Genomic DNA, 143796 nt, shown 5'->3' with positions numbered 1-143796 from the left:
TCATGACTCGACTGTCATTTTGCAATTCTGTCAGAGTGTTCAGCTATTTCTGTGACTATGCGCCTGTGTTCAGACTCGCCTGCAATGATTACACATTGCATTGGTCTATAGCTTCAACTTCTAGTATGGTGAATCTGATGTTCCCTTTTACTTGTGTTATTCTGTCTTATCTCAGCATATTAGTCACTGTGTTCAGAATGAAATCAGTAAGCAATAGGATGAAAGCTCTGGCCACTTGCATTGAGCACCTAATCCTTGTTGCTGTATTTTACATTCCTTTATTCAGCATATTCTTAATAGGGCTTTATGTGCGATCCATTGACCCGGACCAGCGTGTCCTGAGCCTCTCACTTGCCACTTGCATCCCACCCTGCATCAATCCGATTGTATATTCTTTGAAGACCAAAGAGATTAAAACCAGAGCCCTGGCGCTGGTTCATAGAATTAAAACAAACCCTTGACCACTTTCATTTAACACTCAACAGTCAAGGATGTTGTGTGTGTGTGTGTGTGTGTGTGTGTGTGTGTGTTTGTGTGTGTGTGTGTGTGTGTGTGCGCGTGAGTGTGTGAGAGTGGTGCAACAAAAAGGGGCCTATTTTGGAGTGTTTTTTTTTATTCCACAGCATTTAAAAAGAACCAGGTTTCCACACAGAGAAATAACTTTTACTGTTTCATGATGTCTTGAATGCCAACAGCAAAGCTATTAAACAGTACTGGGTATTCTAAAAATAACATTACTTTAGAGTGAGTATGGCCAGCTCCACACCACAGTATATAGGAAGGCAACAGAAGGAAATACTGTGCAGAATGTGGATAGTTTTCATCCTGAATGGCTTAAGGACAACATCATTTTTGGCCAATCTCATTACATTGTCAATGCATTTGTGAACATTTTAAAAAGTATTCTACATGCTATAAAACAAAAACTGGATATATCTTTCGAGCAAGTCCCTTAAAAAGGATAATACACTCAAACCGCAATCTCATTAAATGTGACATATTCTTAGGGTTTCTTTTTTCCTGCCCCTCTTAAGATCAGTTTAAAGAGGTTAGTGTCTAGCCATCTCCTGTCAATATTAATACAAAAATGATATAAAGGCAGGCAAATCAGTGACTTCAGACTCATAAGGTGTAGAACATCAAAACATTCATTAACTGCAATGCAGTTGTTGTGATCGCTTGAATAATTATTATTAAAGAGAGAAACTTTTTATGTACACAAAATACAGGCCACAGCTTATCCAGGACTAAATGAAGTAATTGATTTCAGTACTGTTTTGTAGTTGCTCTGATGCATGGAGTCTGTTGCTGTTGCAGTAAATGGTTATACATTGTTTTAATATTTTGTCTGTGTTGTTGCTGTATATTCATGTTTTATTATTGTGCCCTCATTATTTTTTTTTTACTTCTGAACATCTGCAAATTGTTTGCAATCATCTTATATTCACTAGAGGGGAAACTGTGTGCTGACTCTGAAGAAGGCTGTTTGTGCAAAGCAGCAGCGAGCAAGGCTCCAAACCTTGAAGAGTATCCTGTGCATGGTGGTGGCAAAGACAGAAGAAACATAGCAAAGCCACTCACAGATAAACTTCATTTTTTTGGTTATTGTAGGCAAAAACCAAACATGTTTCAGCTCGAAGTTGTTTTTTGCCCACAATGAACAAAAAAAGACCCTTTATCTGTGAGTGCTGGGGCTCTGTTTCTTCCTGTAACCCATCTCTAACTTAACATGAACCAGCATTGTCTATGTTTTTAGTATCTATTAGGATATTTTACTTTTTGCCAGAAGAGTGACTTGGAACTCTCTTTTTTTTAACGTTTGTGTTCCCTTAAAGAGCATCTTCATTAGTTTTGTATGAACTTCTGAGCACTCCAGACCTTTTTTTCTTTTGTTTCTTCATATGTGTTTCCACACATATGCAGTGTCATGTTATTTCGCAATTAAATAAAAACATATTACACAATTACATGTTTTTCTGAATATTTATTGTATTTATTCTATTCTGCCATTATGTAAACACTCACCAGATTCAAGTGAATGAAATACACTTAAAGGCACATATTACTGACTTATTTAGACATAAAATATACTTGGCTGTATTTGATAGTGATTGTATGATACACTTGATTGCTCTGGCTCTTATGTGTTACCTGAAACACGCCTATCTGTTTAACACTTTAACTTTGTTTTACTGTATCTTACATTTATATCTCTAATAAATTGTCAGATGAAAAAGAAGGTTTCATTGTTGTGTTTACCTGAGGTACTTGCAGAGCTTTTAAATCAGTGTGCATAATCAGAACTTAACTAAACTAGCTCCCAGGGTTCATTGCACCACAAAAAGGGCACAGATATTTAGTTCTTCTGTTTATTTCTGTTTTTTTTGTTTTTTTTAAAGTATTAAGACTTGCAGGAGAGAAAAGACTCAGATATGTATGCTTTCATTACGTTATCACTCTCTTGGATGAATATTTTAGCTTTTTGATGTTTACTATTAAAACTGGATCATGCCTCTAAGACACAAAATCGATGGATATTACAGTTTTTCTTGATTGCTTTGATCTGCTTAAAGAAACTGGGATCCACTCGGTTTTCATCGTCACTGTCTCAGCAGAGCACAAGACACCGCTTGCAAATGTGTTAACCCTTTCTCATTGGATTGACACATTTTCCCCACCCTTTTGCAGAACAGTTAATACGGATGTCATTCAAGCAGTCCAAACTCCATTGTTTTAGCTATGGTAACCAAAAAGAAACCATCTGTTCCTAACTATTAGAAACTACCTACATCAGTATGAAATCACTGAAGCACCTGTTTGACACTCCTTTACACAAATCTTCAATTAGCAATCAGTCTGCAGGCCTTAAAAGGTTCAGCGTCTGGGTTGTTCTTTGCCAACATGGATGCCTTTTTTTACTTAGAGAATAATGGAGCTTGAAGCTGAGGGGCCACATCATGTCTTCATTTATGTTGATGAAGCCGGCTTCAATCTCTGTAAAGTGAGGAGACGTGGAAGGAACCTCATTGGGTACAGGGCCACTATCACAGTTCCAGGACAGAGGGGCGCCAACATAACCATGTGTGCTGCCATCTCCAATGATGGTGTCCTATGCCATATCCCCACTATTGGCCCATGCAACACCGAGCGCCTCATAATATTCCTGAATGCACTTCATGACAGGCTGATCCCACCTGAGGAGAGAGGGCTGTTGAGGCCTGGCATGCCACTCTTCGTCATTATCTGGGACAATGTGGCGTTCCACCACTCTCGCCTTGTCAATGAGTGGTTTGCAGTACACCCTCGAATGATGATGCAGTTCCTTCCAGCATATTCCCCATTTTTGAATCCCATAGAGGAGTTCTTCAGTGCTTGGAGGTGGAAGGTTTATGATCACCGTCCCTATGAGCAGATGCCCTTGCTGAATGCAATGACTGCTGCTGCCCAAGAAATAGGTGCAGAGGAATGTCAAGGTTGGATAAGGCATGCAAGAAGATGTTTCCCTCGGTGCATTGCAAGAGAGGATATTGAATGTGATGTGGATGAGGCCATGTGGCCCCATCGTCAAGACAGAAGAGACTGAGTATCAATAGTGGCTATTTCTTATACTTTAATGTAATAGATTTTATTTTGGTTTACATGTATTTTGTGTAATATTTAAAGTATTTCAGTTTTCAGCCAGAGTTTGAAAAAAAGAATCAATGGAATCAAAAAAATTTGCATCAAAGCATTTCTGATTCTGGATCCAATTCTTTGCAAGAAGGCAAATTTGACAACAAATGGCACTGGCATGAAAGCTACGTACAGTAATTGGCTACAATGACAAGCAATGGTGCACTGATTCGCACGTGCTGTATTTTGTATTTTGTTGTCCACTGTGTAATGGTTGATTGGAAGAGCTCATACACTTGTTTGCAAGTTGTGTTGTTTGAAGGCAAAATTTGCTTTTGTTGCATATTTTAAATGTTTTGGCACGGTTAGAGCCTTTTGCAAACAAAATGTGTCATTTTGACCATGAGTGCCACTGTTTCGGCCTGTGTGTTAACTGTTTTGAAAATGTGGAGTTTGAGTTGACTGCTGCATCAAAGCAATCAAGAAAAACTGTAACTGCTTTAACAGGAACATTTTGTGCTGCAGTTCAGTGTAGTGCTCTGAGAATATGGGCAGAGGGATCATTTAAATGCATAACTGTAGCCTATTTTGAATGGCCCTTAACATGAAATAACCCAGTGACTCAACAAAAAAATCATCTAAAAACAATGTGCAAAACCAAAAAGTCAAATACCATGAACAACATACCATTTGCAAGCAGTTCAGTGACCTGAAAGTACCAACATCAACAATAGTGTTTACTCTACATCTGTTCATGATTCAAGTGAGCACCATGATAGACTGAATAATTTATTTACAATCACAATATTTACTGAAATGACACGTGTAATATAAACCTGGCTTTAGCGTTATACAGTCACAAGAGGAAATTTGCTTAAAAAGCTAACAATGAATGTACAGAAACCACTGGCAAATTAAGTTTAAAGTCTGAATGGAAGTTAGTGTTTGTAAGTCCTTTAAGAAAGCCTACAACTTATAAAATAAAGCAGAACTATCAGTTTAAAGCTTAAACATGTTATTTGATGAAACAAAAGGTAGTCAGAGGACACTTGGTGGAGTGCCAAGGAAACGACTTCTTGCATTTCTCTTGCGGCCTTTTGAAAGCAGGTGTAAGTTCAATTAAATGACAACTTCACACCACTTTCCCTTAATTTTTAATTGTCTTTATTCCTAATAGGTGCAACTGAGATTAATTAGTCTGAAGTGTGTATAGTAAAAGGTTTGGTTGTTAAAGTTAAGGTCATTAACCAAAATTCTCTGGTGATGGAAACACAAACTGGGCTCATTAGAATTGTTTTGTTTTGGCTCACCACAGCCTTTTTAATTTTAAATGTATCCTCTGGGAACATTGCGCAATAGGGTCATTAAATGTATTTGTTACTGTTTACACACTTTGTACAAACACAGTTCTCACAATGTTCAAAATGTTCTTACACCTCATATAAAGTTATTTTGTGTACATCTTTGTCAGTATAGAAATCATGTACAATAACTACTTCTGTACAAATCTCCTCCTGCCTCGTCTACATTTCCTGAAAATAAGCATCGCTTGTCAAATGAACCAGTGATTACACTGTGGATGGTCCTCAACTCACAGTTATTAATATATGTCTGTTCACAAGAGGTTGTGTAGGTCATTGTGGGTATAGGAGAATAGTATCTACAATTATCTTCGATTAACAAGTTATCAGTAAAACAAAAATGAAAAATAAAAATCTGCCTTTTCCACTCTGTGACGATAACTAAAAGTTACAGATAATTCAATGATAACGTTTAGTGGAATGCAGTGAAAATATGATGCAATTTTATAAAATGAAATACAAATTTATGATTTTTTGCTAATTCTGATGAGAAATCAACAAAATACAGAACATATTTGTTTTTTATGAGTTTCGTCTAAAATAATACATAATAACAGTGTAACTATAAGGTAATTTCATATATGATTTTCCATACATTTGCCATATCATGGTATATATTGATACTTAAAAATATTCTTACTAGAATTTTTATAATAAGCCTACATTCGTAGTTTAGAGACAAGAATTGCAAATATCTACCACATCCGCAACAAAGCTAGACACTCTAGCAGTGAATATAATGTCATTCTGTCACACTTATATTAAAATGTAAACCTTTTCTTATTAAAAGAGTATTTTTGAAACATCAAAGCAACATGTCTTTAACCATGACCCATTTTATTTTCTTCTTCTCTATTTTATTTTGTTCTAATTCATTTTACCAAGCTTCCATGAATCTTTAAACTATCAATCAAATAAAAATAAAAATGTTGTTTTAAATGTAGTACAAGTTTAATCAAAAAGAAATAACCTGTAGCCCGACTCTCCATAGGGTATTGCACAATGACTCCATCTCAGTCAATCCAGCAGGAGAGTATATATGTCACCGTCTGCCAGTCAGACATGCAGACATCTGCATGCTGCTTTCAGAGTCAGCATCACCAGCTAGTGCTGAACCATTCTTCACAGACAATCAGGTAGGATTCTTTTATTGACTTGTTATAAGTGGTTTAACTTACTGATAATGCATGATACAAATACTGCTTTGTTTAAATGTATAAGTGTTTTATCTGAATGGCATGACAATTGTGCACTTTATCTATTACCCTTCATAGAAATCCATTTTCTAATGTACAATATGATATGATTGCCCTGATTTTCAGACTGGAGAATTTCTAAACACTGAGGACCAGAGGCCGTCCTCCAACACAGGCTGTGGAGTTCAACTATGTCTTTTCTCAGAACCGTTTTAAATGACTCTCTCATCATTCATCCTCCAGGCTTCTATATCATCGGATTTGAGACATTTCCCTTCATCAGTGTCTACTTCATCTTTCTGTCCTTTGTTTATGTGGTTACAGTGCTGTTCAATAGTTTGGTGATCTATGTCATTTCTTTTAATCACTGCTTACACACTCCAAAATTTCTGGCTGTGATCAACCTCGCAGTAATTGATATAGTCCTGAACACATGCAATATTCCCGGCATGATAAAGATATTCCTCGTTAAGGACAATTTCATTCCATTCAACTTGTGTTTGGTACAAATGTTTGTCTACTATGCATTTGGGTCTTTGGAGTCAATTGCGCTCGCTATACTTGCCTACGACCGGTTGATTGCAATATGTTTCCCTCTGCGTCAGAACTCAGTCAACACTTTGCGGCGCATGTCTTGTATTGTCGGCCTGACTTGGTCTTGGTCTCTTGGAATAATTGCATTTTCAACAGGTATAATGACTCGACTCTCATTTTGCAATTCTGTCATAGTGTTCAGCTATTTCTGTGACTATGCACCTGTGTTCAGACTTGCCTGTAATAATTACACAATGCAGTGGTCTGCAGCTTCTTTTCTCACCATTATGATCCTCGTAGGACCCTTTACTTTTATTCTTCTGTCTTATGTGGCTATCCTGGTGACCGTGTTCAGAATGAAATCTTTAGACAGTCGGGTGAAAGCTCTGGCCACTTGCGTTGAGCATATCATCCTTGTTGCTGTATTTTACATTCCTCTCATTACCATTTTTACTATTGGGTTTTATTTGCGTCTGATTGACCCAGACCAGCGTGTGCTGAGCCTGTCGCTGGCCTCTTGCATCCCACCCTGCGTCAATCCTATCGTCTACTCTTTGAAAACCAAAGAGATCAAAATCAGAGCCCTGGCTCTGGTGAGAAAAAACAAAATTGGCACAGACCAACGTAAGAGCAAACCTTTGAGGGTTAATAAGTAGTTCAGGCTTTAATTGTAATGGGTCAAAAGCCTGGGCTCTTTTCATTCTGACATCAGTTTTCATTAAAACCGGTTTAATAAGGCCACTTTAACTGTCAAAGTCTGTTTCCCCTTAATTTAACATGACCCCAACTGTCCCGTAACCACTTTTCTCTGCTACACTTATAACCATAATCTACCCTAAGCCCTTAGACTTGTCCTGCAGTAAAAACTATTCTAACGGGAGGTAAACACTGAAGAGGGAAGAGACTTTGACACAAGGCTGACTTGTAACATTTACTGTGGGGAAATTAGTTAAATATGTCTACTTATTTCTTAACCCGTACAAAAGCTATAAGTAGTCTTTCTCATGGCGATGCTTATAGAGTCCCATCTTGATATTTGCATCAAGATTCATCCTCAAATTGGAACAACTGCAGATGAAGTGATTGCTGATATTGAAGCATGAGACTTTTCCAATATTCAACCAAATCTTTTTTATGAGGTTTTAGTAGACTAAACACATCATATGGCGGGCATGGACATGAACTCTGGTCTGCGTGGAACTCCTGTATAATTTGAGTCATCTAAATTTTTTGAATTAAATGGTGAAAATGTTTGAAATGGAAACAAATGAGACTACAACTGCAACTGTCTTTCTCCTGCGTCAGCTATCCGTTGTCTGTCCGGAAATACATTTTAATTTCAATGGCTTAGTTTGCAATCAAACAAGATTCTAGCCGAAATTAGCCCCCAATTAAAAATATGTAAGGCTAAACAGTCATCTTTATCTTTAAGGCTTATTAATCAGTAACAAGATCCATTAGTCACATCATAGCCCATTGGTCATCATATTATCTGAGATGTTTTTTTTTGTTAAGTTAGCTTTTAGTTACTAAATGTTAACAACTCTAAGCATTATAAAGTAGGCTATCAAATAATGTTCATTAGTGAATACACAACATTTTTGTAACAGGCTATAAGAATTATGTATTCTACAGGCTACTTGGCCCACCTGTTATACAGATACTTATTGCAGAACAACATACAACACAAGCTGTCAATAATCCAGAGAAGGTGGACAACAAATGGTGATGTGGCCAACCTTCTAGTGGCTTCCATGTGTATGTGTGAGTGTGACTGCTCTACTTGTTTTAAAACTGCGCTGCAAACAATATTTTCATTCACATATTCATGAATTTATTCACAAAATGACTTCATTGTCATTAGTTTTCTAAAGCGGAAGAGATGTACGTATCGACGGAACCATTTTATGGTTACACTTCCGTCCTCCGCTCAAATGTGTCCTCCACAGAGCGTCTACAGTGCTGACTGTGAGGTTGATTACGAGAAGTCCTGAAGAAAGCAGGTTATGGAAAACGTAATTTCAGTGACGGACAGATTCGCCCAAAGAGAATAAACAGGTGAGAACAATGGAGGCTGATTGTGTGTGAACATATATGTGTGTAAGCTAGCCTCGTTCTCGATAAAGTTGTGACATTAGGTTACGTTAAGGAATGTAACGTTATGCCGTTAGTGCAGCTAAGTGACAATGTTAAATTACTTTGACACTGACGAGTATTTACAAATCTTTACTGTACGTGAGAAAAAGTAGCAATACAACAATTTAAAAAAACTAATCCATTACAAGTAAAAGTCCGAGTCTCAAAATCTAACTGGAGCTAAAGTACGGTGGTATTGTCTAACTATATAGCAGTCAAATATCTTTATATTGCACAAATGATATAATAGTTGATTAAAAACATAAATACTTCTTAACAAAGTGGAAGTGCCTTATGAGACAGGATAACTTTACATTCTACACCACCAACCATAAAGACTCATACAAGGTGAGGAAATATGATTAAAATGGAAATGTAACAGACAATGAATGAAAAAATACAGCAGTATCTTATCAAGTGTGTAAATCAGCCCTCTCATAATTGTGACTGAAATAAATAAATTACTACAGATTTTACATTCAGACTTTTAGAGATATCACTGTGAAGAGGCCTGAACAGCAAAGGCATGCTGAAGGAACAGCTGGGGAGGTTTTGTGGTTGTTACTGAAACCTTATTATCACCTGTTTATTAATATCAACATCACGTGTTGTCATCAGAAGACCCACTGAGTTCATTGAAACAGGATGGCATCCCCTTCACCCCATGACCGCAGCCGTAAAGACGATGATGAGGACGACCCCGTTGAACAGATGATATCCCGCACTGGCTGTGCTGAGCTGCACTATGCTGTGCAGGAGTGCATGGCTGAACACCAGGACTGGCGCACGTGCCAGAGCCAGGTCCAGACTTTCAAAGACTGCATGATGAACTTCCAAATCGCACGAAAAGAACAGCTGATGAAGCAGCGGCAGCAGCCAACCTCCACCCAATCTGCGCCCAGCTGAACTCACAACACCCACTGCAAAGACTGTACTTCACTTAATTATTGTTCAGAAAATAAAGTGTGATCGGCGACAAAAGAATCCTGCCTTGGACTTTTCAGGTTGTGTGTGTAGTGGAGAGACCAAATGTGATTTATCAGCCAATAGAAGCTTAGTGCAGACAGTTTGTATCGATTTCTCTGTTTGCTGATAAAGGAAATGGGAGAACAGAAATGCCAAAGACATGTTTGAGGTCATTTAGAAACAGTGTCTTGTATGGTTTGTCCACCAGAGAGCAGTGGAAAGTTAATTTCCATGCACTCTGTACATATCTTGGTCACTGTTGTATTGTTTAATTTAAGGTATATTTAAGGGACACTTTTTTGTTTATATATATATATATATATATATATATATATAGAGAGAGAGAGAGAGATAAAAACGAATATTGATCCAGTATTCACATTCACTTTCTTTTTATTTAGTTTTTATATTTCATAAATCTAAAGAAAGCAATTTAAGTGAACCAACTTCATAAATAGTATATGAACACCCTTTGTGTTATGGGGCTTAATTGTGTCAGTGACTCCATTTACATTTCAGTTAACATTTTATTTGTGAGAAATTACAAGGTTCCTCCCAAAGCCCAGAGGACATCACAACAACAATGCTTATCTATGTTAAAACTGAATGTAAGTCAGTGATTCAAACACCTATAAAAGGCCAACAATGTTTTGAATTATAAACTTTGGGACAGCAAAAAAGGTATGTAGTCAGTAAGAGGATGTTGAACTTAAGACTTCTCATCTGATTTAAAAAGAAAAGATGGACAGAGGAGAGAGTGTCAGACTGGCTTTTCTCTTGCAGCCATCATAGGTTAGTTAATAGGTGCATCGGAGATTCATTCATCTCAAATTCAAACAGTAAAAGGTGTGTTTGTTACCGTAAAGGTCATTAACCAGCATCCACTGGTGATGTTATCATAAACTGAGCTCATTAGAACGTCTTTGTTTTGTCTCACCAATGATAAATGCATCCTCGTGGCACATTACGCAACAAGTCATTACTGTACATGTGTTAGTCACTGTTAATTCACTTTGTACAAACACTGTTCACAACATGTCTTTAATGTCTGTAAATGCTTACACTTGTGTCATAGAAGTATATTTTACAGATCTTTGTCAGTACAGATTTCATATGCCATGATAATTTTTGTCTTTCCACTCGAACTATGACCTCTTTAATGATAAATGCACCTTGAGGGAACATCATGGTGTTTGCTCGACGTGTACAAACCCACTTCACAAAGCATTTTGTAAGTGCTTATACTAGAGTGTAAAATAAAACATGTCACAACAGCTAATCTTTGTACAGTGTATCTAAGTCAGGGACATACAGTATGTATTTAATAATGATTCCATACAAATCTCTGCCTCCTCTGAGTTTGTTGCCACTATGTTCAAACCCATCAGTGAGTGAACTACGGGTGGTACAGTTCAATCAGGAGAGACAAGTGAATGATTAGTAGTTAACATTTATTATGACAGATGATGCGTTAGTGAGTTACACAGAAAATTCTTTGGCGCTTGAACTCGATGAGGAGATTTGTGATCAAGTTGTGATTGCCCTGAGCGGCAAAAGTATAAATCCCCCCGTGGAGTCCAGACACTGGTGGTGATGGTGGCTGATGAGGTTGCTAGGATGATGAGGCTGATGAATCTGATGAAGCTGATGAAGCTGATGAATCTGCGAAGATTGGGCGGAGATGGGGAGGTGGAGGGTTGCGTAACAGCAGCATGAACTACTGAAGGTAGAGAGACAGTCATATTTAAAGACAGACAGCAGCAAGATGATAGGCTAATGATATCCTTGTGTCTTGTGCTATTGGCTAGAGACCAGCTGATCTAGACAGCTGATATGATTGACAGCCCCAAACAATAAGAGCAAGGAAATAATGAGTGTGCCTGCATGAGGAGTGATGGCAGATGTATGGTAAATAGCTATGGGCTTAGGCATGCAAGAGTATAGTGTTCCTGTCTGAACTTTCGCTAGAGCTTCATTTGTGACACTCTGTCTGCTCTCACAATAGTGCTATGTGACTGGACTCTGATTTATACAGCAGTTTGTACGAAGATAGTTATCATAAAGTTATCGTATTTGTAAAAATTAAAGTATAAGTGCAGTGCAGGGTTACTGCAACTTCATATTCATGATCCAGAGATCATGTCAGCAGCTGACCCACTTTGTTTCATTTTGGTAACCTTCAATGTATCCATATTGGATACATTGGATACATATGAGTGTTGTGCAAAGCTCAAATTCTGCAGAATTCAAAACAATCATCAGATGTTTGTTTTTGACGGGGAAAAAAGTGTAATTAGAGCCCTGCTCTTAATGGATCAATTCATTAATAGGGTATTGCTGAATGATGTCTCCTTAGTAACAACTGGAAGCTCTCTCTCAAGAGATCAGTGAGGAAAGTATATCTCTCGCTGTACACAGGTAAGACACGCAGTCATCCATTTTCTGCTTTTGGATGCAGCATCAAGCTGCTGCTAAACATCAGGTAGGATTGGTAATGATGATATGATTATGCTCATTAAACGTGTATGAAAATTGTCCTTGTGGTTTATAGTCTCTATAGAGGTCTAATGTGTAATATGACTTGATTTCTCTGTTCTGTAGACTGTGGATCCTTTAAGCAGAGGCCGTCCTCCAACACAGGCTGTGGAGTTCAACTATGTCTTTTCTCAGAACCGTTTTAAATGACTCTCTCATCATTCATCCTCCAGGCTTCTATATCATCGGATTTGAGACATTTCCCTTCATCAGTGTCTACTTCATCTTTCTGTCCTTTGTTTATGTGGTTACAGTGCTGTTCAATAGTTTGGTGATCTATGTCATTTCTTTTAATCACTGCTTACACACTCCAAAATTTCTGGCTGTGATCAACCTCGTAGTAATTGATATAGTCCTGAACACATGCAATATTCCCGGCATGATAAAGATATTCCTCGTTAAGGACAATTTCATTCCATTCAACTTGTGTTTGGTACAAATGTTTGTCTACTATGCATTTGGGTTTTTGGAGTCAATTGCGCTCGCTATACTTGCCTACGACCGGTTGATTGCAATATGTTTCCCTCTGCGTCAGAACTCAGTCAACACTTTGCGGCGCATGTCTTGTATTGTCGGCCTGACTTGGTCTTGGTCTCTTGGAATAATTGCATTTTCAACAGGTATAATGACTCGACTCTCATTTTGCAATTCTGTCATAGTGTTCAGCTATTTCTGTGACTATGCACCTGTGTTCAGACTTGCCTGTAATAATTACACAATGCAGTGGTCTGCAGCTTCTTTTCTCACCATTATGATCCTCGTAGGACCCTTTACTTTTATTCTTCTGTCTTATGTGGCTATCCTGGTGACCGTGTTCAGAATGAAATCTTTAGACAGTCGGGTGAAAGCTCTGGCCACTTGCGTTGAGCATATCATCCTTGTTGCTGTATTTTACATTCCTCTCATTACCATTTTTACTATTGGGTTTTATTTGCGTCTGATTGACCCAGACCAGCGTGTGCTGAGCCTGTCGCTGGCCTCTTGCATCCCACCCTGCGTCAATCCTATCGTCTACTCTTTGAAAACCAAAGAGATCAAAATCAGAGCCCTGGCTCTGGTGAGAAAAAACAAAATTGGCACAGACCAACGTAAGAGCAAACCTTTGAGGGTTAATAAGTAGTTCAGGCTTTAATTGTAATGGGTCAAAAGCCTGGGCTCTTTTCATTCTGACATCAGTTTTCATTAAAACCGGTTTAATAAGGCCACTTTAACTGTCAAAGTCTGTTTCCCCTTAATTTAACATGACCCCAACTGTCCCGTAACCACTTTTCTCTGCTACACTTATAACCATAATCTACCCTAAGCCCTTAGACTTGTCCTGCAGTAAAAACTATTCTAACGGGAGGTAAACACTGAAGAGGGAAGAGACTTTGACACAAGGCTGACTTGTAACATTTACTGTGGGGAAATTAGTTAAATATGTCTACTTATTTCTTAACCCGTACAAAAGCTATAAGTAGTCTTTCTCATGGCGATGCTTATAGAGTCCCATCTTGATATTTGCATCAAGATTCATCCCCAAATTGGAACAACTGCAGATGACGTGATTGCTGATATTGAAGCATGAGACTTTTCCAATATTCAACCAAATCTTTTTTATGAGGTTTTAGTAGACTAAACACATCATATGGCGGGCATGGACATGAACTCTGGTCTGCGTGGAACTCCTGTATAATTTGAGTCATCTAAGTTTTTTGAATTAAATGGTGAAAATGTTTGAAATGGAAACAAATGAGACTACAACTGCAACTGTCTTTCTCCTGCGTCAGCTATCCGTTGTCTGTCCGGAAATACATTTTAATTTCAATGGCTTAGTTTGCAATCAAACAAGATTCTAGCCGAAATTAGCCCCCAATTAAAAATATGTAAGGCTAAACAGTCATCTTTATCTTTAAGGCTTATTAATCAGTAGCAAGATCCATTAGTCACATCATAGCCCATTGGTCATCATATTATCTGAGATGTTTTTTTTTGTTAAGTTAGCTTTTAGTTACTAAATGTTAACAACTCTAAGCATTATAAAGTAGGCTATCAAATAATGTTCATTAGTGAATACACAACATTTTTGTAACAGGCTATAAGAATTATGTATTCTACAGGCTACTTGGCCCACCTGTTATACAGATACTTATTGCAGAACAACATACAACACAAGCTGTCAATAATCCAGAGAAGGTGGACAACAAATGGTGATGTGGCCAACCTTCTAGTGGCTTCCATGTGTATGTGTGAGTGTGACTGCTCTACTTGTTTTAAAACTGCGCTGCAAACAATATTTTCATTCACATATTCATGAATTTATTCACAAAATGACTTCATTGTCATTAGTTTTCTAAAGCGGAAGAGATGTACGTATCGACGGAACCATTTTATGGTTACACTTCCGTCCTCCGCTCAAATGTGTCCTCCACAGAGCGTCTACAGTGCTGACTGTGAGGTTGATTACGAGAAGTCCTGAAGAAAGCAGGTTATGGAAAACGTAATTTCAGTGACGGACAGATTCGCCCAAAGAGAATAAACAGGTGAGAACAATGGAGGCTGATTGTGTGTGAACATATATGTGTGTAAGCTAGCCTCGTTCTCGATAAAGTTGTGACATTAGGTTACGTTAAGGAATGTAACGTTATGCCGTTAGTGCAGCTAAGTGACAATGTTAAATTACTTTGACACTGACGAGTATTTACAAATCTTTACTGTACGTGAGAAAAAGTAGCAATACAACAATTTAAAAAAACTAATCCATTACAAGTAAAAGTCCGAGTCTCAAAATCTAACTGGAGCTAAAGTACGGTGGTATTGTCTAACTATATAGCAGTCAAATATCTTTATATTGCACAAATGATATAATAGTTGATTAAAAACATAAATACTTCTTCACAAAGTGGAAGTGCCTTATGAGACAGGATAACTTTACATTCTACACCACCAACCATAAAGACTCATACAAGGTGAGGAAATATGATTAAAATGGAAATGTAACAGACAATGAATGAAAAAATACAGCAGTATCTTATCAAGTGTGTAAATCAGCCCTCTCATAATTGTGACTGAAATAAATAAATTACTACAGATTTTACATTCAGACTTTTAGAGATATCACTGTGAAGAGGCCTGAACAGCAAAGGCATGCTGAAGGAACAGCAGGGGAGGTTTTGTGGTTGTTACTGAAACCTTATTATCACCTGTTTATTAATATCAACATCACGTGTTGTCATCAGAAGACCCACTGAGTTCATTGAAACAGGATGGCATCCCCTTCACCCCATGACCGCAGCCGTAAAGACGATGATGAGGACGACCCCGTTGAACAGATGATATCCCGCACTGGCTGTGCTGAGCTGCACTATGCTGTGCAGGAGTGCATGGCTGAACACCAGGACTGGCGCACGTGCCAGAGCCAGGTCCAGACTTTCAAAGACTGCATGATGAACTTCCAAATCGCACGAAAAGAACAGCTGATGAAGCAGCGGCAGCAGCCAACCTCCACCCAATCTGCGCCCAGCTGAACTCACAACACCCACTGCAAAGACTGTACTTCACTTAATTATTGTTCAGAAAATAAAGTGTGATCGGCGACAAAAGAATCCTGCCTTGGACTTTTCAGGTTGTGTGTGTAGTGGAGAGACCAAATGTGATTTATCAGCCAATAGAAGCTTAGTGCAGACAGTTTGTATCGATTTCTCTGTTTGCTGATAAAGGAAATGGGAGAACAGAAATGCCAAAGACATGTTTGAGGTCATTTAGAAACAGTGTCTTGTATGGTTTGTCCACCAGAGAGCAGTGGAAAGTTAATTTCCATGCACTCTGTACATATCTTGGTCACTGTTGTATTGTTTAATTTAAGGTATATTTAAGGGACACTTTTTTGTTTATATATATATATATATATATATATATATATATATATATAGAGAGAGAGAGAGAGATAAAAACGAATATTGATCCAGTATTCACATTCACTTTCTTTTTATTTAGTTTTTATATTTCATAAATCTAAAGAAAGCAATTTAAGTGAACCAACTTCATAAATAGTATATGAACACCCTTTGTGTTATGGGGCTTAATTGTGTCAGTGACTCCATTTACATTTCAGTTAACATTTTATTTGTGAGAAATTACAAGGTTCCTCCCAAAGCCCAGAGGACATCACAACAACAATGCTTATCTATGTTAAAACTGAATGTAAGTCAGTGATTCAAACACCTATAAAAGGCCAACAATGTTTTGAATTATAAACTTTGGGACAGCAAAAAAGGTATGTAGTCAGTAAGAGGATGTTGAACTTAAGACTTCTCATCTGATTTAAAAAGAAAAGATGGACAGAGGAGAGAGTGTCAGACTGGCTTTTCTCTTGCAGCCATCATAGGTTAGTTAATAGGTGCATCGGAGATTCATTCATCTCAAATTCAAACAGTAAAAGGTGTGTTTGTTACCGTAAAGGTCATTAACCAGCATCCACTGGTGATGTTATCATAAACTGAGCTCATTAGAACGTCTTTGTTTTGTCTCAACAATGATAAATGCATCCTCGTGGCACATTACGCAACAAGTCATTACTGTACATGTGTTAGTCACTGTTAATTCACTTTGTACAAACACTGTTCACAACATGTCTTTAATGTCTGTAAATGCTTACACTTGTGTCATAGAAGTATATTTTACAGATCTTTGTCAGTACAGATTTCATATGCCATGATAATTTTTGTCTTTCCACTCGAACTATGACCTCTTTAATGATAAATGCACCTTGAGGGAACATCATGGTGTTTGCTCGACGTGTACAAACCCACTTCACAAAGCATTTTGTAAGTGCTTATACTAGAGTGTAAAATAAAACATGTCACAACAGCTAATCTTTGTACAGTGTATCTAAGTCAGGGACATACAGTATGTATTTAATAATGATTCCATACAAATCTCTGCCTCCTCTGAGTTTGTTGCCACTATGTTCAAACCCATCAGTGAGTGAACTACGGGTGGTACAGTTCAATCAGGAGAGACAAGTGAATGATTAGTAGTTAACATTTATTATGACAGATGATGCGTTAGTGAGTTACACAGAAAATTCTTTGGCGCTTGAACTCGATGAGGAGATTTGTGATCAAGTTGTGATTGCCCTGAGCGGCAAAAGTATAAATCCCCCCCGTGGAGTCCAGACACTGGTGGTGATGGTGGCTGATGAGGTTGCTAGGATGATGAGGCTGATGAATCTGATGAAGCTGATGAAGCTGATGAATCTGCGAAGATTGGGCGGAGATGGGGAGGTGGAGGGTTGCGTAACAGCAGCATGAACTACTGAAGGTAGAGAGACAGTCATATTTAAAGACAGACAGCAGCAAGATGATAGGCTAATGATATCCTTGTGTCTTGTGCTATTGGCTAGAGACCAGCTGATCTAGACAGCTGATATGATTGACAGCCCCAAACAATAAGAGCAAGGAAATAATGAGTGTGCCTGCATGAGGAGTGATGGCAGATGTATGGTAAATAGCTATGGGCTTAGGCATGCAAGAGTATAGTGTTCCTGTCTGAACTTACGCTAGAGCTTCATTTGTGACACTCTGTCTGCTCTCACAATAGTGCTATGTGACTGGACTCTGATTTATACAGCAGTTTGTACGAAGATAGTTATCATAAAGTTATCGTATTTGTAAAAATTAAAGTATAAGTGCAGTGCAGGGTTACTGCAACTTCATATTCATGATCCAGAGATCATGTCAGCAGCTGACCCACTTTGTTTCATTTTGGTAACCTTCAATGTATCCATATTGGATACATTGGATACATATGAGTGTTGTGCAAAGCTCAAATTCTGCAGAATTCAAAACAATCATCAGATGTTTGTTTTTGACGGGGAAAAAAGTGTAATTAGAGCCCTGCTCTTAATGGATCAATTCATTAATAGGGTATTGCTGAATGATGTCTCCTTAGTAACAACTGGAAGCTCTCTCTCAAGAGATCAGTGAGGAAAGTATATCTCTCGCTGTACACAGGTAAGACACGCAGTCATCCATTTTCTGCTTTTGGATGCAGCATCAAGCTGCTGCTAAACATCAGGTAGGATTGGTAATGATGATATGATTATGCTCATTAAATGTGTATGAAAATTCTCCTTGTGGTTTATAGTCTCTATAGAGGTCTAATGTGTAATATGACTTGATTTCTCTGTTCTGTAGACTGTGGATCCTTTAAGCAGAGGCCGTCCTCCAACACAGGCTGTGGAGTTCAACTATGTCTTTTCTCAGAACCGTTTTAAATGACTCTCTCATCATTCATCCTCCAGGCTTCTATATCATCGGATTTGAGACATTTCCCTTCATCAGTGTCTACTTCATCTTTCTGTCCTTTGTTTATGTGGTTACAGTGCTGTTCAATAGTTTGGTGATCTATGTCATTTCTTTTAATCACTGCTTACACACTCCAAAATTTCTGGCTGTGACCAACCTCGCAGTAATTGATTTATTCCTGAACACATGTACTATTCCCAGCATGATAAAGATATTCCTCGTTAAGGACAACTTTATTCCATTCAACTTGTGTTTGGTACAAATGTTTGTCTACTATGCATTTGGGTCTTTGGAGTCAATTGCGCTCGCTATACTTGCCTACGACCGGTTGATTGCAATATGTTTCCCTCTGCGTCAGAACTCAGTCAACACTTTGCGGCGCATGTCTTGTATTGTCGGCCTGACTTGGTCTTGGTCTCTTGGAATAATTGCATTTTCAACAGGTATAATGACTCGACTCTCATTTTGCAATTCTGTCATAGTGTTCAGCTATTTCTGTGACTATGCACCTGTGTTCAGACTTGCCTGTAATAATTACACAATGCAGTGGTCTGCAGCTTCTTTTCTCACCATTATGATCCTCGTAGGACCCTTTACTTTTATTCTTCTGTCTTATGTGGCTATCCTGGTGACCGTGTTCAGAATGAAATCTTTAGACAGTCGGGTGAAAGCTCTGGCCACTTGCGTTGAGCATATCATCCTTGTTGCTGTATTTTACATTCCTCTCATTACCATTTTTACTATTGGGTTTTATTTGCGTCTGATTGACCCAGACCAGCGTGTGCTGAGCCTGTCGCTGGCCTCTTGCATCCCACCCTGTGTCAATCCTATCGTCTACTCTTTGAAAACCAAAGAGATCAAAATCAGAGCCCTGGCTCTGGTGAGAAAAAACAAAATTGGCACAGACCAACGTAAGAGCAAACCTTTGAGGGTTAATAAGTAGTTCAGGCTTTAATTGTAATGGGTCAAAAGCCTGGGCTCTTTTCATTCTGACATCAGTTTTCATTAAAACCGGTTTAATAAGGCCACTTTAACTGTCAAAGTCTGTTTCCCCTTAATTTAACATGACCCCAACTGTCCCGTAACCACTTTTCTCTGCTACACTTATAACCATAATCTACCCTAAGCCCTTAGACTTGTCCTGCAGTAAAAACTATTCTAACGGGAGGTAAACACTGAAGAGGGAAGAGACTTTGACACAAGGCTGACTTGTAACATTTACTGTGGGGAAATTAGTTAAATATGTCTACTTATTTCTTAACCCGTACAAAAGCTATAAGTAGTCTTTCTCATGGCGATGCTTATAGAGTCCCATCTTGATATTTGCATCAAGATTCATCCCCAAATTGGAACAACTGCAGATGACGTGATTGCTGATATTGAAGCATGAGACTTTTCCAATATTCAACCAAATCTTTTTTATGAGGTTTTAGTAGACTAAACACATCATATGGCGGGCATGGACATGAACTCTGGTCTGCGTGGAACTCCTGTATAATTTGAGTCATCTAAGTTTTTTGAATTAAATGGTGAAAATGTTTGAAATGGAAACAAATGAGACTACAACTGCAACTGTCTTTCTCCTGCGTCAGCTATCCGTTGTCTGTCCGGAAATACATTTTAATTTCAATGGCTTAGTTTGCAATCAAACAAGATTCTAGCCGAAATTAGCCCCCAATTAAAAATATGTAAGGCTAAACAGTCATCTTTATCTTTAAGGCTTATTAATCAGTAGCAAGATCCATTAGTCACATCATAGCCCATTGGTCATCATATTATCTGAGATGTTTTTTTTTGTTAAGTTAGCTTTTAGTTACTAAATGTTAACAACTCTAAGCATTATAAAGTAGGCTATCAAATAATGTTCATTAGTGAATACACAACATTTTTGTAACAGGCTATAAGAATTATGTATTCTACAGGCTACTTGGCCCACCTGTTATACAGATACTTATTGCAGAACAACATACAACACAAGCTGTCAATAATCCAGAGAAGGTGGACAACAAATGGTGATGTGGCCAACCTTCTAGTGGCTTCCATGTGTATGTGTGAGTGTGACTGCTCTACTTGTTTTAAAACTGCGCTGCAAACAATATTTTCATTCACATATTCATGAATTTATTCACAAAATGACTTCATTGTCATTAGTTTTCTAAAGCGGAAGAGATGTACGTATCGACGGAACCATTTTATGGTTACACTTCCGTCCTCCGCTCAAATGTGTCCTCCACAGAGCGTCTACAGTGCTGACTGTGAGGTTGATTACGAGAAGTCCTGAAGAAAGCAGGTTATGGAAAACGTAATTTCAGTGACGGACAGATTCGCCCAAAGAGAATAAACAGGTGAGAACAATGGAGGCTGATTGTGTGTGAACATATATGTGTGTAAGCTAGCCTCGTTCTCGATAAAGTTGTGACATTAGGTTACGTTAAGGAATGTAACGTTATGCCGTTAGTGCAGCTAAGTGACAATGTTAAATTACTTTGACACTGACGAGTATTTACAAATCTTTACTGTACGTGAGAAAAAGTAGCAATACAACAATTTAAAAAAACTAATCCATTACAAGTAAAAGTCCGAGTCTCAAAATCTAACTGGAGCTAAAGTACGGTGGTATTGTCTAACTATATAGCAGTCAAATATCTTTATATTGCACAAATGATATAATAGTTGATTAAAAACATAAATACTTCTTCACAAAGTGGAAGTGCCTTATGAGACAGGATAACTTTACATTCTACACCACCAACCATAAAGACTCATACAAGGTGAGGAAATATGATTAAAATGGAAATGTAACAGACAATGAATGAAAAAATACAGCAGTATCTTATCAAGTGTGTAAATCAGCCCTCTCATAATTGTGACTGAAATAAATAAATTACTACAGATTTTACATTCAGACTTTTAGAGATATCACTGTGAAGAGGCCTGAACAGCAAAGGCATGCTGAAGGAACAGCAGGGGAGGTTTTGTGGTTGTTACTGAAACCTTATTATCACCTGTTTATTAATATCAACATCACGTGTTGTCATCAGAAGACCCACTGAGTTCATTGAAACAGGATGGCATCCCCTTCACCCCATGACCGCAGCCGTAAAGACGATGATGAGGACGACCCCGTTGAACAGATGATATCCCGCACTGGCTGTGCTGAGCTGCACTATGCTGTGCAGGAGTGCATGGCTGAACACCAGGACTGGCGCACGTGCCAGAGCCAGGTCCAGACTTTCAAAGACTGCATGATGAACTTCCAAATCGCACGAAAAGAACAGCTGATGAAGCAGCGGCAGCAGCCAACCTCCACCCAATCTGCGCCCAGCTGAACTCACAACACCCACTGCAAAGACTGTACTTCACTTAATTATTGTTCAGAAAATAAAGTGTGATCGGCGACAAAAGAATCCTGCCTTGGACTTTTCAGGTTGTGTGTGTAGTGGAGAGACCAAATGTGATTTATCAGCCAATAGAAGCTTAGTGCAGACAGTTTGTATCGATTTCTCTGTTTGCTGATAAAGGAAATGGGAGAACAGAAATGCCAAAGACATGTTTGAGGTCATTTAGAAACAGTGTCTTGTATGGTTTGTCCACCAGAGAGCAGTGGAAAGTTAATTTCCATGCACTCTGTACATATCTTGGTCACTGTTGTATTGTTTAATTTAAGGTATATTTAAGGGACACTTTTTTGTTTATATATATATATATATATATATATAGAGAGAGAGAGAGAGATAAAAACGAATATTGATCCAGTATTCACATTCACTTTCTTTTTATTTAGTTTTTATATTTCATAAATCTAAAGAAAGCAATTTAAGTGAACCAACTTCATAAATAGTATATGAACACCCTTTGTGTTATGGGGCTTAATTGTGTCAGTGACTCCATTTACATTTCAGTTAACATTTTATTTGTGAGAAATTACAAGGTTCCTCCCAAAGCCCAGAGGACATCACAACAACAATGCTTATCTATGTTAAAACTGAATGTAAGTCAGTGATTCAAACACCTATAAAAGGCCAACAATGTTTTGAATTATAAACTTTGGGACAGCAAAAAAGGTATGTAGTCAGTAAGAGGATGTTGAACTTAAGACTTCTCATCTGATTTAAAAAGAAAAGATGGACAGAGGAGAGAGTGTCAGACTGGCTTTTCTCTTGCAGCCATCATAGGTTAGTTAATAGGTGCATCGGAGATTCATTCATCTCAAATTCAAACAGTAAAAGGTGTGTTTGTTACCGTAAAGGTCATTAACCAGCATCCACTGGTGATGTTATCATAAACTGAGCTCATTAGAACGTCTTTGTTTTGTCTCACCAATGATAAATGCATCCTCGTGGCACATTACGCAACAAGTCATTACTGTACATGTGTTAGTCACTGTTAATTCACTTTGTACAAACACTGTTCACAACATGTCTTTAATGTCTGTAAATGCTTACACTTGTGTCATAGAAGTATATTTTACAGATCTTTGTCAGTACAGATTTCATATGCCATGATAATTTTTGTCTTTCCACTCGAACTATGACCTCTTTAATGATAAATGCACCTTGAGGGAACATCATGGTGTTTGCTCGACGTGTACAAACCCACTTCACAAAGCATTTTGTAAGTGCTTATACTAGAGTGTAAAATAAAACATGTCACAACAGCTAATCTTTGTACAGTGTATCTAAGTCAGGGACATACAGTATGTATTTAATAATGATTCCATACAAATCTCTGCCTCCTCTGAGTTTGTTGCCACTATGTTCAAACCCATCAGTGAGTGAACTACGGGTGGTACAGTTCAATCAGGAGAGACAAGTGAATGATTAGTAGTTAACATTTATTATGACAGATGATGCGTTAGTGAGTTACACAGAAAATTCTTTGGCGCTTGAACTCGATGAGGAGATTTGTGATCAAGTTGTGATTGCCCTGAGCGGCAAAAGTATAAATCCCCCCGTGGAGTCCAGACACTGGTGGTGATGGTGGCTGATGAGGTTGCTAGGATGATGAGGCTGATGAATCTGATGAAGCTGATGAAGCTGATGAATCTGCGAAGATTGGGCGGAGATGGGGAGGTGGAGGGTTGCGTAACAGCAGCATGAACTACTGAAGGTAGAGAGACAGTCATATTTAAAGACAGACAGCAGCAAGATGATAGGCTAATGATATCCTTGTGTCTTGTGCTATTGGCTAGAGACCAGCTGATCTAGACAGCTGATATGATTGACAGCCCCAAACAATAAGAGCAAGGAAATAATGAGTGTGCCTGCATGAGGAGTGATGGCAGATGTATGGTAAATAGCTATGGGCTTAGGCATGCAAGAGTATAGTGTTCCTGTCTGAACTTACGCTAGAGCTTCATTTGTGACACTCTGTCTGCTCTCACAATAGTGCTATGTGACTGGACTCTGATTTATACAGCAGTTTGTACGAAGATAGTTATCATAAAGTTATCGTATTTGTAAAAATTAAAGTATAAGTGCAGTGCAGGGTTACTGCAACTTCATATTCATGATCCAGAGATCATGTCAGCAGCTGACCCACTTTGTTTCATTTTGGTAACCTTCAATGTATCCATATTGGATACATTGGATACATATGAGTGTTGTGCAAAGCTCAAATTCTGCAGAATTCAAAACAATCATCAGATGTTTGTTTTTGACGGGGAAAAAAGTGTAATTAGAGCCCTGCTCTTAATGGATCAATTCATTAATAGGGTATTGCTGAATGATGTCTCCTTAGTAACAACTGGAAGCTCTCTCTCAAGAGATCAGTGAGGAAAGTATATCTCTCGCTGTACACAGGTAAGACACGCAGTCATCCATTTTCTGCTTTTGGATGCAGCATCAAGCTGCTGCTAAACATCAGGTAGGATTGGTAATGATGATATGATTATGCTCATTAAATGTGTATGAAAATTCTCCTTGTGGTTTATAGTCTCTATAGAGGTCTAATGTGTAATATGACTTGATTTCTCTGTTCTGTAGACTGTGGATCCTTTAAGCAGAGGCCGTCCTCCAACACAGGCTGTGGAGTTCAACTATGTCTTTTCTCGGAACCGTTTTAAATGACTCTCTCATCATTCATCCTCCAGGCTTCTATATCATCGGATTTGAGACATTTCCCTTCATCAGTGTCTACTTCATCTTTCTGTCCTTTGTTTATGTGGTTACAGTGCTGTTCAATAGTTTGGTGATCTATGTCATTTCTTTTAATCACTGCTTACACACTCCAAAATTTCTGGCTGTGACCAACCTCGCAGTAATTGATTTATTCCTGAACACATGTACTATTCCCAGCATGATAAAGATATTCCTCGTTAAGGACAACTTTATTCCATTCAACTTGTGTTTGGTACAAATGTTTGTCTACTATGCATTTGGGTCTTTGGAGTCAATTGCGCTCGCTATACTTGCCTACGACCGGTTGATTGCAATATGTTTCCCTCTGCGTCAGAACTCAGTCAACACTTTGCGGCGCATGTCTTGTATTGTCGGCCTGACTTGGTCTTGGTCTCTTGGAATAATTGCATTTTCAACAGGTATAATGACTCGACTCTCATTTTGCAATTCTGTCATAGTGTTCAGCTATTTCTGTGACTATGCACCTGTGTTCAGACTTGCCTGTAATAATTACACAATGCAGTGGTCTGCAGCTTCTTTTCTCACCATTATGATCCTCGTAGGACCCTTTACTTTTATTCTTCTGTCTTATGTGGCTATCCTGGTGACCATGTTCAGAATGAAATCTTTAGACAGTCGGGTGAAAGCTCTGGCCACTTGCGTTGAGCATATCATCCTTGTTGCTGTATTTTACATTCCTCTCATTACCATTTTTACTATTGGGTTTTATTTGCGTCTGATTGACCCAGACCAGCGTGTGCTGAGCCTGTCGCTGGCCTCTTGCATCCCACCCTGCGTCAATCCTATCGTCTACTCTTTGAAAACCAAAGAGATCAAAATCAGAGCTCTGGCTCTGGTGAGAAAAAAATCTAATTGGACAAGACCAACGTAAGAGCAAACCTTGGCGAGATGTTAAAATGTTTGTGTAGAATCTGTCTCCTGCCTTTCTTTGGTTTTAGTTAGTTCCAATATTTCTGAATAAAATGGCCTGACTGGCCAAACCTGAAATATAGACTAATTACAGCTTTTTTGCCATGGGAAGATTTCATGCATTAAATGTCTGCACTTTTAAGGTCTGTGAGCTATATTTTTTCATAGTTAAATGGTTGCAGCAAATCAGTTTCAGCTCTACTCTTTGAGAAATGAATTAAACAAGATGTTAGCTTTTGTTGGGGAAAAAAAGTAAAATGATCTCTAATTTGAAGGGAGTTGGAGTTAGCAAAGCTAAAACTACTGGCTGTTGTATAATGTGCACCTCCATCTATTACCAACCAAGATAATAAAGGATCGAGTTTAAACAGTAAAAGGTTTGGTTGTTCAAGTGAAGTCAATTTTATTTCTCCAGTCCAAATCACAAATTTGCCTCAAGGGGCTTTACACTCTTTACAGCATACGATACCCTCTGTCCTTTGACCCTTGATTCAAGTTATCATATTGCACTGATTACTCACTTTCTTCAAGCAAAATTCACAAAATAGCCCTCTGAGTTTTAATCTGACCTCGATGTCGACACTGAGACAAATATTAATACCAGGTGTAAATGTATTCAGGTTAAATCGATACAATCTGGATACTGGATCAAGATAACGGGGTAACGAGGTCCTTGAGAACTGTGTGGCATCATGTACTACAGAAGACAAGTCCTTCAGATTTTGTAAAAATGTATATGCTAAATGGTATCTTATTGATATTGTACTCCTATAAACCTACCAAATTAAGATACAGAATAACAATACATTACACTGTACTTAATTAATAAATAATGGAGGACATAGATTAGAGCAGTGGTTCTCAGTTCATATGATGAGTGCCTGCCCTCTAGTGGATTTATGTGTACAGTGCAAGCTCTACCATGAATGACCCTCAGTTATTAATATACGACAGTTGGCCTTCTGGTTGTTCATAAAATGACATTGTCACTCTGTTTATTATGCTCAGTTCCAGAGTACATGCTTACTTGTGAATGTTGTGACGATCCCTCCCTTCCACTAGGGGTCTGTGTCCTGTTTGCTGTCTATTCTGTCTTTCAGGATGTTGATCGGCAGCTGACGAGCCCCACCTGAGCCTGGTGGAAGTGCCAACTATAAAGACGCACCATCTGAACATGGCTGCCCCCCTCTTCTTTGGATCCTAATCCTTGGCTCACACGGCTGCTGCTTTGTTTTGTGTTCTTTGAATAAATGTATATTTATTACTTTTACCACTCGTCTTGTCTCCCTTATGTTGCAGGCTTTGAGCCGTGTTGTAACACACGTCAATCTGTTTAACATATTTAAAGGCACACTTATGTTTAGCACCCACTGCAGCTCCAAAAACACAACATGTTCCTCCACTTCACTGTAGATGTTTCGACACTCAACTGTGAACTGTGCAAGTTTAAAAAACACCCACACCACGCTGGGAGGAGATAACACATCAACATGGAATCTCTGAGTTTATGCTTGATAGTTAAATCATGAGATCCTGTCCTGCATCAGTAAACCTCACCTTCTGGCATTCACCCTGCTGTTATTTTCTGCAAACCTTTGAGATTCCACTGATTTGTGATCAACTTTTGTTGACTAGAAAAGCAGAAGCGCTAATGGGATGAGAGAAAACATGATTTCTTAATTCCTATGACACAGATCAATTCAACTTTAAAAGCATTGCTCCTGACGTTATTTTCATCTGAAATTTCATGCAACCAAAATCATCTTGTTTTAAGGATATGTCATTCTACAGCCCTTTTAACACTAAACACTACTTATGTTGAACTCGTTAGCTTTTACTGTACAAAGTTGAATATAGAGGCTAAAGACTAAAATCCTACTGGTTAGCGATATGGCAACTAATGATAACATAGTGTTGCACAGCAACCCATCCTGTTTCTGTTTTGGTATATACTGTGTATTTCAACTGTAATCCACTAATCCTGTACAATCCAAGTACACACCACTAGATGGTGCAAGTCCACCATCATTGTAGAGCCCTGCATGCTTCATTTTCAGCCTGTGTGTCTTGATTGCCTCTTTTTGTCAAGGCGTTTACTTCACATATCAGTCATTATTTTACCAAGCTTTACCTTTCAAAAACTATGGACATATGGATGTGGTTACTTTTTCCAATTCACAGCATGGATTTTTTTAAACCTTTATTTTCAGGATTTTCAATATAATACACTCAATACAACATTTCAGTAACCCAGACCCAGCCCTCAAAGGCTTGAAAGAAACATTCAAATGCACTCTTCAAATAAGTAAACAATTTCTGACATTTCCAAAGTAATGTGTCAATGTCCTGTCAATCCTGTCAAATATTTGGCATTTTTACTTGAAAAATAGCAACAAATGAAACAATGAATTGATTATGAAAATAGTTGCCGTTGCCGAATAACTGCCTTCGATCGACTGGTTGATTGATCGACTTATCACTGTAACAGATCAGACTCAGAACTGACACTAATGTTTATGTAATCTAACCAAATGTCTCTGTATGAGAGCCCCAAAGTATCTGTAATTTCCATTTATTTCCAACAGATGTAAACATAATTATTTACTGCATCTCTGTCTCAAATAATTGTTCTAACAAAGAGTGTACAGTCACAGCAACAATTCATAACATACTATAAACCCCGATTACAATTTGAATCCGAGATCGTTACATAGTATTGCTACAGAAGTATTATCAAATGCAACCACCTTATTTGGTCTGGTTACATTGCAAAGTACAGTACATGATGAATTACCACTCAATAACCATTTCTAAAAGTAAAATAATAGTGTGTTTAAGTGAGAAGTAAGTAGTAAAAGGTCATGAATACAATTATGCTATTGCAACACTCCTAAATGTTTCATTACAGCAGAGATAAAGAGTTCACCCTTTTTTGGTTGTGTTTTTTATCCTATTTCTTTTGTAAAGCTTCTTGATAGAGATCAGCAATTCTTCTGTTTTTAAAGAGTATATAATAGGATTGAGCAAAGCTGGTACGATGTGTGTCAAAGATGAGTTTATGATCCTGGCATTAGGATGGATGTAGGTGGTTACTGCTGCAACGTTGGTGCCCACGACCGGTAGGAAGAAAATAGCAACAAGAATCAGGTGAGAAGTACAAGTTTTAAAGGCTTTGAGTCGTTCCTTTCCTGTTGCAATCCTGCTCAGTGCTACGGAAATGCAAACATATGTCAGTGCTATCAGTACTAAAGGAATACAGAGGATTAAAACAAAAGTGACATATGCCAATATGTTATTAAAAGACGTGTCATTACAGGCCAGAAGATATACTGGTGCGTGATCACAGTAAATGCTCTTTACCACCAAAGATCTACAGAAGGAGAGGCGATCAATAGACCCAACAAGAAACGCTGCTAGACCCACAAAAAAAGCCCACACTAACAGCAGCATTGCAGCAGTAACTGGTTTAGTCACAATACTATGGTATCTTAAAGGGAAGCAAATTGCTACAAATCTGTCATATGCCATTGTGACAAGTGTCCATGACTGAATACTTCCAAAGACAACAACAAAGAACATATGACTTAAGCAAGCCTCATAGACAATGTATCTCCTGTCAAACACAAGTGTGTCGAGGACTTTTGGGATGAAAGCAGTGCTCGCACACAAATCTGTGAAAGCCAGGTTAAAGACAATCATGTATTTAGGAGTATGAAGAGTCTTAACCAGGTAAATAATTGAGAGAAGGAAGCTATTCCCAAGAACAGTGATGATATAGGCAAAACACAGAAAGACATAGTAATACTTAACGTGAGGGACGTTGGAAAACCCACTGACATAGAATTTGGCAGGGCGAACAAATGTGCCATTAAAATTGGTAACAGCTTTCTCTTCTGGGGTCATTATAAATATCTGTTTCCCTAGATGTACAAAGAGAAAACAAGACAATAAGAATGTACAACACAGGATGAAACCTCAGACAGCATCGAGTGTGTAGTGCACCAGAGTGAGACCTGACATTTATATCCCACCCCCTTCATTCTGAGACAGTAGAAACACAGCTGGCTGTGTCACATGTTCAGTCAACGAGTAACTGTCTCATAGTTTATGTCATCTATGGCCTGATGCAGTCGACTCAGATAACTTAGGTCACCAGGATAATGAATTACCAGGATAAAGAATATGTTTGTGGCACAATTCATATGTAAAAACAAGATTATACTGTAATGTAATAATAGCAAGGCAGTTATAGTATGACAGGAGGAAAAGTTATGTGTAGTTAATAGTGTAAAAAATTACCATAAATCAGTTTTATCAACTATGGAGGAAGAAATTGATTACACAGAACATTTGACTTTGAGTATTACCTGATTTGTGACAAATCAAAAGCTTGTACTCGGTATAAAGGTGCAAAAAGCGACTAAGTGAGACTCAGTGTGACTGATTCCAGAGGGACCTAGTGCTGCTGACAATATTCCAATATATGTGTAACACTGGAACTGCAATGGTGCTGCTACAGTGTGTCACAAAACTACACAACTTAGACACATATTTAGTGTCAAAACTACATAAAAAATGTCTATACTACGGTACACAGAAATGCGTCAACACAATGTTTTCTTTGGTGCTGCTTATGTAGGAACAGTATTTCTGTTAACAGATTGAAAATAACTACATTACATTACAGTCATTTAGCAGACGCTTTTATCTAAAGCGACTTATAATTCAGATTCTATCATATTTCTACACCGTAGGCACAGCTACGGGAGCAACTATCAATAGAGAAGCCGTGCACACCCTAGATTACAATTAAATGTATAGTGGCACGTTTTCGATTGCTATAAATGTTTGACACTATCACACTACAAGTCCATTATTTGTAAACTGCAATGTCACTAAATGTAAACAAAGCAGGTCTAAAAGAATACAAAGGGCCATGCTTGATGGTGTGATTTTACTTTGGTTGTGCAAATACTCGCAACCTTCATGGATGCATTAATTAAGCTTAAGGGGAGTGTATCTTTCCCCTCCAGAGAGAATTCAATACATATCTCAATACATGGTCTGGAATATGAAATAAAAAAAGACAGTAGGGCTCAGAGGAGATTCCAGCAATGGGACACTCGGCGGTCTGAGCTAACGATGCTAATTTATTAGCCCTTCCTAACGTTTAGCCAAAGGAGGAAGCCAAAACTCTTGTGTACTGCTGTTGGATGTAGCTTAGCTTCTCACATACAGAACAGTCGCCGGACACATGCTTTAGGGCGAGCTACCTTGTTATTGACAGGTTGCTATCACTATCCGAGCCGTATATAGCGTCTCTACGTCACTCCTCCGCAGCCCAAATATGGTCTCTTGTAAAAAGTCAAGATGGCGACGACCGTAATCTAAGATAGCGACAGACAAAATGCAGAAGCTTCAAAACGGCAGTCCACAAACCAATGGGTGATGTCACAAGGACTACGACCACTTACATACAATCTATGGTCTCTCCCCTCGTACACACCATAGAGTACTTTATATAAAGATGGACGACATGACAGATCCCCAAAAGTGAAGCCAAAAGGTATTGGTGTCTGGCCGCAGTAAAGGTCATAAATTCCGCCCCCTCACGCAGGCACGTGACCAAAAGGTCAAATACAATTTTTTCCCATATGGTTTCTGTCATTTTAGGTACTTCTTATCATGCTGATGTATGTTCACATGTTCATTTTTCTAATAAGTGTGGTATAAATTAAGTATTTGATGCTATAAAAGGGGGTGAGACGTCATGACTGTAAGCTGTGATTTACAGCTCTGGGTGAAGTAGTCGCAGAATTGTACAAGAGACCGGACTTTAACCATCACAAGTCTGTGTAATAGATTAAAATCTCAAAATGAACTGCTATATTTTGGCTTCACTATTGTACAGTGGGAGGAAGTGGAGACACGTCGTCCAGTGTACGCTATACACACAGACACCTCACTCTCTCTTTCTGCTCATACCCACAGATAAGTCGTAAAAAGCTGATAAAGTGAGGTTTTTTTTATTTTTAACTTTTATATTTTCAATAAAAAAAATATGTTAGCTTAGAGCTCAAAGCATCATGCTGATGTACAGTCTCACAGAGCCGGAAGCATGTTTGTAGACTCTTAATTTTGTTTTATTACAGGTCAGTAAAAGATACTAAATTACGTTTTAGAAAGAACACTCATCAGTGATGCAGAGTACCAACAAAACAATTGTAACATAAAATAACCAAGTTATCACTGATTTTAAAAATACAAAATTCTGATTATATCAGAATTCTACATATATATATATATATATATATATCAACACCAAAGATGTTAAATTGAATACACAAATAAACTTCCAGATACAAAGTAGAATGCATACTCCAACAAAGTGGCATACATAGAGACACAAAAGTGTTGTAAAACAATAACTTGTTGGTTCAATTATTGATTTAAAGAAGGCAAATAAACATTTCTTTGTAAGATTTAACTTTTTCTCCAGACTTTATATCTGCTCACAAAATGCTGTTGTTGTAGAGAACAAATTTCAGTGTAGGCTGCTTTTTTATTCTATAACCTCTTTCACAAAAAAATGAAAACAAAGAACTAACTAGACATTTTGCTTTTAAATAACTATCAGCATACATTTAAGACAAAGATAAAATTGTATTTAATTCACTTTGATTTTTCTCAGATATTTACCTATTCTTTCATCTTTCTTCTACTATTACTTTTGAAAACTTTGTACAGGACAGAGTGGATTTTTTTGTGTTGATTACCTTGATTATTAGTAAATTAATTCATAGTCAATTTCCCAAAAAATTGCATGATGTTAGAAAGGATAATTCCACCATTGGCAACTTTACAGCAAATAAAACACTCAAAGAGATGGTGTATAACAGAGGCAAATTGTCACATTATGGTTCATTTCTTTATGATTTTGGATTTCCCTCTGATTTTCAACAACCTTTTGACAGATTGTTTGATTTCTTGTGTCTGCAGAACATAAATGATTGGGTTCAGCATGGGAGGAAAAATAGAGGTCAAAGACAGGTTCATGATCCTGGCATTTGGATGTATTTTTTCCATCAGAGTAAATGTGATTAACACTGGAATGAAATATATTGCCACCAATGAGAGATGAGCTATGCAGGTTTTAAAGGCCTTGATACCTTCTTGAACAGTCGCCACTTTAGCCAAAGTGCAGCCAATATATAGGTAACTTAACAAGATAAAAAGGAATGGAAGCCAAAAAATAATTACAGGGAACAGACAACTAATGATATAATTGGGGAAATGGTCGTTGCATGCAAGCCTGTATATCTGGCCATGGTCACAGAAATAGCTGTTAATAACCACAGACTTACAGAAGGAAAGTCTTGTGAGAAGGCCAACTGCAATAAGTACAGCAATTATAACAAAGACCCAGAAAGAGGCAATCAAAGACAGCATGAACCTGTGGGTCACTTTCACTTGATAGTGCAGAGGGTGGATGATGGCTATTAGTCTGTCATAGGAGAGTGCAACCAGATTAAATGACTGCATGGAAAGGCAGGTGTAGCAGAAAAAAAGGAATGTCAAGCAGTCGTTGTAGGGGATGTAGCGATGGTTAAACAGAAATATGTCAAGAAGCTTCGGCATCAGAGCAGAGCTACCAAACAGGTCCACAAATGCTAGATTAAAAACTGCAATATATTTTGGAGTTCTCAGATTATAATCCAAGTATATTACGGCCATCACAGCTGTGTTTCCAAGCACTGAAACAATATACACAAAACAGAGGAAGACATAGTAATACTTAATTTCTTGGATGCCGGATAAACCACTTATTATGAAGTAGGCAGGACGCACAAACGTGATGTTGTTCCCGAGAGCTGAGTTAAATAAATTCATTGTCAAACTATCCACACTGCAGAGGTTTATGTAGCGTCCTCTTCTGTGCTTCAGTATTAGCACTGTGTTGCGTCTCTCTTTGTGGTAACAGAGCTCTGTCAAGCTTTAACTGTTTTGACAGGAGTGGCTACGAAGAGAAGCTGTCCTCCTCTGTATTTTTGTCAATGTCTTCTCCCCTGTGTCTATTGTATGTAAGCAACTCATCATCAGACATCACGCCAAATTGAATCCATGTTACTGACTCCAATTTACTTTCGCAAATCTATAGAGTATCTACTGTATGACGCACTTTATTTTATATTTGGTATAGTATTTCAGTGAGTTATTAGTTTTAGTTAGTTAGTTTTCTCTTATGTCATCAATATTTTTTATAATAGTGATCTATTAATAACAATAAGAAAGGAGTCTCTCATAGTGATGAACCTACAGATAAATATCACCTGAAACTGCTAAGAGTTTCAGCTCATTGTTTAGCTGTCTGGCCACAACTTTACTGTTTTGGTTCACTCTCAACGATCTCCTAACTAATTTTTTCCGCAATATTAAAAAACCCACTGAACACCACCTACCCAGCAACAAACAGGAGACAGACACAGTTAGCGAATAATGGGGATGGGTACGGACACCAGGTGTTAAACAGGGATGGGTGCTAAATTATTAAAGGCCGTATTATTGATGATTTCCAACATTATCAGTTACCTTTTCTGTACTTTTTAACACTTTGCCTCTTCAAGGCTCCGGCCTGGCCTCACTCCTCACTGCTGTTTAAATGTGTAATGTTAATTATTGTGACCTTAATATTATATAACATGTTATTGTATAGTAATTTATATTTTATATCTCAATTTATTATATAATGATAGTATATTATTATTTAACAATTAGTTTTTTATATATTATTATGATTTTGCTGTTACATCATATAATTATTCTCACCATAAAATTAAGAATATGTCTTGTTCTTTCTCTCCACCACACATCCCATAGCCTACTCCTGACCCCACATACCAGCCTGTCCAGGTTCACTTAACATGGATACATATCACTGCTTTTCCTAAAAAACATCTAAACATGCACACACACATTACCTATACATACACTACTTAATCTAATCAAATCTCTATTCCCGGATACTTATCATATCATCACATACATACATCATTGTAACTGCTTCATATTGTCTACATGCCTGTCGATTGTGTCTGTCAATATGTACATATGTAACTCCTGTATTTTGACACATTAGAGAAAAAGTAAGAAACACGTTATCAGCAACTTCACTGGTTCTTGCAGTTCTGGCACAAGCAGAAACGACAATATTACTGTACAGTTCTTTCAGAGAAGATAAAACTCGGTTCACACACGAAAATGTGTCTTGCATCACATGCTCCAAATAATCAGCAGAGCAACATAAAAACAATTAAAAAAACAACTGCAAGGTCACCCTCTATTAACGATCACAAGAATACTCTGTAAAAGAAGAATGGAAGTTATTATTGTAAGGTCCTTTTTATTTTAAATTATTGTAAATTCAGTCATTCTTAACTAATACATTTTTGACATTTGGGTGACATTACAAAATATATCTATTATTTATAACATCCATTATACCATATTGCAAATAATGCCAAAAATTTAATTAATACTCAACTTAAGTGATGTTAGAAAGGACAATTATATTATTTAAGAAGGCAAATTTATAGCAAATAAAACCCAACGAGATGGTGTACAGCACAGACAAATCGTCACATCATGGTTCATTTATTCGTTGTTATTTTAGATTTCCCTCTGATTCTTAATAACCTTTTCACTGATACTTTGATTTCTTGTGTCTGCAGAACATAAATGATTGGGTTCAGCATGGGAGGAAAAACAGAGGTCAGAGACAGGTTTATGATCCTGGCATTCGGGTGTATATTTTCCATCAGGGTAAATGTGATTAATATTGGGAGGAAATAGATTGCCACTAATGAAAGATGAGCTGTGCAGGTTTTAAAGGCCCTGTATCTTTCCTGAGCTGTGGCCACTTTAGACAAAGCATAACCAATACATAGATAACTTAACAAGATAAATGCCAGTGGAAACCAAAGAATTAGAGCTATCGAGAACATACCAAAGACATAGCTGGGTGTGTAGTCATTGCAGGCCAGCCTGAATATCTGGCCATGGTCACAGAAATAGCTGTTAATAACCACAGAGTTACAGAAGGAAAGTCTCGTGAGAAGGCCAACTGCAATAAGAACAATAGTAACGACAAAGACCCAGAAAGAGGCAATCAAAGACAGCATGAACCTGTGGGTCACCTTCACTTGATAGTGCAGAGGGTGGATGATGGCTATTAGTCTGTCATAGGAGAGTGCAACCAGATTAAGAACCTGCATGTCAAGGCAGGTGTAGCAGAAAAAAAAGAATGTCAAGCAGTCGTTGTAGGGGATGTAGCGATGGTTAAACAGAAAGATGTCAAGAACCTTTGGCATCAGAGCAGAGCTACCAAACAGGTCCACAAATGCTAGATGAAAAACTGCAATATATTTTGGAGTTCTCAGATTATGATCCAAGTATATTACAGCCATCACAGCTGTGTTTCCAAGCACTGAAACAATATACACAAAACAGAGGAAGACATAGTAATACTTGATATTAGGTATGCCAGAAAAACCACTTATTACGAAATATGCAGGATGCACAAAAGTGATGTTTTTCTTGAGAGCTGAGTTGAATAAATTCATTGTAAAACTTGTCAAGCCTTTTCTGTCCACAGTGCAGTTTTTGATGTAGATAAGCGTCCTCTTGGGCGTGTCAGTTCTCACTGATTTATTGTTCTGTTTGTGAAGCTCTGTCAAGCTTTAAATGTTTTCGACAAGAGTGGCTGACAAATCCTCCTCTGACTTCACGACAAATAAGGTCAAAGTCTGATCCCATGTGTCCATCAGCCACTCAGCTTCAGACAAACTCCTTTTCAGTCTGATATACTTATTGCACTCATGCAAACATTTAGCATGCTTCTCAGCTAACCTGAAATCTGAAATCAGTCCCACTGGAACAGATTTCTACTGATTTAACTTATACCTCTGGCTAGTGCTAGTGCACAGTATAACCTTAAAAGCAAGGTTGTGCAATAGCCTGCCTTTAAAAAACGGTACGATACCCCATTTTATTGGTATGGTGCTTTAAGAATGACAGTGTTTTGAAAGAGTTGTAGTCACCATGTGCTCTGTAACAAAAGGATCTGACTTAGGCCTGCTTGTTCAGCCAAATGACTGCTTTGGGTTGATAATAGGGCACAGAAACATAGCTTGGCTGTTTTTAAAAGAAAACTCGGCCATTCCACGCGATTCAATTCGCTTGCAAGGAGGCCAGAACACAACATTGCTGCTTTTAAAAGAAAGTCCTCGGTCAAAAGTCTTAAATTCGCTGGATGAATAGACTTGTTTGTTTTTTGTTTTTTTTCGCATCCTGGAAAAAGAGAAGCGGACAACTTGCCTGCAGAAGTAAGAAAACGCATTCTTCAGGGAAAGAGAAGGACACATTCTCTTTCCAATCAAGTCGACTTTGTGCCGATTGTAAGGACGAGAATCCCCTTGACTTCCGAAGGAGCCTCTCCATGAATACAGAGGTTTATCACGCACAGCAGGAGTTGCGCAGCCTGAGTCTAACCAAGAAACTCGGAAGGACCACATCGACCATTATAAAGCCATCTCACAGTAAGCGCTTACTTGGTGTCTGGGCCTAGTAAGGTCATTGTGTTTGTATTACCTTGTTTGTTTTGTTCTAAGTTACTGTATTGTTATAGCTGTGACTTTATAATTTAAAAGACCATAACTGACAGTTTCTACATAATAAGTTAACAGTTTCCGTATTCCATGGCTGCGGTGAGGCTCTGCCTAGCTTTGAGTGTTCCCCCCTCCTTTTTCTTTTTTTCCATCCTCTTTCACAAACTCTCAGGTGTCTTTCTCCAGAGTAGCCCACCAGAACCTCTGCTGGAGGACCTCACTGGTACGCTGGCTCCCGGGGTGGCAAGTGAGTCTGGAGCTGTGGGCCCACTGGAGGACATTGGACCTCAGGGTCTGAGGGACGAACAGGAGGGCAGGAGCTAGGACCGGGCTGGTCCTCCAGGGCAGCCTTGACTCTCTCCTCTACCTCCCAGGTGATCGAAGCAACCAAGAAGGATATTGTCATTGCCAGGGGTGGAATCCCCCTTCTCCACAAACTGGCGGGACAAGGCGTCAGGCTTGACGTTGCGGGTCAAAAGTTGAATCGGGTAAAGAACAGGGACCATCTTGCTTATTGAGAGTTCAGTCTTCTGGAGGACTGGATGTACTCAAGGTTCTTGTGATCAGTCCATACCAAAAAGGGCAGACTGGTCCCCTCAAGCCAGTGGCGCCACTCTTCAAGGGCTACCAATGTCATAGTTCCTTTCAGTTGGTAAGAGCCGCCTAGAAAAGAAGGCGCAGGGGTGGAGCTTCTGGTCGTTGGCAGCCCGCTGGGATAGGATGGCTCCCACCCCAACATCGGAGGCATCCACCTCCACAACAAACTGTCTCTCAGGGTCAGGGATTTGGAGGATAAGGTAAGGGCCGTGAGTGGGGCAGCCACGGTGCTATAGCTGCGGATGAACCTCCGGTAGAAGTTAGCAAACCCCAGGAATTGTTGCAGCTGTTTAAGTGAGTCAGGGACGGGCCAGGACGTAACAGCTGACACCTTGGCAGGGTCCATCTGCATAATCCCCTGTCCCACGATGTACCCCAGGAAGGAGACAGATGAGGAGTGGAATTCACACATCTCTGCCTTAACGAACAGAGAATTCTTAAGGAGGCGTTGAAGGACTGCTTGAACATGGTCAATGTGCTCCTCTCGGGACCTGGAGAAAATCAGAACGGCGTCCAGGTCGACGAACACACGCCTGTTTAACATGTCTCTCAGCACATCATTCACCAGGGCCTTGAAGACGGCTGGGGCATTGGTGAGGCCGAAGGGCATAACCAGGCACCCGTAATGTCCAGTGGGGGTGTTGAAAGCCGTCTTCCACTCGTCACCCTCCCGGATTCGGACCAAGTGATAGGCGTCGCGCAGGTGTAGCTTGGTAAAGATGGTGGCTCCCCGCAGCAACTCAAAGGCAGAAGTGATGAGTGGGAGTGGGTAGTGGTTCTTAATGGTAATGTCGTTGAGGCCCCTGTAGTCAATGCAAGGCCTCAGTGACTTGTCCTTCTTCCCTACGAAGAAGAACCCTGCACCAGCAGGTGAAGAAGAGGGACAGATGATCCCAGCAGCTAGAGAGGAATTTATGTACGCCTCAATGGCCTCTCTTTCAGGTGCAGACAAGGAATACAGGCGACCCCTGGGTGGAGTGGTGCCTGGTTGCATGTCAATGGCATAATCGTTGGGGTGATGTGGAGGCAGAGATGCAAGACTGCTGTTAGCTGTTGAACCTGAGCGGTCAACGCAGCCAATGCCTGCTCGTGGGCTGCTACCGACTGATGTGTCTCAGCAGCGGTGTAGGCCATCAGCGCCTCATGCTACTGGAGGATCCCCTCGATCCTCTCGAAACGGGACTGTGGTGAAGAGGTGTGTGCTGGGTACATGACTGGCCAGATTGTACTGTAACGGATTGTATATGGAGCCAAATGCAGCACACAAGATTCCAGGAACCGTTAGCTTTTATTATAAACTTAACAGGTACAGAATGATACACAAAGTCCTTGGCAGAGCAGCAGATACAGCAGGCATAATTAATCCAAATCAGGATCAGAAGGCTGGTGGGTTTACCGGGAGTCAGGCAAGATGGGTAGATCAGGGGCAGGCAGGGTCAATAACAGGAAATCAGTATGTGATAGAGCGCTGGAGAGTCTGGCATTGAAAAACAAAGAACAATCTGGCAATGTGTGTCTGATGCTACATCCACACTACTCTGTTTCTATTTGAAAAAGCATATGTTTTGCTATGTTTACACTGAGCATCCACACTACGCCGGCGTTTTCGTGCACCGAAAACGGAGGACTTTAGAAACGCTCCCGAAGACGGATATGTTTGGAGACTCCGGGTAGCATATTTGTCTGGACGGACGTAAACGCATACGTTTGGAAACGATGACGTAGACACCCGCGATCGACTACCAGGTTAATTTAACATGGACAACTGATTACAGGCATTGCTGACCTTGTTGTTTCTACTAGCAGCTGTTGTCCAGTTAAAGTCTGCATGTCTGTGGAGGAACCAGCTGTTATTGAAGCGATCAGTGAGCAGTGTGAGAGAGAGAGAGGGAGAGAGAGAGAGAGACCCGCAGCGCTGTAACTAATATTAAGTCTGAAAAATAAAACTTATAAAACTTTCCACGAACTGTATCTGTTTGAGTTTATAGAGGAAGATTTTAGAGAATCTTAAGTATCAAACACGTACTTAGGATTATTAAAGACTACTTTATTACTCTGGTTGCTTAGTTACAAAATACGACAATCTATTTCCTGGTTGCATCGGCGCATGCCCAGTGTACGTGAAGAGTCACGTGATATTCGTTTCCAGGGGTGTGGTATGGACGAAGAGCATTTCAAAAACAATGGCTGAAACGCCGTGTGGACGGAGATCGTTTTCATTTTAAAACTCTGTTTCCAAACGAAAACGGAGTAGTATGGATGTAGTCTGAGAGACACGAGTCTATAACAGAGTGAACAGGTGAAGGGAGTTAAACTGATGAGGAGGGAGTGGCTGACAAGTAGAGTGAGGTGGGTGTGGAGCTGAACTGTGACAACTTGGTGCATGTGTATTGTGACAATAGCTGGATATGTGGTCGGCGCTTTAACTCAAAACCTTCACTGTTTACTCTGAATGTGAAATAGTACTTTGCATGCTAGCTGAAGGGGGAGGGTTATACGTCTCAGCAAATTGGATTTTAGAAATTTGACACTCAGGTAGTTTTTTTATTCTGATTGGCTAACGGATTCTGTCACCCAAAGTCACGTTGGGTTGTCTCAACAGAGCAGGCTGTGACGCGTCTATGGAAGGTTTATTGGATCCAGGCTCTCAAAATGATGCTAAACTGCTGCATTTGGATAGATTGAACACTATTGGTGATAAAATAAGTGAAATATATAATTATATAGTATATAAAATTACAATGGAACAAGGTTACATTTTGGTTGACCTCGTCTGACCTCTCTGTACTAGATCAAGATGTACTAGATAAAGCTTCACTTTATCAAAGTAAAAATTTGTTTAGAGACCTTCAACATATAGTTCTATGGTCTGGGAGAGCTGGAAAGCTCGTATCTACATGATTTCTGAAAAGAAATATCCTGAAATTGCTTTTTTTTCTTATTATTATTAATAATTCTATTGATGTCAATCATTTAGTTTTTCATATTTGCTGATAACTCAAACATGCTCCTTTTCGATCAACAATTATTTAACAATTTTCTTTCTTTATATTATTATGATTTTGCTGTTACATCATATAATTATTCTCACCATAAAATTAAGAATATGTCTTGTTCTTTCTCTCCACCACACATCCCATAGCCTACTCCTGACCCCACATACCAGCCTGTCCAGGTTCACTTAACACGGATACATATCACTGCTTTTCCTAAAAAACATCTAAACATGCACACACACATTACCTAAACATACACTACTTAATCTAATCAAATCTCTATTCCCGGATACTTATCATATCGTCACATACATACATCATTGTAACTGCTTCATATTATTGTCTACATGCCTGTCGATTGTGTCTGTCAATATGTACATATTGAACAACTATATGTACAACTCCTGTATTTTGTCACGTTAGAGAAAAAGTAAGAAACGCGTTATCAGCAACTTCACTGGTTCTTGCAGTTCTGGCACAAGCAGAAACGACAATATTACTTTACAGTTCTTTCAGAGAAGATAAAACTCGGTTCACACACGAAAATGTGTCTTGCATCACATGCTCCAAAATAATCAGCAGAGCAAAATAAAAACAATTAAAAAAACAACTGCAAGGTCACACTCTAGCAACGATCACAAGAAGACTCTGTAAAAGAAGAATGGAAGTTATTATTGTAAGGTCCTTTTTATTTTAAATTATTGTAAATTCAGTCATTCTTAACTAATACATTTTTGACATTTGGGTGACATTACAAAATATATCTATTATTTATAACATCCATTATACCATATTGCAAATAATGCCAAAAATGTAATTAATACTCAACTTAAGTGATGTTAGAAAGGACAAGTATACTATTTAAGAAGGCAAATTTATAGCAAATAAAACCCAACGAGATGGTGTACAGCACAGACAAATCGTCACATCATGGTTCATTTATTCGTTGTTATTTTAGATTTCCCTCTGATTCTTAATAACCTTTTCACTGATACTTTGATTTCTTGTGTCTGCAGAACATAAATGATTGGGTTCAGCATGGGAGGAAAAACAGAGGTCAGAGACAGGTTTATGATCCTGGCATTCGGGTGTATATTTTCCATCAGGGTAAATGTGATTAATATTGGGAGGAAATAGATTGCCACTAATGAAAGATGAGCTGTGCAGGTTTTAAAGGCCCTGTATCTTTCCTGAGCTGTGGCCACTTTAGACAAAGCATAACCAATACATAAATAACTTAACAAGATAAATGCCAGTGGAAGCCAAAGAATTAGAGCTATTAAGAACATAACAAAGACATAGCTGGGTGTGTAGTCATTGCAGGCCAGCTTGTATATCTGGCCATGGTCACAGAAATAGTTGTTGATAACCACAGAGTTACAGAATGAAAGTCTTGTGAGAAGGCCAACTGAAATAAGAACAATAGTAAAAACAAAGACCCAGAAAGAGGCAATCAAAGACACCATGAACCTGTGGGTCACCTTCACTTGACAGTGCAGAGGGTGGATGATGGCTATTAGTCTGTCATAGGAAAGTGCAACCAGATTAATAAGAACCTGCATGGAAAGGCAGGTGTAGCAGAAAAAAAGGAATGTCAAGCAGTCGTTGTAGGGGATGTAGCGATGGTTAAACAGAAAGATGTCAAGAACCTTCGGCATCAGAGCAGAGCTACCAAACAGGTCCACAAATGCTAGATTAAAAACTGCAATATATTTTGGAGTTCTTAGATTATGATCCAAGTATATTACTGCCATCACAGTTGTGTTTCCAAGAACTGAAACAATATACACAAAACAGAGGAAGACATAGTAATACTTGATATTTAGGATGCCAGAAAAAAAAATTATTACGAAATATGCAGAACGCACAAAAGTGATGTTTTTCCCGAGAGCTGAGTTGAATAAATTCATTGTAAAATTTGTGTCCTCCTGGGTGTGTCGGTTCTCACTGATCTATTGTTCTGTGTGTGATGATGAAGCTCTGTCGAGCTTTAAATGTTTTGACAATAGTGGCTGACAAATCCTCCTCTGACTTCACGTCAAATAAGGTCAAAGTCTGATCCCATGTGTCCATCAGCCACTCAGCATCAGACAAACTCCTTTTCAGTGTGATATACTTATTGCACTCATGCAAACATTTAGCATGCTTCTCAGCTAACCTGCACATGAGCTGGCTGTAACTGGAACAGATTTCTACGGATTTGACTTATACCTCTGGCTAGTGTTGCACAGTATACCGTTACAATAAAGGTATTGCAATAGCCTGCCTTTAAAAATGGTACGATACCCCATGTTATTAGCATGTTGCGTTAAGAATAAGTGTTTTGAAAGAGTTGTAAACTATTTCCTGTGAGATGAAACGTTGCATTTATGTGCGACAGCGTGGCAGTGTGTGAGTGTGTGTGTGTGTGTGTGTGTGTGTGTGTGTGTGTGTGTGTGTGTGTGTGTGTGTAGCGCTCTGCTTTGGAATTAAAATTGCATGGGAGCGGGAGGTTGTAACTTTGTGCAGGAAGGAGTGGACGGTCAAAATGTCAACTGTGAGTCTCTGGATTTAGCTAAGAGGATAAGGATGGAGTCAACAAGTGGTTGAATAGACTGAACAAGTGCAAGAGGAAGGCCTTGTGTGGTAAGCACTCTTGGTCCAGAGAATGCTCCAGCACAGCAGACACTGCCTGCGGGGAGATGCAGGTATCTTGGGATTGTCCCTCTGGATCCTTGGAGTCCACAGTGGGGTGATGATGCATCTGCAACATGGCTGAAGGGTCACAGGACTGACGAAAAGCATCCTGCACCCGGTCACAATTCAAGGTGCTTGCTTCCTCCAGTAGTGCGCCACAAGGGACTCTTTTCAGGCGATGCAGCAAACTTGGCTGTACAAAAGGCTCGCGGCTGAGGACATCAGCAACCACATTCTTAGGTCCGGGAATGTACTTGATCTGAAAGTCATATGGAGCAAGCTTAGCCACCCATCTCTGCTCTCAGGCATCAAGCTTCGGCTTACTGAGAATGTAGGTCAGTGGGTTGTTATGAGTCCATGCAGTGAATGTGGGACCTTTCAACCAGTGGCTGAACTTATCACAAACAGCCCATTTGAGCGCTAGAAACTCCAGCTTGTGAGCTGGATAGTGTGACTGGACGTAGTTGAGAGTTTTGCTGGCGAATGCCACTGGTCGTGCGATGTCATTGCCCTCAGCCAGTTGAGACAACACAGTACCAAGGCCATTGGATGAGGCATCAACAGACAACAGGAAAGGCATACTGAAGTCAGGATGAGCCAAGGTGGCATTATCCAGCAGAGCCTGTTTCAGCTTAATGAAAGCGTCACTGCATTCCGGAGTCCAGTCAGCCAAAGTTAACTTCCTAGCCATAGGTGGGCTCTTTTTACCTTTGGCATATTGTGGCTTCTTCACACCAGATGTCAAGGCAAAGAGAGGCTTGCTGATATTCGAGTATCCTTCAAAGAACTTTTGGTAAAAGCCAACCATACCAAGGAAGGAAAATCCCTGTGGAAGCCTGTTGTATTTGTGCAGTCCAAAAGGAGACGTGAATGCGGTGAACTTCTTATCCTCCTCATGGACCTCCACATTGTAGTATCCAGAGGTCAAGTCCATGGTTGAGAAGAAAGCGTTCTCCGCAAGAGCAACCAAAGCGTCTGCCTGGTGCGGGAAGGGATATGTATCCTTCACAGTGCGTGAGTTCAGCCAACGCAAATGTCTGTGCAAAGCCGCAGATCTCCGTTCTTCACTTGTAGACTTCCTTATGATCTCTTGTTCCTCCATTTCATTCAAAGACATTCTCAACTTCTCATAGTGTGAAGGAGACAGACGACAATAAGGCAGTCTGAAGGGTCTGCTATCACTCAGTCGAATCCGGTGGACAAAGTCTTTGGCCTTTCCACAGTCCAAACTGTGACGGGAAAAGATGGACTCATACTTGGCCAACAGATCAACCAGCTTCACCTTCCAGAATGGGGACAGGTCACTTGAGTCAATGTCAATGTCCTGAAGTCATAACTCGTGGAGCACAGAGCTGCCAGATCTGTGTGTAGAATGCTCTGAGCCAACAGTCAGGCTCTTCTCACTGCCGATGTCAGCTTGGTCAACAGTCTTAGTCACATTGCATTTCACGTTGTCAGTTTGGTCATTCACATACAAGTAGTCAGTGTCAAAGTCCTCAAGTACCACACAGGGAGACATGTCAGCAATCTTGCAGTTGCGTTTCAAAGTCACTGGCTTATTGGAAGGGTTAATGACTCTCACTGGAACCCATCCATCCCCCCACCATGCCGTTACAATCCGTCTCACCATAACTGTTCTAGACACTGTGCGTGAATCACTTGGCTCCACAATGACTGTGCTGCCAGCCAAGAGGCACTTATGGCTAGGCAGACGACCCCACACCGAATGTTCTTTCAAAGGCTCCAGGGTCATAGCATGTTTAAGTTTAACAGGACCCACCTTGTCAGGAATCTCACCACCCCTCCATTTCTCCACAGTGGCCAACAGCTGCAACAGGGCCTCCTCATCACTAGACGCTTGATCTGAAAGTGACACTTTCTCCCAGAAATCTCCAGATGTCTTCAGCACCCGAATGAGATGTTCAATGACGTTGCTTCCAAGAATCAAGTCATCGCTTTGACCTTCCACAATGAGTGTGGGAACTGAGATGCGACAGTCAAACACTTTCATCTGAAGCTCACATACTCCGATGGGGCACGTCCTCAACCCTCCACATCCAATCAGAACAACTGATGTGGGAGAGATAGAATCAGGAGAAACAATATTGGCCTTCTCCAGTAAAGGAAGCACACGTGAACTCAGAGAACAGGCCATTGAGACGCTGTCTAGCATGGCATGCAGCTCCAGAGCATCTTGGATTGTCACACCAGTGTAGAAAAGGTCATCTGTTGCAGCCAGTCTCTGTGTGTTCTGAAATACCACTGTGGATTCGCAATCTGTCGATGCCAAAACTGAGAGGAAACAGATTCACGGTCAACATCATCAATTGGGGACATTTTGTCTGGCCCTCCACTAGTCACCTCCTTGCGTGGGCCAGCTAGTTTCCCTGCTGTGTAGGGGCACCAGATCGAACAGCAGGTGAGTCAGGACCAGGGGTAACAGAACAAGCCACTGCTTGATGTCCAGCAGCATGACAGCGAAAGCATTGACGTTCACTCCGACAGTGGGACATAGTGTCATGGTCGTCGCTGCCACAAATGACACATGGACCCCTACACCTGGTGCGACTGCCATTTCTGGGTCTAGACGACTTGGAACGCTGAGAGGACTCCGCAGCTGAAGACTAGAGACAGTTCCTGATCAGAACAGTGAGTGATGAACATGACCGTTACTATCCGGGAGGGGTTGTCAAGTGTCTTTTCTTATCTTTTTAGTCCCTCAACAGCAGTGTCAATGGCTTTGTTAAGCCGAATCCAGTAGTCAACAGCAGTCTCAGTGGGGAATGGCTTGGTGTAATAAAAGTCGGCTAGAGGCATAAAAGAAGTCACACTATCACATAAGTGTTGTTTAAGTATGTCAAAAATGGGTTGAGGGCCTGACTTTAAGTTTAAAGAGGGTTTGCTATGTAGCCCAACTTTCACAACATCACTTGCCCTCCCTCGTAGCTTGCTCAATACTTCCTCTGCCTGGTCACATACCTCAATGTCCTTCCTAACCAGATACACTTTGACAGATTACTCCCACTCAGAAAATGAAATTGTGTCTGTGCTGTCCCCCCTGAAAGGGTGTGGCTCATAACTGTGGTTGCTCACTGTTAGGTTACAGTGTTTTCCCTAGGTTTACAGCTTTGGGTAGGAGGCGGACACCGACACAAACACTTAAAGGAATATGGTGTTGACTGGCAGGGACACTCTATAAATGGCCTGTTTATGCTGTCTACATATTCAACAGAACATTCCTAAAACCAAAAAGAAAACTGAAAAAAATCCCCTATTCATTCTCTATGTACTGTATTGTATCTATATATCTAACTAATCTGACTATTTATTTATTTATGTATTTACTTACTTACCAAGGTCAGTCTTGTACAGCCAGGGGGAGTATTTCCCCTCTGACAGCCAAGCCGGGTCAAAACCTGTCATCCGGTGGTGACCGGCAGGGTGTGCAGCACTTGGGCTCTTTTCTTTTCTTGGACCCGGAGCAGGAGAGCTACACCGGCTGCTACTTGCAGGAGAGCGAGTGTTGCCATCGCCACCACCCCGGGAGCGTTTAAAAAACGCAGATATTGTTGTCTGCTTTTCAGCTGGTTGACACAACATATTTTCCGACGCGCGCTCCCTGCCGCTGGTGGGAGTGTGCTCACCTGTGTGTGCTCCCACGTGTCTGTGCGCATCGTGGCGGAAGTCCGCCGTGCATGATACAGAGAGCAGAGGAGAATTGTAACGTTGTGTAAATGTGTAAATAAGATAAATAACATAAGGCTATTTAGTTTGTTTAATAAAATAACAAGGTATAGACCTGTTCTATAGGAAAGGGAACCTTAAATGACTTCTGTTGTGATCTGGCGCTATATAGAAAATACAATTAAACTAAATTAACTCAAACTTCAAGGGGGGGCAGAGGGTGCTTAAGTCATGAGACAATATTCTCTCCAGTACTGGTCCTTATCTGCTTCATCAGTCACTGAGAACATCCACTGGGACATGCTCTACATCTTGACCCACAGAAGGTGCCGACTGCTCACTCAATCCAACATCAGCAGCCGCATATGTGTCATCACATTTACTCTGAATTGCCATAGCATGATGAGGTGTAGATGTTACAGGCTTTCTCTCCCAAAGCCCACCCACAGTCGGTAATGGGGAGTCAAACCACAAACCCCGACCCCTACCAATACCAGACAAATCAGGCCTGTCCATTGGTAGTGAAAAGCATAAAACTCAAAATCTAAGAATGTGTAAATCGAGAAAGAGGAGAAAAAAATATGTACACACTTGGCTCACAGACAAAATAAACATCACTTTAAAATTTGAAAACTGCTTAACATGTCCAGGAAAAAAAAACGAGTATGAAAATAAAATTAATTCACAATTTCACGAGCAGCAAGCAAAAGCTGCATCCATTTAACACCTCGTTTTAACGTCCCATTATTATTATTTTTAAATGCAGTCAATGCGTACTAAACCAAAGCCAAAATGGCGACTCACGGCACCGTGGAAAAAGTGACTTTAATACACTCAGCAGCTTGTTGAAGTTGCACTCCCATGATGAGACGGCAGAAATCCGGCGGCAGAGAAGAACGGGTCACGGCACCATTGAAGCAGTTGTGTACTGTCTGGTTTGCATTGTGTTTTAATTCAGGCACACTTGATGTCTTTTTGGCTCCAACCAGCCGTTTATTCACAGGACAGCATATAGGTAGCACATCTGTTAACAAACATAATGACTTCAGGGTTTCTAACAGCCCACGTCGTGGTTACAATCTCTGGAACACACGGAGACAGCGTGCAGCAGACTGGTCTTACATGTAAACAAAATGACATTTCAGCTCAATATACCTGGTAACAAACAGAATGATTTCAGGGTTTCTCACAGTCCACCTCGTGGTTACAAGCTCCGGAACACTGCAAAAGTAAAGAAACAAAACAAATGCTTATGATAGCTGTTATTAGCATGTTACTAATGCTAAATAAAGTTAGCAGTATAAAGCATTTACTCTAGAAATTATTAATCGAAACAAGTCTACAAACAAAAAGGAACTTTACAGATATCACAACAGAGCTCGTCATAGATCAACCTACCACGGAGACAGCGTGCTGCAGACAGGTCACGGAAAGCGGGGTGCACCACTCAAGTCTGCAGGGGCCCAGCAGAGGGCGCTCATGTGACACACAACACACTTGTCTCCGTGGGAAACTAATGATATTAAGTTGAAAATTAAATTTACAGAAATAGAGGAGGAAATAGTTTGAAAATGATATGGATTAGTAATAACTTAAATTCACAGTAATATTATCAAATAATGGCCAGTGATGGCAAGTGGAATCATCAACTCTGTTACACCAGCAGAGGCCTTATTACTACATTACATTACATTACATTACAGTCATTTAGCAGACGCTTTTATCCAAAGCGACTTACAATAAGTGCATTCAACATTGGTAATCAAAAGAACTACTAGTCACCAGAAGTCATAAGCACATTTCCTTTTCCAAACAAGCATCTAAGAGCATGAAGCAGAGCATAACTCAAAGCCAAAGTACAGTGCAGAAACAAGAAAAACAGTTAGTGCTATAAGTAATACGAATACAATAAGTGCAACAAGCTAGTATGAATACAATAAGTGCTAAGTGGAAGGCTCAGGGTAGCACATCCTGAAGAGGTGGGTTTTCAGCCTGCGCCGAAAGATGGGCAGCGACTCCGCTGTCCTGACGTCAGTGAGAAGTTCATTCCACCACTGTGGGGCCAGGACAGAAAACAGCCGTGACCGGGTCGATCGGCCGCCAGGACCTCTGAGCGACGGGGAAACCAATCGCCCCGAGGCAGCAGAGCGAAGTGGTCGGGCGGGGGTGTAGGGCTTGACCATGGCCTGGAGATAGGAAGGAGCTGTTCCTTTCACTGCCCTGTAGGCTAGCACCAGAGTCTTAAACTGGATGCGAGCTCTTACAGGTAGCCAGTGTAGAGAACGGAGAAAGGAAGTTGTGTGGGAGAACTTGGGGCGATTGAACACCAGGCGAGCTGCGGCTTTCTGGACAAGCTCCAGAGGTCTGATGGCCGACGCCGGGGCTCCGGCGAGTAGAGAGTTGCAGTAGTCCAGGCGGGAGATGACAAGAGCCTGGATGAGAACCTGCGCCGTCTCGTCAGTGAGGAAGGGACGAATGCTCCTGATGTTGTAGAGCAGGAATCTGCAGGAGCGTGTAACGGATGAAATGTTTGCCGAGAATGACAGTTGGTCATCCAGGGTCACACCCAGGTTCCTCGCAGTCCGAGTTGCCGTCACCACGGTATCATCAATGGTGATGGACAGGTCCCGGTGTGGGCAACCCTTCCCCGGGAGGAACAGTAGCCCAGTTTTGTCTAAGTTGAGCCTGAGGTGGTGTGTTGTCATCCACTTCGAGATGTCAGCCAAACACTCAGCGATGCGCGTCTCCACTTGGGTGTCACCGGGGGGAAATGACAAGACCAGCTGGGTGTCATCGGCATAACAATGGTAGGAGAAGTCATGCGAGCAAATAACAGAACCCAGAGATGTTGTGTAGAGCGAGAAGAGAAGGGGGCCCAGGACTGAACCTTGTGGAACCCCCGTCGTCAGCATGCGTGGTTCCGACACGGCCCTCCTCCAGGTCACCTGGTAGGATCGACCCGTCAGGTAGTATGCAAACAGGGAGAGTGCGGAGCCTGAGACGCCCATCCCCTCGAGGGTGGAGAGGAGGATTTGATGGTTCACAGTGTCAAACGCCGCAGACAAATCCAGGAGAATCAGGACAGAGGAGAGAGAGTTAGCTCTTGCGGCGTGAAGCGACTCTGTCACTGCAAGGAGGGCCGTCTCTGTCGAGTGACTCACTTTGAACCCGGACTGGTGGGGGTCCAAAGGGCTGTTTTGGTGGAGATAGGAAGACAGTTGGTTAAAGACAGCACGTTCAAGTGTTTTGGATAGAAAGGGTAGAAGAGAAACCGGTCTGAAGTTCTTGACATCAGAGAGGTCAAGTGATGGTTTCTTCAGAAGGGGGGTGACTCTGGCGGTCTAGAAGGCCGTGGGAAAGCATCCTGAAACAAGAGATGTGTTGATGAGGTGGGTGAGGAAAGGAAGGAGTTCAGTCGCAATAGACTGAAGAAGAGGGGAAGGGATCGGGTCAAGGGAGCACGTGGTGGGGCAGTTAGATGTAACAAGGTTGAGGACCTCGTTAGGGGAGAGAGGAGCCAGATAGGGTAAGATGAGGTGTGGAGATGGGAGGGAGAGCTGTGGGGGCAGGATTGGACAGGGAGAGAGGGGCTGAGAGAAGGAGGATCTGATATCGTTGACCTTCTTGTCAAAGAAGTTGGCAAAATCATCAGGGAGAAGGGAGGAAGTAGGAGGAGGGGGTGGGGGTTGGAGGAGTGAAGTGAAAGTTTCAAAGAGTTTTTTAGGATTGGAAGCAGAGGTTAGGATTTTAGAGCGGAAGAACGCAGCTTTAGCAGTAGATAGAGAGGAGGAAAAAGTGGAAAGAAGAGCTTGGAAATTAAGAAGGTCCTCCGGGAGTTTGCCTTTTCTCCATTTACGCTTAGCCTCTCTTAGGCTCCGTCTATCAATACGCACTAAGTCCGACAGCCACGGGGCAGGTGGAGTTGGGCGTGCAGGCCTGGAGGTGAAGGGACAGAGTTTGTCCAATGAAGAAGTAAGGGTGGAGAGGAGAAGATCAGTAACAGTGTCAGGGGATAGGAGAGATAAGGATTCAGGGTCAGGGAGCGGAGATGACTCCGGGTAGAAACCATGTGGGTAGGTGGAGGAAGTGATGGGGCAGAGGATAGGGAGAGGAAGTAGGACATGAAATAGTGGTCGGAGAGCTGGAGGGGAGTGACAGAGAGGTTAGCAGTAGAACAGTGCCTAGTGAAGATAAGATCCAGCTGGTTGCTGGCCTTGTGGGTAGGAGGAGAAGAAGAGTGGTAAAGGTCAAAGGAGGAGAGGAAGGAAAGAAGAGGTTCAAGCTTATCGGTCTGGATGTTGAAGTCACCAAGCAGGATGAGCGCCGAGCCATCATCATGGAAGTGCGAGACTAATGAAGCTTAAGCGCAAGTTCAGTCAGGAAGACAAACATTCGTATCTCTGTCTCTCCTTGTAATTACTCTATCAGCTGATTGGGGGAGTGCACTGTTAAGTAACCAACCAGATTCTGCACACTGTTTCCTTAAGCCAATCACATCGTTGCGGTCAAACTTTAAAAATTTTCTCCTCTCTGCTGCTGTCAGTTGTCATTTCAGCGTTGAGCAGATGCGAGGAGCACGCGCCCAGCGTGGCGTAGCGGTTCCCCTCAGACGAGCAAGAAGCCCTCTTGGCTCAGCTAGTAGTTTGCGGTGGTATCCTAGTAAGTCTAGCAGTTACTCGCTATCAGTCGATCCATCGCCGGTGGTCGCGCCGGAAGAATCCGTGTTCCAAAGGCGGAGTCGCTTCCCGTACTCTTTCTCCACCAGCAACTCCTGGCCTCCAATGCAGACAATGCCGTCATCTCCACCGGGTAGCTCCATTCATTCCATCGATACTGGTCTTCAATCTCTGGTAAACGATGCTGCTTCTAATATATTGTTAACATCGGCGCTACCAGGACTCCATGCGGCACCCAGCCGCCATGTTAAATCAGCTCCACATGACAGTTCAGGTTCCTCGCTACTTAAACGGAAACTTTGTTTCCGCTTCTAGTCATTCCCCGACATATGAGCATGGGTCATGGGTCACATGGGTCTGACACACGTCTGGAGTTCCGGAGCATCACTCTCAATCTATAGTATGAAAGTGTCCTTTCCAGTAGTGGAATTGGAGCGCATTCACAAGACTACAAATCATTATGAGCGGAAATAAACATAACTAAGCAGCAGTTAAACTTAGTGTATCCTCTCCGTAGTGATGGGCGCGATGTGTACGCACGGCATATGTAATCACGGCAGGCGAGTGATGCGTTTGCCCGCAAGTGGTCACGGTTTGGTCATGCACCTCCAAATGCAATCTGGCATGGGCAGTGCTCGTGATCAAATGAATATCACGAATAGTTCACTGATAAAACGTTAACATAGTTGGGGTTTATAGGAGATGGGCCAATTCGTATGAGATGCTTCAGATCAGGGTTTTAATTTTGAGTAAAATGTTTGACAGCCAAATCCAATAGTTTACAGGATATTTAGCCTTTGTTTCTTTATGATACATTTAATACCTGACTTCTTTCCTAACGGGGCTTGGCTAAGGTGATAAAGTAGTTTATGAATATGAGGGTACAGATGACTGCAATCCCTACTCGGCATTGTGGAGGTTGGTTTATGGCTTTTGTCAGTTATACCAACATGCTATGGTTATATCTATGAGTCTATTTCGTCTTTTATTCTTCGCAGCTCACGTTGTTGGTAAACCTCTGGTGTTTCAGAGAATAACAACACATAACGCAGGATACTCAAATGAAATTCAACAAAGTCCAGATTGAGAGAATTTCCTCATGCAAAGGTCCATCACAGTCTGTCTAACGTGCGTGATGATTTAGTCCCATATAAATTGAAGTTTCTTTACGTAGTCAACAGCTAATTATCAAATCAAGAAGTCAAATGATTATGTGATGTAAAGTAAGGAATGCATTTATAGATTAATTACATAACAGAGCTTTTAAGGAATTTGCATTTTAAAAAGATAAAGTACCTAATTTTAGTAAATTAATGGAACTGTCTCGTTGTGCAGCTTTAAAATTCAGTGCAATTGGGGTGAAGAGATGTAAATGAAAGTATGACATTGCATCGTATCTTATAAAAGAAGATTGTGTACAGCAACGTTATTGTGGTTATTAAACCACTTGGTTCAGCTCTATTCCTCTCTTTTACATCATAATTGGGCAATGAAATCATGTGATAGGAGTCTGATTTGGGCTCGTAGGTCATATCTGCCTGTGTTATTTTTAGATTGAGTGGGTGCGTTTGCTTAGTCGCGTAGTGGCGCTCCACCTGGCTGCTTCAATATCGTAATGGTCTCTGAACATATAACCACACTGGGTTAAACTGCATGGGAGGAATGAACATTTAAGAGTCTGTCCATATTGGTTAAAGGCAGGTTAAACTGTCCACATTCTGTGTTTGGGAGAACGCCATGTGTAATGTCGTAACTGGCTCCCAAGCTATGACAAATATGGAAGGACATAACGGAGGATTAAAGGTATTTATGATAACAAAGTAAAGAACGGCTACCAAATTGTGAAGTGTCAGTCAGTAACATCAGTAATGTAAACGGGAAAGCGTGCATGAGGAAGTGTGGGGCATGGTCAGCGGAAGTGAAGACCAAAACCAAAGTTTAACCGGCAGCACTGGCAGAAATTAGTTTATGTGCGCAGAAGAGCAACACTGGAGTAGGTCTGTTATTCCTCAGAGCTCCAGGAACAGGTGCTCTGCATCCAGTAATCTGCCACAGCTGCGTTCTTGTGACTACTTATGGGGACAGATAAGTGGCAAAACCATAGTTGTACATTTATACATAAGTATAAATAGTTTCATTCAGGCTCATCCACTAGGGACGCGCTTTTTCCTCTCCTGCTCGTTGGTCATGGCATCTTCCTTGTCCTAAACTGCACAATCTACCTTGTTGACGGGTGCCACGCTGACCTGTGGGTCAGGTCGCTGTGTGATCAATTGCTTGGTGTCACATTCTACACGAAGGGTAACGCAAGCTCATTAATAAAGCCTTAAAAAATGTGTACGGTAAGTCATGCATATAACTGGTGGTGGTGTCATTTCATTTGGCTAATAGCATGGGATAGCATTATTTCATTCATGCAAATGTTCTGTGTATTATCTCTAAATACCTCTCTTGTTTAAGGGGATCTTCGCTCATCACGGTATAATGCCATTGCACTCAAGTCTGTTGGACTCACCCTATTTTGGTCTAATGCGATCCTGTTCTCCAGCGTCTGGTCTAACAGATCATTTCTCATTTCTCCTGGTCTGACGTGACCGGTTGCTCAATTCCCAGGTGAATGTGACCTGGCTTAACGTGAAGTTTTCTTAATTCCTAGGTGAACAGGACCTGGCTGGTAACTTATGGTTTAATAAACACTCCAAATGCAGAGGTGCTTGCGCAGTAATTGTGGCTCGTAGAGACTCTGGGTTTTGCCCGTTCAAATCCATGCTTAAAGTCCTCCCGTTAAGACCTATTACTTGCTCCACTTCTTCACTATTTCTTACCCCAGGTAACGTTCCTTTATCTAAAACATGGTTTAACTATCATTTCGAGGTTATCCTCAGAAATCTAATTATCACCTCAGCTATACTCGGGGCACTCGTTAGAATAAGGGCTGCTACGTCTGCTGCTAACCAAAGCATCACTGCTACTACCATATATAATGGGACGTTGGTGATCCTCGGCCTTCACGTCCTAATCCACCCCGACTTCAACAGCATACTCGAAAATCAAAGATCATTGAAGCCTTAAAATCCAGTAAGGAATGCATATAACTGGTGGTGGTGGCATGTTCACGTCTGTTCTGGTATTATTGGTAGGTCACATTATTTTCATCTCATAGCAGGGGATAGCGTTATATCATTCTTGAAATGTTCCTTCTGAAGATCTTTGTCACATTTTTAGTGTGTAAATGTATATTCTCTCATCACTGTATAATACCGTGCTCTCCCGGCTCTGCGTTTACCTTACTCTATTTCTCTGGTGTAACCTGACCATGTTCTCCACCTTACTGGTCCAACACCGTTTCTCCATCTCCTGGTCTCACGTTACCTGGCTTAACATGACTATTTTTCCTAGGTTAAACGTGACCTGGTTTAATGTGTCTGTTTCCTGGTCTAACGGGACCATTTCCTAAAAGAAAGATGGGTCTGAGGTTCCCTATTTCTAATTTCGCGGGCCGAGTGCTGTAAGACCCGGTCAAAGATGACGCAATTTCTAATTTCGTCGGGCCGTGTGAACGTAAGACCCGGTCAGAGATGACACTTTCTAATTTCGTCGGGCCGAGTGATGTAAGACCCGGTCAAAGATGACACTTTCTATTTCGCAGGCTGAGTGATGTAAGACCCGGTCTAGTTGTGCTGAGGCAGAAGACCCCCAACTATGCTGTTCTGCATTCTCACTTGAACCCCACTATCCTATTCTGCGGTCTAAACGTGACCCCCGACTATTCTGTTCTGCGGTCTAACATGACCCAACCTATCCTTGTCTGCGGTCTAGCTTGACCCTAACCTATCCGGTCCTGCGATCAGTCGCGATCCATCTATATATTTCGGGATCTGTTGAAATCCTACCATACTTACTATAGGCTACCTAGACCCGCACTGTCCTGTGTCTGCGGTCTATCGAGACCCCCGTATCCTAGTCTATGGTCAATCTAGACATTCCTCTATCCTGTGCTTTGACTAATTTGACCTCTTACTTCTGGTTTAACATCAACTCATGCTAGTTATACCCTTACATTTTCCCTCTTGACTAATTTTCTCTTTTGCTTAGGAATTCACTACGGCAGTAGGTAAGGTATTTGTTTATTTTATTCATATAGAATAAAACTTCTTTTGGGGGATTAGGCCTATTGGACCTCAGTATCCCTACCCTTGGTGATATTACTTCAGGATGGAGTCCAATCGCCAAAGACTTTGCACAATTCATATTTGTTGCTTGTATAATAAATCATTGTTAAATTATAAAACAAGTCTCTCCTGATTGAAATGTGTCGAGCTCCTCCAGGAACTCACCAAGAGGCCCTGGTGGGCGATACACAACAGCAAACTAGCCAGCTGTCCGCTACTTTGCTAGCTATCTTTTTAATTATGCCATGCTTTAATGCTACACTAGTTACAGAACATAAACCTAACAAAGTCGTCACTCATCTGGCACTAACAATGTGCTTCCCAGCGCTGTGACATGAGTGTGTGGATGAAGCATTAAGTTGTTAAATATGACTCATTTACTCTGGCTGTCTACGCTTCGTAAAATTAATATTCCACAGCTAGTTCTAGTTGGTACTATAAAACCTCTCCTCGTGTGTCATCTGTGTGACTTGACTATCGCTGATTTAGTCTCAGGAAGTCGGCCCACTACAAAGGTCACAATGGCAACAGCACACAAAAAATGTCTGCCGCTCTAAAAATCCTGCTGTGTTGATTTAAATGGGAATGTCCGTTCTTTTCCTATTTTACTTCTATGCATGTAACACAACAACCTATAAAAACTGCAACAAAAGCATTTCATAAAGATCTGGTTGCTTTATAACTGCCTCCCAGGCAACCCAAATAATGTGCATCAAGGCATGCTGCAACAACATGCTAAAAAGACACAGAGCCTCACAATTGGTTTCAGTAGCCTGAATCGGACTTCATCCCTTAATGATAACCTCCCTCTAAATAAATATGTCAAAACATTTGGGCAAATTTGCATTGATCATCTTTGATTATTTTGAAATTCAGACATTCAGCTCCAAAGACTCTACGCTTTCTGTAGGTGCTTCACAGTAAAGTTCTTTAATAAAAGTCGGTACATCCCTGAATGGTTGGAGAGGTTTAATGTAAAGTAGTGTTGGTTTAAAAAACACAGTACAGTGGTTCAGAAAAGAGAAGCAGACAAGAAAACAAGATGTCTCGGTGCTTTATAATTATGAAATATCCATGTCAATAAAGAAGCAGAAAAATATCCCAACATTTGATTGCAATGAATCTTTAATTATAATTTATTTTATGAAATGAAAAATCTGCTTCTTTCTATGTTCTAGATTTTCGCACCGAAAGATGAAAATGAAAACTATATACATTTTCTAATGTACGGTGAACATGTGCAGAGACACAAACTTTGATCACAAGAACTTGTTTTCTTTGCATTACACAAGCACAAATGAAAAATTCTAATTTACTTATTTAGGATAAGCCCCTTGAGATGGGTGATCATCAAAAACAAACAACACAAATATTGTAAATAGTAAATACATACAACCGTTAAATGTCCACAAAGCAGCCATAGACAGCTGGTTATTAAAGTCACTTAAAACATGTAACTTAGTCTCAAAATAGTAGATCAGCATAAGAATAGAAGTAATTCAGAATAAATTCAAGCTGAATTTAAAGTTGAAATATTTACAATAGCTCCTGCTTAATTGATTTTAAAGTATTACATTATTTTAAAAGTATTACTTTATTGTACAAAATGGCAATCCTAAACACAAGACCCAAAATATAAACACAGGTGGTCATTTTATGATAACTTTATTCACTTTAATTTTGGATTCTTTTCTAAAGTTGAATATTTTTTTCACTGATACTTTGATTTCTTGTGTTTGCAGAACATAAATGATTGGGTTCAGCATGGGAGGAAAAACAGAGGTCAGAGACAGGTTTATGATCCTGGCATTTGGATGCATATTTGAACCTATAGTAAATGTCATTAATATTGGGAGGAAATAGATTGCCACTAATGAAAGATGAGCTGTGCAGGTTTTAAAGGCCCTGTATCTTTCCTGAGCTGTGGCCACTTTAGACAAAGCATAACCAATACATAAATAACTTAACAAGATAAATGCCAGTGGAAACCAAAGAATTATAGCTATTAAGAACACACCAAGGACATAGCTGGGTGTGTAGTCATTGCAGGCCAGCCTGAATATCTGGCCATGGTCACAGAAATAGCTGTTGATAACCACAGACTTACAGAAGGAAAGTCTTGTGAGAAGGCCAACTGCAATAAGAACAACAGTAACAACAAAGACCCAGAAAGAGGCAATCAAAGACAGCATGAACCTGTGGGTCACCTTCACTTGATAGTGCAGAGGGTGGATGATGGCTATTAGTCTGTCATAGGAGAGTGCAACCAGATTAAGAACCTGCATGGAAAGGCAGGTGTAGCAGAAAAAAAGGAATGTCAAGCAGTCGTTGTAGGGGATGTAGCGATGGTTAAACAGAAAGATGTCAAGAACCTTCGGCGTCAGAGCAGAGCTACCAAACAGGTCCACAAATGCTAGATGAAAAACTGCAATATATTTTGGAGTTCTCAGATTATGATCCAAGTATATTACGGCCATCACAGCTGTGTTTCCAAGCACTGAAACAATATACACAAAACAAAGGAAGACATAGTAATACTTGATATTTAGGATGCCAGAAAAACCACTTATTACGAAATATGCAGGACGCACAAAAGTGATGTTTTTCCCGAGAGCTGAGTTGAATAAATTCATTGTAAAACTTGTCAAGCCTTTTCTGTCCACAGTGCAGTTGTTGATGTAGATAAGCATCCTCTTGGGCGTGTCAGTTCTCACTGATTTATTGTTCTGTGTGTGAAGCTCTGTCGAGCTTTAAATGTTTGCGACAAGAGTGGCTGACAAATCCTCCTCTGACTTCACATCAAATAAGGTCAAAATCTGATCCCATGTGTCCATCAGCTACTCAGCATCCCTCATCAACTTCTCACAGAATTTCATCTGAATATATTATCATTTTGTGGGATTTTGTTTCGAAAGGATCTCATCGTCTCCCGTGCTGCATTACCATTCTCCACCTGAACTGTTACTGATGCGCCAGCAGAGGCCTTATTACTAGCCAGCTGTCCGCTAGTTAGCTTTTTAATTATGCCATGCTTTAATGCTACACTAGTTACAGAAAATAAACCTAACAATGTCGTCACTCATTTAGGGCTAACAATGTGCTTCCCAGCGCTGTGACATGAGTGTGTAGATGAAGCATTAAGTTGTTAAATATGACTCTGGCTTTCTACGCTTTGTAACATTAATATTCCACAGCTAGTTCTAGTCGTTACTATAAAACCTCTCCTCGTGTGTCATCTGTGTGACTTGACTATCGCTGATTTAGTCTCAGGAAATCTGCCCATTGGAAAGATCACAATGGAAACAACACACAACAAATGTCCGTCGCTCTAAAAATCCTGCTGTGTTGATTTAAATGGGAATGTCCGTTCTTTTCCTATTTTACTTCTATGCATGTAACACAACAACCTATAAAAACTGCAACAAAAGCATTTCATAAAGATCTGGTTGCTTTATAACTGCCTCCCAGGCAACCCAAATAATGTGCATCAAGGCGTGCTGCAACGACATGCTAAAAAGACACAGAGCCTCACAATTGGTTTCAGTAGCCTGAATCGGACTTCATCCCTTGATGATAACCTCCCTCTGAATAAATATGTCAAAACATTGGGGCAAATTTCCAATGTTCATCTTTGAATATTTTGAAATTCAGACATTCAGCTCCAAAGACTCTACGCTTTCTGTAGGTGCTTCACAGTAAAGTTCTTTAATAAAAGTCGGTACATCCCTGAATGGTTGGAGAGGTTTAATGTAAAGTAGTGTTGGTTTAAAAAACACAGTACAGTGGTTCAGAAAAGAGAAGCAGACAAGAAAACAAGATGTCTCGGTGCTTTATAATTATGAAATATCCATGTCAATAAAGAAGCAGAAAAATATCCCAACATTTGATTGCAATGAATCTTTAATTATAATTTATTTTATGAAATGAAAAATCTGCTTCTTTCTATGTTCTAGATTTTCGCACCGAAAGATGAAAATGAAAACTATATACATTTTCTAATGTACGGTGAACATGTGCAGAGACACAAACTTTGATCACAAGAACTTGTTTTCTTTGCATTACACAAGCACAAATGAAAAATTCTAATTTACTTATTTAGGATAAGCCCCTTGAGATGGGTGATCATCAAAAACAAACAACACAAATATTGTAAATAGTAAATACATACAACCGTTAAATGTCCACAAAGCAGCCATAGACAGCTGGTTATTAAAGTCACTTAAAACATGTAACTTAGTCTCAAAATAGTAGATCAGCATAAGAATAGAAGTAATTCAGAATAAATTCAAGCTGAATTTAAAGTTGAAATATTTACAATAGCTCCTGCTTAATTGATTTTAAAGTATTACATTATTTTAAAAGTATTACTTTATTGTACAAAATGGCAATCCTAAACACAAGACCCAAAATATAAACACAGGTGGTCATTTTATGATAACTTTATTCACTTTAATTTTGGATTCTTTTCTAAAGTTGAATATTTTTTTCACTGATACTTTGATTTCTTGTGTTTGCAGAACATAAATGATTGGGTTCAGCATGGGAGGAAAAACAGAGGTCAGAGACAGGTTTATGATCCTGGCATTTGGATGCATATTTGAACCTATAGTAAATGTCATTAATATTGGGAGGAAATAGATTGCCACTAATGAAAGATGAGCTGTGCAGGTTTTAAAGGCCCTGTATCTTTCCTGAGCTGTGGCCACTTTAGACAAAGCATAACCAATACATAAATAACTTAACAAGATAAATGCCAGTGGAAACCAAAGAATTATAGCTATTAAGAACACACCAAGGACATAGCTGGGTGTGTAGTCATTGCAGGCCAGCCTGAATATCTGGCCATGGTCACAGAAATAGCTGTTGATAACCACAGACTTACAGAAGGAAAGTCTTGTGAGAAGGCCAACTGCAATAAGAACAACAGTAACAACAAAGACCCAGAAAGAGGCAATCAAAGACAGCATGAACCTGTGGGTCACCTTCACTTGATAGTGCAGAGGGTGGATGATGGCTATTAGTCTGTCATAGGAGAGTGCAACCAGATTAAGAACCTGCATGGAAAGGCAGGTGTAGCAGAAAAAAAGGAATGTCAAGCAGTCGTTGTAGGGGATGTAGCGATGGTTAAACAGAAAGATGTCAAGAACCTTCGGCGTCAGAGCAGAGCTACCAAACAGGTCCACAAATGCTAGATGAAAAACTGCAATATATTTTGGAGTTCTCAGATTATGATCCAAGTATATTACGGCCATCACAGCTGTGTTTCCAAGCACTGAAACAATATACACAAAACAAAGGAAGACATAGTAATACTTGATATTTAGGATGCCAGAAAAACCACTTATTACGAAATATGCAGGACGCACAAAAGTGATGTTTTTCCCGAGAGCTGAGTTGAATAAATTCATTGTAAAACTTGTCAAGCCTTTTCTGTCCACAGTGCAGTTGTTGATGTAGATAAGCATCCTCTTCGGCGTGTCAGTTCTCACTGATTTATTGTTCTGTGTGTGAAGCTCTGTCGAGCTTTAAATGTTTGCGACAAGAGTGGCTGACAAATCCTCCTCTGACTTCACATCAAATAAGGTCAAAGTCTGATCCCATGTGTCCATCAGCTACTCAGCATCCCTCATCAACTTCTCACAGAATTTCATCTGAATATATTATCATTTTGTGGGATTTTGTTTCGAAAGGATCTCGTCGTCTCCCGTGCTGCATTACCACTCTCCACCTGAACTGTTACTGATGCGCCAGCAGAGGCCTTATTACTAGCCAGCTGTCCGCTAGTTAGCTTTTTAATTATGCCATGCTTTAATGCTACACTAGTTACAGAAAATAAGCCTAACAATGTCGTCACTCATTTAGGGCTAACAATGTGCTTTCCTGCGCTGTGACATGAGTGTGTAGATGAAGCATTAAGTTGTTAAATATGACTCTGGCTTTCTACGCTTTGTAACATTAATATTCCACAGCTAGTTCTAGTCGTTACTATAAAACCTCTCCTCGTGTGTCATCTGTGTGACTTGACTATCGCTGATTTAGTCTCAGGAAATCTGCCCATTGGAAAGATCACAATGGAAACAACACACAACAAATGTCTGCCGCTCTAAAAATCCTGCTGTGTTGATTTAAATGGGAATGTCCGTTCTTTTCCTATTTTACTTCTATGCATGTAACACAACAACCTATAAAAACTGCAACAAAAGCATTTCATAAAGATCTGGTTGCTTTATAACTGCCTCCCAGGCAACCCAAATAATGTGCATCAAGGCGTGCTGCAACGACATGCTAAAAAGACACAGAGCCTCACAATTGGTTTCAGTAGCCTGAATCGGACTTCATCCCTTGATGATAACCTCCCTCTGAATAAATATGTCAAAATATTTGGGCAAATTTCCAATGTTCATCTTTGAATATTTTGAATTCAGACGATCAGCTCCAAAGACTCTACGCTTTCTGTAGGTGCTTCACAGTAAAGTTCTTTAATAAAAGTCGGTACATCCCTGAATGGTTGGAGAGGTTTAGTAAAGTAGGGTTGGTTTAAAAAACACAGTACAGTGGTTCAGAAAAGAGAAGCAGACAAGAAAACAAGATGCATCTCGGTGCTTTATAATTATGAGATATCCATGTCAATAAAGAAGCAGAAAAATATCCCAACATTTGATTGCAATGAATCTTTAATTATAATTTATTTTATGAAATGAAAAATCTGCTTCTTTCTATGTTCTAGATTTTTGCACCAAAAGATGAAAATGAAAACTATATACATTTTCTAATGTACGGTGAACATGTGCAGAGACACAAACTTTGATCACAAGAACTTGTTTTCTTTGCATTACACAAGCACAAATGAAAAATGCTAATTTAGGTATTTAGGATAAGCCCCTTGAGATGGGTGATCATCAAAAACAAACAACACAAATATTGTAAATAGTAAATACATACAACCGTTAAATGTCCACAAAGTAGCCATGGACAGCTGGTTATTAAAGTCACTTAAAACATGTAACTTAGTCTCAAAATAGTAGATCAGCATATGAATAGAAATAAATCAGAATAAATTCAAGCTGAATTTAATGTTGAAATATTTACAATAGCTCCTGCTTAATTGATTTTAAACAACAAGTATTACTTTAATGCCCAAAATATAAACACAGGTGGTCATTTTATGATAACTTTATTCACTTTAATTTTAGATTCCTTTCTGATTTTAAATATTCTTTTCACTGATACTTTGATTTCTTGTGTCTGCAGAACATAAATGATTGGGTTCAGCATGGGAGGAAAAACAGAGGTCAGAGACAGGTTTATGATCCTGGCATTCGGGTGTATATTTGAACTCTGAGTAAATGTGATTAATATTGGGAGGAAATAGATTGCCACTAATGAAAGATGAGCTGTGCAGGTTTTAAAGGCCCTGTATCTTTCCTGAGCTGTGGCCACTTTAGACAAAGCATAACCAATACATAGATAACTTAACAAGATAAATGCCAGTGGAAACCAAAGAATTAGAGCTATTAAGAACACACCAAGGACATAGCTGGGTGTGTAGTCATTGCAGGCCAGCCTGAATATCTGGCCATGGTCACAGAAATAGCTGTTGATAACCACAGAGTTACAGAAGGAAAGTCTCGTGAGAAGGCCAACTGCAATAAGAACAACAGTAACAACAAAGACCCAGAAAGAGGCAATCAAAGACAGCATGAACCTGTGGGTCACCTTCACTTGATAGTGCAGAGGGTGGATGATGGCTATTAGTCTGTCATAGGAGAGTGCAACCAGATTAAGAACCTGCATGGAAAGGCAGGTGTAGCAGAAAAAAAGGAATGTCAAGCAGTCGTTGTAGGGGATGTAGCGATGGTTAAACAGAAAGATGTCAAGAACCTTTGGCGTCAGAGCAGAGCTACCAAACAGGTCCACAAATGCTAGATGAAAAACTGCAATATATTTTGGAGTTCTTAGATTATGATCCAAGTATATTACAGCCATCACAGCTGTGTTTCCAAGCACTGAAACAATATACACAAAACAAAGGAAGACATAGTAATACTTGATATTTAGGATGCCAGAAAAACCACTTATTACGAAATATGCAGGACGCACAAAAGTGATGTTTTTCCCGAGAGCTGAGTTGAATAAATTCATTGTAAAACTTGTCAAGCCTTTTCTGTCCACAGTGCAGTTGTTGATGTAGATAAGCGTCCTCTTGGGTGTGTCAGTTCTCACTGATTTATTGTTCTGTGTGTGAAGCTCTGTCGAGCTTTAAATGTTTGCGACAAGAGTGGCTGACAAATCCTCCTCTGACTTCACATCAAATAAGGTCAAAGTCTGATCCCATGTGTCCATCAGCTACTCAGCATCCCTCATCAACTTCTCACAGAATTTCATCTGAATATATTATCATTTTGTGGGATTTTGTTTCGAAAGGATCTCGTCGTCTCCCGTGCTGCATTACCACTCTCCACCTGAACTGTTACTGATGCGCCAGCAGAGGCCTTATTACTAGCCAGCTGTCCGCTAGTTAGCTTTTTAATTATGCCATGCTTTAATGCTACACTAGTTACAGAAAATAAGCCTAACAATGTCGTCACTCATCTGGTTCTAACAATGTGCTTTCCTGCGCTGTGACATGAGTGTGTGGATGAAGCATTAAGTTGTTAAATATGACTCATTTACTCTGGCTTTCTACGCTTTGTAACATTAATATTCCACAGCTAGTTCTAGTCATTACTATAAAACCTCTCCTCGTGTGTCATCTGTGTGACTTGACTATCGCTGATTTAGTCTCAGGAAATCTGCCCATTGGAAAGATCACAATGGAAACAACACACAAAAAATGTCCGTCGCTCTAAAAATCCTGCTGTGTTGATTTAAATGGGAATGTCCGTTCTTTTCCTATTTTACTTCTATGCATGTAACACAACAACCTATAAAAACTGCAACAAAAGCATTTCATAAAGATCTGGTTGCTTTATAACTGCCTCCCAGGCAACCCAAATAATGTGCATCAAGGCGTGCTGCAACGACATGCTAAAATGACACAGAGACTCACAATTGGTTTCAGTAGCCTGAATCGGACTTCATCCCTTGATGATAACCTCCCTCTGAATAAATATGTCAAAACATTGGGGCAAATTTCCATTGTTCATCTTTGAATATTTTGAATTCAGACGATCAGCTCCAAAGAATCTACGTTTTCTGTAGGTGCTTCACAGTAAAGTTCTTTAATAAAAGTCGGTACATCCCTGAATGGTTGGAGAGGTTTAGTAAAGTAGGGTTGGTTTAAAAAACACAGTACAGTGGTTCAGAAAAGAGAAGCAGACAAGAAAACAAGATGCATCTCGGTGCTTTATAATTATGAGATATCCATGTCAATAAAGAAGCAGAAAAATATCCCAACATTTGATTGCAATGAATCTTTAATTATAATTTATTTTATGAAATGAAAAATCTGCTTCTTTCTATGTTCTAGATTTTTGCACCAAAAGATGAAAATGAAAACTATATACATTTTCTAATGTACGGTGAACATGTGCAGAGACACAAACTTTGATCACAAGAACTTGTTTTCTTTGCATTACACAAGCACAAATGAAAAATGCTAATTTAGGTATTTAGGATAAGCCCCTTGAGATGGGTGATCATCAAAAACAAACAACACAAATATTGTAAATAGTAAATACATACAACCGTTAAATGTCCACAAAGTAGCCATGGACAGCTGGTTATTAAAGTCACTTAAAACATGTAACTTAGTCTCAAAATAGTAGATCAGCATATGAATAGAAATAAATCAGAATAAATTCAAGCTGAATTTAATGTTGAAATATTTACAATAGCTCCTGCTTAATTGATTTTAAACAACAAGTATTACTTTAATGCCCAAAATATAAACACAGGTGGTCATTTTATGATAACTTTATTCACTTTAATTTTAGATTCCTTTCTGATTTTAAATATTCTTTTCACTGATACTTTGATTTCTTGTGTCTGCAGAACATAAATGATTGGGTTCAGCATGGGAGGAAAAACAGAGGTCAGAGACAGGTTTATGATCCTGGCATTCGGGTGTATATTTGAACTCTGAGTAAATGTGATTAATATTGGGAGGAAATAGATTGCCACTAATGAAAGATGAGCTGTGCAGGTTTTAAAGGCCCTGTATCTTTCCTGAGCTGTGGCCACTTTAGACAAAGCATAACCAATACATAGATAACTTAACAAGATAAATGCCAGTGGAAACCAAAGAATTAGAGCTATTAAGAACACACCAAGGACATAGCTGGGTGTGTAGTCATTGCAGGCCAGCCTGAATATCTGGCCATGGTCACAGAAATAGCTGTTGATAACCACAGAGTTACAGAAGGAAAGTCTCGTGAGAAGGCCAACTGCAATAAGAACAACAGTAACAACAAAGACCCAGAAAGAGGCAATCAAAGACAGCATGAACCTGTGGGTCACCTTCACTTGATAGTGCAGAGGGTGGATGATGGCTATTAGTCTGTCATAGGAGAGTGCAACCAGATTAAGAACCTGCATGGAAAGGCAGGTGTAGCAGAAAAAAAGGAATGTCAAGCAGTCGTTGTAGGGGATGTAGCGATGGTTAAACAGAAAGATGTCAAGAACCTTTGGCGTCAGAGCAGAGCTACCAAACAGGTCCACAAATGCTAGATGAAAAACTGCAATATATTTTGGAGTTCTTAGATTATGATCCAAGTATATTACAGCCATCACAGCTGTGTTTCCAAGCACTGAAACAATATACACAAAACAAAGGAAGACATAGTAATACTTGATATTTAGGATGCCAGAAAAACCACTTATTACGAAATATGCAGGACGCACAAAAGTGATGTTTTTCCCGAGAGCTGAGTTGAATAAATTCATTGTAAAACTTGTCAAGCCTTTTCTGTCCACAGTGCAGTTGTTGATGTAGATAAGCGTCCTCTTGGGTGTGTCAGTTCTCACTGATTTATTGTTCTGTGTGTGAAGCTCTGTCGAGCTTTAAATGTTTGCGACAAGAGTGGCTGACAAATCCTCCTCTGACTTCACATCAAATAAGGTCAAAGTCTGATCCCATGTGTCCATCAGCTACTCAGCATCCCTCATCAACTTCTCACAGAATTTCATCTGAATATATTATCATTTTGTGGGATTTTGTTTCGAAAGGATCTCGTCGTCTCCCGTGCTGCATTACCACTCTCCACCTGAACTGTTACTGATGCGCCAGCAGAGGCCTTATTACTAGCCAGCTGTCCGCTAGTTAGCTTTTTAATTATGCCATGCTTTAATGCTACACTAGTTACAGAAAATAAGCCTAACAATGTCGTCACTCATCTGGTTCTAACAATGTGCTTTCCTGCGCTGTGACATGAGTGTGTGGATGAAGCATTAAGTTGTTAAATATGACTCATTTACTCTGGCTTTCTACGCTTTGTAACATTAATATTCCACAGCTAGTTCTAGTCATTACTATAAAACCTCTCCTCGTGTGTCATCTGTGTGACTTGACTATCGCTGATTTAGTCTCAGGAAATCTGCCCATTGGAAAGATCACAATGGAAACAACACACAAAAAATGTCCGTCGCTCTAAAAATCCTGCTGTGTTGATTTAAATGGGAATGTCCGTTCTTTTCCTATTTTACTTCTATGCATGTAACACAACAACCTATAAAAACTGCAACAAAAGCATTTCATAAAGATCTGGTTGCTTTATAACTGCCTCCCAGGCAACCCAAATAATGTGCATCAAGGCGTGCTGCAACGACATGCTAAAATGACACAGAGACTCACAATTGGTTTCAGTAGCCTGAATCGGACTTCATCCCTTGATGATAACCTCCCTCTGAATAAATATGTCAAAACATTGGGGCAAATTTCCATTGTTCATCTTTGAATATTTTGAATTCAGACGATCAGCTCCAAAGAATCTACGTTTTCTGTAGGTGCTTCACAGTAAAGTTCTTTAATAAAAGTCGGTACATCCCTGAATGGTTGGAGAGGTTTAGTAAAGTAGGGTTGGTTTAAAAAACACAGTACAGTGGTTCAGAAAAGAGAAGCAGACAAGAAAACAAGATGCATCTCGGTGCTTTATAATTATGAGATATCCATGTCAATAAAGAAGCAGAAAAATATCCCAACATTTGATTGCAATGAATCTTTAATTATAATTTATTTTATGAAATGAAAAATCTGCTTCTTTCTATGTTCTAGATTTTTGCACCAAAAGATGAAAATGAAAACTATATACATTTTCTAATGTACGGTGAACATGTGCAGAGACACAAACTTTGATCACAAGAACTTGTTTTCTTTGCATTACACAAGCACAAATGAAAAATTCTAATTTACTTATTTAGGATAAGCCCCTTGAGATGGGTGATCATCAAAAACAAACAACACAAATATTGTAAATAGTAAATACATACAACCGTTAAATGTCCACAAAGCAGCCATGGACAGCTGGTTATTAAAGTCACTTAAAACATGTAAGTTAGTCTCAAAATAGTAGATCAGCATAAGAATAGAAATAATTCAGAGTAAATTCAAGCTGAATTTAATGTTGAAATATTTACAATAGCTCCTGCTTAATTGATTTTAATCAACAAGTATTACTTTAATGCCCAAAATATAAACACAGGTGGTCATTTTATGATAACTTTATTCACTTTAATTTTAGATTCCTTTCTGATTTTAAATATTCTTTTCACTGATACTTTGATTTCTTGTGTCTGCAGAACATAAATGATTGGGTTCAGCATGGGAGGAAAAACAGAGGTCAGAGACAGGTTTATGATCCTGGCATTCGGGTGTATATTTTCCATCAGGGTAAATGTGATTAATAGTGGGAGGAAATAGATTGCCACTAATGAAAGATGAGCTGTGCAGGTTTTAAAAGCCCTGTATCTTTCCTGAGCTGTGGCCACTTTAAACAAAGCATAACTAATACATAGATAACTTAACAAGATAAATGCCAGTGGAAACCAAAGAATTAGAGCTATCGAGAACATACCAAAGACATAGCTGGGTGTGTAGTCATTGCAGGCCAGCCTGAATATCTGGCCATGGTCACAGAAATAGCTGTTAATAACCACAGACTTACAGAAGGAAAGTCTCGTGAGAAGGCCAACTGCAATAAGAACAACAGTAACAACAAAGACCCAGAAAGAGGCAATCAAAGACAGCATGAACCTGTTGGTCACCTTCACTTGATAGTGCAGAGGGTGGATGATGGCTATTAGTCTGTCATAGGAGAGTGCAACCAGATTAAGAACCTGCATGGAAAGGCAGGTGTAGCAGAAAAAAAGGAATGTCAAGCAGTCGTTGTAGGGGATGTAGCGATGGTTAAACAGAAAGATGTCAAGAACCTTCGGCGTCAGAGCAGAGCTACCAAACAGGTCCACAAATGCTAGATGAAAAACTGCAATATATTTTGGAGTTCTCAGATTATAATCCAAGTATATTACGGCCATCACAGCTGTGTTTCCAAGCACTGAAACAATATACACAAAACAGAGGAAGACATAGTAATACTTGATATTTAGTATGCCAATAAATCTATGTACTATGTGTACTATGAAGTATTCTTTTCCCGAGAGCTGAGTTGAATAAATTAATTTTAAAACTTGTCAAGCCTTTTCTGTCCACAGTGCAGTGGTTGATGTAGATAAGCGTCCTCCTGGGCGTGTCAGTTCTCACTGATCTATTGTACTGTGTGTGATGATGAAGCTCTGTCGACGCACAAAAGTGATGTTTTTTCCAAGAGCCAAGTTGAAAAAGTCCATTTTAAAAATGTTCTCGAACTTTTAACTGTCCAAAGCAGTGTTTAATGTAGAGAACAGTACAACACATCAACACTGTGTTCTGTTAAACAGAGGTAAGCTCTTCTCTCTCCCTCTCCTTCTGACAATGAAGCTCTGAAAAGCTTTAAATGTTTTAACATTCCCTCTCTCTGCTCATGTCAAATAAAATCAATGCTTGATTCTACTGCATTTAAGCAAAACACGGAGTGGCCTATTTCCAAAAAAACAATAACGTCCACCTTAAAAATTGGTCCACCTTAAGAGCCTGAGACAAAGTTGTGAATGACTTTGGGGCTAACCCCCTTCACTCCAATCAGCAGCAGTTGTCAAGCAAGACAAGGGAGTTGTGGCATTTATTCACTGAATAATAGCACTGGACACACACTTCACTCTGTTTATTTTTCCCGGCATGGTGTCTTTCCAATGTTGTGACAACACTTATACTAGGGATGTAAATAATTAACAATTTAACCATTAACCCGACAATAGGAATTTTGGCCACTTAATACTTAAATATGAGTTCATGGTCTCAATAGTTTACTTCAAGTCTTCTTAAATATAGCATGATGTCCATTTAGTCAATTATGGTCCCATTTCGAGTGAGACAGTCAATAAAGCAGGGAATGCTTTAGGGTGTGGCTACATTGTGATTGACAGGTCGTTACCATTGTTGTATACAGCGTCTCTACAACAGCGTTACTCCTCTGCTGTCCAAATATGGTCACCAACAAATAAACTGTGCACACACTGCGCTGATACGTTAACTACTGCTTCTTACTTCATAATCATTGTTACATTACTTCAGTATACAGCAGCACAGACAATAACGTCACTGCCACACACAAAACATGTTTCTGTGAGTGAAGGAGACATAAAGTTCACAATTTGTAACACCTGCATGTTCAGAATAAGCTGTGGAGAAACCACATTACAAACATTTAGAACAGCTATCTTAATCAGACAGTTGTCATATTGTAAGTCATTCCCATCATGCTGTTCAGAGTAATCAAAGTGACCGGCTCATCTGCCGATAGCACAGAGCTAACAGCTAACATTAACAGAGGTTGCATTGACTTCCATCTTACGTTTAATCTCTACAGTTGTTTGATGAAGATGTTTTGACAGCAATATAAAATAGATACTAGAGCCACTAGCTCTAAGTAGCTTATAATACATCATTAAAACTACAAATGCCAAATTCATTTATCAATAAAAATACAAGCTTTTATTTTCTTATCATTTGATTTGTGTGTTTTCTGCAAATAACTATACATGACAATAACAAAGTAAAAAGATAACATTTAGAAATTATGCCATGCAGTTGCCTTACCAGTGCTCTACCCTTTCAGAGGCATTAATGTAGACATTTTAGGAAAGGTACACATTAACAGAATACACACATGTAATTATAGTCAGCTCTACTCAAGCTCTCCCACTGTGCATTTTTTCGTTGAAAAGACGTTTAAGCCGTGATATTATAGATCTGTTATTTTCACACAGTAGGCAATTTTTCACCAGCCGTCCTTCTTTCATTTGGCAGTTTAAACTGTGTTATTTTCAGCCCGAATTACGTGTTTAACTTCTACGTATTTGTACGGTTTTATAGTGTTCTCTTTATTTGTAAAATGCGCCGCTCCGCTGACAGCAGACTTGTCAATGTTTGTGATTGATCATAAGCTGCAAACGCCGCCCCTATATGTGAACGCGGTCATAACCAGATTGACAATCCCTGGGTTGATTTACAGAGTTGGTAACCAGCTTAAGGGGCCGCTGTTGTTACGGTTAGTTAAGCCAGATAACCAAAAGATAACCTTGGTATGTTGAACTTGCTTCGTGGTACAGGCCTCAGGTTTAAATTAAACAGTTATGTTATTTTAGAGTAAATATTAATTATAAATTGAGATGTATATATATATATATATTTGTATATTGTCGCATAGCCTAACAATATTGAGATATTATTTATAAACTATATCACCCAGCTCTACCTCTGGCACACAATGTGGAGCAGTCCAGAGTATCTAACACTTGTTTGGATTCATCCGATGCTACCTCAGCTGTAGTCATGACCTTTGGGTACTAACCAAAAACATAACTTCCTGCTCAGAACCCACTTTTGATGTGCACGCGTATTTCAGAATACGCTCAATGCCAGCGGGAAGCAGACTGTTTATTACATAATACAGAATGTCCATAAAACCAGAATGTAAAATCATTGTTTTGTTGTTTCATATTTTCATACTTTCATTTCTGATTGTTAGATTCTTGCAGTCCTCCTGAGTAAGAAGTTTCACAACTGAACTGTGATTTACTCCCTTGCTGAAAGCTGGAACAACTCTGTCTAATGAGGCTGTTAATGAGTTGTTAGTTGACACTGCTCTTGCAGGATGATGACATATCCAGAAGAGTTAGGTAAACACTTTGGGGGGAGGGGGGTTAATGTAAGGTAAGTTGGTAGACAGCAAGAACTGCATTGCCTCCTGACATTACAAACTTTCTGTGGCCTGGAATATTTTAACAACAAGCACAGAATTAGTTTCTTGTTTGGTTAAACTACTGTATTATTTGTTTGTGATCTAATCTGAATCATAGGAGAACCGCTCTGCATTAAATCTTCACCAATGGAGTAAATGCTTATCAAGAAGAAGTCACAAAATGTACAATTATTCTATTCCCCAGGTGTCACAACACAACTGAATTTGGTCCATGAACTGCCGTTGTATAGATTATGTAAAGGAGGGATTCACCTTGACTAGCATTGAGTACAAAATTCAATTGACATAAGAATCCACATTCTCATCTTCTACAAATACCAAAAATAGATTATTGTAATAAAGTGCATCGCCACCTGAAACAATGGTTTAGGATTTTGAAAAATACAATCCATTTGACTTCCTGAACATGAAACAGTTCCAGCCAGAAACGTCCTCTAAAACCATTAAATGAAGTTTCTACATTCCCAAAGTTAACCACCTGTTGACTCTCGCTTCACATATATTGCACAGACATGAGGGTGTATTTCTCAAAATGTTGAACTATTTCTTTAAATTTAGTACACATGCATATATAAAATGTAATTTTCATCTTACTGTATGGCCTTGCTTAGTTGTCATACACTATTGCATCATTACTTGAACTTTGTTTTCCAACAAATTTTCAAGATGAACAATAGCAGGTCTCACGAGAGGCCCAATTAAACCAAGTGCGTAGGTAGGCTGACTTACATAGGGTTGAAAGATGTTCTGTATAATCTATTTTTTATTTTAAGTTGTATATTTATTTTGAAGGATAAATAAACCAAATGCATTTATGCGTTTAACACCAAAGTGTGTTTTAACATTTTACATAAGATCTTTATATGCAATAGAATTAGTACTCAGTTCTGTAAGTGTTCAGTAAGATTAAAGCAATATGGAGATGGAGTATACCCTAACTCCTGCCTTGGAGGAAGTCCATTCTAAATTCCTAGGATACTTACGTTAAGAATTCTCATTAATTTGATCTGGCTCAGTGTGCTGTGTCTAAAATAATATTAGAATCTACTCCAGAGACTATTAAAGCTCCAGGGCCATGAGAGCTCTGAAGTCAAACTATTACATGGAGTATTATCCGAAGGGATTCACTATTAAGGTATTGTCGCCAAATAAATGAAATTAGCTCCCTGGGTATATTACAGGTGTTTAGAATGTCCCAAGGAGAGAAAAATCCTTTGAAAATACATAACAGAGGGCACTAAGAGGGCAAAATGACGGGACGCATCCTCTGCCTCAGGCCTGCAGGGAATGATTCATTACACTATTTCCAATTCTGCAAAAAAAAAAAAAAAAAAGCTTGCAAATTAGCCTCTTGAGGGAATCAACCACAGATACAGTAGGGCTACAACTAATGATTTATTATTTATCAATTTATCTTTCACTTAATTTGTTCAACAAATCAACTGACTGTTTCTTCTACAAGATGTCAGAGAAAGATAAGTTTCAAATGCACACTCTTCACAAAATCTTATAATTTTTATTTTAGAAATTACTTAAAACAACAGATATATTTTCTGTCACTCAACCAATTAATCAACTAATCATTTCAGCACTTGTAAAATATACTTTAGACTTTCCTCAACTACAAACTGTCAACTCTCTAGCAGGGTGACTCAGGGGAATCCCACCACAATGCCACTGTACCTTCTCATTTGCTCTCGTGAGAGGCCTGAACTGTTTTTCTGCTCCTGTTACCCAGAGGACAACAGTCTTGCTTAAACATGTTTTGACCAAACTGACTAATTGATCCTGAGAGTGTTGGGTCCCCAAATACAGAGACACAAATATTTATCACACAAATGATGGAGTTTATTGTTGTTCAAGTACCTTTGTCTTTGTTAGTATTTTTAGTTTTGAAAGACATACAGCAACTCCCACCACTACTATGTGTTCTGACTGACATTTCTGGCCTTTGATTGAGCTGTACTTTCTTTATCAACGTGGTTCAGTCTGAAGTGAAAATAGAGAAAATAATTTGTATTTATTTATTATTTATTGATACAGTTGTAACGTCCTTTTAGGGAAATAATTAGAGAGTTGTTTGTCATGGGTTTTCTTTAATTTGTGAACAAATAAACTAACTCATAAACTATAGCAAATTTTGTCTTTAAGCTTTTTGGGCTTTATCTAGTAGTTATAATAATGGTCCAAAAAGTCTTGAGCGGGAACCCCAATCCCATATCTTCCATTCACTGTAGAAATTCAGATTGTGTCTCTTTATTGTGCTGTATAATACGTATGAGCGTCCTGACTAGGACACTGCTCCTAAAATTTGAATGAATATCTCACACACCTCAGCTCTGCATGCAGGCTGGTGTTGATTCCAGGCTGTAGGCAACCTATAATATATTATAGAGCGGAGTATTATAGATCTACTATAGAAGATGCATAGCCCAAGTATTAAAATATAACAATAAAATCACAACTGATAATGACTGACACAGTAGGCTACAACATGCTTAAAGAAAGAATAAATAAATAGGAATAAGTAGAGAGATAGTAAGAGATTACGGATAATGGCCAATAGACACGCCAACATGTGAATAAGGGGAGGACATTGCTCAGTGGTCAGCATTTACACGAAAAACCCTGTCCTCCTTGACCACTGTGTGACTGTAATTAACTTCGAAAAGAAAACTTTTTCAAACAAAATTTAATAGGAAAGTTGGTATTCATCAAATCTTAGCAGGCGTTTGGCATGTACTGTACATCTATAAATCTCAAACCGCCAATGAAAATTTCTGTAACCCCAGAAATTCATCCAATTTCTCAGATTATTGATTGGTGGGCACCTTAATCCCTCTCAAACTGAACATCACACAACAGTATCAGCACAATATGAAGGCCCCTGTGTATTCCTGGTAATGTTGACTATGGAGCAACTGCTTTGACTTAATTTGGTGATTTCATATTTAATTTAGGTAACCAAACCGCTGCTTTTTCCCATGTTAACATTGAACATGATCTCTTTCTGAAACTACAAACAAACCTGAAATTTAAATGAAGCAGATTTAGCAAAATTCCCTTTAAGATGTCTCAAAGATTACAGGTTTGTAATTTCTTAATTATATCTTCATTTTGTACTCACTGCCAATATGTGCTTCAGGAGGATCTTTGGTCACAGTGATTGATCCACTTCTCCATTCTGGTCACACAGACTCCCCAGCCTGAGTCCAATAGGAAATGGGGGATAAAAATACACAAACTCTAGTACAGCAAAATACAATGTGATTATTCACAGTTGCAGTGTTTAGAATGAAATTCCTTGTTTATGTTTTTTGACCATTATGCAGAATAAATTAAGTTACAAATTATCCTCGGGGTGACACTAAAATATTGTAAAACATTACTCATCTTGACTGAAGGCTGAGGCCTTACCAGTTTAATTAAAGTGAGTCAGAACCCTGCTGTTAAAAATTGCCCTAAACCACCTCAGTGAATTAATGTATGGCCACAAGGGGGCAGCAATATATCAGAATAGCTGACAAATAATCAATTTATATTGCTAGCATATTAAGTAATGATGTGTAAGCAAACAGTTGGCTACATTCACATCCAGCAGACACAGAGCAAATGAATAGATTAATTTAAATTATTAAGGCAGATTGATGCAACATGAGGGGTTATTAAAAGAAATACTGCATGACAGGATATATTTTTCCTATCATGGTTAGATGTACCATAGTTATATATTTTCTATAACATTTTGTGTAATTAATAACATAAATAATGACTCTGTTTAAGTGTCCTAGTTCAAGGTCCCTGGTATTGTGCACTCTGACACTTAACCATTATTAATGTGATTAGTTTCAACCATGCATTTATCACACTGCAGACATTTTACAGTCAAATATCATCTCGTCATCATAGGCATCTTCACAACTGAGCAGCAAAACACAATTGAGCATATTTGCTTGTAAATTATGTAAATTAATTGTTTATCATTAGAATTGGCCAATTATTTTTCTTATTTCACTTATTGTTTAATTTACTGATCGTTTCAGCTGTCACGACCTACTTAGACATTTAATAAAAACCTTTTAAGTCTCAGTCCATGAATACAGTTAGTATTGCAAGTAGTATTGGCAAGTCCAATTAAAGTGAACTGTTCCAGAGGTTTTGTAGTCAACAGTTAACGTTAGATAACAAGACATCTGGTCTGCATCGAGAGAAAGCAAAAATCAGTTTTTCTGAAGGTGGTTTTTACGTTACCACTTAAAATAAATCTTAACTCCTGAATTAGAGGCCAACTTCATCCTCAAGAGAATCCACATTACATTTTTTTCCCGGTGTTACACCCCAACTGGTTTCCCTACCGTGAGTGTGTTGTGTTCACTTAACAGCAGCAGCTGTTTTCTGCCTCTGTCACCAGATTCGTTACACATTCACAAACATATTGCTGTATATATATATTTAACAATATAATCACACTTCAGTTCTTTGAACAGCACATATATTTGCAATGTACCATCTGCATATTTAGTCAACAGTCATGAGTAGGCCTATATTTTGTCCACACTATACTGTTGGCTGTGTATTTTTAAGTCTACTTTTTTCTACTATAGCCTACCATGATGTTACATGGTTTATAGGGAATTGTCATTATTTAAGTTTTGCAGAAAGTCATTGGGATTCATTAAAAAGGAGAGAGAGAATACAGTTGTTATGGACAACTTGAATACTCTTTTCTTTTTTTCTTCCACTGGGACAAAGTTTTAACAACACACCGAGCACTTCCTGCCTGTCAAAAAATCTTTAGAAAACTGAGAGGCTGCTGCTTGTGTTGGTCAGTCTGTCAAGATCCAAGTTTCTGGTGAAAGAAGTTGAAAGAAGTAGGCCAGAATGAACCAAATATTGGTGTAAAAAATCAATGGACATCCCAATTTTGTCTCCAGTAACTGGTGTGAAGGATTTCAGGTTGAATAGTGTATACTGAACAGTTTGAATCAGTCTGCCCTTCAGTTTAAATCAATGCATTCAAGTGTGACATGACATACATTTAAAAATGAATGTGGTTCTGAAATTGCATGCATGTAGTGTTCTACATGAAATAATTATTCATATAGTAAAGCAGAACAGCTGTCGTGATCTGCATGTCTTGTCTTCTCGTTTTTCTTTTCGCTTCCTCTCTTTTTCTTACAGGCTTTACCACCGTAGCTTTACCTAAACTAATCGCTCGCTACTGGTGGAATGACGGGAGTCTTGGCTTTCACACTTGCCTCTTTCAAAAGCACATGATCCACTATTTTGGCTCCTTGAACTCCCTGATTTTAATGACTATGGCCCTGGACAGATATCTGGCCGTCTGTTTTCCTCTCAGGTGCAATGAAGCTATTTGATTAGTCTAACCTCTACACATTGGAATATGACAAAAACTAATGATTCTCTATTTTCTTACCCTCTCTTTATATCCCTCTTTCCCTCCTCAGATACCCGATGTGGATGACAAACACAACCATGACAGGCCTCACGCTCCTCTGCTGGGTGGTGGCATTAGTACTGTCACCTTCACCATGATGTCATTTTGTGTGCCCAACCAAATCATACAAGCCTTCTGCAACACCATCTCTCTTACTGCTCTAGTGTGCGGGGACACCAGGCGAGAATTCAACACCGCCTTTGCTGGAGCAATGTTTATTCTTAACAGGCTGTGGCTACACCTTGGGCTATGGCCTTGCACTAACCGTAGCCATGAGCTCGCGGCCGCAGCCTTAAGCTAGCCGCGGCCGCGAGCCTTTGGCTACGATTAGCAGAAAGGCTAAACTACAACACTTTCTCTCCATCCCTGAAAGGCTTTGAAGATATTGTCAGATTCTCTTATTGACAAGTCCATCTTCCTTTTTTGGGTAACTTTTCAGTGTATGCTTTTGTTGCCAATGCTGGAACAGCAACTTTTCCTGAAGGATATTTAACTGTTGAATCAGGCTTTCACCATTCAAAGTCAAAGTCAAAGTCAGCTTTATTGTCAATTTCTCAATGTACCAAACATACAGAGGAGTTGAAAAAACGTTTCTCTCCAGTCCAACATACAAAGTGAATACAGATAATAAAGTGCAAAAATAGAAAAACATTGAGACAAAATATATATTAAGAAAAACTATCATTCTGTATTTAGCAGCAGTCAGACATAGGGAGTCTTAAAAGAGAGGAGGGAGAGAGTTCAGCTTCCTAACAAACTGGTGGACGAAGCTGTTTGAAAGTCTAGTGGTGCGAGCACGGAGGCTCCGGTATCTTCTCCCAGAGGGCAGGAGGCTGAAGAGACTGTGTGAGGGGTGGCTGGAGTCGCGCACAATCATGGTCGCTTTGCGGGTGAGGTGGGTGTCATATATGTCCTGCAGGGAGAGGAGTGAGCGGAGTGAGGCACCAATGAGCCTTCCAGCTGTGTTCACTATGCGCTGCAGGGCTTTCCTGTTGAAGTCAGTGCAGCTTCCGCCCCACACAGTGATACAGTTTGTCAGGATGCTCTCAATGGTGCCTCGGTAAAAAGTGCACATAATGGGTGGGGGTGTTCTTGCCAGTGATGTTGTGTTGGCTGTCCACGAGAGGTCCTCACTGATGTCCACCCCCAGGAATTTGGTGCTGCTCACTCTCTCTATATCAGCACCATTGATGGTCAGTGGTGGGTGTTGAGTGTGGCCTCTCCAGAAGTCAACAACAATCTCCTTGGTCTTGCTGTTATTCAGAAGGAGGTTGTTGTCTCTGCACCACGTGGTCAGAAGGCTGACCTCCTTCCTATAGTGGGTCTCATCATCCTTGGTGATGAGACCGACCAGAGTTGTGTCATCTGCAAATTTGACCATGTGATTAGTGCTGTAGGTTGTTGTGCAGTTGTGTGTCAGCAAGGTGAAGAGCAGTGGACTGAGCACACAGCCTTGAGGGGCCCTTGTGCTCAGTGACCATCTGACGGGATGTGCACAATCATCTGCATTCATAGAACAGCCAATAGGAAATCCCTGTCTCTTAAATTATCTGGGATTGGCAAAAGTTTCCTGTCATTTACTGGATTTTCTAAAGCCTGAAAACAGAGCCACGAGGAATTTGAATTACACTTGAATTACAGCTGATTGAATTTTTGCCAAAAAACAAATTGCCGACCCCGGTTTTAATCTAACAAACATGTAAAAATACACCATTATCTTTGGATAGAAAGAGGTGAACCTCACCTGTCCACCGGACATGCACAGTACTGAGACGATGATGCAAATGTAGGAGAAGATGATGAAGGCTAAAGGACCATTAAGTGTTAAGATGTAGAATACAATAGGAAGAGGGTGAGTTTGGAGTTTTGGACTCACAGTCACAAATGACATTGACATGGCTTGAGGCATAATGCATAATTTTTCAGTAAAATATGGCTGCTGTGGTTGGACATGTTGTAAGACACTGACAATATTTCCGTCCCCTTAAAAATCACAGAAAAAGAGAAAGACAGAAATATTAGATTTTCAGCAGAGGGATGGAGAAATCTCATTCTCTAAATATAATATTAATACAAGTTATACAAGGTTCCTGAATATTTAAAAAAGAAAACGATAAGTAAGTTAAATACAAACATGTGTTTGGCAATGATTTGAATCAATTCAATATATCATATGCCACTTGATGGAGTATTTCATCCAAAGCACCCTCTGCTGTCCGTTTATATCACTAGTGGTTCATGTTGCTATACAGGTATTTTGCCAGAAGATGGCGACATCCTCAAACCTGACGTAAGGGTCAAACAAAGAAAAATAATTTCTTGCCATGCTGTTTGCCTTATGTTTGGTGGATGTTATCCCATAATGATATGCCTATATGCTCCACACAAATATGAGTAATGAATGTGTGGGTGTAGCTTTTTTAATGGGGCTCCCCATACATGCCCACCCTGCCTGCTTCATTTTACACCCTGTTGTAGACAAGCCGCATGTAATCTGTCATTCCTGTTTACAGTCTAGCTGAATACTTAAATGTCACTGTTGTTAATAATATCACATATATGTAAATGTTACTGCAAAATGTTTACTCATGCAGACCACACTACCTGTGAAACAATAACGCGTCTGTGTAAAGAGACAGGTGTATTGTTCAGAGGCCAGGCAGCAGCAATACTGAGTGGTTCAATGTGCCGTTCTGAGTGGTACTACTGTAACCACAATCCTCTCTGTCTGCATTTAGACTCTTTAAACAGTGTGTGTGTGTGTGTGTGTGTGTGTGTGTGTGTGTGTGTGTGTGTGTGTGTGTGTGTGTGTGTGTGTGTGTAAATACCAGGAGAATAGTTGCATTCATGTCACTGTGTGGACACAGCATGATTTCAAGGAGGGGATGGAAACAGGGAGGAGGAGAGGAAAAAACTACACAGGAGTTCACTGAAGGCAGCAGAAGTCCAGTCAAAGTAACTACAGCTGTCATCTTTCATAAATTAAAAACATTTTAACAACTCAGAACTCCCTTCATGTTGCAAACGTATTGATATTCAAAGACTTTAATGTCCTATTTCTGTAATTGAAAACAATCCCCGCAGTAATGGAGCATCTCTTGTTTGTTCAGTTTGTCATTAGCAAACTATGTCGGGATGGCAGGCTGAACTGTACTCTATGTTCCACTCTGTTCTTCCTGCTGCACTTTGGCCGAATGACTGTTGTGCAAACTGGACAAGTGGCTTAACAGCATCACATGGTTGTCACAGAGAAAATTATGCAATTAAATTGTATTTCTTCTTGTGTGACGACTTTATAAGTCATCTTTATTGAATGTTGAGTGAGCGTATACTAAGACATTTCTTCCACTTAAGACAAGCGTTGGGAAGTTTCTGACGGCCCACCACTGATTCTCTTTCATGTAAATTGACTGTCAAGTCTAAACTGACAAGCAACAATTTCAACTATTGTTGACTTTAAGGTGGTGTCACAAGTACTTGTCAACCACCTTCAGAATCTATTGACAGCCAACCCACAAGAAACACAGTCCTACACACAGTGCTGCACAGTACAGAACATTTACTCAAATACAGTTTTGAGTTGCTTGTACTTTGCTTGAGTGTTTTTATTTTAGGGTTAGTTATACTTCTACTCTATTACATAGAGATAGAGATTCAGCTTGAACTGTACTTTTTACTCCACTACCTTTATCTGACAGCTAGAGTTACTTTACAGATTAAAACTTTACGTACAGCACACAATAATCTTGTGGTGGAAAACATATTCAGATCTTTTTACTTTTGTGAGATGATGAATGGTACAGGAACGGAACAAAAAGACAATGTTCTGCTAAACAGATTTGCATATATATATATATATATATATATATATATATATACACACACATTGTACTATTCTCAAATTTTTGCTTGTTAAAAAAAGGAAAAAAATATAGGATAATTTAAACTCTTTGGGCTTTAGGCATTTATTTAAATGAAACCATCTGATAAGTGTATAGGGGAAATGTGTCTTTGCTTTGCTATAATATATATAAAACATATTTGATAACATACCTCTCTTCTCAAAGGGGTCATTTTGCACAGTGAGAACCTTTTACTGACCACACTGTACTTAAACTTGTGATTGAGTCATTTAAGTGGTACTTCTTTAAGTTAAAGATAGATAGATAGATAGATAGATAGATAGATAGATAGATAGATAGATAGATAGTTAGTAACTTCATTGATCCCGCGAGGGGAAATTATTTTGTTGCAAGCAGCAAAGAAAAGAATTAAAGTACTTCATTCATAACTTCACATGAAATGCGTCAACTACACATCACTGGGGAGCAACTCTAACAGTAGCAAAGTGTTTTATGTGTGTGTAGAGATAAACACAGCTCTGATCCTAACTTCGGACAGTGTCTTCCATGACTCAGTCTACTGACAGTTTCCCAGAAGACTATCAAGAACAATTTCAGCAGAAATACTCCCTAATCCACTTCCGTGTAGACGTCAGCTAAAAATGGCCCTCTGATTTAGCGGTCTGTTGAAGCTCTTGTTGAAAGCAGGCTGTCAAAATCAGGTGATGCTCGAAAGATTGAGTCATGACAAAAGGCAATGCACTTGAATAACCTTTATTTAGTTTACAGATGTATTCCATTTTGGAGTTTGGAGGGGGGGGGGAAGCATTAGTGCTATTTACAATTGGTTTGAAAACATTTAGCTCTGTACAGATTTGAACCCTGATCAATATAAACAATATTTCTTTTTAAGACCTAGTGCTGTTACAAAGCAATTCTTTAAAGCAAAAAACCCCAAAGACAAAAAAAATGATTACATTAAATTATAAACACATGAAAAAATAATAATAAAAGAGCACAGAAGAAAGAAAATAAAAATACAGTCTGTTGATGATTAGGGACGTTTTGCTGCAGCACAAGACATTGTCAGCGAGTGACTGTGAACTGGCTAGGAGCTAACCGCATACACAATCATAGACTAAACACCAATATACTGTATATCAACAAGATTAGAGTGATCATGTTCTATATAAGATTCATATTAAATATACTCTACACGTTACCATATTTTGGAACATTACTTCCATTGGAAAAATATAAAATAAAACAATAAAACTTTTTATTAATCTGATGAAGGAGCACATGCTTCGGTTGTGCAAACTGGACTTATTAATGCTGAGAGAGAGAGAATTAAAGAGAGAGTAAGAAGCGAATTAAGACAAATAAAGAACATTTTCATTCCGAATTAATTCCCTGCTTGGACAGCAATCTTTCAGAGAGATCCTTCACAACACTGTTTTTAAAAAAAAAGGAACACAATGAACCTTTCCTCAAAGAGAGAGACGGAGGGATGGTGCATTAGGGAGGGAAGAAAACTGACACAACGTTTTATTAATCACAACACTGGTCGGTCAGTAATATGCATGGACTGTCAAAACACAGTCACAAATGTCATGGACAAACAAATAACCAAAACAAGACCACCAACATTGGTTGTTTGTCTATTTGTTTGTTTGTTAGGCTTTGTTTGGCTAAGAATGTGACGACTAAAAGACGCAGGACGAGTTCGGTCTCTAGAGCGCTCTGCGGACAAAAAGGAATAATTTCTCTCCTGTGACCTTTCAGGGCACATGCAGAGCAGGGCAGTAAAAAGGACACAGGTGTGTTTGTGTATGTGTCCTGGTTTGAGTTCTCTGATCAGGCACGTCTGAGCTTCGTCTGCTGCACCCAGGGAGATCACACAAGCACATATGGTTGGATCTGTAGACAGAATGTCGAAGAGTTTGTGTGTGTGTGTGTGTGTGTGTGTGTGTGTGTGTGTGTGTTGGCAAGTTGTTAGTGGTTAAAATTCTCAGCGGTCTGTATGAGAAAACAAGGCCACACACACAAACTTGGGCACTGCATTACTATGACAACCAGCTAGAATGAGGAGCTTTTAACAGAGGATGGTTCGATTGTGTATTGCATGTATGTGTGTGTCTGTGTGACGGCAGAAGGCTTCAAAAGGTGTGCATTAAGAAAAAAAGAAGAAGAAGAAAAAAAAAACCCACATGCAAATCCAGTTCCTTCCACTCATTTTCAGTTATGACAAAAAAACAAAAAACAAGTAGAACAAAGGAATCAACTCTGATGTTAATCAATTTCCTGCTCCCAACTCTGTGTCCCAAATCAGCCTGAGCCTGTTGTCTTTCTATATGTGTGTGTGAGAGAGGGAAAACAAAAGGAGAAGTGTGTGTGTGTGTGTGTGTGTGTGTGTGTGTGTGTGTTTGTCTGTATGCATATCCGCATTGTGGACACGTTTCAGGACAGGGGAGAAACTCAGTAGGTCCAGGATGTTGAGGGTGAGAACGGATGAGAAGGATGGAGGGCCGGCGGCGGCGGTGTGTATTCACAGAATGACACAGCAGTTACTCTCCCCGGTCTTCTCTCTATTCCTCTGACCTAAAAACACAGACACACACAAGCACACACACACACACACACACACACACACACACACACACACACACACACACACACACACACACACACACACACACACACACACACAAACATCATCATCGAGACAAACATGTTCAGACTTTTCTAATGAAAAGATAACATAGCGGTAAAATCCTGTAGTTTCAAACCACTGTGTAGCATTTTGGTGTCTGATAAGCCTTCAAACTCATGGACATGTGACTCAAACTAGTCTTTATGGATTGTATTTTATGTCTCACCGATACCTGAAGCAACACGCTCACTGCGTTTTGCTGTTAGACCAGTCTGACTTAGACGGTTTCATAAAAACAAAGACTGAATGCTTAAAACTCTACCACCAAACGTCCAGGTCATCTCAGAATTAAGAGCTTTGTTTTCTATTTTAACAGTCAGTGACGGCAACCGACATCGTTACTTCAATTGCAACTGTGGAACGAGGGAAAACATGGCTCTATTTGTGGCGCACTAATAATGTTGTGGAGCAAGAAATGTGTTTTTTCCAGACCACAATAATCATTTGAAAAAACACACACACACACACACACACACACACACACACACACACACACACACACACACACACACACACACACACACACACACACACACACACACACACACACACTGCCTTGTAATTGTTCTTCCACGGGACAAAGGTTTTCCGGAGTAAATTGAGGTAATTCTTCATCGTACCTTATCTTACCGTGGGCTTATTTTAACTTTTATTTTAATGTAAAGCAAATTGATGACAGTCAATAACTACAGCACTTTGTGCAACCTTAGATGTCCCTCTGAACTCTGACTATTTGTCAGGTTGAAGTCAGCCTCTTTCTCTACATAGATAGGCGTTCCACTACACAGTCACAAACAGGAGACCTGTCACCTAATATGATTTATATCAGCTGTACATTCTACACAATGTGCTGTATCGTGGGGATACACTTAAGGGGGCCAATTATTTGCAGCAGTAGCTCTTCCTAAAACAGAAGCCGTGTGTAGAGATGTATAATGGCTGGGAGCAGAACGTTTAAAGTTGCTCAGCATTTGAAAAGGCCCACTGAAAGGAAAGAAGGGCTGGTTACCTTGGGAATTTGGCTCAGGCAAAGTCTCTCTGGCAACTAAATGCATCACTGTGGTCTTCCCCAAAGGCAGTTTGAGAGCTAGCGGGGGTGAAGTTAGAGAGAGAGAGAGAAAGGGGGGGGGGGTGCAAAGGTTATTCAGTGAGATACAACATATCTGTCTTTACAAAGTCATTTTTACCAAATAATAAACTATGGCTCAGGTAATTTTGTTGCAGAATAATTATCTCTTTGCAGAAAAGGAAAGACCCTGAAACCTAATCATCCTAAAATAACTCAGCAAGCTCCTAATAGAAAAGAAACAGGACTGGAAGATAAATCAATATGTGTTTGGATGACGTGATCATATGTTATTTATGTTGTCCAAATCAATGCCTGTCATTGACAGATCCCTTTTTCAACAGGAAGAGTCAGAGCTAAAATTGGAACACAGCTTTGCTTTGAACGTCACAGATTTTTCATGTATTTTATCAATATCAGAAATATCATATTTCAACCATATCTCCATGTCTGTCTTTAAACTCTGTTACTACGCAAAAATAATGTTAATTTGAGAAAAACATAATCGAGCACAATGTTCACTGCTTTTTAGCAGTTTTTCAGCAGTTGATTTTTATCCCCAATTAATGAAAATCAATAGCTCCCAGGAAGATATGCATGCTACTCATATATTACATATAAGCTGCTAGATTTAAAAAACAAAACAAAAACAATACTTGATCCACACACTAAATTGTAGTTAATATTTGGCTGCAGTTCTTGTTACTCTGTAACTCCCCAAAAACTGCTTATCAATCACGTGTTCAATCACGTCTTCACACGTGTGTGGTGTCTATGTTTGCATTTCAAAACTGCTGGGGGCTTTGGCTCGGCTTTAAGAGGATTCTATGTCAGCGTGCAAACACGTTAAACCAAAGATAAGAGAATTATCAGATAGATGGCAGTAATTGGGATGAGTGTAACAGGGTTAGGGACGGCCTTAACCCCATTATTACAAAACACCTGTCAAATCAAAATTGTGTTAAGTAGACTCAAAAAGCCTAAAAGGAGAGAAGTGAAGTGGGCTGCCATCCTTTTTTTTCTCTTCACACCCCCTCCCTTCTCGTCTCTTCTTTGTGCTGCTTGAGGTCTAAACTAACGCCAGTCTGGCCCCTATCCTGACCAATCTCTCTCTCTCGCCCCTCTTTTTCTGTATTTCCTCTCTCCTCCCTCTCTCCGTCAAAGCAGACTTGTCCAGAGCACTGAGGTACCTCTGTTCTGCTGCTCGGGAAAAAAAAAGATGAGAACAGCAAAGAACTTTCCAGCAACACACTGCTGTGATTTTTGTGTGCATGTCTATGAGCACACAAGGGTTGTTTTTCTTTTTGGGAGGTGTACTTTCTGTGTTTTCTCACCTCCTAGTGTTACGTTGCCGTGTAGAAACCGGCCCTGGTAGATCAGCCTCAGGATGTTAGGACTGCTGACCTGCTCTTCCTCCCAGTCTAAAAGGAAAAAAAAAAGGGTCAGAGTTAAATAGAAACATCGACATGGAGCAAGACAGAAGACAAGCTTCATATATTTACCCGTTCCTGCTTATCTCTTCTTATTTTACCTCTTTCCCCATAAAGTATTATCATTAAATAATCTATTATCTATAAACCGTGTTGAATATTCTTTAAAAAACACAATAAACTAAATCTGTTTCTTTTTGAGCATTCCTGACTCTAGTTATGTGATTTAGAAATGGAAGAATTTCATTGTTAAGAGACTAAGTTGCACAGCAGCAGCGTCTGGTCACCAGATGTTTGTCTCCAGCTAAGCGGAGGGTGTTGGTGCTGACTGAGAGCCTCCTCTGGGTCTCACAGGGTTCAGATCTGTTGTCGGGGGGGGGGGCACTGTGCACTTCCAAAACCAACAGATTCTCCTTGAGTTTACATTTTTCACTCATGAGTCCATCAGATATATTTTTCATGGCTGTGGGCTTCTCGAAATCCTGGACTATAGATTCACAGCACTGTGAATCTATAAAAAAATTCTAGCACTGGTGTAGAAGCAGCTAAGAAGTGGGTGTGTTACAGAAAGGAGGCGGCTGTACTGCGATCCCACGTTCCTGTACGCAATTATAATCAAGCCGAAAGGAGGAGCGCACTCTAATTACCCTACACCAAAGACGGGCACGTTCCCACACTGCTATATAGAGCTACACGTAAGTAATTAGCACTGGGTTTGAGTGGGATCGCAGCTCTCTGGATGGACAGTGTAGCCCCTCGGCTGCCGTTAGCTTTAGCTATAGATATTCAATATATATAAGAATTTGATTTATACCGGATAACACAACATGTGTCTTTGTTATTATTTATGTGCAGAATGTGGGAAAACAGCAAATGTCCCAGTAAATTTAACTAAACCCCACATTCCAAAATACCGATCAGAAGTCAGTTGAATTAGCATTGGACAATCCAAATGGTGTGACAATGAGTTTGTGGATGTGTGATGGTATTTAGTTTGACGGTGCCCAAAAGTAGGCCGGCGAGACTTTTTTTTAAATGAATAGTGAAGAGTTACAAATACATCAATGTCTGAGTGAAGAAAAAGAAATGGCTGGATCACCTCAGGATGATTTAATTGGCTCCACTATGTAACTATTGCTACATCATTCATCAGCTGCCATTGCCAGGAAGAATCATTGAGGTATCTAAATGGAGCTACTCACCCATCGGCCAGTTGTCATAGACGTGTTTGGCAATGTCCGCCGCCGAGTCGTTGGGAGAGAAGAGGAATTCTTTCGTCTTCCCGCTGACTAAAATGAGCCGCAGGTTTATCTGAAACACAAAGATATGTCTGTCAGAGCTTTAAATGAGACGCAAGCAACCGTCACGTGTCACATTTAACACAGTGAAACTCAGGAAGCACACAAGTTCAAGTGAAGTAATTTAATAGGAAACAGGAGAAGGATATGAGGACCCTGAGGAGTGTCCTTCCGCAGGATTAACTCCCATCTGTCTCGCCAACTTCCCCTCACTTTTCTCTCATCCCTCTAGCTCTCTGTTTCTTTGTCTTTGGTTCACAACTCTGTCACGGTTGTCACCATCTCACCATCACCACTCATGATGCAAATGATTTGTCTTGCCCTGTTTTTTTGTCTGGAGCTGAAACCCCAGGTTAAATAGTTTGAACATATATGTAATTTTATGAGATTCCTCATGAGATAAAAGCAGAAGTTTACTCATTTAACAGCAAATTAGAGGCACTTTTTATTTATCGACAATGAGATGGTTTTCTCCATTTTTCAAATACATTTTCATTGCAATATGTTTTATTTTGTACTGCTTTTTAAGGTTAATTTCCTGGGAAATGAGTACACTATTAAAACCTTCTGGTTTGGAGGTATAAGAATAACGTTGATCATTCATGAAATAATTTGTGGGTATCTTTGTAATTTCAACACAACCAAACTTGTTTTTCACTGTGTAAAACAGCCACCAAACCCAAACAATTAGCTGGAACACTACTTAAAATGTGCAACCTGCCTCGGATTGCTTATCCCAGTAGTCAGTGGCGACAGCCAAGTAAAACAATAAATGACTAATAGTGTGAGACTCTTGCTAACAGAGTGCAAGTCCTCTTGACTGTCAGCCACTGAACAGAATCACTATAGCGGGTAGGGAATTGTCATTATGGGGTCTACTACACGATTTAGGTGTGGATAGACTTTAAGATTATTATCATCTGAAACATACAACAGACAGAATGCAGCACATATTGAATTGTTAAGGAAATACGGAGGACAATGAATTGCTTGCTGTGGTAAAATATGGTCAAATCACTCAAATCCCACTATTTTACTGATTCCTTGCAGGAATTTGAGCATTATTTCTCCCGCTTCATAACGTTAATGGTAAATAGTAAAAATCCAAAAAAATTTAAATACTGTGAACAAACAATGAGCAGCGACTTGACAGTTAGACGCCATGACAATGTATGAGTATCAACGCCATCTGAATTTCCAAATGATTCCAATCACTTGTCATCCATATCATAGCAATAATCAAACAAACAATGAAGTGCGTCACCACTTTTATTAACTGACCCAAATACAGAAGTGAACTGACAACCGGTTGTTGTTCGCATTCAAAACCATTTAATTTGCAAATCAATTGCCTGGCATTAGGATGCAGATTAGAGGTTGTCTCTTGACTGGCATGGCGTGTGTGTTTAGCAGTAGTACAGTGTGCCTTTAAGAGCCAGAGCAAAGGTCTGTGGTGTGTGTTTGACTTTGACTTCCTATATTTGTGTGTCTAGCCTGCAGTGCACGCATGGCACAAGCACGTGTGTCGTTGTTTCTAGTGTGTTTCCATGTGCCGAGCGTCTGTTAGCCCTCCATACCCAGCCGCTGCCCCACCGAACCCCTCTGCCGAGCAACGCACGCACGCACGCACGCACGCACACGCACACACACACGCACACACACACACAGAGAGCAGGCTGCAATGATGTAACAGAGCTAACGCCGACGGATTGAAACAGACATCTCTGTAAGCATGTTAGCAAATCAGCTTATAGGGTTAAAAATGGAAGAGCCATACAGAGAAACTTATATCAACACATACAGCGGAGGGAAAAAAAGACGCAGCTGACCTCAACATTGACCCAACAAACATTTGTTTACACGAGTAAAGCTGCTTCGAAGAGATCAGATGAACTCGATCAGTTTTGAGCTTTTCATGTACAGTACATGCAGAATACACCAGCACACCCTGAAGACAGACAATACTCCAGACGGACCCTGAATGAGACAGATGAAGACAGGAAGCACCTTTACATAAAGCGAGGTCTTACTCCATCCTGGTTGATGATCACCTGGTCGTTACCATGGTGTCACCATGGCGACAGCCACTGGTGGGTGGCTTAACCTGATAACACCTACAAGATAGATTTACCCCTCCTCCCTCCTGAACCAGCTCCTACAGTGTCACATCATATTGTCTTCCTCACCTTGCACCCCCCCCCCCCACCCCCCCCCCCCCCCCCCCCACACACACACACACACACACCCCCACACACACACACACTCTGTCAATCTCTCGGTATGCACAGCGTACAGTGGAGGAATGTACAAGGCCTTCACTATCTTCACTTAAACAACGTTAAATCATTCTCCTCGTACCATCAACCTACACAGCTTTAAATGTCTTTCTTTGCTTCTCTCCATCCTTCTTTGCTTTCTCTATTCTCAAGTCACTTTCTATGTTTTCTTCCCAGACAGGTGACCAAACAGAAGAATAACCTAAATAGAAAGATAAGATGAAGATGCTTCTACACAAAGTGTAAAGGTCAGTGAGTATTAACATTATCATTAAGATGATGCCAAGGCCTTCGTAGTCACCAGATTTAACACCTACAGGAGATTTTGAATCAAAGAGCTCGCAGTTGCTCTCCACCAGCATCAGAACCTCTAGTAGAGCTCAGGGACATGCAGGATCAATGGCAAGTAAAGCTTTGTTTATACTCGTGCTTGGCGCCGCAGATGGCGCGACAGCCCCGAGCATGAACAGAGGCGTTTATACTCTATGGGCTGTGAACTGCATTATTCTCTGAAATGCCAGACAGTGAACAAACAAAAATGAAATGTGAGGAATCAAAAAGACAACGATTGCAACCCATAGATATGCTCAGAGACTGTAGGTGTAAGCAGAAAAACAACCACAATGATGAGGAGGGATTGTAGTTATCTGTGAACTCATATCACATGTTCGTGGACTACTTTATTGCCTTGGTACAAGCCCTGTAAGGAAACAGGTCAAGTATTACATGCATTATAAAGAAATAAAGGTTGAATATCCTGTAAACAATTTGATGTGGCTGCAAAATTTATACTCAAATAAAGATTTTTAAGACCACCTGTTTCTAAAGCATCTAAAATAGAAATTGGCCTTCTTTGTATAATCCCCAGATACACGCCAAGTTCCAAAAAATGTTTCCTTCCATTTGTCAACCATCTGTATCTCTACAGGTGAGATTTTGCCATCCATTTTTCTTCTTTTGCCTCACATCACCCTTTACATTGATTCTGACTTTAACTTAACAGCTCAGGTAAGGTTATTCAATTACAAATACAATAGCTCCAGGTATTGGGGAGAGCAGTGTATCATGCCTTCATGCATAAACATTAATATGCAGTATACATATCCGCAGGCAAACACTCATGCATACAAAGTTCACATCCTGCTAGTCTCTCTCTGAGCTCATAATGACAGAGATCTGCTACACGAAGGCTTCACCAGTTTGCAAAGCTTGTGGAGAACTAGAGGATAGTGAGTATATCACTTCTCCAATGTGAGTATGTGAAAGTATTTGTAATGCTGACACTTCCTGGAAGCAGCTTCTATTCCTGTCCACTTCTGTGAAAACATAAAAAAATAAAGAAACAGGCTACTTGCGCGTGGAAGACGTGAAACTGTTAACACACAAAGCATAAATGCTGCTTTCCAGTACGACAACAACAAAACCACATTTCTTGAACCATAGAAATTTGATTTGTAAAAGTACATTTGAGTGTTGATGATAGAGAGAGAGAGTCAGAACAGTAACCTTGAAGCAGCCGTGTAACTGCTTTTGGGTGGAGGAAGAAACAAGACATTTTATTATAGGAAGTACAATAATACTCAATATTATCTCAAACTAAGCAACCAACAGCAGAGTAAACAATCTGTTTTCCTGTCTACAAAAGCACGCAAAGCGCTTGTGGGATCGTTGTTTTTGTTTAAAAAAAACCAACAATGTCTGTACACGCTAGTACTCCGTTAGCCTCACATTACACACTACAGTAATGTGACCCTGCTACCAACTAGTGCCATGGTGTAAACATGTGATGCAAGCAAACCCTCTTGGCTAAACACTGTTTGCACACGGTGGAGAGCAGGAAATTCAACGCCATCTATAATTATTCCTCCCCGAGTGCCACTCTCAACTCTTTCTCAAGGCAATAGAGTGTGTGTGTGTGTGTGTGTGTGTGTGTGTGTGTGTGTGTGTGTGTGTGTGTGTGTGTGTATATATATATATGTGTGTGTTGTGTTTATAAGTGCATTAAAGAGTATTGCTGCTCTTCAGGCCCTCTGCAGCAGTCAACAAATTATAGAGCGGGAAGCCTTCCTGTGGGAATATATTAGACCAGCTTTATATGTAGTCTGCGTAAGGTTAGCCACCGCTGTCAGTGTGGAGGCCTAACTGTATGAATGAGTTTAGGAGAGGTGGTGGGTGATTAGCCCGACTGGGGTCTGTTTAAAACAAGCCAGCTGGATCCAGTAGCCAGCCTATTAAATCTAGTGTAAACCAAAGAATGTAGTAACGCAGCGCTTTGAGAACACAAATCCCACATGAATTATCAGTCGCTGATTTTGTTGATAATTACTTTTCTTTCTGGCACGGCTGTCGACATATTTAAAGGAATATTAACAGCCATAAAATAGGAGACATATTGTTTATGTTGCGGCTTTGTTGACCAGCCACAAAGACACTCGTCTGATTTTATTAATTATAGCCAAAACTGAGTCAAAAAAACAAAAACCTGCTTTGAAAGAGAGAGCTACTGCAATTATTAACCCCCATTAGCACACAAATTCTATCACGGAGCCATTGTTTTGTTTTTAATTAAAAACACCCTGAAAAGAAATCAGAATCACTGTAACAGCGTTACTGAATGCAGCTCCACTTCTTCAGATACCGAATGAGCTCACAGGGAAATAAACTCTTTGGATTTGTCAAATAGACACATTTAATACAATATTATGAATAGGTTTTTTTCTTTGTGTGCGCACATACACACAGACGGAGCAGTTATGTAACAGCGGCTGGCTGATGATAGTGTGATACGAGAAAAACAAAGCCGAAGGCGAGGCCTTGTAATCTGTGTGTGTCTGAGAGCACACACACAGATATTCGTTCCGAAAATATGTCACTTGCAGAGGATGCTGTCCTTTGTATTAAATGTGACGCATTTCTGCTTCGAATTAAACACAGTGACGGTTCGATGACTGTAATGTACGACGCTTCAAATCTTCACTTTATGAAACGCGCAGGCGAGGCTATGTCCACGCTTCTGAACTGATTGTAATGACTTTACGTGCCGTCATATCATACTAAGCACTTTTCATGCATGTTGTTTATTTCCCGATTTTAAGCAAAATTGGGATGAGATTGTAGGCTACCCAAATATAGCTTCAATATCAAGGCACATGACTATATCTGCCTGGCACAAACATCTGCGTCCAGGGATGCAACAGACCGCTTCGCTGCAGTAATGATCTAGAAATAAACAGTAGGACCTTGACCCAGCTGAAGTTTGTTTATTATTAACTTTACCATCTTTATAGGGCACTTATCTACTGTGGCTTGCATGTCATGGTTTGCTTTTCCCTGCTTAACGAACCGCGTGCATTACACAACATTAAAATTATGCAAAACATTAGGTATCTGTTGTTTCCATGAGGGACAAAGGTTGAAGAAAGGACATTAAACTAATATATAAACTGTGAAATAAAGTAAGACAACAAGTTAGGTATTCCTCTATGTATTTACTTTATACCTACATAAACCAAATACAGAGTCAAACCAAAGTTAGTCATCTGTGCTATTTTGTCCTGTTTAGCGGCCATTGTGCATGGACACTACTGGACTTTAGTGCGATTACAGGAACCGTGGACCCTTTCTTAAGGCTCAAGGAGAGTCTTTTAGGTCATTACGATATTAAATTATGTTCTGTGTATATTATATTTATATATAATAATATTTATTATATGCTCATTTGTACCAGCGGGCAATAATATATCAGGAAAACACTATCAGTGGTCAATAGTTTCCTCAACGACAAGAGCGTTTTATCATTTAACAGGAAAAAAAAATTAAAGTACTTGGACAACTTGTTACCGTATGACGTAATTTTAGGAAAAGTTAGCGATTTTTAGAGATTTGCTTATTCTCGCTCAAACTAGGGCTGGGCGATATACCGGTTCAACTGGTATACCTGTTTTAATTTCCCATATGATAAGAATTTTTCATATACCGTCATACCGGTATAACCGAAACAACTGCTTTTACTGTTCAACAGCAAGCAAAATATATTGTTCTGCTAATAATGACCGTAATGTAATGTAATGTACATTTATAAAATTTCACCGCCGAACAGCATGCTGGGTACAGCTCGGTAGCTAGTCGTTAGCACAACAGTCTGCTAACAGCTGGGAGAGGCTCCGTCGCGTTACTTAAAGACCAGAAAAGAGCGATGCAGGCGGAACAAAGACAGACCGGAGATGCACCAATAGAGTCCGTGCCCAAGAGAGGAGCTGTGTCTGCTGTTTGGAAGTGTTTTGGTTTTAAAAAATCTGACATTTTGCAAGTTTGGAGCCAATGTTGATGCCGCTGGTGGTAACACAAGCAACTTACGCCACCTCAGCAGAAAACGCGAGTTATTTTCATGTGTGTCATGGATGCAATCTGAATGTACACCTTGAAAACTGCAAACCTATCTACGTCATGTTTTTATGTTTGTTAAATTATCAGTAGCGATAACTAAATGATCTGCTTATTATACATATTACAAACAAAAACACTTTAAAAACTCTAAAAAAATTATTAAAATTATTATTTTTTGCTTTTTGGGGTATTTTGGTCAGACACACATGCTACGCTGATACCTTGTAATATGTGTGGTATTAGTTATGAATGTAACATTACGTTGGTACATAGGGGGTGATAAGAGGCTGTACAGGAGGAACTTAGGACCCAGGGGAATGTAGGTGAAGGAAGCAGTAAGAGACGGAAGACGCCACACAAACAGCTGTTCACCGCTCACTGCCGGCGGTTCTTGTGTTAAAAATGTCCACTTAATAATTAAACGCTTGATAAAATAATGTTCAGCTTTAATTAGTTAATGCGGAAAAAAAATACCGTGATATACCGTGAAACCGGTATAATCTTACAAAATACCGTGATATACATTTTTGGTCATACCGCCCAGCCCTAGCTCAAACCATGCGTGTATTTTTAGTCGGTTATTGCTCTGATTACTGCACAAAATGAACAGTGTTTACTTAAAGGCCAGCAGGGCTCACACTACAATACACTGCTCAGCATAGCATTCACAGTCCAGATTTTGAAACAGACAAGACCAATCAGCTAGAAAAAGGGCAAAAAAAAAAAAAAAATCCGATTAAGATTTTACATATAATCAATGTCTTCATAGTCGATCATTCATACAAATCCTTTTACAAGTTGGTGCATGAAATGTCAGCTTTAATTTGAGAGTGATTGAGTTTCATCATGTGTCTAACAAGCAAACAACTGGCCTTTTCTTCAGAGAATACGATGCAGTGTTTTTGTGTCTCTTGCAAAATGCAAATAACCCTAGGCTAGTGTTTCTGCTGCATTCACTCAGGCTTAGCAGCCATGCCTGAATAATCACTACCGTACAATACAGTGGACTTATCTCTGGGATCATATTGAAAACAATCATTTGACTCTTACTACAGCATAACCAGGAATTATACGTTCGTCCTCAGAGGCTGCGGGACGAGGGGCTGTGTTACAGAAACACAGATGGCAAAACCTGGAGCTCTAAAGCCATAGTGAGGTTAAAATAATACAGTGTGAGGCTGTATTCTGGCTGTATTCTGCTCAGCACTAAACAGCAGACATAGTTAATGACTACTTGGGGAACATAGTGGAGCATTTAACAGCTAAACAGCCTCATGAGTTGGCAGAGACCAAAAAGAGATAAAAACAAATGATGAGTGAACTGGACCTAATCTCATAAGGTGACATAAACTCCAAACAACTCCAAATACAGTTGTGGTCAAAAGTTTACATACACTTGTAAAGAACATAATGTCATGGCTCTCTTGAGTTTCCCCGTTATTTCTACAACTCTGATTTTTCTCTGATAGAGTGATTGGAACAGATACTTCTTTGTCACAAAAAACATTCATGAAGTTTGGTTCTTTCATGACTTTATTATGGGTTAACAGAAAAAGTGATCAAATCTGCTGGGTCAAAAATATACATACAGCAGTGCTAATATTTGGTTACATGTCCCTTGGCCATTTTCACTTCAATTAGGCGCTTTTGGTAGCCATCCACAAGCTTCTGGCAAGCTTCTCGTTGAATCTTTGACCACTCCTCTTGACAGAATTGGTGCAGTTCAGTTAAATTTGATGGCTTTCTGACATGGACTTGTTTCTCCAGCATTGTCCACATGTTCTCAATGGGATTTAAGTCAGGACTTTGGGAAGGCCATTCTAAAACCCTAATTCTAGCCTGATTTAGCCATTCCATTACCACTTTTGATGTGCGTTTGGGGTCATTGTCCTGTTGGAACACCCAACTGCGCCCAAGACCCAACCTTCGGGCTGATGATTTTAGGTTATCTTGAAGAATTTGAAGGTAATCCTCCTTCTTCATTATCCCATTTACTCTCTGTAAAGCACCAGTTCCATTGGCAGCAAAACAGCCCCACAGCATAATACTACCATCACCGTGCTTGACGGTAGGCATGGTGTTCTTGGGGTGAAAGGCCTCACCTTTTCTCCTCCAAACATATTGCTGGGCATTGTGGCCAAACAGCTCGATTTTTGTTTCGTCTGACCACAGAACTTTCCTCCAGAAGGTCTTATCTTTGTCCACGTGATCAGCAGCAAACTTCAGTCGAGCCTTAAGGTGCCGCTTTTGGAGCAAGGGCTTCCTTCTTGCACGGCAGCCTCTCAGTCCATGGAGATGCAAAACACGCTTGACTGTGGACACTGACACCTGTGTTCCAGCAGCTTCTAATTCTTGGCAGATCTGCTTTTTGGTGGTTCTCGGTTGACTCTTCACCCTCCTGACCAATTTTCTCTCAGCAGCAGGTGATAGCTTGCGTTTTCTTCCAGATCGTGGCAGTGACAAAACAGTGCCATGCACTTTATACTTACAAACAATTGTTTGCACTGTTGCTCTTGGGACCTGCAGCTGCTTTGAAATGGCTCTAAGTGACTTTCCTGACTTGTTCAAGTCAATGATTCGCTTTTTCAGATCCATGCTGAGCTCCTTTGACTTTCCCATTGTAGCGTTTGTGGCCGTTTGTATCCAATGAGCCCTATTTAAATGGCCTCAGAGAAGTCACCAGTTGTAGTCACTCATAATCACTCACAAGAAGTTAAGAGGCCATGCTATGAAGCTCATTTCATTGACACAACTTTCTAAGTCACCAAAATTGCTAATTCATGTTGCTGTATGTATATTTTTGACCCAGCAGATTTTGTCACTTTTTCTGTTAACCCATAATAAAGTCATGAAAGAACCAAACTTCATGAATGTTTTTTGTGACAAAGAAGTATCTGTTCCAATCACTCTATCAGAGAAAAATCTGAGTTGTAGAAATAACTGGAAACTCAAGAGAGCCATGACATTATGTTCTTTACAAGTGTATGTAAACTTTTGACCACAACTGTAGATGATGACGTTGCTCCGTAACTGCTGAATGTGTCAATGAAAAACTGTCATGTGATCCTGCATGTCTAGGATCAATTCCCAGTAGAGTTTCCTTTTTTTTTGTGTACAGAGTGAGCAGCCCGTTCCCTGGACATAAAACACAAACCGTCCTCTCTGTTCCTGTCCTCTACTGAGGCCATTAATCATTAAAGAGAGGATCTCCTGTAAAAAGGGATCGTAAAGGCCAACACCACATACCTTTATCCGATGCACTCTCTGGTGCATCATGCTAACTTCCTGTGGCTGAGGCGGCTAATGGCTACATTACAGCTTTATTAGTGTTGTTAAATTAAGGCCTCTTTCCTTCAGTATATCATAAACACATCCTGTGGCCGTTGAATTGCACAAAAGCAGAGAAGCTCTCCACTTTTGGCACCTCTGCAAAACTTAAAAATACATATCTGTGCCACAATTGTTAGGGAAAACTCATTATTTGACATCGAGAATTTTTCCATCTTAAGGCCTTCTTTTTCAGACTTTAACTCGGACCCTCAGAGTGTTGGACGTGCAGATGTGAACGTCATTATCCGATACCGCTGCAGTTAAAACTCTGGGTTTTGGATCCAGGAGAAAATGAGCAACAAAACTCCCTTCAGTTTCTCTCACAACTATCAGTCATACGTCTCATTACACGGCTGCCCCATCGTACCTCATGTCTCTCTCTCTCTCTCCAAGCCCCTCTTCCTTTTGTACTGTCATTCAACAAGACCTATCCTTTGATAAGCCGACGTCCTCATCGCAAGCATGAAACCACTCTGCTCCTCTTCTCCCCTCCCTCTCCTTCCTGTCACCAGCGTGATAGGCAGCTTCCTGCGCTGCAGCCGGTACTGTACCTGACATCTCTCTCTCTCTCTCTCTCTCTCTCTCTCTCTCTCTCTCTCTCTCTCTCTCTCTCTCTCTCTCTCTCTCTCTCTCTCTCTCTCTCTCTCTCTCTCTCTCTCTCTCTCTCTCCTCCCCGTTTACAAACAGATAACCCTTTAATCCATCAGCTGCTTCTACTCGTTCCAGAAACAGGCAGAGCTGCCTTTCATGCTGTCATCCCCCCTCCTTCTTCTCTGAAAACTTGCTTAACTCTCTCTCTCTCTCACACACACACACACACACACACACACTCAGCGCTGCATTCCTCTCTCCTGACAGACGCCAGGTAGGCGCCTTTGATCACAACTTCCTATCGCTTCCTCTCTGTGATCGGAGCTTTCACAAAGAGGCTGACGCAGGTTTACCTCGCACAACTTCCTGCTGCCTCTCCCTCTACTCTTTGTCTCGCTTCTTCACATTTCAAAATGGCTGTTAAAAACCCCCCGGGACAAATTAATTAGCATGCCAAATGTGAGCCGAAACTGAAGTTAATTACTGTACAGTGCTGTATACTCTCTCTCACTCACACTCACACTCACACACACACACACACACACACACAGACACTTTTCTGTTCTGCTAAACACAGACATGACAACTGATGCATGTGCACACTATTTAAATGCTTTCATATTTGCATCTGAAGAAATAAACTACACAAATAGTCCATGATACAATCTCTTACACTTGATTATTCTGTATGTCCACTATTAATGCCATAACAAGTTATTTGTGATCAGACTTTACAGTACAGTATAATATATGCATCTAAACTTTTAGTTTTTATTATGTTTCTGTTTGGCACTCTTAAGCATTCTTTAACCATTTTTTAAGAATGCAATCAGAAAGGACATCAAACTGGGGATTTCACTGTACAGTGCAACTTGTTTCTCTGTGCAAATGACAATGAAGCTGTTGACTTTTTTTGTTACAAGTTTGCCATATCACCTAAAAAATTTAAATGTGTTCACAACTTGTTTCAGCAGGCCTCTCATTGCCAAAAATCCCCGGCTACAGCAGGTTTAAGTCCTTTTTCTTTGACATCCTTAACATCTGCAAACCCCCCTCACCTGTCCTCATCTATGGAAACTACTGAAAATAATAGAAAAACGCACAGTTTGCACTCATTACCTAATAAGTTGTTCGACAAAAGTACAGCCTTCTTTACGGCGACAACATGTGGTGTGAGGTTTGAAAACACGTCACATTTACTACCGCAGACTGGTAGATTGTACAGTATGCCCGGGGGGGGCATAAAAAATATCCACAGGTATGAAGCCACACACCACTAGCCACTAGCCACCATTCACATACTGCCATCTTGACTCTTCCCTTTGTCTGTAAGGTGAACGTCTTGAGAACAAAACACTGAGTGTGTGGAAAAGACCAACAGACAGGGAGATTTAAAGACAACAGAGATTTACAGAGTCCTGTACCACACATCACTTCCAAAGTGCTGATGCTGTACAGACGCCATGAGAGTGATGACGAGGTCTGATGCTATAGGAGGACAGAGGAAACGCTAACATTTTTGGAGGCGAGCCCGTGGGACTGAGGGAGGAAACGAGAGAGGGGAACTCAAAGAGGGAACAACGAAGGTCAGAGAGGGGCGGCGAGGAAGAGGAAGCGTGAATGTGAAATCCACTTAGTTCCTTCAGTCGTCCGCTAACTACTTGGTGATTTACATTCGCACACATTTGCTCGTATGCGATCAATAAACACAAACATGTCGCGTGCACACTCAACTCAAAATGCCTGCCGAGGCTCTGCTTTTGAAGCTGTGGGGCGAGACATGAAAATGCTCTTGTACGCCTCAATCGATTCTCTTCTGATCCCTCCGTCCGCGTCTAGACCGCATGTCCCCTTCCCCCAAACACACGTAAAATGTTGTTTTTGGCAAGAAACTAAAATAAAATAAATGCAGTTGTTTGAAGGAGATATTTTCACAGCAATATAAAATAGAAGTTAGAGAGAGAATTATGACCTGGATAACTTCCTCAATCAATCTACAAGCTCTATAATACATGATTTTACTGTATATCACATGATACATGTCACAGATTCTCATTTAGGATCTCACGCTCGTTAAACAGCACAGTGCAGAGTTACATGATGTCCTGAAAGAAAACATGTAAACTGTTAGCAATGGAGTTTAAAATCTGTATTAAGCGTTGTTTAAATCAGCACTGGATTATGTTTTGTCTTAATTTCCCAAATTCAACCTGAACTGTCCTGCCTGCTCTTCTATATCCTGTCTGTTCAGGCTCTGGGGGGGAAAGAAATACAGCTACCAGCAGAGACACAAACCCAAAGGCCAACCGGCCACGTGTCGGCATGCTGCTGGTGTGAAGGGACCACACAGAGGGTGGATGATCCCTGATGATGGCTATGATGAAAGGACCTCCTGTCCTCGACCTCCTCCCAGTTGCTCTGCAGCAGCCCTGTCTGCTCCCTACTCCTCCTCCTCCTCCTTCACTCTCCCTCACTTCCGTCACAATGTGTCTCGCCAATGTGACTTCCTCCCCCACGTTTTCCCGACCCCCCAGTATGCGAAAGCCCTAGAGTCAAGTAAAGCATCCCAAAGCCGTTCTCTCAGTCCCATGAGAGTCACACACACTATGTGGTGACCTCTGTCTCCCCCCAACTCTGTTTCTACATCCTCACCCTGTCAAATCCTCTTTCCTAGGTGGTCTCCCGGTGTGTGTAGCTGATGCCCTGCAGATAGGATTAACTTGATTTGTAACCTTTCCGGTTGTGCTTACTTAGCACTTCTCCATGTTGTTCATGTGTGCATCCTTGACATTAAGCATTAAGACTTTGATTATTGAAATATATTTCATATTTACACCTTAATTGATTTTATGCATTTTTACATTCACAATTGGGCCCCATACAATTTAGAAATAAATCTTGTGAAGAAAGAGCTGCAATTCTGAAATGATTACTCATTGATCAAAATCTGTATACAGAGAACAATTTTGATAGTTGATCTGGAGTTGTGCTCTGAGATTATTCATCAAAAATAAATAATCAACAAAATGATCAATTAAGAGTAAAATAATTAGTTGCAGCTCTAAAATCAACAGACTTGCTGCCTTTCCTCTTTGTCTGCTATTTACTATTAAGGGTTTTGCTGGAGAAAGACAAATGTAACTCAGTCCATAAAATATTTTTTATCAACTGCCATGATCCTGTGTGTAATACTGCTGCTGCTGTGTGTTTTCAGCCTGACATGAAGGACTGTGAGTTGAGAAAACATTTTAAGACAAAATCCATTTTTCAAAGTGAATGGTTGGCCAGCAAATCAAATTCTGAACCTCAAATCCTGACAAGTTGGTGTTTTTCTAGATGGTTTTCACCCCATTGACGAAGCACATTGCTGCACACATTGCGGTTCCAAAACTCATTCCCTTTCCATTATTATCTTTGTCCCTGTCCTCGGATACTATAAAGGCTCAGCAGACATGGAAGAAGCTGAGAGAGAGAGAGAACGGAGAAAGAGAGCATCGACATCAGAATAGAAAGGAGAAATGGCTGGGAGACAGCAGTTACATCCACAACGCTGCATTTTCTTTTTCTCCCCCAGAAAACAGTACTGCCCTGCAGTCACAACTCACGTAATGCCATGTGTGTGTGTAGCAGAGAAAATGTGAGTGTCTACATGTGAGTGTGTGTGTGTGTGTCTGTGTGAGAGAGAGGCACACAGATAGAGACTGCTGGCAAGCTGAAATGCCCTCTGTGCTGGAATTTACCAGATGGCACTGGACAGAAACAACCAGGGGTATTACTACACACACACACACACACACACACACACACACACACACACACACACACACACACACACACACACACACACACACACACACACACACACACACACACACACACACACACACACACACACACAGCGTTTTCAAGGCCTATCCTGGAATGAAGAAGCATGCAGTGACAGGAAAAGATGCGGGTTTACATGCAATGAATGATCTTAAAGTGAGCAAGTGTAGTAAGTACGGAGAAACATAAAATGTATTAGATGTATTGTAGATAGTTTTATATCGTAGATATATGAAGCACTAATAATAATAATATTCCACCAACAAGCCAACAGGATGCCCCGGATCTACGTTCACATTTCAGCAAAAAACATATGGGAAATTAATTGAATAAATAATCACAACAGACACAGACTTAGTGTGCGACTGTCTGTGTTTGCAGTATGTAAGGTGTGCATCTACGGGGGGTTTCCTTTTTCATTGTTGTCTTGTTAGAGATCTGAGCCACTTGGTATGTTTGTGTTGTGCACAACAGGAAAAAGGCAGCCTCAGTGGAGGCAACCGCTTACACAAACAGGAAGCGAGGACAAGGAGGGTGGCGGCTGGGGACCCAATCAAGATCTTTGACAAACATTGTTCCACTCCAAGGTGGAAAAAAAAGTATATGAATACAGATGACATAACCAGCCAAGGGGTGGTGTTTAGGAGGTGTTGTGCTGTCTGTTAAGTAGCCATAATCGAGGTGTTTACAGCCATGCTAGATATTATAATTACTCCTCATGAATCCACCTGAGTTCACAACAGATTGCCTGCAGAGGTAGCTTATAGGTCAAGACCACTTTGAGAAGGAAGCACACTTTGGCTTCACAGATTAAGCCCAGTTTATTCAACACTGTGACATTTAGATTAAAAATTAAACAGGACTGCTGTACCTGCCAGCTCTGAGCCTTAATGGTTCTAGTGAGCCTTTAAAACAACACTGTACTATGAACTGTAACTGCACCGAGATCAGCTGACTGAGCTTTTCTGTGCCATTCTGTTCAGCTGATGGAAGTCAGCTGAACTTAGCTAAAACGTGCCACCCTCACTCAGAGAGGCCACTTCACGAAGAAATGTGTAATTAAGCTAAACAATAGGTCGATATCTGATGTCCTCTTTGTGAGTCACAGTTCTGCTGGTTCACTAAAGATAAACCACTGCTTCCTCATTACAAGAAACCAAGAAAGAAAAACAAGCCTTCGATCATTCTAGTGCAAGGTCCAATGCTTCATTACTGCTAGCTCATTCAGATAGCCTCAGAGACACACACACACACACACACACACACACACACACACACACACACACACACACACACACACACACACACACACACACACACACACACATGAAAGACACACCAAACCCCTGCTGGGATCATTAGAGATATTCACAGTCAGAGTTCTCCATAGCTTCCAACATGCAATGACAAATTTGTGCAAGACAGCATGAAGGCCAAATATACCCTCTCTGTATGCTCGCCTTTTCTCTCTATCTTTCTCTCTCACACACACACACACACACACACACACACACACACACACACACACACACACACACACACACACACACACACACACACACACACACACACACACACACACACACACCTTCCTGTCTCTGGCTGTCTTTTCTATCTTCAACTCTTCTGTGACTATTTCCCACCGACATCTCTGTTTGTGTCTGTATCAATATCATTAAAAAAAAGATGCAAAAAAAAAAAAAGGCTAACATCTCCCTAATGTTACCTCTGACATCACAACAACGTTTCAGCAACAAGCCAAAAGCATTTTCTGACAATCGTCTTTCACACTTTCCATTTCCCGCTCACAGATGCAAATATGCACGCGGTTTCACAATTCACAGTCACATCCTGCTCTACATGAACTTGACAATCTTTCAGCATCAGAAACACTTCCCAGTGTGCAGCGAATACACAGAAGTTTGTCTTTGGAAGTCTAGTGTAAGGACACCAAAAGTAGTATATTTACACTGAAGTTGCAGAAAAGGATTTAAAGTGGTTAACACAAACAATAAGTTTAGGTATAATAACCATATGAAGAATTTGCAGGATTATTGGTGTCTACACAGACTGTTCACAAACCCCTGAAAGCTTATATACTAAAGCTGGCTCACATTATCAGCTGAGGATTAAGGCTCTAGTTTAGTTCGCGCTCGGTGTATGTGACACACAAGCTTCTGGAGGACGAACTCTGGAGATGGTTGATGGAAGCCTGCGGACCTGCTGGTTCCTTACTCAGATTTGGAAATGTTGTCCTCACGACACGACTCTCCTGGTTGATGCAACGATCCTCTAGGTTTATGTTATGGTCTTAAGTTTTAATTATTCAAACTTCGTTACTGAGGAATCAGGGTTTGTCCAACATTTTGCCATGTTGGATGGCTCTAAATACTACAATACTCATCAATTTCAATAATTGATTCCTCATTTTCAATCTTTTAGCAAGCAAATTGCCAAACATGTTCTGGCTGCAGCTCCTCAAATGTCATGATTTCTTGCTTTCTGTTAGTTTTATAAACACACAAAATTCAATATCTTTAGGTTTTGGACTGTTGATTGGACATACTTAAGGCTGTTGACCTGTGCTCTGGAAATTGTGGAGATTTGTTATTTATTTCCTGACATTTGAATGAATAAACTATTATTCAATTAATCACAAAAATAAACAGATGAATTGACTATGAAAACATTCATAAGTTGCAGCCCCTATAGCTATAATAACATGAAGAGAAGGTCAAATATTCCGCATTGCTGAGATGGTCTTACAAAGGTAATTCTCTAATTACCACCCACAACAGAGTAAAAGTCTGGGTTAAAGGAATATATGTGAGGTCTAGAGACCAGCTGATCCCGGAACAGCCAGTCGATGAGGCCTGACCTTTGGATGACTGCTCCGTGGCTAATGTCTGCCCTGTCTGGGACCCAAAGTCTCAACGCTGCCCCTACTAATTCCCCCAGAGCGTATTCTCTGTCTGACTGCGCCGGCACATGACGTTGGAATATTGGAACAGATTTGAGGACTGATTTATAAATGGCAGCCTGTCCCAAAATGTATCAGGAAGAGGGAGAGTTTATTCTTGTTAGCTAGCTGCCCCCACACACACACACACACACACACACACACACTCTGAGCTGGCAGAGACGAAGCTTTAATATAAATGTCCCCTTGGCTGGAAATTGTTTCCAGTGCAGCTGAAAGGCTCCTTTTATTGAGCTAGTCAAACACCACCCCTCCCCATCACTTACTTCTCCTTCGCACACTTGCACTCAGCATTTAGACTGACGGGGGAAATGCAGTGTTTTCACTTAAGAGCTTTTGTTTTAAATCTATTTAAATGACATGTAAGAAAATTACAGCGTATGGAAAGACCCCCAATAGAAACATATTATCCAAAATAGGAAGACATAACCCAGGAACTCCCTGTCTCCATTAATGAGTCACATTAGTTCACATGTCTGCGAGTAAAATATTTTATGAGGCAAACGTGCCTCAGTTGATATGAGAAATACAAATGAGCCAAAGGTTAAACACACTGTTGCTTTCAGTGACTGAGAACTTAAAAAGTTCAGTAAAGTGAGCTTTTGTGTGGCAGTTCATGTTCCTCTCCGTGTGTCACTCTGCGACCCCTTTTCTCAACACAAGTTTCTCTTCCTCCTTTCCATTTCTCCATTCAGCCAGCACACAGCTTCCTATGACTGTCATTTCTTCAGTATGAGGAAGCAGTAGCTCATCTTCTCCTTTTTCTTTTGACAAAAAAAGTTGTTGTTGGGCTCATTTGGTTTAACTTAAGAGTCAGGACCATAGCTGACACGATGTCTTTGGTATGGTTTCTGCGTATTAGGTTGGGGAGGAAGAGTTGGGGGAGGAAGAGTTAACATTCTACACATTAACTACACTTTGTTTATTGCATTTGGATTTGGTATTTGACCTCCAGAATTATATCCCTGCAATTGTGGAGAAGGCTTTCAACAGCATCATATTGGAGATACATTTTGAAAAATATAATCAATGAATACAATTTGAAACAAACAAAAGTCAGAGAATTTCCATCACTTTTCAATGACTAGTAAGACTAACAGAGATTAGCAGATATAGACAACAGATACAAGGAACCCAAAGGCACTCTGCCATGATGCCATTGTGCGTAAAGCGAAGACCTTTAAAGCTCTAGTTTGTGTAGTGGGTGTTACTCCACCGGCAAAGCCAGCAGCGAACACGTCACACTAAACAGGAAAAAGCGGTTGTGCTTCAGCTGGTTTCTTTTTTCTCTCCATGCAAATGTGCACACGCATAAACAAAATACACGCACATACACTTGAAAAGTGGCACACAGACTCTAGTCAGGACTTTGTCATGTTAGTGCTCGCACTCACACCCACTTGTCTGTGTCATGCTCTGACTCTGCAACATGGGCATAAAGTGTCCTCACTTCCAGTTCTGTCCTGAGGTGTTTTTGCAAGAACTCAATGATCAGGAATTAAGTTACTAGCGCTTAGAATTTGGTGCTCATTAAATGGCTTTCTCTGCTTCTAGGATATTCATGTTCATACAACAAGTGCCCATTCACTGTCACGAGAGATCAGGACCCGAATCAAGAGTGCAGACCAGAGGTTTTCTCTTGAACCAGGACCTCTGGACAAAAAACAGTGAAGTAGTTCAACACATTCCTCAGCCTGAGCAAAGCCATACCTGCCAACAGTGACTGCTGAAAAGAGGAGGGGGGGGTTTCCAGCAGAAAAAGCCCTTATCCCAACACGCACACTCTGAGTTGGTTTTTTTTAGAAACCCTCTGAGTTACTCACAGAACTATTCAGTCTTCTAGCCGGGCGGATCAGAAATACAAACCAACAACAAAGGAGTCGCATTTTCAAGCCTCGTGAGTGAAATCTAATAGCTAGCTTCACCCTGAAGATTTAATCTTGGAGGTTATTATAGTTTGCCTGGTGAAATGTGTCTCTAGGGGTGGGAATCTCTACGCACCTCACCATTCGCTTCAGATTCAGAGGGCTACGATACAATTATGAAACGATTATCGATTCATGAAGAAATTGTAATTAAAAAACATTACATTTCCAAGCATTACAAAGAGAACCAACGAGAAAAAATAAATGAAATTGGGCCTGTGGCAGCATCCTTCGTAGTAAAATCACAGAATTCAGCATCTTCTGAGTCATTTAACAAATCCTTTACAAAACGCTCTTGTTGTGCGTCACACATGTGTATCATGCATCGCTATTAATCTGATGTCAAGTCGATTTGAGACCCGTCAATGCATTCACACAGCCTGTAAGTGAAATATATTGCTTCACAATAATAAAACCTGAACTTCAACAAATGAAATATATTATACAGCAGCCTTGCAATATAGTAACATACCTACAACGTATTCTACCAACACCGGCTGCCTTTTCTTCTTGCATCATTGAGACCCACCGAAATCAAATACGTGATTGCATGGACAATAGGTATGTACAGCAGGTGTCCTTATTCATACAGGACATCACATGCACAGACACATGCCAAACTGAAGAATACACAGACAAACATAAATAATAAAATAATAAACAGTTACGTAAGCGACCAATGGATGAGAGGTTCTCACCAGGATTTCCTGTTGGTGTGGCAGACATGCATCAATACAATTAAATTGATTCCACACAATCACAGAAGGCTGCCGGACATACACATCGACAACATGCTAATGCTTGATAATACCAGCAACTGTCACCGCAAATATGAAATGCTTTGTAATCCTTCTTACAGAGACAAAGCACAGCCTCACAGCCAATCAATGTATGTTAAGCATCCATTCATTTCCCTATTATTATTATTATTATTATTATTATTCGCCAACTAGTGTTCAGTGCCATTAACGACTGAGTATTCACGTCATCCGTTTGAAGTAGAATAGATATTTTAGCTGCTGCATTACACAATCTGTCAGCACTTCAACTCTGAGTCATCCCTTTCCTGATATGCTTGAAATTAATATGAATAATCGAGCACAACTCCTGCATCTTCAGAGCTGCCGTCAGAACTTTCCACTGCGCTGCGAGGCCTACATGTGACAATGTCACAGTCGATATATCAACTCCTGCACCCGGGCGGGGTGATGTAATCCCGATCTGTGACTCAGACTTGCGACACATGTCATCTGCACAATATTCACTGACAATGCATCATCCGTTCGTCAGGATTCAATAGTGTTTTTTCTCCCGCTGAATGTGTCAATCAAAGCCCCCGTTGGCAGCCTCCACCCCGCCCGAGGCTGAAGACCTGCCTGCCGACCTCTCTCCGTCTCTTACTACTCGATGTCATAAGTGCTGAGCTAAGCTCGGGGAGAGGGACAGCGAGCAGCAAGGACACCCCAGCCATTGTTCTTTGAAACGCAACCAACACACTGCTAACCTCTAACCCTAACCTTTGACTCCTCTGTGTGTGTGTGTGTGTGTGTGTGTGTGTGTGTGTGTGTGTGTGTGTGTGTGTGTGTCTACATCCCGTCTTGTCTGCCGCGCTGGGACGTATCGAAATCGCTAATGTTTGAAATCCACGCTCTGCTCCGTGTGGGACTCTCACTCTTTTTTTCTGGAGTGTATTTATTCAGCGGCTCTTATCTGCACCGAGGTGCTTTTATTCTTTTCTTCTGTGCTCCTCTCTTGTCTCAGCGTCGTTGTTGCACACCAACCCGTCCTAACACTCACACGGGGCATCCAGACTTTCAGATCAAAGCGTCTCGCTGTTGCCATGGGAACCATTTCGAGCCCCTGTCAGCACTTCTGAGGTCCACCCGGAGCGAGACAATTAGCCCCCCCACACACACACACATCCTTAGCTCTTCCTATCCCATCCTCCATTCTCAAGAGGCATGACTATTCCTTCTCCTATTCTCTCTCTCAGATTCATTCACCCACAATGTTTGGCACCGGCAATCTCCTCCTACTACTCGCTCCCACTCTACACAGCCTTTATAAGTGTGTGTGTGTGTGTGTGTGTGTGTGTGTGTGTGTGTGTGTGTGTGTGTGTGCATACACTTGCTCATTCCCCAGACGGAGCGAGAGTTGATAGGGAAAAAAACGAAGAGTGCATCTGCTGCTGATTTCCACCACATAGCACGAGTTTAAATGCACACAGCTGATATTTCCCCCAAATTTCCTCGGGGACGGAGCTAGTTTGATGTATAGATTGAGCTAAGCCACAGAAGAAAAGCTATGCTCTGAAGATTTTCCACTAGCGGTAATCCTGAAACGTCTTACTCGTGTGCAGAACTTGACCTTTTATGTTTCTGCTGCAGGCATGTTAATAACATGAGCCTGAAGACAGCCACCCTGGCAGGAATAAATAAAAAAAAAACAAAAAAAACAATGCTGGAGAGTTGGCAGTTTGGAAATATTATTACTTTGCCGTTGAACTTTATGCCCCGACACTGGCGAGAAATGATGCGATAATAACGTGATACTTCCCCCCACAGGGAAATTATCAGAGCAAAAGGCTGAGCTATAAACCAGCTGGCAGGGATTCAGCGTGTTGCTTAAAGACACTTCAGCAGGGCGGCCGGAGGCGTCTACCAAACTTCTCTGAATGATAATCGTATAATACACAAAAAAAAACACCATAAGGACTTTAAACTGAGCCATAACACTGCGACTAAAGGTCTGAATACGAAGCCTCCCACATACACAGATAGGAACAGAACAAAAGAACTTCTATAAACCTTTTTTTATTTAGCTACCAGTCATAAGAGGTCAGGGAATCCAGTCCACTGAAAGTCTTTGCGATGTGCTATACTTAGATGCTTTAGCTTCGACCGGACCACATGTACGTAGAGGCCGGCTCACCTCTAACTTCCACACGGTGTTATCCCAACGACATAATGGACCTGCTGTTCAGGGGATCACAGACTTTGGACACAGGAGTACAGGCACAGCTGGGTTAGCTGATCTCTGTGTGGAGGAGCACATTACGTGGTTTATCCTTTCTATACATAGACCGGGAATTATTCTTAGAGCCGACAAGCAGCGAAGATGACAGACAAGAGGGTGAAATGTCACGTCTGAGAGTGGCTGAGCCGAATTAAACTCATTTCACACGCCTTTTAATTTGCCGAGTAGCTCGCCCAACGAGGTGCTGGCATAAATCTTTATGATGAGGGTTCATAACACACGCCACAGTCAGTAATCTAAAATAAAGTCATAAAAAGATAGTGTCTTGGGGGGGGGGGGGGGGGGGGGGGGGTCACCTGATGGTGACCACAGACTGAAAGGTCATAGTTTAGCCTCCTTTAAAAGCACCACTACATCAGTAGGTGTGACATGATGGGGTTGTAGTAGGCAATTAAATTACCGGTCACTGTGCACTTCAGACCGGCACCTCGCCTTCTGCTCAACTGCTGTCCAGCTTTGCTTTCTGTGACGATGGAGGGGCACAACAAGTTTTGTAATCCATCGCAATGAGCATCAGGGCAGAGACTAACTTTATTTTTTATTACTGATACGATTACTTTTCCAGTTACTCATTTAGTCCATAAATTATTATTTTTTAAATACCGACAGAAGCTTATCACAATTTCCCAAAGCTCAAGTTGACATCTTCAAATAGTTTGTTTTACTGACCAACAGTCTGAAACCAAATGTGTTTAATATACAGTTCTATAAAACAGAGAAATCAGCAAATTCCAAACCAGCTAACGCTTGATAAATGGCTACTTGTGATCAAAACTGGCAATAAATCTCCTCATTCAACTTATTAATATATAACGTCACCGTTTCACCTCTAATGAACATCAAGTCTGCGTTCATTTAGTCAGACTTCCGTTAACATCCTGATGCAATTCAGTGGAAACTTTCAAATCTATCTTGGAGTTAAATATCTGTAGTCATGTGACACTCAGACATTAATGCAGACTTGGTGTTAACTGTGATTACAGAACATGAACATGTGTCGGTAGTGTGCGTATAGAGTTTAATACTACAGAGAAATCAATGGGAGCCAATGGCTACCTGGAACTATCGGAAAAATCCATCATACAATACATACATATACATACATACATTTCAAAAATGGTCATCAAAATATAAAAAGGTATACACGAGTTTAAGTTAAGGAGGTAAAACTTGCAAACACTGATAAGAATAAAGTTAAAATGGCAGTTTCCTTTCCAAGTTGCACTACGATGTTATGTTATAGTTCATAAACAAAATGTCACATTGGTCTATACAGCGATGTTCTCGAATCACACAAATAAAACCAGAAGTAACCCTTCAAGAACACTCTCCGCCTCCCGAGGAAATGAATGGATGTAAATGGTTAAGTGTGAAATCCTCTCACCATGTCCGCTGGGGTGCTGCTGCCCGTCATCGTGAAGGTTTTCCTCGGAGGGGTTCACACACACACACGCACACACACACACACAGAGTCACACGAGACAAGGAACCAAATATCTCCTCTTTCCGTCTCCCTTGTAAGAGCTCAAACAAACGTCGTTGTTGTTGTTGTTGTTTGGGTTTCGAGCAGCAAACAAAAACAACACGTAATCCCGGTGACTTTTTAGTCGGGATGTGTTGCGACGCTTTCTTCCTCTCTATTGCACAATCCGTCCGTTGATCATTTCCCACACAAATTGGGACATTTGCAGGTAAGGTTAATGTGAGCGGGACACACTGTCGACCCGAGGGCCTCCTCCGACCCACCAAACATCAAGAATATCCGGCTTTAGAAAAAGGTGCCTACGCCATGCGAAAAAAAAGCCCAACACTGCTGGCACATCCGGACACGGATCTTTTTTCTCTCTTGGTGAAAAAGAACAAAAAAATATCCGCAAGATTAACGGTTACCGTCCTCTGGTGAACTTAAACACGTCCGCCGGTCGGTGCCTAAGACGCGTCACGCGGCGAAATCTGTCGGTCCTTCTCTTTAAAACGGGAGTTTGTTATGATTGTTGTGAGCCTAATGTTACTGCGTCGCTGTACCTTTACGTTCAGCTGTCAGCCTGCCTCTCAAAACTAACGTCAGTGCAGGAACGGAAACACACGTGGGGCTTCCGGATGTTCATTACAAAATAAACCCGCTTTGATCTGTCTTGTGCGGTATGCGCGTTCTTTTTTTTTACTTTTTGGTGATTTTATTACCGAGGAAAAAGCAGGAAAGAACAGAGTAAGCTTATGCATAGGATAAATAGAATAGGCCTGTATAGAATAAAAAGTATAGGATATATATATGATATGGATAGATATGAATACCCTAAGAAATACAGTGTGAACAGTATGAACAGTGTGAAATGAATATGCTAAGATGTATTACCTTTACAGTATGGACAATATGAACATGTGCAGCAGGTGCAGCAGGTGAAAATATATTGTGTAGGTACAACAAGTAATGGCATATACTTGTACCTACACACTTGTATACATGCTTCTTATAATGGTAAAGAATACCAGAAAAGTAGATACTCTATATAGATTTCTGTATCATTGATACTCTTACTCCATAGCACTGTTCTAAAAGTGGGGGCATAAAAATAGAAGAGGTGTAAGGTTGTGTAAAATGGGGTTGCATTCATCCAACTCAAATCATTTGCTTAAAGAAAGTTCCTTTACCTCTCTTTAATTAAATAAACTGGTCTGCTCACCCTCACTCTTATAATCCTCTTCTGTCATGAAGGCCTTAGACTGCAGCGTCACCTCAGTTTTCCTTTAGTTCCTTGTGTGCACCTTACAACACTCACCACCTCACCCCTCATGCACACCTTGCATTACTGATTTATACAGCTATTCACACTCCCAGCCTTTTCAATATTTGTTAAATAAGTTACTTGTGTTAAACCATTGCCACGTGGCTCTCCCATGTTTGTCATGGCTCATAAGCCAGGTTGTGACACCATTACAAGTAAAAGTCTGAATTAAACATTTTAATAAGTAAAGGAACAGAAACATTGGTAACAAAATGTATTTAAATTATCAAAAGTTTGAGCATGCAGTGTCGCCCTGTCAGTGTTGCATTATTGTATTATTTAATCATTATTATTGATGAACATAAAACATAAAGACAATACATTTTAAAATGAAAATGCTATTTATTCCAACATGTTCAATACACTTTTGATGGAAGGCATCGTGTTTTAGGTGTATTTTGATGTATTTTGATGTTACATTTTAAGTTTATGTTTTATTTTGAAGTCAGAATTACTTTATATCCGGGTTTAGTCTTTCTCAACGTGCTACTTGATGCAGCCCCTTTAAGAACATGGCGGCAGTCCCCAGATGGTTGGTTGAACAGGAACGAGAGTGCTGTAAGTAGTGGGAGCATGAGTGGGAGAGAGTGCAGCTCAGGCTGGAGGTATGACTGCACACACACCCCTGAGAAACAAGCAGCTGAAAAAAAAAATAAAAAAGAGGCTCAGAGAGGTGAAGGGGTGGGGATAATCAATTCCTTACTGTTCATGACAGACTGTTGATAGTGTTTATATGCTACACCTCATCCAAACACAAGAATGAATCTTTAACTGTCTTTTTTGCGGCTGTAGAAAAGTTTTAATCCAGCCTTTTCTAACAAATAACAACATGATACTTTATTAACCACTAAGAAAACTCTAAAGTGCCTGTCACATCTGGAAAGGTTAAAGATCAGGACCCTCAGCTGCAGAACAGCACTGCTAGATCTGGATTTACTGTCCTTCAACTTGAGTCTTCTGGGATTCACTGTAGCACTCAAAAGGGACTGTTTACAGTTCTATTTGCAGTCATGCAAGGTGACAGTTGGTCCATGGGAAGTGATCAGTTACTTAGAGGATAAGACAAGGGGGAAAGAATGTTCACCCCTGCGTAATGACTTAATCAATAAATAAGCAAATCAGTATCCAGGACTGCATGTGCTGTCATGGAAAGTGAAGAATGTCCTACAGAGCTGAAACAATACAACAATGGACTTTGTAAACAGCCTGAGAGACTTTTGGGTGTGAATTACTGGTTTTACTGGATATATCAGACATGTCATAAGTATTACATTTATTTCATACAATACAGTAGGTATTACATGGATTAAATACAGTAAGCATTATCTTAAAGAGTGTGTTTCATAATATTAGTTCAATATGGTTGTGATGTTATTTATAGCATGCATCTAATACATATGTAATATAATATCCTGTCCTTGGTGAAGTGCTCCGCCTTGTGTGTTGATTTGTGTGTGTGTGTGTGTGTGTGTGTGTGTGTGTGTGTGTGTGGGCCCTGTTTCCGTCAGAGGTCGAGATGCGTATCGGCAGCAGGTCTGTCCTCTCTCTGGTGGACTGAGTGAAATCCATTGTGGCATCAGGAGTGGCTTTTCTCTGAGATCTACAGGATTAACTACCTAATCTCCCCACCATAAAGGGAGAGTGGAGAGGGGGTAGTGAGTCTAACACACACTCTCACAAACACACACATACACACACACACACACACACACACACACACACACACACACACACACACAAAAGTATGCCTGCACAAACACACACACAAGGTGTGAATCTGTTTTTGTTGGCTTTGTTTTCAAAATTAAGGTCATTGTATGATTTCCGGCTACCAAATAGGGCAACAACTAATGACTATTGTCGTTATTAAATCATCTCTTGATTATTTTCTCATTGAATTGTTTTGATATGTACAACGATCAATGTTGAAAAATGTTCTCAAGGTGACGGCTTCAAATTGTTTGTTTTGTCTGACCAACAGTCTTTAACCAAAGGAAGTCAATATGATGATATAAAACAGAAATTAAGAGTGAATTGTCACATTTGAGAAGCTTGATAAATGACATAAACGATGAATTGGTTATCAAAATTGTTGTTGTCAGTGGCGGTCCGTGCATTTTATACCTGGGCCTTCTATGCTGTCCTACTAGACTTGAGCCATCTCCTAATAAGCTCATCATGACGCCACAGCTATGGTTATTTGTTTCTAGGAGTGTAATAATACACGTATTCGTATTAAACCGTTCGGTACGAGGCTTAAGAACCGAACAATTTTGACAATGCAGAAGCTTAAATTGTGGGAAATATAATGTTTTCGGTGGACTGCGCTCACGTAACAAACAACAGGCTTTGTGACCTCTGAACCCGGAACAATAACAAAAAACAGTTGAGGCTGCGGCACCGCAGCTAAGCTAGCGGGGAAACAAAAGCCCGAACGGATTCAACTGTCCAGACAATAACCCTGCGCATGACGGGATGCTTCGTAATTAACGGACAATGCATATAGTCCAAATCAATGTAATTAACACAATGACAAGAAAAACTCACAAGAACCAGTCACATATATTTATATGACAACAAAGCAACAAATCAATCCAGCAACACTGCAGCGCTAGAGCACGAGCCATTCATATTATTCATAAAAACGACATGATAGACAAATGAACACTGCAGAAACGCTACTGCAGATGTAAAGACTCAAAATCAGTTAACTTACCACAGCTGCTCTTCACTTAAAAAGTCCACTCAGGTCTCTCCAAACGTTTTCAAAAGCATGTAGCTTGTGCGTGTCCTGTCGTGTAGCTGCCTTGGTTAGCGTAGCATAGCTCCAAACAGCTCCAAACACCAAGAGCTCAGTTGCAAATGAAACGCATTCTTAGCCATAAAATGTGCAACGCTTCTCCGTCACTGTCAGCCAGAAATTTTCCAGCTTTTCTGGAAATGTCCTTCTCCAGAAATCCGTTTAAAAACGCTAAAAATGTCATGTTAATGTCATAACTTCTTACATATGTTTCAACTTGAACTCTTACTAAACACTAAGATCTGCTAGCTAGCTTTCTGTTTGGACAAAAGTCACGCTGCTGGCCCACTGACCAATCACGGCGCACCTTAATGCTGACGTATTTAGCAGGTAGCTCTGGCATGTCAAAGAATACGCACAACATGTCAAACTAAAGATCTGATTGGTTGAACACTATGACAATCAACAATATCGTCCCCATTTACTTTAATCTGCAAAGTCTACCTAAAGGGCATCGGGCCTCTCTCCTTACATAGAGAAATAGAGGCTCAATCTGATTGGATAAGAGCTCTCCTTAAAACAAGCTGCACTGGAAGCAGCGCTGCAGGCTGGAAGCAGAGCAACTGAGGAAGACAGGAGCCGTGCAATGAGAAATAAGCTAATGGGAAAAAAATTATAATACTTGTAGTGTATTTGTGAAAAATTATTAAATTATAAAATAGCTATAACTTTGTGATTCTGTTTAGGCCAGCAGAGAAGGCTTAGCTGGCCCTGACGGCCCACCACTGATATATATATACATCTGGGTAGAGAGGTGTGTGTGTGTGTGTGTGTGTGTGTGTGTGTGTGTGTGTGTGTGTGTGTGTGTGTGTGTGTGTGTCTGTGTGTGTGTGTGTGTGTTCCTTCCGTCCTCAAGGACAAATTTCAGACTAGTTTAGAACAGTTAATTGGGGACGGCTTGTCCAATTGGGGACAAAAGTTGTGTTCCCATTTAGGAAAAAGCTAATTTTGATTACATGAATAATTAATGTGAAACACATGAATTAATCTGTTAGACTCTCATCTTTTCAGTCGTTGTGGTCTTTTGTTCTATTAAGAATGGACTGTGTAAAAAATTATCTTGGTTCAAATTCAAGTTAAATCTTAAAAAATATTGCGTCTTCCTGCTCCTTAAAAACGTAATGTTTTGTTAAATATATACACAAATCTTTGGAGTTCAAGAACATAACATAGCTACATGTAGCATTTTTCCATAAATGCTTGTGTATCATTATCTGACTTGCTGACATCTCATATCTTCCAACCAAACCCAAAATGTATCTAGATCAAGAGTGTGCATCTGTACACTGTGTGTGTGTGTGTGTGTGTGTGTGTGTGTGTGTGTGTGTGTGTGTGTGTGTGTGTGTGTGTGTGTGTGTGTGTGTGTGTGTGTGTGTGTGTGTTTCCCTCCTCAGTACCTGCCTGTACTTGCTCGACAGTGCAGGTCTGTGTAATATGAGCCACCACCTCACCTCTACAGTCCCTCGGTTCTTCTCTTTAAGGTCTGCTGATCAAATATAAACGTTACATTTTGTCTAAAGACAATACAACTCTGTAATCCTTTTAAGCCTCTTGTCTCTGTTCTCATTTACATTTTTATCTGAGCACCTGCTGTGTCGCTCAGACCACACACAGACATATAGTGCACATGAAGCACATATAGAGAACACCGGTCATGAAAAGGAGTTTCTGTGTTTGAAAGGTCAAAAATCATGATTAAAGTTGCTTTACTGGTATACAGTATCATCTTGCACGCTGACAGAGCAGAAGATGAACTTTGATCTATTCCTGTTTCCAGTGTCACTACAAAACAGTCGCTACTATTTGGCTTTGAAGGGCAGCATGCACAACACACTTGGTGGTGACCGTGGCTAAGTGGAGAGCATGGCCGCCTTTCAATCAGAGGGTCGGTGGTTCGATCCCCTGCTCTGCTAGCAAGACACTTAACCCCAAAATTGCTCCCGTAGCTGCGTCTATGGTGTGTAGATAGATTCTGAATTGTAAGTCACTTTGGATAAAAGTGTCTGCTAAATGACTGTAATGTAATGTGGTTACCACTGATGCTCAGCATAGCAGTACTTGCAGCCACTGCCTCCCCATGTTTCCCACAGATTATTAACAGGCACGAGTGCCATCGGCTATTCTGAGATCTTGAAGCAAGCGCAAAGGTTGGTGTTGTAAGCCTGCGACACAACGCAACACCCAGCGTGACGCTTCACGTCCACTGATTAGGAGGACGATTCAGTTCAGCTCTCCCAGAGGAGGTGTGAGCGATTATTTCCCCTCCATAACCACAGTTTTATGTCCCCTTCCTGCTCGTCTACTGTCCCTCATGGCTAATCTGAAAGAGTAAAGTTACCCAAATTATAAAAAAAATCTCACTTTCATCGAGTGGTATATAACCATGGAGATAGTTTGGGTTTTAAGTGTGCCATCTTATTTTGGTCACCCCTCAAGACAATAACTCTTTTGAATAACTCACCCTGCCTTGCTGTGACCAGTTTTCATAGGGACTATTTCTTCTGTAAAGTGATTGACATGTCTCTACTCTCTCTTGGATGGAATGTCATGAAATTTTTTTCATGTCCCCCTGGGGATGAATTGTCATAACCTTCATAACACCCTGACTTTTTTTTTGCCATCGTCACATTAAATGTTTAATTTATCCAGTCATTTGGTTTATGACTAAATACCTGCAAAACAAACTGACATCCCCGTCAGCCTCAGCTGCACTTTGTGTTTAGTGCTAATTACCATGCTAACAAACAAATTTCAGATGGCGAACATTACACCTGCTAAACATCAGCATTGTCGTTGAGAGTAGTTAGCATGCCAACATTAGCATTTAGCTTAAAGCTGCGTCTACATAGGCTACAGCATCACAAAATCGTTAGCATAGTTGTAGATTCTTCAACATGTTTAAACCTATTGACAAATACGGGTTGTAACCTGAAGTAAACAAGCCGAAATCACTGTGGTGCCACCTCACTTGCATACACATTTGGTAATGTTATAGTCTATGGCAGGGGTAGGGAATTAGACTCGAGTGTCTAGCTTAAGCAATGGCACACCAGCAAAAAGTGTGCAAGAGAGTTTTTTGGAAATGTTGAAGTGCCCTTTCAACCCTTGCCAATTAAATGACCTCTTACAGCTTTTGTCAGTTGCGCGGCTTGTTATTTACTGTAGTTTGTTCCACGAAGACCCACCATAGGCTGCCTCTGATTGGCTAGTACTTGTTGCGTCCATCGCAGATATTTTTAAGTTTATTGATGATGAACGAGATTGATGGATGGTTGGTAGGGTTAATGTTTTCATAAGGATGGCAGCCTTCTTGTATAGTGATCTCATATATAATTTCAAAATGTATTTATCTTAAATGTTGCAGCACTACAGGCCTACATGGATGGAATACAATTACAGATCCGTTGGAGGTATGATTTTGATGTGGTGTTTATTGTTAACCTTAATGTTGATATGGCATACTGCAAGAAAATATATTACTTGGTTTCTGACTTTTATGTTTGTTTATGGTATTAATTTTACTTCCTGGCCGTGTGCATAGTGTAGTAAAAATGGTAATGCATTAGCATTTGTTGTCTTATGAATAAAGACTGAATAATATCTTGATTCACATTGCTCATTTCCCTCAATTTATATTCAATTCCGTTCAATTTTATTTGTATAGCCCAATATCTGGACAACATAAAGCCTTCAACGTGTAAACAAAAGGAAGAAACCTCAGTTCCAACCTCCTATAATTTCACTGAACTGTAAATGAGCTCCCGGATTCATCTATAGCCTGCATTTTAAATACTCTCTCCTGTCATCATCATTAACAGCCCTCATGAACCGATTCTCTTTCTGTGACTGGCAGCTCTGGTACAATGTCACCAATCCTCAAAGAACTGCCTTTATTACGCAGGATCATGTTGCTCTCAAAAGCAACAGTCTAAACCTGAGTTGGATTTGGCTCAGATTTATCAGGAGACATTATCATAAGCCTGGGCTTATCTATAATGAACTGTTGTTGTTAGGATCAGGAGGAGGTGGGTGCTCCTCTAATCTGCCTACCTGTCTCACACTCAGTGGTAAATATACACAGGGATTTGTCCTGAGAGCCCTCTGATAGACTCTTTTTTTTCCTGGAGGTTAAATCTGAGATACAAGTTGTATCTGAGATCTCAAGTTACTGCGTTTGGGTGTTTGATGTTTTGAACAAGTGTCGGTTGCAGTTGGTGGTTTGTTGGATGATATACTAGAAGACAACATTTGAATACTCGTCATAGATAAAGTCGCGCTCCCCCCCCCCCCCCCCCCCCCCCCCCGTGCTGTGAGAACAATTTGTCATCGTCTGATGTTTTTGCCATCTGTTTGCCACAGAAGGGGAATAAAGTATGCTCAAAGCTTGTATTTTGTATCTGTGCACCTGCACTTGAGAGAGTAGATGCTTCTAGTTATCTTCCTCTTTACCTGAGTGTGTGTGGGAGTTACTTAGCATTTTGTGTGTGTGTGTGTGTGTGTGTGTGTGTGTCTCTCTCTCTCTGTTACTGTTTGTACAATAGGTCCTAGGGATGTTCTGTTCAGTTAAGATTACCTTATTAACTGGCTCTCCTGTTAAACCTGTAAGGCCGTTTCTGTATACGTATACGTTTGTCAGGTTTTGTCTGATTGTGTGTGTGTGTGTGTGTGTGTGTGTGTGTGTGTGTATACGTGTGTGTGCGTGTGTGTGTGTGTGTGTGTGTGTGTGTGTGTGTGTGTGTGTGTTCATGTGTGTGTGTGTGTGTGTGTGTGTGTGTGTGTGTGTGTGTGTGTTCATGTGTGTGTGTGTGTGTGTGTGTGTGTGTGTGTGTGTGTGTGAAAGAGAGAGAGAGAGGCTTTCTTGAGCTGCTCTAACAGGTTGGTCCACCACTTTGGTCAAGACGGAAATATTTCAACAGCTATTTGATGGATTGCAGAAGTTTCTGTGGTATTCGTGGTTCCCAGATGATGTATCCTGATGATGATTCTCTGACGTCTCATTCATCCCCACCATCAGATTGGTGTATTTGGTTCAGTGTGAGCTGATTTCAACAATTTTTATAAAAAACTCTCATTTTGTCCTGACATTCATGCTGGTGATGATATCATAAAATCTCACAAATGCTTGCACTGCTGGCACCATCTGTCCATCCATTGCCTTTAACCGCTTATCCTGTTCAGGGTCGTGTGGAGCTGGAGCTGATCCCAGCGGACACTGGGAGAAGGCAGGGTACACCCAGGACAGGTAGCCAGACTATCGCAGGGCGGACACATAAGAGACAGACAACCATTCACGCTCACATTCACAGACATTCTTTTCTTTAGAGAGAACAGGGATTCTCTTAACTTGATTGTTTTTTTTTGTAGTTATCACTGTGACACTGTCGAGCCTGTATGTATTTGAAGTGACTATTATCACCCTTCCTGCATACTTGACGTAATCATAGTGTCTATTGTTGTGATTAATGTCTCAACCCTTTTCATGTCAGTAGTTGCAGTCAGATATTATTGGCACGCACACATTTTTGTGGCAGGCCAACCTCTGTGCCAACCTCTGCGCACCGGAGTCAGCCTTCCTTCTTCACCTCCCCCTCTATTGTTCGTCTTCTTTTTCCTCCCTCTCTCATGGTGACTAGGCAGGTATAAAGTAGAGGGTGAGGCGGGCGTTATCAGCACTGGCATTAGGGCTACTATGTGGATGTCAGGCAGTTATCATGTCACAAAATAGCTGTGATTAGATGAGCGGCGGTCTTCCCCATAGAGCTCAAAACAAAAACAACTGTTGGACGCCATCGACTGTGGCTGGTTCTCTTCAATGTTTATCTTTTGTTCACGTAACCATGTAACCTTGTGATACAAACAACAGAAAAGAACATTCTCACATTCACGGATCATGGCAGTGATTGCAGAAGCTGAAAATAAAAACAAAGACAGAGAGAGGGCTAAACAACTCCAAGCTTGACTCACAAACAGTGTCAAGAGCTAAATGTGAAGGGGGTGACACAAGGGAAGTTCCATTCAGCATTTCACGCTTCAAACAACAACACACGAAAGCCTACACACCTGTGATGTAAAATATATTAAATGCTTATAGACACAAACATTATTCTTATGATGAGTTATAATATATCCCCTTCAATAAGTTGTCTATGGGGAGGGGTGTGTGTGTCGGCTCCTCATGTCCTGCTTTAGTTTCCATCAGCTGAAATTCACTGGCTTAAAGTCAAGAGCGGATGTGTCTCTGTGAGCACTAACACACACATTCACTGACACACACAAACACAAGGTTGATTAGGCAACAATGGCCTAGAGTGATTCAGCGTTTTTATCGGAGGTACTGTTTTGTTTTTTTAAATTGACCCTGAATTAAATGATTGCTTCCTGAAATGTTACAGTCAAGCAGCTGTAAATCAGATAAAGAAACGACCTGGATTATTACTCGACAAGGTGCACACACTATTTGACATTATGCATTCACGTCAATCCTTTCATGTTGCATGGAACAACTTCTTTTTCGGGACAACATTACATTACAAAACAAAAGTAAGGTTTAGGCAACAAAACCACTGAGTTAGTTTTAGGAAAAACATCACGAACGTTGGAACACGTAATGTCAAACTTCGGTCTCGTGGTTGAAAGTCCAGTGTTTGTTGGAACCATCTACCTTCCCACCATAAGTGGTCTTTGTCGATATTTAATACTACATCACTTGCTCTGATTGTTGCAAAGTCAAAATGAAGCATTTCATTTGTGTGTCCACCACAAAAAAAGGATTCTTATTGACTTTCCAGTGGCATTGTTTTCATCCTCACCGATGTACACGATACCAATAGATTGCATGTCGTGACTACTTTATGATCTGCCATGATACTGGGCTGAATTTTACAAAGTATCTCATGTAAATTATAAGATTCACAAAGTGAATATGTAAAGTAATGGCACTGTAAAGGTGTGCATGTCATTGTATCCACCCCTATAATGAAACTACGTTGCCAGTGTGTCCTTAATATGGGTTTATTGTAATAATAATGTCTTTTTACTAATATCAAATACAGCTGTAAATTTTAATCAGTATGATTATTTTAGCTGGTCAGTCCATTAATAAATGTGTCACAATTCTGCATCCAAAAGTCCTAAATAGAAGAGACTTATAAGAGTCTGATAAAAACAAAACACAGGCACATATTTACTTATAATACCTCTTTTCAAAGTACACGCTTTGAATTTGTGAGAGTGACCAAATCCTCAATCTTCCGCCCCGCTCACTTTGGAGGGTTTAAAACTAAACTGTGAACAGTGGTAAGTTTCAAAACATCATTAGTGAACTTGGAGGAAAGTTGGGTTTCCCTGGGCTGCTATAACAAAATCTTTTACTGCATCTTTAAAGAGCAACCTAACAGATGCTGGTTGTGCTCAGAGATACAACAGACGTTCAAATGTTCCACTAGAGAGGTCAAATGAAACAGCCCTGTGTTCATTTTTTTTTAAAAAGCCAGCTTGTTGTTTAATGTGGTGGTGAAACAGTAAAATGATCCAAGTTAAAGGCGTAACAGATGCCAAAAGGCTGCATATTGGTTTATAACAAACAGGATTTTACAATTCAGTTATCACTGTGACATAACTTTGTTTTTCAATCACACTGTGAACAAAGCAAAGTGTGAGAGTGTCAAGACTGGCTCTGTGTTTTTTTACACACTTGAGTTGGTCTGAAAATGGTCTTGCTATTTAAAGTTATAGATTTTTGGCTACCATGGTGCAGAAAAACATCAAAACAACAGATGCATAGACACACAGGTGTAAAAGATCAAATAAATGATAAAAACATTAGCCCCGGTTCCCATGATGGCTTATTTGTTCAGTCTGTTAAAGTGTGACGCTAGAGAAATGCCTTATTTGCAATTCCCAACTGGGAAATATTCTTATATTGGCTCTGTGATTGCAGTATAATCAGTGTAATCAAACCTGTAATGTGTTGCTAACCTGATTGCCTTATTCAGCCTTTCCAGTCTCAACATGCTCTACACATTGAGGCAGCAAAGCTAGTTCCACTCATACTTGTTACTTTATTGTTTGTATTTTATTCACATCTTATTTCCCTCTCTCCTTTTCTTCCTCCACATCTTTCAGCTAATGTAATCATTGATGGTTCTTCTCTCAATATTGAATTAAGACAATACTGAGCAACTCCTTTAACATTTCAGTTTCATCTCGAGCTGGATTTGTTTGGCTGTATGATGAAACGGCAGCACACACACAGCATTCAAACTGATGGAGAGACTCAATGGAGAATGTAACAGACCAAAGGTATTGATTAGGGATCAATAAACGGATGTTTAACACTGCTGTTAAGAACATATTTCTTATTTTTTCAATGTTTCCAATCTGTTCTCCATTTGTCAGTGCTAATCACAGCACCCCCATTATATTCACAGTGTGTATCATCAAATGTCAGCTAGAAAACCTACACAAATAACACCCTGTCAGTAAATATTATTATTTCTTTGCTCCTTTGACAGATTTGAAGCACGAGGATGCATTTGATCCTGGAAGCAATGCATGTTTTATTAGATGTTTTATCGTGCCAACTTCTGCAGAATGTAATTACTTTCTCAGTACATATCTAAACCTATCAATCCGTGTCTGCTGAAGCTTGCTTGAGGTTGAATTGATTTGTGGCTAATGGAGTACAACCTTGGTCAGAGCTTAGATCTATGGAGAGGGCTTAGATACATGCAGAAGAACAGATTCATAAAGGCACAATGCAAGAAACTGATAATTGTTATTTTAACAATATACTGATAATGGAGATTGGGACCATGGAGTAGTACACAACAATACACAGAAATACAGAAAGAAACAACCCATCATTTATCATACACCATCAGATGTAGCAGAGAGTGAGTATTGTCATACCAATAACAAAATACTTAAGTACATCTAACATATTTTATAATTAATTTGTTGATCAAGCATGGATATTTGTCAACTAAAAGTGTATTTACGGCAGGCCAGTTCTAACTGAACACTTAGCTTCTTAGCTTAACTTAACAATTTGATTAGAAGAATATCTGTGTCTCAAGTCAGGGCCACATACTGTATATTTTTAGACATAAAGAATGAGCTTGTACATTCATACCTTGTAGTGTTTTATTTTCATTTCTTTTTAGATTATCCTTCGTTTTTTTCCCCTGGATGGTTGAAATATGCTTATTCTCACAATTAAGGAGGTTTTATAAGGCTAAGAGTCTACAGTGATGCTATTGGCTCTGAGGCTGTATGGTAGACTGTATATAAAGAGCTAAAGGCTAATGGCAGCATGCTAACATGCAGGTATGTTAATTACCATGTTCACCATCTTGTCAGCATGCTAACATTTGATGATTAGCACTAAACACTAAGTTTTTCCTGACATGGCAGGGTCCAATTCTCCACTTAAAGAGAAGGGCCACTGTAAATCAACAGTCAGAGTGAACACCTTTATTCCATTATTCAACTCTGTCACTCATTTGTATGTCAATTCTGTATTAACAGAATTGACATAGGTTATGAGGTTAATACAATTCTGTATTAACCTCATAACCTCATCTATCCTACTCTCTCAGCTCGGGGCGAGCAAGTGGTGGCGGGGGGGCTCTGGAACTGCCAGTCGGCAGTGCCGAAAGCTGAGTTCATCTCAGGCTACGCTTCCTTGCTCTCCCTTAACTTTCTTGCTCTAACTGAGACCTGGATCACACCAGAAAACACCACCACACCCGCAGCTCTGTCAGATGTGTACTCTTTCTCTCACACTTCCAGAGCTGCGAGGCGGGGTGGTGGTACTGGCCTGCTAATTTCCCCAAAATGGAAATACTCTCTTGTCTCTCTTCCTCAGTTCTCCCCGTCCTCTTTCGAATTTCATGCTGTTACTGTCACTTATCCAGTCAAGCTCACCATTGCTGTTGTGTATCGCCCACCAGGGCCTCTTGGTGAGTTCCTGGAGGAGCTCGACACATTAGTCTCGCACTTCCATGACGATGGCTCGGCGCTCATCCTGCTCGGTGACTTCAACATCCAGACCGATAAGCTTGAACCTCTTCTTTCATTCCTCTCCTCCTTTGACCTTTACCACTCTTCTTCTCCTCCTACCCACAAGGCCGGCAACCAGCTGGATCTTATCTTCACTAGGCACTGTTCTACTGCTAACCTCTCTGTCACTCCCCTCCAGCTCTCCGACCACTATTTCATGTCCTACTTCCTCTCCCTATCCTCTGCCCCATCACTTCCTCCACCTACCCACATGGTTTCTACCCGGAGTCATCTCCGCTCCCTGACCCTGCTGATCTTTCCTCTTCTGTCACCTCTGCTCTCCCTGACCCTGAATCCTTCTCTCTCCTATCCCCTGATACTGCTACTGATCTTCTCCTCTCCACCCTAACTTCTACTTTGGACAAACTCTGTCCCTTCACCTCCAGGCCTGCACGCCCAACTCCACCTGCCCCGTGGCTGTCGGACTCAGTGCGTACTGATAGACGGAGCCTAAGAGAGGCTGAGCGTAAATGGAGAAAAGGCAAACTCCCGGAGGACCTTCTTAACTTCCAAGCTCTTCTTTCCACTTTTTCCTCCTCTCTATCTACTGCTAAAGCTGCGTTCTTCCGCTCTAAAATCCTAACCTCTGCTTCCAATCCTAAAAAACTCTTTGAAACTTTCACTTCACTCCTCCAACCCCCACCCCCTCCTCCTACTTCCTCCCTTCTCCCTGATGATTTCGCCAACTTCTTTGACAAGAAGGTCAACGATATCAGATCCTCCTTCTCTCAGCCCCTCTCTCCCTGTCCAATCCTGCCCCCACAGCTCTCCCTCCCATCTCCACGCCCCATCTTACCCTTTCTGGCTCCTCTCTCCCCTAACGAGGTCCTCAACCTTGTTACATCTAACCGCCCCACCACGTGCTCCCTTGACCCGATCCCTTCCCCTCTTCTTCAGTCTATTGCGACTGAACTCCTTCCTTTCCTCACCCACCTCATCAATTTTCAACTTTCCCACGGCCTTCAAGGCCGCCAGAGTCACCCCCCTTCTGAAGAAACCATCACTTGACCCCTCTGATGTCAAGAACTTCAGACCGGTTTCTCTTCTACCCTTTCTATCCAAAACACTTGAACGTGCTGTCTTTAACCAACTGTCTTCCTATCTCCACCAAAACAGCTTTTTGGACCCTCACCAGTCCGGGTTCAAAGTGGGTCACTCGACAGAGATGGCCCTCCTTGCGGTGACAGAGTCGCTTCACGCCGCGAGAGCTAACTCTCTCTCCTCTGTCCTGATTCTCCTGGACTTGTCTGCGGCGTTTGACACTGTGAACCATCAAATCCTCCTCTCATCCCTCGAGGGGATGGCCGTCTCAGGCTCTGCACTCTCCCTGTTTGCATCCTACCTGACGGGTCGATCCTACCAGGTGACCTGGAGGGGGGCCGTGTCGGAACCACGCACGCTGACTATGGGGGTTCCGCAAGGGTCAGTTCTGGGCCCCCTTCTCTTCTCGCTCTACACAACATCTCTGGGTTCTGTTATTCGCTCGCATGACTTCTCCTTCCATTGTTATGCCGATGACACCCAGCTGGTCTTGTCATTTCCCCCCGGTGACACCCAAGTGGAGACGCGCATCGCTGCGTGTTTGGCTGACATCTCGAAGTGGATGACGACACACCACCTCAAGCTCAACCTAGACAAAACTGAGCTACTGTTCCTCCCGGGGAAGGGTTGCCCGCACCGGGACCTGTCCATCACCATTGATGATACCGTGGTGACGCCAACTCGGACTGCGAGGAACCTGGGTGTGACCCTGGATGACCAACTGTCATTCTCGGCAAACATTTCATCCGTTACTCGCTCCTGCAGATTCCTGCTCTACAACATCAGGAGGATTCGTCCCTTCCTGACTGACGAGACGGTGCAGGTTCTCATCCAGGCTCTTGTCATCTCCCGCCTGGACTACTGCAACTCTCTACTCGCCGGAGCCCCGGCGTCGGCCATCAGACCTCTGGAGCTTGTCCAGAAAGCCGCAGCTCGCCTGGTGTTCAATCGCCCCAAGTTCTCCCACACAACTTCCTTTCTCCGTTCTCTACACTGGCTACCTGTAAGAGCTCGCATCCAGTTTAAGACTCTGGTGCTAGCCTACAGGGCAGTGAAAGGAACAGCTCCTTCCTATCTCAAGGCCATGGTCAAGCCTTACACCCCCGCCCGACCACTTCGCTCTGCTGCCTCGGGGCGATTGGTTGCCCCGTCGCTCAGAGGTCCTGGCAGCCGATCGACCCGGTCACGGCTGTTTTCTGTCCTGGCCCCACAGTGGTGGAATGAACTTCCCACTGACGTCAGGACAGCGGAGTCGCTGCCCATCTTTCGGCGCAGGCTGAAAACCCACCTCTTCAGAAAGTGCTACCCTGAGCCTTCCACTTAGCGCTTATTGTTTTCATACTAGCTTGTTGCACTTATTGTATTCGTATTACTTATAGCACTAACTGTTTTTCTTGTTTCTGCCCTGTACTTTGGCTCTGAGTTATGCTCTGCTTCATGCTCTTAGATGCTTGTTTGGAAAAGGAAATGTACTTATGACTTCTGGTGACTAGTAGTTCTTTTGATTACCAATGTTGATGCACTTATTGTAAGTCGCTTTGGATAAAAGCGTCTGCTAAATGACTGTAATGTAATGTAATGTAATGTATTAGTGCAGATTTTTCAACAGAAGGCACATCATGGTTAGTGTTGTTCCACATGGTGTTAGTCACTCTCTTTGTCTTTCTGCCCATGCCTGTCTTTCTTTTTCTACAATGCAATACACTACACACTTCTGTCTTCTGTGTACCGGCTACAAGTCAACATACAGTTAGCACACATAGTTCATACAACCATATATAAATAACAAGCACATACATCACTACATTCACTGCCAAAACACCAATACAGTCTCATACAAAAGACACACACAAACACACACACACACACACACATAGAAGAGGCGCAAGATGACTCATGATATGCAACCATGAGTGCAGCTTGACAAATCTGATTTCACAAGAACTCAACAATTGCATAGCCTCCTACTCAAGCTTTTGCAACGCTTTGTCCGCTTAAAAGCTCAAGAACATGCACACACACGCTCTAGAGCTGTCTTCCCCATTCACACATAGGCATAGATGCACTTGCCTCTTGACTTGAATTGTCTCCCACTTAGAAAACTTCTTTGTTAAACTTTCCGCACTTTTTGTGAGGCCTATAAAGTGATTAAGTACGCTGAATTGTTACACTTGTTGAAGGATATAATTGTGGAAACAGAAGTGACAAAAATATTTCTATGTGTATTATCTGCTGCTTCTGAATGATATATTTACATAATATGAGTGAGACCTTTACAATACTCTGAGGTGGTGGTAGAATTCACAGAAAGGCTGTGACCATGATAAGTAGGACGTACGTAAACTCAAGCTAGCCTTGTCCTTTAAAACAGCATCACCCAGTGGAGGAACAGGTTGTATAACAGTATACAGCAAAGGTGAAATGGTGGTGCAAACCACCATTTAAACGCTGCTTCAAACAGATCAGCATGTTCATTCTATAAAAAAAAGAATTCCTCATGCAAGACACTGTCAAATAAAAACAAATTGTTTTTCTATAGAGTCAGTCAACTCAGACATGCACCAGGCCTGAGGAAGTCAGCCCTCACGTGATTGGTGCAGAGGGAGGCTGGTACTCAGAAATCGCACCTGATTGGTCCCTCACTTTGAATCACGTTGACTTTCAGAAGCAGCCAGCAATAATGACTAAAATGCTTTCTTAATTGGAGATAGTTATGGCACACACACAAACAAGCACACACACAGTAGTGTTTTCATGACTTTTGGGCACATTATTTCAACTTACATTAATTTCCTGGAGACTTACCTTAACCATAGGCTCTAGTTCAGCCTAATTCTAAAGTTTAGCCTAACCTTAACGTCCTTACAGTTTACTCATAATCACAATAAATGTACAAAATGTGGAGAACAGATATTTCCAGTTTATGACATGAATCATGTCCAGGGTGTTGCCCCCAGGAGAGGCCTGTTCCAATGTGACTGTGCTGTTAGATTTATGTTCCTACAAGACAGGTACAAGATGTTGTTGGAGAAATGTATCATACCATTCTCTTAGTTATAACTTGTATGGCTTAAACCTGCATATATTCATTTAAACCCAAATAATAAATGTTATCATATCGAATGTATTTTCATGTCTAACCCTCTTCCCTCAATAACAATACCAAGGCAGGGAACTCGGCCTTGGTGGATGCATCGGCAGGCAGAGGAGGAGGACATCTGCGAAGGGGGGGAGGGGGAAGGGGGCGAGATAATGTGCATATTATACTTTGTTATACTGTTCCTTGTTGTTAGAACTCCGAACCATCTGTGGGAAAAGAGCTCTATCCATTCAGCTGAATTATTACAAATTGTCTGTTCTTTAAATATGATTTTAATACTTTAAGAAGTTCGTCATCTCGGTTATTTCTCACAGGGAGGTTAAAAAGATTTTTTTCCACCACAGATGTCAAAATACAGGAACACAGATTCCCCAGTTAAGTTAAACATGTGTCTGTGTGTGCTTTGGTGTTGTGCTTCCATTGAGGCACATATTGATGTCCTATTTACTCATTTGTACTCAAATATACAACACTTAGAATAAGTAAAGTAAATATATACTGTAAGTCTACTTTTTTAAATTAATGACCAAACTTACATCATGTGAATAACTACCAAACTAAAATTTGACAGTGCATACAAAAATGATTGCAAATATTCAATAATATTGGGTAAAAAATACATATTTCAACTTTTTCAGTTTGTAGGCATGCTCTTTATATAAAATATAAATTTCCAACCCACTTCACACCTTAAAAATATACTGTTAATATAAAAAAATGTATTTGATTTTTACATTGGTCCTACACACATGCATGCACACATCATTATTAAATAAAACACATTGTTATAACAAGAACGTCCAATAGAAAAGAAAAAGAGATAAGAAAAAAAACTTTATGGGATGTCTCTTCTCTTATCCAGAAAAAAAAAGAAGCAATTAATCAAACCGGTCTGCCAGTCTTCTGCAGAGGCTTGATATGCTCACTTCAGTGAACACAACCTCGATAGACACAGGGTTATGATGGGCTTCTTATGCTGGCTGCAGACTCCTGGCTGTGCAAAATGCCTGTTGAGAAAAGTGGTTGTTTTCCACAGATTTGCTGTTGAGTAGAAATGACTATCATCAGGTCTGGTTTCTCAGGGGGTGACCAATCATCACAGTGTCTTGGTCTTGTCTCAGACTACAGGGCTCTGCTCTTACAAACTGAGCCTTTGTGCATTTTAGTAACAAATCCCTCACCTAGGGAGTCAAACTAAGTTGTCTAATGCACATTTTCCTACCGACATGGGAACAAGAAAAAAATTGTATGTGAAATAAAAAGTTGCATTCCATGTCAGTCATGGACCTTTGTCCGGTAAATTTTCAACATAAAATAAAATTGTCTAACAATAGAGCCACAGGCTGTATCAACTAATCAGTAAGGGAACCTAAACTCAAACACCTGAGACCATTTTAAATCAATCAGTAATTGATTGAAATTCTTAGCTTGTCATGAGCAAAATATTTCAAAATCATTTGAAAAGAAATCAAATTGTAAAAAAAAATGTCATCCAAATATCATCCAAATTGACCCAAATAAATCTAGAATGAGTTTCAGACAGCTCAAGTGGCTCCCTCTATTAGACTGATGACATATTCAAAAAAGCAGGGAAACGTCAGTTATTTATTTTGATTTGACTTCACAATTGAAAACATCATGGTAAATACATACAACAGTAGAGCTCAGTGTTTATGTATATGGGAGGGAGGAAGCGATCATTGACATCAGACAACAAGACAGTGCAAACAAAAATAACAAACGTAACAAAAGCAGATAAAAGAAACAAAAGATGAAAAAAAATACAGAAAAAATACAGATATAAGCAAAGGAAAGGTTATTTGGCACTGTAGGTTAAAAGTGTCCTGTTATGATTCTGTCTTTTGTTTGGTATTAATTATAATATGAACAACAACTTTTAAAATATAGTTATAATGTTGATCTAGTAGTGACCCTCTAAATGAAAAGGTGGTGGACTAGATCATGGTGCCAATGACAGGTAGGTGGAGAGAATGACGCGTGCACATGGCTTTGATATTGACAAACGTATTGCTAAGGCCGATATGAAGGGGATGGAGGTCGAATTAAATTGGTGATTGGCAGAGGTCCATTAAGTGTCATTAACACAAGCAATGGCTTCATATGACAGCAGAAAAATATGCAAAGTATGTATGTTCATTCTACTTCAACCATGGAGGAGGACATTGTGCAAGTACAATTTTCAGGTGTATTTTCCTTTGACTCAATTACTTACCTGGTGTCTTGCAAAGCAGAAGTTAGATATGAAACAAGACCACAAATTTCATTGCTTGATGTTTACAATAAAAGTCACTTTTTCTTGGGGGTGACATTGTAACACAGATCAGAACACAAACAGACAACACAAAGGCAGTCAAAGCAAAGTTCTTATCAGCTTGAGTCCAGAAACAGGCAGAGGTCAAAGCCAGGAGATCAATCAAAAAGGCAGATTTAACGATGCAAGGGTGCAGGAGGGCAACCATCAATCCAGGAGCAGGGGTTCAGGCAGACAGAATCAGATAGGCAGGAATGCTTTAGGGTGGGTGCTCATTAGATTATGTGGCAGAGCACAATTGGAAATGAATACTACTGGGCTGATTAGGGGAAATGGGAAGTAGGTGAGTAAGTGGGTGCAAGACAGGTGGTTGAAACGGTGGGAAAGGGGATTTAGATTGACATGAGCATTAGTAACAGAGCAAAGCAACAGTATCAATGCAATGATCAACATGGGTGGAGCCAGACATTGTAAACATTCAGGGCAGAGATTTTTTTCTTCCCACTTACAGCAGCCTCATGCACTTTGTTTCATGCCATTTGATAATAGGATGCCTAAAAATCTGTACACCGTTTGGGGAAAACATCCTAGTTGCCAACGAACAAAATTCTCCTCTAGAGCCTACATCCTATTTTGAATCTAATTAGTCTCCATGAAGCCATAACTAAATATACATAAATATATAGTATAGTATAACTAAATATTTATAAAAATTTAATTAAATTAAATCAAATTAATTTAAATTAAGCAGGGACACAATGAAATGAAAACACCTCACATTTAATGAATCAGGATGTATTATGTATTATGAAGTCATGTAGTTGTGGTTAAACTGTGAACAAAATATCTGTCAATAACATTTTTTATCAAATCATGATTTAAACATTTAGAAAAGTTATTTTTATGTATACAGATTTTTGCAGTGTTTTACAGTGAGTATTTTCACATTTGTGCAGATTCATACATTTTTCAACTGTGGAAAGTAATTAAGTTTAAGATCAGCTCAACCTGGATGGAGTATTATCACTAATAGGCTTTTAATAGTAAAAATCTATTCACCAATTTTGGAAATAAATCTAAGAGTATTTTAGACAATTTGATAAGAAGTTCAATGTAACATACTGGTTGAGAAAGTAGCTTCAAAACTGATATCAGTATGATCAGTGCAGAGCAGGGCCGTCCTTCAATCAGAGGATCGGTGGTTCAATCCCCGGCTCCACTAGTCGCATGTCGGTGTGTCCTTGAGCAAGACACTTAACCCCAACTTAACCCCAACCCTACGGTGTGATAGAATCTGAATTGTAAGTTGCTTTGGATAAAAGCGTCTGCTAAATGACTGTAATGTAATGTAATGTTCAAGTAAATCTAGATTCAGAACCTATGAAGGTCACCTGTGGAGTCCACTATACAGCAATTATATTTGTACGGTGTCAAAATAGTTGGATTTTGTTATATTTGCACAAATCTATTCTGTTCAAGGAAAAACTTGAAGCAATTTTTGGACAGAGTTGAGGGGGAATTAGATGAAAACTAATTCTTAGGAGTGATGACAGACCATACACTGTTTGGAACATCACATAAATCATCAAATCAAAACTTTAAGGGGAAATTATACGTTCAAAAAAGAAGAAAAAAAGATTGTGAGGACAAGTGGGGGAAAATAAGTGTATGACAGTGAAAGGGTAATTTCTGGAATAGTTGTAGTTATATTGTTTATATTTAATAAAACAAAATATTTGAAAGATATAAAATATGTGACCAACATGGAGAAATGACTGATGTGACAGAAATGACTGTCTCTGATTTATGATGTTGTTTCTTAAATATATTTGTGTTTCTTAACTATACTTTATTTTATTATGACCTGCTTCTTAATTATGATGTTATGTTTGTGTTTTTTAGGTTTCCCTGCTTTTTTGGGTATTGTTAGGGTATTGCTTGGTGAAGTACTAGGGGTTGGCACAATAAGCTCATGCTTCAGCCTAAAGCTCTTTCTTTTTGTCCAGAGAATATTACGATTTTGCTTTATTTTTTATATGATGTATGGTCAATTTGTTGCATTGTGAATAAATGACCATAAAAAATAACTAAAGCACATTTACTCATGTGCTGTACATGTTTGATGTACATGTTGTTTACTTTGGTATAATTGGTTGTTATTATTATAGTGTAGTATTGCTTCTTTTGGATGAAGAGGTCCAGCATCACTTGTAGTTGCATAAAGAACAAATTACCTTGGAAGTTGTGCCAGAAATCCCTACTATGTTTAAAAAAGAAATCTCAATCCTTCTTCCACTGACGACTGATTATTAACCTACCATTCAACGACGAATGTAAACACCTCTGATCCCCCCCGATGATGGATTGTAACACCAGTGTTGATGTAGCAATGCGACCACTAGATGTCACCGGAGACCACTGATTGAACGCAGTGAGTGCAGCGGGCACCAGGTGGCTGGGATTAACAGGCTTTGGAGCCGGCAGTGGCGCTGTGTAGCTAACCCTGCTATACTGTATGCGCACTTCTGGCCTGCACAAGCCTACACAGACACTGATCAACAGCTGAGAGCAGCCACGAGGCGCTGCAACTGTTCCAGCATAGTTCCCCTTCTTCCTGCCTGATCCTCTGCTGCATGGAATCTGTTGGCCAAGTCAGTGGGTGTGAGTGTAAACATTCATCCATATAACTGCTTCCCTCAATCTGTTGTGGCTGTAGGCAGGCCTTACTGCACAGTCCACACAGTAACAGTGGGGGAACAATAATCAGCAGTGGCAGCAGCTTGCAGTTGTCACATGTTTGGTAATTGTACATGTTAGCCTCCAGTGAGTTTTCCGCGTAGCTTTCCTGTTTTTCACATGTAGACAACACATCCATGATGTGACTCAAGGTTGGGGGGGGGGGGGGGGGGGGGGGGTTAGGTTATTTCACTATGGCTGTCACCATCCGCAGGATTCACATTTTAATAGGGAAAGCAAGCATCACCAGTGAGTGAGGAATGGTCAGGGATAGCAAGAGGCTATGTCACCTTCACGGACCGGCTGAGCTTTTGTCAGAGCAGTGCAGAGGTCAGCTGCTGCCCTGTGTCTGCCTGTCCTCCAGCCTGCTTCATATACCAAGGCTCAGTGAGTGGGCCAAGGCTGATACTGGTGCTCCGACTGAGCAGATATGCAGCACAGAAGAAGACCCATCCTTTTTAATTTACAGCACAGAGCCGAGACATGTCTGTGCCGCTCAGCTCATTTCTATGCTCAGGCTGAGGGTTGGTAACCCTTGTCTATATAAGCTCTCCCCCATGGTGGGGGGGGGGGGTGTTAACACCACAATGTACAGTATGTGAGTGTGTGCCTTTTAGGTAAGGACTGCAGTGGTTTGTACACATCAACCATATTCTTATGTCACTGGGTTTTTTTTTTTCAAAGCACATAATCCTTCTTATATAAATGGTCTTTTTTTTATACCCTAGATAGGAGTACATGACAGATGAAGCAGCTGTATCTAAATAAAACAGTAACAGTCAGTGATGCATGTAGACATGCAGAGTGATCATGCTTTAACTTTTAGTGTTCCTCCACCAGGCCAAGGAGCTTCAATAACGTACTGCTCGTTTGCATCCTCAGTAGGCTGAAACACACGATAGTGTTTTGGTGAGGAGTCATACTTCACAGGCGCAGCTCATCAGTCGTATTCAATTGTCTCCCAGCATCATTATGTCATCTCAATTTTTCTTTACCGAGTGGACAGCAAAGCAAGTTAACATAAAAGACTCCCCCCTCCAGAAATAGTTAATTATTCCCCGGTCTTACAGAGGATTGTCATCAGTTGCATCGACTTGTTTGATATTAATCATCAATTATGTGCATTCAGCTTGGCAATGCTGATATTCCAGTGTGGAAAACAGGTGTTTTGATAAAGCTGCTGTGTATCTCACCACTACTGTTAGACACCAGGCATGTTATAGTTTTTACACAGCGGAATTGTGTATTAATGTTAATTTAAATGAGTCATTTATTAAAAAAAAAAAAGTTTATTGACATCAGAAGCAATTTAAATTCCAACAATAAACAAGCCGTTTCTTATTCTTGCTATTACAGTGGTACATAAAGATCAGTAAAACAACTGTGATACGTCAATTTTGATAACATGTCATTTAAAGTAAAAACACACAGGAAAAGGGGGAAAAAAAAAGAAACACTCAGATCTAAGTCAGACTGTTTATGTGCTGTGCACCTCTAGCTAGGCTAAATACTGTAAGCCCACCCCTTTACACTGTACCAAGCAGGATAGTGGTCTAGGAACTATCACTGAAAAAATAAGACTGGCAGAAAGATACAGACACGATACTTGTGTAGTGTCAACTATACAAAAAGGAGAAAAAAACTGTACAGCATAAAAACAACTGATATACACAGCCTTTTTTGTTGTTGTTTTTCTACCCCTTGGATACTAACATTTTCTTTCAGTAAGTGAAGTGTGTACAAGGGGGTTTAAATGCTTTATAAACAAGAACATGACCACTACACACGCCACCCGCCATCTACTCGTCATCGTCGTCATCAAAATCGTCATCCTCCTCGTCATCATCATCATCGTCGTCGTCGTTTTCCACCTTCTTCTCGGCCTTGGCCGGGGCTTTTGATGCTGCCGCTGCCCCGCCGGGGCCTGGTTTGGTCTTAGCGCGGTACGCTGCGACGTCCTGCCACGGAGAGATGGCAAGATATTGAACTCCTGCGGCCATTTGTAATCAAAGCGCTCAAGGCAGAGCGGCACAACATGACTTATCTTTTGTAAAAATGTATCAATACAACCGATGTCCTTACCATCTCATACTTCTCCTTCAGTTTAGCTGCCTTCTTCTCAAAGGGCTTCTTGTCCTCTGAAGCAGTGCCGTTCCACATCTCACCCAGTCTCTTGGCAACATCTCCAATGGACAGACCAGGGGTCTCGCCTTTCACCTTAGGGCGATACTCTGCGCAAAAGACGAAGAAGGCAGATCTGGAAAAGAAGAAGCGTGGGCTTGTCATTTACACAGTATAACAATGCTTCATATTGTGTTTTTACAACATAAGTCAACTGCTCATGATTCAGACTTGATTTGTTTGGCAAAAAGACATTTTTCTGATTCAAAAGACTATAAAATCATTAAGTGTTGACTTGTAGTACTTACGGGGGTCTCTTGGGAGCATTAGGGTCCTTGAACTTCTTACTCCTGGATCCCCTGGGTGGAACGTAGCTCATCATCTCCCTCTCATAGCGGACCTTGTCCTGCTTGGCCAGGTCCTCAAACTTGCCTTTCTCCTTAAGAGACATCGTCTGGAAAAAAAGAGAAGTAACTTGCTGATTGTACTCTTCTGTGGCAACACAAGTATTCATGGTATTTCTTCTGCAATAATAAGGGGCTGCAATTTCTTACTTATCCAACATACTGAACGATCTTATTGTACACCACTTAAAAAGTGGCACATTTGTCAATTCCCAAGAATACAATTTGGAATTTCAGCAACTGATTACTTATTAGATCACCATCATCCATCAAGCCTACCTTCCATCGCTCGGAGCACTTCTTGGAGAACTCCGAAAAGTTAACAGAAGCCTCGGGGTGTTTCTTCTTGTGCTCCTCCCGACAGGTCTGGACAAAATATGCATAGGAGGACATCTTGCCCTTCGGCTTTCCTATCTCTTTCACCATCTTGACGGCTGTATCTAAAACAAACAAAACAACGTTTAGTTTAGCGACTTATATACCCTTAAAGCTTTATAAACTTAAAATATGTATGTATATGGAAAATGTATGTTTTTATAAATTAGATTTTAATACCATCATTCTATATAAAAATATATAGCAGGTAAGTTCTACCCATCTGCCATGTTACTGGTGTTATACAATGTGAACATCTTTGATTTCTCCCCACTAGTGATGGCGCTACTTCAGTGACCCGCCCTCTTGCTGTCAAACGGCACTAAGTTAAGGAGCTGCTGAAACAGCTGAACCGGAGCGGTCCGGCACAGACTAAAGCGACGAAAATGACTTTAAATATTGATGCAACCTGAGCGGTGGCCCTTCTATAACACTGAGTGGTCCGTGGTCAACTCTTAAAAACTGGCTCAACACATCGCTACGGATTAAAGAAAAAGATCCCATAAATAGATTTATTGTTTTCAAATGAAGCGATGCGATCGACTTTAACAATAAACTGCAGAAGTTCCCCCTAACTGCATAACATAAACCGTAGTCCTCCGTGGGACGTTAACAGTGGACCTGGATCTATATTTCGAAAAAAATATAATATATACACATCCTCAAATCTCGTCTGCAATAGCAATAGGTCTTCTGGAAATCCCCCGTTTCATCCATGTTCGTGTTTTAACAAACATAATAACTTTGACACAAAAAAAGACACAAATGCACAATAATGCGTATTTATTGAAAATACAACACTTCAAACTGCTAAAAATGTGATTCACAATCTTCTTCTTCAGTCTTCATATTCTCTTATTCTGGAAATAATTCTGCAGGTCTTGTCAATGTGTTTAAAACTGCTTAAATTATCCTGTACATTTCCCCATTAAACGCTACTGTAAACTCCCAGTTCAGCTGTGTCGACCGAAGTGTAGTAATGGCGCATAGGCTTTCGTTGTGGAAAAGGAGGTCAACAACGACGGCAATATTTCTTCTTCCATTTTGTGAGAATGCCTTCTTCATGAAAGAAAGTCCCCCTCAAATGTCTCCTCCCGCCCTTCAGTTCGCTTTGCAACGCAACAAATATGTCTGGAAAGCCGGCGATCTTGACAAAATATTTCCCCCGATGGATTTCCATTGCACTAGCCGGTTTGTATAGTAATACATTGGGTCTGCACTGTGTCTATGAGCGGGGCTACTGCCTTGGTTTCTATGAGCTCCTAATGGCCGCTCGTCTTCATCCACTAACATGGAGAATATGGCTCCTTCTCTTTGTGTCAGCGCACAGCCATTGCCGCTGCCATGCAATAGAGGGCAGAGCGACCGCGGCAAACCGCCTCGTTTCAACCCGCGATTTAAACGGCTTAAAAGCGTTGGAAAAATCCCGCAATGGCGTCGATTGAAAGACGAAAGGTTGATCTTTAATTTGCCGTCGTTACATTTTATAGTTGCCGGTTTGTTTCGCGAGAAAACACGGTTGGAAAAAGTTGAGCTGAACTGCGCCTCTCTGTCACTAGCCTCGCTGCTCTGCCTCCAATGCGAATACAGTCAGCCATTACAGTAAAAAGCGCAGCTCGCGAGGTAATTTTTTCGCCATCTCCTCGGGTGAATTATAGCAAACAAAGCACATGACCGCGTATGTTTTGAGACGGTCTTACTTTTTCTTATGTTTTTGAAATTTGTTCATGTTCGGATACAAAAAACCGCACGCTTCTCAGTCTTCACATGACAGGCGTTCATCTTCGCAATGCACTGCAATGGCTATGTCTTCTACCATTGTCGTTAACCGTGTCGTCCGCTAGACATTTCTCAATTTTTACGCGATATCCACCGTTTGCTTCGTCTCCATTTTATGAAAACGATACGACAGTAATATACAAAATTATTTGTATTCAACAAAATCGACAATTTTCGTCGATTTCAGTCAAGGTTAATATTCATTTCGTCCTTTTTTTTAAAGAGCGTCTGGTCTACACTCCCAGGCTGGGTAATGCAACGTTACCTGCTTAGAGCCGGTTATATTTGTGTTGTTTTTTTCACGTTTCACCGCAATAAAAATCATTTTCGAGCTTTAAGAGGCCTCGCATTCGATCATAGCAAACACATGAGTACGATATTTTTACATGTTATCGTCATTATCATCAATCCGAACACTTAAAATTTCCGTGTGTGATACTTACCAAGGGACTATCGCTGGATCTCAATGCTCTGCAATGGCTGTGTGTGAGGGAACACGGGCGATACGCAGTGTCTTCAGTCTTCAGCTCTCTAACATTACTCTCGGCGGAGCTCTCGCCCCATTGGCCAGCGCCCGGCCTGGAGCTCCTCCTATTGGACGGAGGGTTTTCATTGTCCTAATAGAAGACGAGCACCCATTGGTTGCCTTTTGTGAAACGTCACTGAACTTTTCTGAAGCGCGTGGATACAAAAATATTCCTGTCCCAGCATGCTGGAGCTGGTAGTAGTGTAGTGTGTTTGCCATAGTATTGAATTCACTACGTTGAGCACAGTGTACAGTAGGCACGTTAAATGAATGAGACAACGTGGGGCTGCTCGAAGTCAGTGAACGAGGCGGCTGTACACTGATGTGCGCGTGTGTTGGATGGACTGTCCCCCTCTTCATCAACCAGCTCCATTGTGCATTCTCCTCAATACGCGTGAGTTTATTTGCAAATTATTACTTAGAAAAAACTCATAAAGTGCACATCGCATACTCGCGTTTTAAACGTAATAGACGCGTTTAGCTCATTCCATAGGGCACAGTTATGCACTGGATGTGACATTTTAAAGGATTTGGCTGCGAATGAAAACACAATAGCAATATGGTTTGCCTTTTAATTACACCGAGGTTTTCATTTCAGAAAAAAAAATGTCACTATGCTGACTTTACCACACAGTGTTTCGTTAGTCTCTCTGACAAGTATACTATAGCCAAGATGTTTGCTTATGAGCCTGTAGTCCCGATTAAGCTAATATGGGAATATATCAACAGGCATCAAATCATGATAACTGCATTAAATATGGCCTGCTAGGCTTCGGGGTGGCTCGTTTATATTTTTCTCAGCACAATTAGTTTTTTGCCAAATTTTTATAAGCTTCATTTACAGTAGCTGATTAAAAAGTGACAGTGTGCTCATCCACAATTAATACACAAACTGATCAAAGAGGCACAGTGCAGTTTGAGCCCAAGTCAGTAGATATATAAGTTTATAGTTTAAAAAAAGGAATTTTGCAATTATTTAGGTCCACAGGATTTATTTATTTTAATTAAACTGAGTGAAATAATGCTTGCTGATGTTTTGCAATACATTCAAACTTACTAATTGCATGTCCCATATAACAGGTCCTTTTGATAGCCTCATGGGCTTTTCTCTCCCAACCCCAGACACATTTTTCTGAACAGTTAAATGGTTAAAGCCCTAAATTACAAAGTACTTACATTGTAAAAAGACAATAGGGAGAATCTAATTGAATGTAACCCACATATAATGTAAACAAACCAGGGCTTTTATAGCAGCTCATAGATTTGCTTAAATGAAATTGCATTGTGTTGGACCAAATGAATGATCATCATTTTAATTAAGAACAATATCCCATTTTTTGATAATTTCATACAGATTATAATACAAGAGAGATATTCTATATCCTATCCCACAAAGTTTCACAGTTTTTCCACCCGTTTTCCTCTATGTATCTGATACAAATTCAACAAAACTCTGAAATCTCATTTTGTTATGCTGCTCCTGAACAATTAACTCAAGATTGTTAATTTGCTTGTTTGTCTGATCAACAACAGATCTTCTAAGGTTACACAGTAATGAAATTTGATGTGCACATTCATGCTACTCTAAGAAAACTACTGTAATGAGTTTGATGACCCTGTGAGCTTGCTCCAGCGCCACCATCAGACAAAGATGAGAATGTATTTAATCAGTGTTGTTCCCCCATACATTGCCCTTGCTGTGCACTGGTGCTACTGAACATAACCAGGGGTTATAACTTAAGAATTGTGTATTTTTCTGTTTACATTTCACATTTACATTTAAATAGTAGATGTGTGTGACCTATAGGGAGCCTCCATAGGTAAAACTCTCTGTCACATACAAACAGAAGAGAAAGGGCGTCCTTTTAACAGGCCAGCTTGCAGAAACTTCTGGAGGATGAGTTCACAATGTGAAAGCGGCCTCTCTGGATATTACTTTTTTGTTCTACCCAAAGTGGATGTAATGGAAGTATCTGACTTTAAAGTCTTAAATGAGGTGGTTGGTGTGGGGGTTCTAAAATAAAGAAATTGTCCATGTTCATCATGATTTGCAAAAAATAATCATGTACCCACTGATGGTAAAATTATATGCACAGATTTGTAAGAAAGGATGAATTGTTTCGACATGCCTTTAATGTGGAAATAGTTAGCTAATAAATATGCATCTGCTTAGCAGCTAATATAGAAACAAAGAAAAATGGCCGACACAGAGTTTTATCCTTATCCTTGAATTAAGAAAGGGAAGGGTGAACTGATTCTAAATGCCAATCACAACCCAGACTCGAGCCACATGTCTGCCTGTGATGCTGCCTGGCTGTCTCATTTTGCATCCGGAGATGCCACGGCAGAGAGCTATAGCCTGCTCATGGGGCTAGGAGGCGGCCGGTTTATGCATTCTAATGAGCGCTCCCAGGAAAAGATATGCAAATTCATGTTGTCATCATGGGGAAAAAAGAGGACAGGAGAGCAGCAGATACAGGAGGGGCTTAAGAGAGGATGGCACATGCGAGAGGCGGGACTGGGTGGAGGGAGACGTTGATGCGCGTCTGTGAATGTGTGTGTGGGCTGGGGCAGGAGGTGTGAGACTTGGGCTGTGTTTTAGAGCCAGAGTGAGGGACATATGTATAACCCCCACCTAACCAACTCCACCTTTCTACCTCTCAAATAAATAAATCAGCCGTAATTATAAAACCAGGTAACTACAGACTGGATGAAGGAGACATTTGTGCAGGCTAGTATTTCAAAATACAAATATCTCAGGTGACTAATAATTAGGCTGTATGTGAAATATCAAAACAGAAAACTTGCAATGTCATTATGTAAATGATTATATAATGAAAATACTACTACTACAGCTACTGCTACTAATACTAGTTAGTAAAGTGAACATTAGAATTATAATTTAACTTGTTACATTTTTAGACAAGCACTTCATATTTCGCTCTTAAAAACATGACATTCAGGTTTATATTTACCTTTTAAAAAGATGCCTTTGAAGACAATGAATGCAAATAATTACCTAAATCTATTGCTGTTAAGCAATACTGATAATTGATAGCGTATCTTCTATTACGTCCTTGTTCATGTACTCGCACTGGTTATTAGTCCCGGCTTCATGGGCAGTGCCCTCCCAACATGAACAATAATTTGACCACAGGCTGCTGCAGTTCACTTGAACCACCAAGTGGGGACCTACGGAACCT

The 143796-nt window shown here is 40.3% G+C and overlaps 18 protein-coding genes across 18 annotated transcripts in view; 8 read left to right on the top strand and 10 right to left on the bottom strand.

Annotated features, from left to right (window-relative positions):
- LOC137876732 (olfactory receptor 1F1-like) overlaps window positions 1–490 on the top strand; it is a 992-nt gene extending 502 nt beyond the window's left edge. The window contains exon 1 of the mRNA XM_068716527.1: window positions 1–490. This exon is cut by the window's left edge and continues 502 nt beyond it. Within this exon, the coding sequence (XP_068572628.1) occupies window positions 1–461 (461 nt within the window). The 3' untranslated portion in view covers window positions 462–490.
- Window positions 491–6360: 5870 nt separating this feature from the next.
- Window positions 6361–7359, top strand: LOC137876452 (olfactory receptor 1M1-like). Its single transcript, XM_068716046.1, has one exon. The coding sequence runs from the start codon at window positions 6361–6363 to the stop codon at window positions 7357–7359; it is 999 nt and encodes a 332-aa protein (XP_068572147.1).
- Window positions 7360–8637: 1278 nt separating this feature from the next.
- Window positions 8638–11084, top strand: LOC137876453 (cytochrome c oxidase assembly factor 4 homolog, mitochondrial-like). The gene is made up of 2 exons (XM_068716047.1): window positions 8638–8761; window positions 9458–11084. The coding sequence occupies exon 2, from the start codon at window positions 9485–9487 to the stop codon at window positions 9743–9745; it is 261 nt and encodes an 86-aa protein (XP_068572148.1). The 5' UTR covers window positions 8638–8761; window positions 9458–9484; the 3' UTR covers window positions 9746–11084.
- Window positions 11085–12392: 1308 nt separating this feature from the next.
- On the top strand, window positions 12393–13460 carry LOC137876731 (olfactory receptor 1M1-like). The gene has a single exon (XM_068716526.1). The coding sequence runs from the start codon at window positions 12462–12464 to the stop codon at window positions 13458–13460; it is 999 nt and encodes a 332-aa protein (XP_068572627.1). The 5' UTR covers window positions 12393–12461.
- A 1278-nt stretch (window positions 13461–14738) lies between these two features.
- Window positions 14739–17193, top strand: LOC137876451 (cytochrome c oxidase assembly factor 4 homolog, mitochondrial-like). The gene is made up of 2 exons (XM_068716045.1): window positions 14739–14862; window positions 15559–17193. Exon 2 carries the CDS (start codon window positions 15586–15588, stop codon window positions 15844–15846), a length of 261 nt encoding a protein of 86 aa, XP_068572146.1. The 5' UTR covers window positions 14739–14862; window positions 15559–15585; the 3' UTR covers window positions 15847–17193.
- A 1309-nt stretch (window positions 17194–18502) lies between these two features.
- LOC137876730 (olfactory receptor 1M1-like) lies at window positions 18503–19570 on the top strand. Its single transcript, XM_068716524.1, has one exon. It carries the CDS (start codon window positions 18572–18574, stop codon window positions 19568–19570), a length of 999 nt encoding a protein of 332 aa, XP_068572625.1. The 5' UTR covers window positions 18503–18571.
- A 1278-nt stretch (window positions 19571–20848) lies between these two features.
- coa4 (cytochrome c oxidase assembly factor 4 homolog) lies at window positions 20849–23289 on the top strand. Its single transcript, XM_068716044.1, has 2 exons — window positions 20849–20972; window positions 21669–23289. The coding sequence occupies exon 2, from the start codon at window positions 21696–21698 to the stop codon at window positions 21954–21956; it is 261 nt and encodes an 86-aa protein (XP_068572145.1). The 5' UTR covers window positions 20849–20972; window positions 21669–21695; the 3' UTR covers window positions 21957–23289.
- LOC137876807 (olfactory receptor 1-like) lies at window positions 22187–29579 on the bottom strand. Its single transcript, XM_068716607.1, has 2 exons — window positions 28666–29579; window positions 22187–22211 (listed from the first exon to the last, which is right to left on the bottom strand). Exons 1-2 carry the CDS (start codon window positions 29577–29579, stop codon window positions 22187–22189), a joined length of 939 nt encoding a protein of 312 aa, XP_068572708.1.
- Window positions 24598–25638, top strand: LOC137876448 (olfactory receptor 1M1-like). The gene has a single exon (XM_068716043.1). It carries the CDS (start codon window positions 24667–24669, stop codon window positions 25636–25638), a length of 972 nt encoding a protein of 323 aa, XP_068572144.1. The 5' UTR covers window positions 24598–24666.
- Window positions 29580–32597: 3018 nt separating the features above from the next.
- LOC137876729 (olfactory receptor 1f45-like) lies at window positions 32598–33566 on the bottom strand. Its single transcript, XM_068716523.1, has one exon. The coding sequence runs from the start codon at window positions 33564–33566 to the stop codon at window positions 32598–32600; it is 969 nt and encodes a 322-aa protein (XP_068572624.1).
- Window positions 33567–35323: 1757 nt separating this feature from the next.
- LOC137876728 (olfactory receptor 2A12-like) lies at window positions 35324–36295 on the bottom strand. Its single transcript, XM_068716522.1, has one exon. It carries the CDS (start codon window positions 36293–36295, stop codon window positions 35324–35326), a length of 972 nt encoding a protein of 323 aa, XP_068572623.1.
- Window positions 36296–57789: 21494 nt separating this feature from the next.
- Window positions 57790–58773, bottom strand: LOC137876727 (olfactory receptor 1E16-like). The gene has a single exon (XM_068716521.1). The coding sequence runs from the start codon at window positions 58771–58773 to the stop codon at window positions 57790–57792; it is 984 nt and encodes a 327-aa protein (XP_068572622.1).
- Window positions 58774–60564: 1791 nt separating this feature from the next.
- LOC137876726 (olfactory receptor 1E16-like) lies at window positions 60565–61548 on the bottom strand. The gene has a single exon (XM_068716520.1). It carries the CDS (start codon window positions 61546–61548, stop codon window positions 60565–60567), a length of 984 nt encoding a protein of 327 aa, XP_068572621.1.
- Window positions 61549–63298: 1750 nt separating this feature from the next.
- On the bottom strand, window positions 63299–64282 carry LOC137876725 (olfactory receptor 1E16-like). Its single transcript, XM_068716519.1, has one exon. It carries the CDS (start codon window positions 64280–64282, stop codon window positions 63299–63301), a length of 984 nt encoding a protein of 327 aa, XP_068572620.1.
- Window positions 64283–66040: 1758 nt separating this feature from the next.
- On the bottom strand, window positions 66041–67024 carry LOC137876724 (olfactory receptor 1E16-like). Its single transcript, XM_068716518.1, has one exon. The coding sequence runs from the start codon at window positions 67022–67024 to the stop codon at window positions 66041–66043; it is 984 nt and encodes a 327-aa protein (XP_068572619.1).
- A 1758-nt stretch (window positions 67025–68782) lies between these two features.
- On the bottom strand, window positions 68783–69922 carry LOC137876723 (olfactory receptor 2A12-like). Its single transcript, XM_068716516.1, has 2 exons — window positions 69863–69922; window positions 68783–69706 (listed from the first exon to the last, which is right to left on the bottom strand). The coding sequence occupies exons 1-2, from the start codon at window positions 69920–69922 to the stop codon at window positions 68783–68785; spliced, it is 984 nt and encodes a 327-aa protein (XP_068572617.1).
- Window positions 69923–82493: 12571 nt separating this feature from the next.
- ubl3a (ubiquitin-like 3a) lies at window positions 82494–112644 on the bottom strand. The gene is made up of 5 exons (XM_068716042.1): window positions 111976–112644; window positions 88147–88255; window positions 86849–86935; window positions 85458–85535; window positions 82494–84336 (listed from the first exon to the last, which is right to left on the bottom strand). Exons 1-5 carry the CDS (start codon window positions 112003–112005, stop codon window positions 84284–84286), a joined length of 357 nt encoding a protein of 118 aa, XP_068572143.1. The 5' UTR covers window positions 112006–112644; the 3' UTR covers window positions 82494–84283.
- Window positions 112645–136657: 24013 nt separating this feature from the next.
- On the bottom strand, window positions 136658–140619 carry LOC137876444 (high mobility group-T protein-like). Its single transcript, XM_068716039.1, has 5 exons — window positions 140511–140619; window positions 138193–138353; window positions 137818–137963; window positions 137471–137645; window positions 136658–137346 (listed from the first exon to the last, which is right to left on the bottom strand). Exons 2-5 carry the CDS (start codon window positions 138337–138339, stop codon window positions 137188–137190), a joined length of 627 nt encoding a protein of 208 aa, XP_068572140.1. The 5' UTR covers window positions 138340–138353; window positions 140511–140619; the 3' UTR covers window positions 136658–137187.
- Between the last annotated feature and the right edge of the window lie 3177 nt (window positions 140620–143796).

This window comes from Cebidichthys violaceus, unplaced genomic scaffold (assembly GCF_023349555.1).
Source record: "Cebidichthys violaceus isolate CVI_PGR_0920_01 unplaced genomic scaffold, fCebVio1.0.p SCAF_20, whole genome shotgun sequence".
Taxonomy (NCBI): domain Eukaryota; kingdom Metazoa; phylum Chordata; class Actinopteri; order Perciformes; family Stichaeidae; genus Cebidichthys; species Cebidichthys violaceus.
Note: the sequence above shows the minus strand (reverse complement) of the source record. Positions and strands in the feature narration are given on the sequence as shown.

Coding starts and splice junctions, on each gene's coding strand:
- ubl3a (XM_068716042.1), bottom strand. CDS start 112,005: ATGACGGGCAGCAGCACCCCAGCGGACATG. Junction 86,936..88,146: donor CTATGACAACTGGCCGATGG/GTGAGTAGCTCC, acceptor TTTTCCTTTTAG/ACTGGGAGGAAGAGCAGGTC. Junction 84,337..85,457: donor GCCTGAGCCAAATTCCCAAG/GTAACCAGCCCT, acceptor CTGTGTTTTTAG/GTCAGAGGAATAGAGAGAAG.
- LOC137876452 (XM_068716046.1), top strand. CDS start 6,361: ATGTCTTTTCTCAGAACCGTTTTAAATGACTCTCTCATCATTCATCCT.
- LOC137876725 (XM_068716519.1), bottom strand. CDS start 64,282: ATGAATTTATTCAACTCAGCTCTCGGGAAAAACATCACTTTTGTGCGT.
- LOC137876727 (XM_068716521.1), bottom strand. CDS start 58,773: ATGAATTTATTCAACTCAGCTCTCGGGAAAAACATCACTTTTGTGCGT.
- LOC137876723 (XM_068716516.1), bottom strand. CDS start 69,922: ATGGACTTTTTCAACTTGGCTCTTGGAAAAAACATCACTTTTGTGCGT. Junction 69,707..69,862: donor TTGTGCGTCGACAGAGCTTC/ATCATCACACAC, acceptor TTCATAGTACAC/ATAGTACATAGATTTATTGG.
- LOC137876451 (XM_068716045.1), top strand. CDS start 15,586: ATGGCATCCCCTTCACCCCATGACCGCAGCCGTAAAGACGATGATGAG.
- LOC137876731 (XM_068716526.1), top strand. CDS start 12,462: ATGTCTTTTCTCAGAACCGTTTTAAATGACTCTCTCATCATTCATCCT.
- LOC137876807 (XM_068716607.1), bottom strand. CDS start 29,579: ATGACCCCAGAAGAGAAAGCTGTTACCAATTTTAATGGCACATTTGTT. Junction 22,212..28,665: donor TACTCTTTAAAAACAGAAGA/ATTGCTGATCTC, acceptor TGGTGGACAAAC/CATACAAGACACTGTTTCTA.
- LOC137876730 (XM_068716524.1), top strand. CDS start 18,572: ATGTCTTTTCTCAGAACCGTTTTAAATGACTCTCTCATCATTCATCCT.
- coa4 (XM_068716044.1), top strand. CDS start 21,696: ATGGCATCCCCTTCACCCCATGACCGCAGCCGTAAAGACGATGATGAG.
- LOC137876448 (XM_068716043.1), top strand. CDS start 24,667: ATGTCTTTTCTCGGAACCGTTTTAAATGACTCTCTCATCATTCATCCT.
- LOC137876728 (XM_068716522.1), bottom strand. CDS start 36,295: ATGAATTTATTCAACTCAGCTCTCAAGAAAAACATCACTTTTGTGCAT.
- LOC137876444 (XM_068716039.1), bottom strand. CDS start 138,339: ATGGTGAAAGAGATAGGAAAGCCGAAGGGCAAGATGTCCTCCTATGCA. Junction 137,964..138,192: donor AGTGCTCCGAGCGATGGAAG/GTAGGCTTGATG, acceptor CTTTTTTTCCAG/ACGATGTCTCTTAAGGAGAA. Junction 137,646..137,817: donor AATGCTCCCAAGAGACCCCC/GTAAGTACTACA, acceptor CTTCTTTTCCAG/ATCTGCCTTCTTCGTCTTTT.
- LOC137876726 (XM_068716520.1), bottom strand. CDS start 61,548: ATGAATTTATTCAACTCAGCTCTCGGGAAAAACATCACTTTTGTGCGT.
- LOC137876453 (XM_068716047.1), top strand. CDS start 9,485: ATGGCATCCCCTTCACCCCATGACCGCAGCCGTAAAGACGATGATGAG.
- LOC137876729 (XM_068716523.1), bottom strand. CDS start 33,566: ATGAATTTATTTAACTCAGCTCTCGGGAACAACATCACGTTTGTGCGT.
- LOC137876724 (XM_068716518.1), bottom strand. CDS start 67,024: ATGAATTTATTCAACTCAGCTCTCGGGAAAAACATCACTTTTGTGCGT.